A 119,903-nucleotide genomic window follows, 5' to 3' on the forward strand; every position below is an offset into this window, starting at 1 on the left:
TCCAGGAGAATGGCCAGTTAGAGGCCAGCTCTCCCAGGTTAGCAAGACCTGAATTAAAAGGGCTGGGGATGTAGCTCAGAGGTGGAGTGCCCCTGGGCTATATCTTCAGGAAAGAAAAGGAAGGAAGGTAGGAAAGAAGGTGAGAAAATGAGGGAAAGAAAGAAAGAAATAGACAAAGGATGGGGACTGGGGTTGTGGCTCAGTGGTACAGTGGTCGCCTAGTGTGCATGAGGCACTGGGTTCGATCCTCAGTACCACATAGAAACAAAATAATGTGCCCACCTAAAACTAAAAATAAATAAATAAAATAAAAATAGACAAAGGGCTAGAAGGTTAGAATAGACTTTTCCCTTAAGAAGACATACAACTAGCCAGGAAGCACGTAAAAGAGGCTCAACACGTAAAACCACACTGCCCACCTACCAGGATGGCTATACTTTAAAAATGGAAACTAAGCATTGGTGAGCGTGTGGAGAACTTGGAATCCTTGCACACTGCTGGTAGCAAGGTGAATTGGCGCAACCACTGTGGAAAACAGTTTCATGCTTCGTCCAAAAGCTAAACGGAATGATTGTATGATCCAGCAACTTCACTCATAGGAACATACCAAAAGAATTAAAAACTGGTGTTCAAGGAGAAAATTTGTACCTGGAAGTACACAGCAGCACAGTATGGAAAATGGGAAACTGAGGTAGGATAGAAGAAATTTAAAAGTAGGTAGAAAGGAAACATAAAGGAGGAAGAGGAAATGAATTTTTTTCTTTTTAATTTTTTTAGTTGTTGATGGACCTTAATTATTTATTTATATGTGGTGCTGAGAATCAAACCCAGGGCCTCCTGCATGCTCGGCAATGCTCTTCCACAAAGCTACAACCCGACCCATGGAATTAAAGTTTTAATTTAGAAGTTCCAGGTACTTTCCCAGGCCTGGCAATCCCTAAACCTGTCTCCTTCCCAGGCCTGCAACTCCCAAAGCCCTGGGACATCTGTCCATCTACCTTGTGCACTGTTAATTATGACCCCTGGCCCCATAAACTGATTAAGCAAAGAGAGAAATTATATTGTGAAAAGCCTTTAACTTAGGGGACTTTCCAGCCTTATCTGTTGATCAGATAGTAAAGATGCTGGCCTAAGGAGCCCAGAATCACCAGAGCCACACCAGCGTCTTGTAATTACCAGACTGAAGTCTACCCCCCATACCTTCACCCCCACCCCTCCAATTCCTTTGAAGGAGAGCCTGGAACTGGGAAAACTTGTCTCTCACTCTCAGGATGGCCTGCCTCCCCCAGGAATGTGCATCTACTTTCCTAAATAAACCTCTGTCTGGGCCTCTGACCCTGCCTGATAAAATTCTCTTCCCTTGGTATGCCAAGGACACAGCTGGTCCTGAGTGAATTTGCCCTTCTCTCTGCCACTTTCCCGGGCCTTCTCTGGAGACCCCTCTTCTCCCATGACAGAAACATCTCAAAGGTCCATAAGGAGATGGGAATTACTGCTTTGTGTGGTTCCTATACACAAAATGAAATATTATTCAGCCACAAAAAAGTACTGAAGCTCTGACACATACATGGGCAAAACACAGGAAGTAATACTGTAGGATTCCATAGAGCAGATGTCCAGAATGGGTGAATCTACAGACAGGAAGTAGACCAGTGGTTATAAGTAGGGGAAGAATGAATGGGTGTTAGCACAAAGGGACTGGGCCAGACGCAAACTTCACGGGTCAGCAAAGCCTTTATTCAGGAACGGAATTCTACCTCGGATGGACCCACTCTCCCAGTGGAAAATGGGCCACTGATCAAAGGAGGAGTCTGGGCTGAGTGATTGTGTCAATTTGGGCACTCAGGAATTTTTTTCTTTTCTGGGCAATGTAGGGCCTGAGGTCAGCGGTCAGTATCTGGGATTTGTCTTTACTGGATAAGATGGAGGGTCGGGGGTCAGAGGCCAGCATATGGAAAGGATTTATTTGGGGAGAGATCAGTGCTTAAGTCCCTTCCCAGAGACTGTCATTCTAGGTTTGATGGACAACTTCTCCCCAGGGCTTGTTTTGTCACCGTGAAGACTGTTTTGGGAAAGGATCAATGCATTGCCTTCTCCTGCATTCCCTCTCCTGGGCCTATAGTTTAAAAAAAAAAATCTTTTTAGTTGTAGATGGACATAATAATATTTGTTTGTTTGTTTACTTATGTATTTTGTGATGCTGAGGATGGAACCCAGAGTAGCCTGTTAAAGTAACTATGGGTTCGTTTACAAGCTAAGTCAAGCTGACCCCATTTCTGCCCAGACACCTCACCGCGCTCCCCCCCTTCCCCCTCCTGCAAGAGCCCACTCACCCTCCACCCACCTGCACCCTGACCACAGCTCTCACAGACTTTCTGAGTGCGGAGAGGGGCCTGCCGATTCCAGGAGCTGGTGGCAATCCCCCAGCCCGCTCCCGGCTGTGGTTCTGGAGGGTTTGAAGCCTGTTCTCCACCTGCGGTAGCAAGGGCTAGGCCCCCAACACACACACACACACACATGTCCCAGGCTCTGACAATGAGAGTTAACCTCCGAGGGAGTCTGCCGCTGGTCTCTGCGCAGGGGCAGCCTTGTCAGGTTTCCTGACAATAAACTTGCACCTGCTTAGCCTCCGTGTCCCTCCGGGAGATTCGGTCCCTTTCCTAACACCCGGTGCCTCACGCGCTAGGCAAGCGCTCTACCACGGAGCCACAACCCCAGCCCCCTGGGCCATATTATTTGGGGTTTGTCTTTTTCCATATCCAACAATGGGAGTGAACACCTAGTGGGTAGGGGTTTCCTTTTGGGGTGTGAAAATGTTCTGGAACTAGATAGAGGTGATGTTTGCACACCAATGTGAGTGTGTGAAGTTCCACTAGGCCCTGGCCCTACAACATTTCTTTCATCTCCATTTACAGATAAGATCACTAAGATTCCCTGCCCCAGGCTACTCCAGGGCTAAGTGGCTGGGGGAACTCAGGCTGTCTCTCCTCCCAGCGTCCATATCTATGGCCGGGCGTCGTGGTGCGCCCTTGTAATCCCAGCTGTTTTGGAGGCTGAGGCAGGAGGATTGCGAGTTCAAAGCCAGCCTCAGCAATTTAGGGAGGCGCCAATTAACTCAGTGAGACCCTGCCTCTAAATAAAATAGACTGGCTCAGTGATTAAGTGCCTCTGGGTTCAATCCCCGGTACCTGCCCTCCCCTCGCCCCGCCAAAAAACAAAAAACAAAAACAAAAAAACAAAAACCCAACGTTCACATCTTGTGTTCGCATTTGCGTACAATTTTAAAAGTTTAATAAGAGTCCATCCCTGAGCCATCACTAACTCCTGGCTGAGAATCCCTGTTCCAGCCGCCGGTGCCATTCCTCAGATCGCGCCGCAGCTCCGGGACCCCTCCAGCCGGACTCTCCGCAGGACCCAGCCGCACCTTCGGGAAACTGGAGACCCGCAATTTGAGAACCGCACAGGAGCGCAGCCAATCGGATGGCTGTCCGGGTGACGTCACCAGTTGCTAGGCGAAGGCCGCGGCCTCCAGCTCCGACCTTCTGCTCCTGCCATCCGCCCGCTCCTCGTCTGTGCAGCAGGGCGCGAAGGCAGAGGCCAGGACGGAGGCGCCGGGTGCTTCCTGAATGCATGGCCGTGGCGCTGGACCCCGCCAGGGGGTCTGCGGTTGTGGGTGGACTTGAACTCACCGCCTACGGGGATAAAGGAATCAAGTAGGCGTCCCTGGCATGGAGCCTTCGTTACTGGAAGGTGGAAGATCCAAGCAGCCAGGGAAGGCTAGTGTGACCCCTTTACACACACACACACACACACACACACACACACACACGCCCCAGTGGATAGGACACATTTTCTCAAAAAAAAAAAAAAAGCAAGGACTACACTTGTGGCGCTTGCCTCCCGGGGCGCCTTCCCCAGGTGGTAAGATCCCCTGGTTAACAAGGGGACTTTGGGCCACCTGCCTGGGTTTGAATCCTAGCTCCTCCGTTTCCTGGCTGTGTGGATTTGGGCAAATGGCATCCTCTCCTTGCCTCGGTTTCCTCACATATCAAATGAGGCTAATAATGACCTGTCTCTTAGGTTTGTTGGGAGGCTGCACCGAGACCGCTGTGGCACTGGGCAGGTGCTCAAAAGGCCAACAGAAACCCTTTCTGCTCCCAGGGCATGGCCTGTCCCAAGCAGAGGAAATGGAGCCATCGCTGGCCACTGGCAGATCTGGCATGAAGGGGCTCCCAGCTCTCCAGGGACCCCTGGGGCTTTGAGCCAGGAAAGGGAATTCATTCATGTTACAAGCACTTCCTGTGCCCCCTCTGTGCCAGACCCTGGGCTGGGATCGCCATACAGCAGGGAACAAATTGAGAGGATCACAACACCCTCCTACCCTCCTACCCTCCTACCCTCCTACCCTACCACCCCCTGGCACAGTGGGAGAATTGATGTTCTAAACTCTACACTTGATATAGCATATTTATATAATCACATTTTCATATTTATTTATTTGTCATACAGTATACACATTTGTATATTATAAGGTATATATTGATACATTGTTAGGCATATTTACATACTTAAATATTAATAAGTATATGTATTTAGGTGTTATATATAAAAGACATTTACATATAGCATATAATGTAGTTATTTAAATTTATAATTATTATAAAGTATATGAAATATGTATTTATATGTTAGAGATAAGTGCTATTTAAAAAAAATGAACCAGGGAAGGGTGATAATGTTGGAAGGGAGCATCTTTTTGTTTGTTTGTTTGTTTGTTTTTGGTACTGGAGATCAAATCCAGGGAGTTTTTACCATTTAGCTACATCCTCAGTCATATCATTCCTTTATATATATATATATATATATATATATATATGGTGGGGGGTACTGGGGATTGAACTCAGGGGCACTCGACCACTGAGCCACATCCCCAGCCCTATTTTGTATTTTATTTAGAGACAGGGTCTCACTGAGTTGCTTAGTTGCTTAGTGCCTCACTTTTTGCTGAGGTTGGCTTTGAACTCACAGTTAAAAGTGTGTGCCACCACACCCAGATTTTTTTTCTTTTTTGAGAAATCCTCAAAATTCTCATTTTAAGAATGGTCTTGCTAAGTTTTGCAAAGTTGCTGAGGCTGACCTTGAACTTGGGATCTTCCTGCCTCAGCTTCCCCAGTCTCTGGGATTACAGATGTGCACTGTGCTTGGATAGGGAATGTCATTTTAAATATCTTGCCCACAGAAGTGCTCACTGAGAAGGTGGCATTTAAAAGACCTTTTTAGGGCTGGGGTGTAGCTGCACGGTAGAGCTCTTGCCTAGATGCAGGAGGCCCTGGCAGAAGGACAGTTCACAGCCTATATCCACCACCAGCATTCAGCAATTGGTCGTATTTTGCCACATCTGCTGCTTCTCACTTTTCTGTACTTGATGAGCCATTTAGAATTCATTTCAGACACCCACGGAGACTTCCCTTCGTGTCCTTTAGTGGCGAAGGCATTCTTATCATTGTACCTCTCTACTACATCCAATTAACAATAATTCCGAATATCTCCCAGTTCTCTGTTGGAAGAGGCATTTGACCAGCCATGCGAAGCAGGTGAGAGGTGGGCCATGTGAGTACCCGGCAGAAGAACATGCCAGCAGAGGGGACAGCCACTGCAAAGGCCCTAGGCTGAGTTTTTATCTCCCAGGAACTGAGAGGAGGACGATGTGGCTGGACTGAAGTGAATGAGCCAGGAGGACAGGTAAGATATGAGGGCAGAGAGGAAGGATCCAGATACCGCAGAGCCTTGTGGCCCTCGGCGATCCCTTTGGCTTTTCTGCGTCAGCAGGTGCCCCTGGAATTCGCGGGCCCAGGACGGACCTGACCTGCGGTAAGTGGGAACTGGCGCCCCCTCGCGGAGGTGCGGCGAAAGCCGGGAGCTTCGGGCGCAGAGGGTGAAGAGTCCAGGTGTGTTGCCCGTGCGCCGGCCCAGGTGGTGACCCGGGGACGGCCCGAAGCGGTGGGATTCAGGATGCATTTTGAAGGTCACGCGAATGGGATTGTTAGGAAACTGACATGTTAATTGACACCCCTCCCTGCCAGGAGAGGAGAACGGGAAACAGGACTTCTTCCACGCGCTCTTTCGTGTGGTTGCAGGTGATTCACGGAAGACGCTTCACGTCGCTTCCCTTCCTGCGGTCGATCGATCTGTGGATGAACGTGTGGGTGGGTTCCAGTTGTAAGTTTTTACCAATAAAGTTTATGGCTGCATCTAGCGGTAGCATATGCTAATCAGCTGAATTAATCACTTCCCACCCACTACCCATGTAGGGGAGGGGGTTGTTTGCTGTCCAAAACTTAGTCCTATCACTTGTTTTGTTGATGGTGTTTTAGTTGTTTAGTTTCTAGTGTGTGATGATGTCGTTGTTTTTCTGTTCTGGTGGGGGCGCACTGCCCTGGTTCCCATCCCCAGCACTGCAACAGTTAATAATTAAAATAAACTTAACCGGGGTGGCCTGTAATCCCAGCAGCTAGGGAGGCTGAAGCAGGAGGATCAAGTTGGAAGCCAGCCTCAGCAACTTAGCCAGACTGTAAGCAACCTGTCGAGACCCTGTCTCAAAATAAAAAATATAAAGGGCTCCGGGTGTGGCTCAGTGGTTAAGTGCGCCTGGGTTCCATCCCTGGTACCAAAATAAATAAATAATTTAAAAAATAAGTTTAAGCCTGGACAAACTTCAGAGGTACAGAAAGGTTGCCACATAGTACAGAGAGCTCGGGAGACTTGTCCAGCTTCCCTTAAAGTAAACATTGTACATAAACCTTGGCAGTTGTCAGAACCCCCAAGGGGACATCACGGTGATGCTGGTAGCCGCAGGCTTGGTTTGGACTCCACCGGTTTCTCTGCAGCAGGATCCACTCTAGGATGCCTCCTTGCATTTGTTGTCATGGGTCCTTCAAATTCTGAAATCTGTGACAGATTGTCCATCTTTCCTTATTTTATGACCTTGACAGACTTGAAGAATAGTGACCGGGTATTTGGTTGTCCCCCACCACCTGACTGGGGATTAACCCAGGGGCACTTAATCATGGAGCCACATCCCCAGCCCTTTTAATTTTTTTTTTTTTTGAGACAGGTAACTAGATGACTGGTAACAGGGGACTGTAAGCAACTAGTCTGGCTAAGTTGCCTAGGCTGGCTTTGAACTTGAAATCCGCCTGCTTTCAGAGCAACTAGGATTACAGGCATGTGCCACTGTGCCAGGCTCTGGTTGTCTTATTTTTGATTGATTGGTTGGTTTTTGCTGGGGAATCAAACCCAGGGCTTTGCAAATGCTCGGCAAGTGCTCCAGCCCTGCTTAGGTATTTTGCCTTATCACTAGTCACTCGAAGGTTTTCAGGAGGTGCTGGGGATCAAAGCCGGAATGTGGCAGTGCTGTAGCCCTGACAGCCCAGACCTGGTGATATTACCTTGATTGTTTGGCAGAGGTGGTGAGATGGTCATTTTCTGGTGTCGGCACACCCACTATTCAGTCAAGCATTAATCTAGGTGTTGCTGCAAAGCCGTCTTATAGATGTAATTAACATTTAAAGGCAGTTAACTTTAAGTAGATTATAAACCTGGTAGGCCAGATCTAACCAGTCTTTAAGATCTTTAAGAAGAGACTTTAAGATCAAAATGAGGGGTTCTCTGGGGAAGAGGACATTCTGCCTGTGGAATTCGGCCAAACCTGAGGGAAAAGGCAGAAATTCGATCTAACTGTAGGTCTTTAGGTGCTTAAAACACAGTTTGGGGCAAAAATCCACCCCCCATAAGAATTGATGGCAATTTGGGAGTGGTCCAGGTGTCCAGGACAACCCTGCTCTCCCAGCCCTCAGGCCATCCCTCCCTGGAGAGCGGGAGCAAGGCAGTGACCTGGTGACAGAGATGGCCTGGAGATGCACACCGCCACCCCCACCTTTACAGATTTACAGGGTGAGTGGAGGCGATCTGGGGACCTCTATGGAAAGAGTGGAAAGAGTTTGGTTTTTAAAATGACATCAGCTTAAATCATGATAAGAAATGCAAAACACAATGTATTTGGCAAGACCAGTGTACAGTCAGGGGCCAGCCTGCGGGCTGTCCACGCCCTGCACATTCAAGGAAGGGCTGGCCTTTAAGCCTCGGGTTGTCCTGTCTGATAAGTGTCTTGGGCTACCTGGGCCGTGCCAGATAGTCTCTGCTAAAACTGATTTACCTGGGGCTTCGGGCCAGGCTGTATCTGTGGGACCCCTTGAGCATCTGAGGTCGATGGCGGGGGCAGTTGGCTGTGCCTGCCTGACCAGACACAAACTCCTGGGTGGGCTTCCCTGGTCTGTGGTACTCTCTGTGTCGTCACAGGTGGTTGCTGGGAGACAGAAACCGTCTGTGGGACTCCACTGGGACTGGACACTGGAGTGCCCCCCTGGACTCTGCCACAATGCCTCTTCCCTTGGCTGATTTTGATCTGTGTCTTTTCACCATGATCAACTGAAGCTATGCTTGTAACGCTTCTCTGAGTTCTGTGAGTCCTAAAGTACCGATGAAAGGCTGGATTCGTGGGACCCCAATAGACCTCCAGGAGCCAAATCCAATGCAGTTTCACACAAGAGTCTTTATTGCAAGATGGATTCTGGACTCACAACCGTTTCCAGCGCAAGGGTCCCAGGGAGTGAGTCCTGGTCCTTTGTTCAGTGAGATTTTATAGGTTTGGGGGGGATCCTCTATGCATCACAACATCACACAGCAAATCATTTCACACCTCGGGAAAGTCAAACAACAACTCTTAACATTGATTAGCACATTCACTGGTGGGAACAAGTTGGGTAGGGGTGATTGGTGCGTTCAAGAGGTGGATATATTTGAACTGATTGGTTTAGGCACGAGGGGTGCAAGAGTGTATACGCTAAACTGCAGGGTGGCCTAATCATGTTATCAATCATTGAAACTACTGGGAGGGTCACCTGACATTTCAGATATTTTCCCTGTCTCATGCTGATTGGTGGTTGCTAGGGGGTTGCTATGGAGCCTCACCTAGCGTAATCGAGTCAGGGACACCCGACGCTGCAGATCTCTGTTAAACAACTCAGCAGGGTGGGTATGTGCTTTGGAGTGCTCTTTGGGTTTTTTCCAAGGATAAGGGTCATGCCCCCCTCCCTCTGGACAGGCCTTGAGGTAGAAGCTGGTTTCTCAAAAATGGAGTCACATCAGTTTCTTACCATCAGACCTGAGGATGGGAGGGACTGGGAACATCTGGGGAAGACTTGGTAACAAATATACGGACATCCCCTTGAATTAGAATAAGAAAAAGGGAGCACAGTATATTAAGGAAGATATTAAATATTGGTATGTATAAAATGAACAATGAGCTGGGCGTGGTGACGCATGCATATAATCCCAGAGGCTCAGGAGGCTGAGGTAGGGGGATCACAAGTTCAAAGCCAGCCTCTTGCAACGATGAGGTGCTAAGCAACTCAGTAAGACCCTGTCTCTAAATAAATACAAAATAGGGCTGGGGATGTGACTCAGTGGTCGAGTGCCCCTGAGTTCAATCCCTGGGGGGAAGAGGAGGAGGAGGAGGAGGAGGAGGAGGAGGAGGAGGAGGAGGAGATGATGTTTTTCAAAACTTATGGGCTGGGTGAGCATGTACAAGGTCCTGGGCTCAGTTTCCAGCACCAAAAAGCAAAACTAAACTAAACTAATCAGAAACCTGAGCTTACTTCTATAATTAAAACTTCAACAAATAGCCAGACTTGGTGGTACAGGCCTGTAATTCCTGCAACTCAGGGGATCGAAAGTTCAAAGCCAACCTGGGCGACTTAATGAGACCCTGTCTCAGAATAAAATAAAAAGGGCTGGAAACGTGGCTCTGCGGCAGAGTGCCCCTGGGTTCAATTCCAGTACCATAACGAACAAATAAACCTTAAAAAAAATTGCTCAGATAATGTCTCAGATAGGTACAGCATTTTTTTTTTTTTTTTTGTACTGGGGAATTAAACCCAAAGGCTCTTAAACACTGAGCCACATCACATTTCGAAAATGTTATTTTCTAAATTTTGAAAATAGAAAATAAAGTTTTCTCATTAAGTTGCGTAAAGCCTTGCTTAGTTGCTGAGGCTGCCCTCAAATTTGTGATCTTCCTACCTCAGACTCCCAAGTCACTGAGATTACAGGTGTGAATCATCACGCCTAACTAGGTGCAGAAATTCTTAATATTGTTTCTAATGATCTCCTCAAATTCTTTATAATCATCATCATAAAGAAACTTTGCTTGCACATTCATATGAAAAACACATTCAAAACCTTTCAACCAACAATTTATTGCTGTCCGACATTTGAAGTTATTATGGCACATCTTTTTTGGTTTCCATTCAGGTTTTCTGGCTCATAACCCTCTCCCCAAGGCAGGAGAGCTGTGGAAACTCTGATTCTTCCCCTACCATTCTGTCTTGGAGCTGGTCATAAAGAAATCCTCAGACCTACCCTGTCTTTCCCTGTCATAAGACCCCCATTTCAGAAGGGTCCTGCGCCATAGCCCTGGAGGGAGGAATACTATACATAAAGGAAAAGAGCAACTTGAACAGACAGGGCTGGCTGGGTCTGTTGGCAACCCCCAAAGGACAGGGTCCAGAGAGCTTCCAGGTAGCTGAATGCATGGAGGTCCTAGAGCATGGTGCACCTAGAGAGGAGGGCGTGGAAGCCCTTCTCCTCTACTTTGCCCGGAGTATCCATTCATCCGCATCCTCTGTTATTTATTTATTTTTATCCCCCTCAGCACTGGTGATTAAAGCCAGGACCATTCTACTACAGAGATACATCCCCAGCCCTCTCTATTTTTCATTTTGAGATAGTCTCGCTAAATTGCCAAGGCTGGCCTCAAACTTGTGATCCTCCTGTCTTAGCCGCCCGAGGTACTGGGATTACAGATATGCACCGCTGCAACTGGCTTGTGATATCCTTTATGATGAACTGGGAAATATAAGTGGATGTCTCTAAGTTCTGTGAGCTGCTCTAGCAAATTAACGGAACCCAAGGAGGGTGTTCTGGGAACCCTGGTTCACAGCCAGTCAGAAGCACAGGTAAACAACCTGTGGCTTGCAACTGGCATCTAAATTGTTGGGGTAGAGGGACTCTTGGGGACTGACCTCTCAATCTGTGGGATCTGATGCCATTTCCAGGTCAACAGCATCATCACTGGATTGGACTAGAGGGTGCCTAGGTGGTGTCTGCCACTGCAGCTCTGCTTGCTTGCCAGTGGAGAGAAATCCCCACATCTTTTAGGGCTGGGGAAGCCTTCTGTGTTGCAGAGGACAAACAGTCTGTTCTGATGCAGGAAGAGTCCCTAGTGCAGATACTTTTTAACAGATGGATTTGGGGTGCACCACCACTCATCAGGGAGATGCACTCTTCAGGAATTTTTATGGTGACTTAATCACGTCTGATTGATTATTAACTCCAGCCCTGGCTTGTCACTTGCTCCTCGGGGTGAGGCTGATAGTTCCAGCTTCCAGTCATGGCCTGGCAACCCATCCCCACCTGGGAGCTCACCTAGAGTCACCTCATTAGGACAAAAGACACTCATGCCACCCAGAAAACCCTAAGGGACTTAGAAACTCTGTATCAGAAAATGGGGTCAAAGATCAAATATTGCACCAAAAATGCTCCTAGAACCCCATCAATCACAGAATTACAAGAGCCTCAGGAGCCATGTTCCAGGAGCTGGGGACAGAGACCAAATAGATGTATTTTTATTACGCCACATTTCCCACGGAGGAATTACATTTCCCAGCACCCCCTGGATGTAGCTGGGGTCATGGGAGGGGCTCTGGCCAAGGGAGTGGGGGCAGGAGCACTTTGCTCCAATTCTGGACTGACTCACGCAGTGTCAGTGTGCTCTGTCCCATCCCCACTGCCAATCACGTGTGGATGCCAGTGTCGTTACCTATTGCTGTGTAACAAGTTACCCCCAAATTCTTCCCAGCTTAAAAGCATCAGCATTCAAGGCTGAGGTGTGGTTTAGTGGCAGAATGGTTGCTTGGCATGAGCAAGGCCCTAGGTTCCACCCCAGCACCGTGAGTCTGAAGGTTGGGAACCCAGAGCATGGTGGCTGGTGGCTCTGGATCAGGGTTTGAATGAGTCTCAGTCAAGCCCTTAGGCAGGCTTGACTGGGGCTGGAGAACCCACCTCCCAGGTGCACATGGTTGACGGCTGGAGGCCTCAGTTCTTTGCTGGCTGTTGGCATCTCCACAGTCGCTGGGTCTAACTCAAGGGTGAAGGACTAGGGAGGTAGAGGGAAAGGGAGGCCACTGGGGGCACAGCCTCAGAGAAGCCATCCCCCACTTCCACCAGAGGGTGCCGCACTGTGAGCCCCAGGGGTGGGGATCCATGAGGTCCACCTTGGACTCAGCTGCCAAACCAGGGAGCCCTCGGAAGCCGCAGGTCAGGACAGCAGAGCTGCCATCAGCCTGGGCTCCTGTCCCCGTCTCTGTATCGATTGGACTTTACATAACGAGAAGTAAAAACCAAGTGTTCCACCCACTGAAATTTCTATTTACCAATCCCTGTGGTTCCCTTGGTGTGATCAGCACGGGGATCAACTGTCAGGGGACAGCGCCTGCGATACTGAACATGTAGCACTTTGTTACCGTACTATGCCCACAAATGTGTTGATTAAAAATACGAATAAAGAGAACCTCATCAACCCAATAGGCGAATAGGGTGGAAAGCTAATGCTCAATCCATTCCAGATGGATCAAAGAGCTCAGTGACAAACAAGAAACCATAATAGAATAAGTAAACACCAGAAAGTTCCTTTATGAGCAGGCCGTGGAGAAAGCCTTTGAAGAGAGATTCAAAATCCAGCAGCATAAAAGAAAACACTGAATACATTGAAATTCACAACGTGGAAACAAACGTTCTTTCTCTTCCCTTTCCCTTTCATCAGGGAGATGCACTCTGGCCCAGAGGTGGGAGCCCAGCAAGGGACAGTGGTCCAGAGGTGGGAGCCGAGGCCTTGCTGGGTGCAGAGGGCACCTGCTGGGGGAGCAGCCCAGCACCTGGGGAGCGTGAGGCTGGGGAGCCTCGAGCGGAATCAGAGCCCAGGCTGGTGAGGAGGGGAAGGCAGCGGAGATGGGATAACCAGGGACTCGAGGGACATGAAGTCATATTCTCACTGTTGGAAAAGGAGGCAGATATAGGATAGGAGAGTAGGAGGGGTGGATCTGAAGTAGATGTATCTTGTGGCTCCGTGGTTTTCAACAAACGTAAATAGATACAGAGATTTATAGATGCATACATACACATGTGTGCATGCGTACGTGTGTGTCAATGTAGATGTGTGTATACACATAATACACACACTGCATCGAATGCACATTCAATGTGTGGATACAGCGTGATGCGTGGGGCACCAGGAGGGCTGGGAGTGTAGCTCAGTGGTAGAGGGCTTGCGTAGCATGCAGGAGGCCCTGGGTTTGATCCCCAGCACCGCAGCAGAAGCAAAATATAGTAAACAACATGACACATAAATGTCTGTACATTGCACATATGTATATATGCATGTGCACATACATGCAGGAGTGTACATTGATATACCTAGGAAATGTGATCTGTAGAAAGCCCTCCATAGCCACGGGTAAGTAAATTACACTCGTACTGATCATGTAAGGATTTTTCCTTGTAATGACACCACTGGTGGCCATGGCTCATGCCTGTAATCCCAGTGGCCCTGGAGGCTGAGGCATGAGGTCCGCGAGTTCAAAGCCAGCCTCAGCAATTTAGTGAGGTCCTTAGCAACTCAGTGAGACCCTGTCTCTAAATAAAACATAGAAAGGGCTGGGGATGTGGCTCAGTGGCTAAGCAACCCTGGGTTCAATTCCAGGTACCAAAAAAAGAAAATCACATAGCATTTGGATTGCATTAGTATTATAAACCAGCTAGAGATGATTTAAAGCATGTGGAATAGATTCTATGCAAACACCTCACCAAGAACTTTGTATCTTCAGGAGTCTTGGAACCAACTCCCAGTGGATCCCCAACACAACTGCAAATATGAAACCTGCCACCAAGAGACCAGTCAGCAGCAAGAATGCAAAGACCCCTATTAGTGCTCAGATCCTGGTTCCCATCCTCTGGGAAAAGGTCCTTGGAAGGAAGACCCGTCGTCGAGCTGGGTCAGAGGAAGAGCAGACCAGCCACTTTGCTGCACCAGAAAGCAAGAATGGAGAGTTGACCAGAACCCTCGGTGAAGCAGGAGTCCCCGAGTGCCACCCACACAGCCCCGTGGTCCTGTACGAGCATGCGGCCTCGTGACAGCAGAGCCACCTGCATTTGTATAGGCACAGCCCGTGGTGTTCACCTAGGGACAAAACCTTCAGAACCCAGCCCTGGTGGCCGGTGACATGGCTGTGTGAATGGATCCATAAGTCACTTGGAGATCTAAGGCGAGAAGTGGGATACCCACACAGTTTCAAAGTCTCCCCTCACAGAAGTCCTACTATTTACAGAAGGGAAAAGAGTAACTTGGCTGTGGGAAAGACTGGCAGATGCCACCAAATCCTGTGACCAAAGCAAACATGAGTAATCAAAGAAATGGACAACTCACTGGCAGTGAGGAAAATACCACGTCACGTCAGTGCTTCTGCTGCCAAAGGACCCGGTCACGAGGCAGCTCACACACGCAGAGGACAGAGAGCCTTGGAGCCCCAGGTGTCAAGGTCACGGAAGACAGGGGAGATTGAAACTGAAAGAGAGGAACTGCCCCTTCCTGACCTTCCAAGGGACCCAACCCGAGTACCATCTGGCCGGCATCCACCACTCAGAGCCTCACTTGGACCCACAGCAAAACCTGGTCGCAGTCCTACGATTCCAGGTAGTGATGAGTGGGGTCCCCTTCCTGACGGTGATCAGCTGTGGTTTTGTAGGAGGACGCCCCTGTTTGTAGGAAGCACAAGGTCACGTACGCTTTAGTGTGCCCACGTCCTTACTCCCCAGCAGTTCTGGGAAATCCGATCTCTTTCTTCTTTTTCTTTTTTGTACTGGGGGTTGAACCCAGGGGTGCTTAACCACTGAGCCACACCACCAGCCCTTTTTATTTTTATTTTTTGTTTTGAGATAGGGTCTTGCTAAAGTGCTGAGGCTGGCCTTGAACTTGTGATCCTCCTGCCTCAGCCTCCCAAGTTGCTGGGATTACAAGTGTGTGTCACTGTGCCCAGCTGAGAAGCAAAATTTCTGAATTTTTCAAATAAAATGTGATTATTTTAAAGTTAAGAAAAAAATACTGTTTTTTTTTGTTTATTTTTTAAAAAAATTATCATTAAAGTCTTCATGTTAGCTGAGAAGACACTTTGAAATTTTAATGTTTATGAGAAGAAATAAGAAAAACAGATCATGTATTTGATCAAAAGTTTCATATTCAATCAATGTATTTCGATCAACTGCTTGGTTTCGAACACTACTATGCTTATTGATTTTAATTATGATAATGTATAAATAAAGATATTATCATCATTTTCTTAAAATATGGTACAAGTAATTTGAATCAAGAAAGGATATGCCTTAGTTCATTCAGGCTGGCTTTTTTCCCATGTTTTTGTTGGTACATTGTGATGACATAAATGGTGGGATTCCCTGTTACATATTAGTACTTGCACACAACATTCAACATCATTTGGCCAGTCTCCCCCCAAGCACTTCCCCCTTGCTCCCCTCCACGCCCACTCTAGGTACTCATACGGAAAGAGCCCCAGCATAGAAATAAACAAGGGCAAAAAGGTGTTCTTTCTGATGTTTGGAATGATTTACGAGAGGAAATCACCACCGTCATTTTCAAATCAAGTCTCTTTTAGACTTGAGACTTCAGAGACTCAGGAAGCTGAGACAGGAGGATCCCAACTTCAAGGCCAGCTTGGCAGCTTAGTGAGAACTCTGTCTAAGAATAAAAAGACTGGTGGTGTTGCTTGTGGTAAACTGGCCCTGGGTTCAACCCCAATACTGCCAAAAAAAAAAAAATCTCTTACTACTTCTTCTTTTTCTTTTTTTTTCTTCGCTGTTGAAATGCAACTCAACAACATTGAAGCCTTTTTCTGAAACCACCAATTACATTTTAGCCTCCAGGCTTGTTTAAAAGCATCACAGGAAAATAGGCAGCTCTTTCCAATATGAACAAGATAGAATTAATACGGGAAATATTAATGGCACCTTAAAGAACATTATTGTGATAGGATGTTCAAAGCAAAGATATGTTAAGGGAATTATAATATCAAGTAGGGAAATAATTATTTACTTTGGGGGAAACTTGGACCAAGCCTCTTTTACTTCTTTAGACAACATTTCCTACATCCTCTCTTCTTGGCTGTAATCTCCAGTCCTCCTGTAATTCAAACCTGTTCCGAGGGAGGGCCCCCGCGAGCTGCATTCCCGCATTTGGAGAGGCCCAAACATACTTTTCCTTTTCGTTAGATTGTCTGCAGGCTGCTGTGAAGCTCTAGGCTCGCCCTTTGTTTCTTTTTGGTGGTGACAACGTCTGTCCACTGCCTTCTCGAAGGGGCCCGTCCTGTGTGAGATCTGAGGCTACAGGGCTTTCGTTTCTCCTGGAAGAGGACCTGCACATTGCCAGGATGCCAAAGGGTGTTTTCTTTATCTTAACAGTCTGTTGCCTTGAATAGGATGCGACTTGGTATTGCTCATTCTGTATCTACGTTCCCCTCTGGGTAGCCTTTTCCTTTTATTTGAAAAGTTCTATGTATGTGCGTGTACGTGTGCGTGTACGTGTGCGTGTGTGTGTGTGTGTGTGTGTTTTCTTTCTTTTTTTCTTTTTTTTTTGCAGTGCTGGGGACAGAACCCAGGGCCTCACACATGCTAGGCAGGTGCTCTGCCACTGAGCCACATCCCCAGCCCTTTTAATCTTTTAATTTTTTTTTTTTTTTCATTTTGAGACAGGGTCTAGCTAAATTGCTTGGGCTGGCCTCAAACTTGGGATCACCTCTCTTTAGTCTCCTGAGATTTCAGGGCATTTTAAATTAAGATTATCTGCCACCTGTTGTACAGGTTATTATCAATTACGACATTTTTTGAGTGCTTTGGGGCTGGGATGTGGCTCAGGGAGGAGCAACACTGAGCATGTGATAGGCCCTGGTTTCCACCCCCAGGACCCCGTCCCCTCCACCCCATGCACACACATAAAGTTCTCCTATGGAAACATGGCAGCATGTGTAAACCACGCAGCCCTCCCAGAGGGGCTGCAGACAGCAGGTGCTCCCACTTGCAAGAAAGCAGAACCTACTGGGAGAATGTCACTTCTGTCTGAGGTGACTGGGGAGTGGCTGGTGCTAAAGACACTAGAAGTTGGAGCGTGCAGCCAGTGGCTACTGAGAGATGCGAAGTGTCCCCACCCCCACCCCCACCAGCTTCAGACCTGGAGGGTGACTTTCAGGTTGAAAAGACAACCCACCAGGTGCACACCTATAATCCCAGCCACTCAGGAGGATGGCAAATTCAAGTCCAGTCTGGGCAACTTAGTGAGACCCTGTCTCAAAAATGAAAAATAAAAAGGGATGGGGTGTAGCTCAGTGACAGAGTGCCCCTGGGTTTAACCCCCAGTAAGAAACACGAAACAAAACAAAACTGAAAAAACCCACAACCACACAGCGTCACCAGAACAAGAGGAAAATTGGGAAATCTGGCTTCTTCCCATGTATGATAGGAAATTTCTCGATTGTTTATCAGACTAGATCTCAGAACAAACAGTTGCTGAGTGATCCCATATCCCAGCCTATTAAAATGTCATGACTCTCAAACAGGTTTTCCAGGCTGAACTATAAATATAAGACACTCTGACAGGCGCACGCCTAATCCCAGCAGCTTGGGAGGACTGCAAGTTCAAAGCCAGCCTCAGCAACTTAGTGAGGCCCTGAGCAATTTAGGGTACCCTGTGTCTCTAAATGAAAAATAAAAAGGGCTGGGGATATAGCTCAGTGGCAGAGTGCCCCTGAGTTCAATCCCTAGGACCAGCAAACCAACTAACCAACCCACTACAGACAGCGTGACTCCACAAACGTTCATCCCTCACAGTTTTGGAGGCTGGAGGCTGGGGAATCCAAGATCAAGGTAGTGGGAGATTCATTGCCTGATAAGGGACGCTTCTGAGTTCACATAGATGACAGCTTCTTATGGTGTTCTTACGTGGTGGAAGGGGCTGGGGGTGCTAAGGTCACTCATCCCATCGGTGGGGACTCCACCCTCATGACTGACCCCCCTCTCCAAGGCTCCCCCTCCTAATGTCATCCCACTGAGGGTCAGGATTTCAACATATGAATCTGCAGGGCACACAGACCTTCATGACAGAACCTCAGGGCTCATGTTCCAGGTCTGGATTTCCAACCTCCAAACTTAGTCCAGTCTTACCTGGTGGAAGGAATGCAGCCTATCAGTCATGACACCTGTCCGTTTATCACCAGTTTAATGGAAGGAAACAGATCAACTGGTCATTTCGGCACCAGTGGGAATATTCCTTATCAGACTAGAGATATGGTGTTGAGACGGGATTGGTGTTCTCCTTCTATTCAAGATGTTTAAGCGAATCTCATACCAGACTTGTAAAAATTCCACTGATTAAACTTGCAATCAATGTTCAAATGTTTGGAAAAATCTAAAATTGTGAAATCAGTGACTTGGCTATTTTTAGCTGTAGAAGTTTGGCAGTAAATGTTTAAAGGAAAGTTAATTGTTTAAAGATTAATTGATCATTAACAAGAATGCAAATAGTTGTGAATTTTTTTATACATAAACAAAAGCTCATCAGACACCAGAAGATTGCATCATAATCTTTTCAATAAATGATGTTAGGAAAACCTGCTCCGGACTGAGGGGAAGGGGAATTTGATGCTGGTGTTTAATGGGGACAGAGTTTCTGTTTGGCAAGATGAAAAAATTCTGGAGATGGGTCACACAGCAATATGGATAGCCTTAACACTGTGGAACGGTACAGTCAGAAATGGTTAATATGGACCAGATAGATGCCTGAAATCCCAGCAACTCTGAAGGCTGGTGCAGGAGGATCACAAGGGAGGCCAGCCTCAGCAAACTAGTGAATGAAGCCCTAAGAAATTTAGTGAGACCCTCTCTCAAAATAAAATAAAAAGGGCTGGGGATGTGGCTCAGCGGTAAATAACCCCTGGGTTCAACCCCCAGTACCAAGGGGGTAGGGAGATACGGTCATGAATATCTGTCATAAGTTAAAAAATGTTGCCATATTGTTTTTCTTTGACAGTTCTAACATCTAAAGTTATTAGGGACAGATGGGGCTGAGACTGTGTGGCCTTGTTGATCAGTGAGTCTGTGGTCATGTGCCATGTACCTGAGCTCCTGGGATATTTCAGGACACTGGGTTATGAGCTCATTCAAGTCATCTGTGGAACCACAAGTGAGAGATGTCTTGCCTTTGCTTTGGGCAGAGGCCTGGGGATGTGACAATCCCAGTTGTTATTCCATTTCTTTCCCAGTTTGGGGTCCACCGACCCATCTGATTTCAGACCCCAGTTCCACAGAAGGCCGGTCTTCTATGGAGAATTGTTTTTCTTTTATCTAGAGCCCAAACAGAAACAGCAAAACCCCCTCAGTGTTTTTCTTCATGTGGGTTGGTTTCCTGTTGTTACGGAAAAAATCAATAAATCACTGAGTCCATCTTAAAGCAGGAAACCTGATTCACCAGTTGGCGGTCTGCATCCACCAGCTGGCGGGCCGAGGGGCAGGCTGCAAGTCTACACCCTTCGACCCCCTTCCCGGGGTTTGAATCCACTTTATATAGTCCAAAACCATGGTAGAGCATAAGAGGCTGTTGCTATGATTGAAACCATAAACAAATGTCATGAGATCTAAAATCAGAAGCAGAAAAGGGAGTGCGTCAAAATGTCCCTAGTTGGGTACAAGTTAAAGAATGGTAACTGGCCGAGTGAGGTGGTGCACGCCTGTAATCCCAGCGGCTTGGAATATGGAGGCTCAGGAGTTCAAAGCCAGCCTCAGCAATGGCGAGGCGCTAAGCAACTCAGTGAGACCCTGTCTCTAAATAAAATACAAAATAGGGCTGGGATGTGGCTCAGTGGTCGAGTGCCCCTGAGTTCAATCCCTGGTGCCCTCTCCCCCCCAAAAAAGAATGGTTACTAACATCTAGACTAATCTCTGACAGGGTTCATTGTCCAAGAAAAATGGAAACCAAAGAGAGAACAATTTTACACTGTATAAGAATTGCCATTTTGTGTTGCCAAACATGTTAGGCTAAGCAACTGTTGATGGGCACAGAGGTGGGGCTTTCTATGGGAGAAGCATTTCTTACATGACCTGGAGTCTCAGGGCAAAATGGAGTCTGTTTGGTCATTGGCCATATAGCCTGGCCCATGACACTATTATTTTGGTAAAATTTTCATAACACGACATTTGCCATTTTAACTGTAGAGTTCAGTGGCCTCAAATCCGTGAGTATTGTGCAACCATCTCCACCATCCATGGGCAGAAAATTATTTTCATCTCAAACCAAAGCTTTTTTTTTTTTTTTGTACTAGGGATTGAACCCGGGGGCACTTAACCACTGACCACATCCCCAGGCCTTTTTATATTTTATTTACAGACAGGGTCTCGCTATGTTGCTTAGGGCCTCCCTAAGTTGCTGAGGGTAGCTTTGAATTTGTGTCTTCCTGCCTCGGCCTCCCGAGCTGCTGGGACTAGAGGTGTGGGCTACCATGCCTGGAAACATTGGCATTTTTGAAGAGTCCAGGCAAGTTATTTTTGCAAAAGGTCCTCAATTGTAATTTGTTTGATGTTTCCTTGTTACTCGATTCCAGTTAGGCAGCATGGTTTTTTGATCTTCCTAATCCTGCTGCCACTCCCAAAACCCAGGTGAAGCCATGGGAAAGCAAAAGCAAAAGCTCACAAACCACATGTACAAAACCTACCCCTAGGGTTTGGCTATGGGTTGACCATCCCAAAGATCCATGTGCTGGAAGCTTGGTCCCAGTGTGACAGAGTTGGGGGGGTGCTGGATCTTTACAAGTGAGGCTCAGTAGAAGGCGAAAGGGTCATGGGTCACCACCCTTGGAAGGGGTTCATGCATTCTTGTAGGACTAGGTTTGCCCTCCTGAGAGCAGATTGCTATAAAGCAAGGCCAACCTACAGGCTTGCCCCTTTGTGCACACACTTCTTTCCACGTCTTCGCCATGTTGTAATGAGCCAGAAGGGCCCTCACCAGAGGCTGAACAGATGCGGCAGCTCCATTTTGGATTTTCAGCCTCCAAAACTGTGAGCTCAATAAACCTCTTTTCCTTACAAACTATCCAGCTTTAGGTATATTGTTCTAGCAACACAAAATGGACTAAGGCACCTACAAACCCTGCAATTTAAGTGGGTAGGGCCAAACCACTGGCAGTTAAAGGCACAACAGCTGTGTAGAAAGAAAAGAGAATGAGCAACAGGGCTGTGGACACTGAAGGTTCTCCCAAGTCCTCCTGCCCAGACAGAGGCCGCCCTCAGGCACAGTACTAACAACAGCCTTTACAACTTGCAGAACTCTGATGGGCAGTTGAGAGCCAGGGGCCTTGGCCAGGCTGGAAGATGCAGGTGTGATCTGGGTCCTCAGGGATCTCGAAACACTTGCTGAAGCACTTGTGGAAATGAATAGAAGCAAAACCCTAACAGATCTTGACAGGAACTCGGGGTGAAGGGCACAGAGGAGATGGACCTCAGCAGCCAATGTTAGAAATGTGTCTGTGCTGAGAGGTTGTGGGACCAGAGAGAAGCAGTGAAGAGGGACCTTTATGAACGGTAATTGCTGTAAGGCAGTCATGGCCGCCCCCTCCCTGCTGAAGGTGTCTCCTGGTCAGATAGCCCGCTGAGTGGGAGCAGGGTGGGGCATCTAGTACTCTCTACTCACACTGGTGTATGCTGGGTTAGGTAATGTCCCCCCAAACCTCATGCTCCCCTGGAGCCTAAGAATGTGACCTTATTTGGAAAGAGGTTCTTTGCAGATGCAGTGAAGTTAGATGAGGTCATCCTGGAGTTAGGCTAGCCCTAAATCCTGTATGACGAGTGTCTTTATAAAAAGAGAGTAGTTTAAACACAGAGGCACACACCCACAGCAGAGAAGGCTGTGTAAAGATAGAGTCAGATACAAACAGATGCACCCAGAATCGTGTGTGGTATCACTTATCTCTGGCCCCAACCAGCTGTTGAATCTGGGGCAGTCAGGTAACCTCTCTGTGCCTCAGTTTCTCATCTGGAAAATGGGTATCTAAGGAGAACTTGCTTCATAGGGCAGTTGTGGAGTTAAAAGACTGAACAGGGTTAAAGTGCACAGAATCCTGGCACATAATCAGTTCCAGCAAGAGGCATCTGTTTGGGCCCATCGCTCATAGAACACTCTCAGTCCAAATTTTGTCCAAATTGGAGAGTCTTTATTAGCCATCTGGCACTGCCCCTCAGCAAGGCACCTTCAGTGAGCAGCACCCACCTTGGTGCTTACAAGCCTTTAAAGATAAAGACACTTCCCCTGGCATGGGGGTTCTGCAATTGCACAAAGCAGGTTCTTACAGAAGCTAAAATTAGTGATTGGTGAACTGCTACAGTGTAGCAAGTGTCTATTGCAAGCACTGGGGACCTTTTCCTTAGGGGAAGGGTTGACATTTGTGGTTGTGCAGGGGTTGCAACAATTAAAGTTTCTTAATTGGGCTAACTGCCAACTCTAATCAACATGATTTCTTTTAAAAGGGATTCATGTGGGCTGGTGATATAGCTCAGTTGGAAGACTGCTTGCCTTGCATGCATAAGGCCCTGGGTTTGATCCTCGGCACAATAAAAAAATAAATAAAATGGAGTAACTTAGGCTAAGTTCTTCAGATTCTGCTTCTAACCTATGACTATGCTAGCTTAACGTTACTTGTCCTATAATTCTACCTTGTATTATTATCTTTTTTTAAAGAGAGAGAGAGAGAGAGAGAGAGAGAGAGAGAGAATTTTAATATTTATTTTTTAGTTTTCGGCGGACACAACATCTTTGTTTGTATGTGGTGCTGAGGATCGAACTCGGGCCGCATGCATGCCAGCGCGCTACTGCTTGAGCCACATCCCAGCCCTCTGCCTTGTATTATTGATTTATATCCTAGAGAGTGCTGACCAGCTAAGCTTGGCTATAACAGCACCCACTATGGTCCTTCCCAGGCAGGTCTGTGGCGCTTCTCTGGGGTTCCCAGCTCAGGTCTCTCCAGAAGTAAAATGGCAATCTGCTTCCTCTCCTGCCTTTCTCCTCCGGCTCCAAGACACATGACCCTCCCAGTTTAAGTAACTGGACCCATTTGCCCACCTCCATGATGGCCCTCAGGAGCCTGCTCAGACCCTTCATCGGCCAGCTGTGGGATCACTTATCTCTGCCCCCAGACCCAGAGGCTGGGGGAGCTGCAGGGATGGGGCTTTCATGGGCAGCGTAATAATTAGGAGAGGGTCTGGAATTCACTGGGGAATTGTGGGGATAGCCAGCCTGCTGAGGGGGAGGGCCCCTTAGAGACCAGGAGCAGGACAGCGGGGATGGAAGGACAGGGAGGCTGAGGGAGGCAGGCAGAGATGGAGTCTGACAAGACAGACAAAGCACGGGGCTGAGACTAACAGGCAGATAGGAGGAAGGACAGGCAGAGCCTACAGCTGAGACACTGACCGTTGGAGGCTCAGAAGTTCTGGTGTTCTTTCCCATGAGCCCATTCTGAGCTCGTGCCATGAACATCTTTGCAGGCAGAGGTTCTCAAATGGACAATGTGTCAGAACCCAGAGGGTTTCTTTTTTTTTTTTTTAATTTTTTTTTTAATATTTATTTTTTAGTTTTCGGCGGACACAGCATCTTTGTATGTGGTGCTGAGGATCGAACCCGGGCTGCACGCATGCCAGGCAAGCGCGCTACCTCTTGAGCCACATCCCCAGCCCCCCCAGAGGGTTTCTAACACAACAGGTGCCTGAGCCCAGCAACCAAGAGGTTTGGGATTTTTCAGTTAACTGATTATTTTTTTACTATGGGAAAATTGCATAATATACATAAATAATAGTACATAAAATTTAACATTTTAACTTAAAATTTCTTTTTTAATTTTTGATACTGACGATTGAAGCCTGGGGCACTTAACCACTGAGCCACATCCCCAGCCCCCCTTTTTAAAAATATTATTTTTTACTTGTTGATATACTGCCGGGTTTCTGTTCTCGCGACTAAAAGGCTCAGGGGTCACTCCAGTCAAACTGGGCTAACTGGGCTGCACAAAAAACCACATAAGAGACACAAATACCTTTTTCTTTGGGGTCACTGTGATGGCTCCTCTGACCTTAAGGGTCCACAGAAAGAGAGAGAGCGAGATCACGCGCTGACCCCTTTTATTGAGGAGAAGCTATTCAAATGAGGCAAGGGGTCAGGTTTCAGGGGCTGAGTCTATCTTCATGATGTCCACTGTCAGCAGGTTGACTGACACCTGGGTAGGCCACACCCAAGGGCACAGTAAGAGAAGGGGACACACACAAGGCACTTCCATGGAAGATTCTATCCTAAATAGGACAAGGGGTTACATGACAAAGGAACAGGTGAGCATAGCTTCACCCATGGGCCTGTAGCAAGACACACCCATGCATGAGACACCGACCCTCGAACCCAAGAAGGTGGGGGAAAGCTCTGCCACATTTCTGTGACTGAGCATCTCAGCACCCAGCCGGGCAGTGTGACTCAGTCATGTGCAAGGCTGGTCTCCCACAATAGACCTTTATTTTATTTATTTATATCTGGTGCTGGGAATCAAACCCAGGGCCTCACACATGCCAGGAAAGTGCACCACCACTGAGCCCCAGCCCCAGCCCCTCCTCTGCCCTTTTTTAAAAAAATGTATTTAGTGATTGGGTCTTTCTGAGTTGCCTCGCTAAGTTACTAAGGCTGGCTTTGAACTCGTGATACCTACTGCCTCGGTCTCCTGAGCCGCAGGAATTACATGTGGGCACCACAGCACCCAGCCATTTTAACCATTTATCATGTACAGTGTAGTGGCATTTGGTACACTCACCAGGTTGTCAACCATCTTCTCTAGTTCTAGAACACTTTCATCCCCCTAAAAGGAAACCTCATAGCCATTAGGCAGTCACTCCCTGTACTGCATTGCATTGTGTCCCCCAAACAATATATTTAAGTCCTTACCCAACTTACCTGAGTATGTGATCTTCTGTGGAAATAGGAACACTGGAGATGTCATCAAGTGACAGCAAGGCACTCTGGTTTAGGTTGAGCTCTAACCCAATGAGTGGCATCCTCACTAGAAAAGGGAAATTTTGCTGGGCATAGTGGGGCTCACCTGTAATCCCAGTAACTTGAGAGGCTGAGACAGGAGGATTGCAAGTTCGAGGTCAGCCTCAGCAACTTAGTGAAGCCTTGTCTCAAAATAAAATAAAAGGGGCTGGGGATACAACTCATCAGGAGAGTGCTTGCCAAGCATGCACAGGGCCCTGGGTTCCACCTCCCAGTACTGCAAAAAATAAAGGAAGAAGAAATTTTCATGCAGGCACAGGTGCGCACATGGAGGGAAGCCACATGACATGGAGGCGTGGTTCATCTACTCGCCAAGGAATGCCCAGGCTTGCAGGTCCTACCAGAAGCTGCAAGAGGCAAAGAAGGATCTTCCCCCTGGAGACTCCTGAGAAGGCACTGCCTGGCAGACACCTTGATTGGGGGTTTCTAATATCCAGAACCATGGAAGAACAGGTCTGTGTGGTTTAAGCTTGCAGTGCTGTGTGGCTTCTCTAGGAGTGGACATTACCCTTTCCACTGTCCCACTGCAACTGCAACTTCCATCTCTGAGTTCTCTATTCCCAGAATTGTTGTTGTTGTTGTTATTATTATTATTTAATTTTTAAATTTTTTTTTGGTATGGAGATTGAACCCAGGAGTGCTCTACCACTGAGGCACATCCCCAGCCCTTTTTTATATTTTATTTAGAGACAGGGTCTCTCTGAGTTGCTTAGGGCCTTCCTAAATTGCTGAGGCTGGCTCTGAAACATGATCCTCCTGCCTCAACCTCTCCGAGCTGCTGGAATCTCAAGCGTGCACCATGGTGCCTGGCTCAGAATTTTTGATCCAGTAGGCCCAGCACCTGCATTTCTAAGACATTTCCAGGTGACAATGACCCACCCCGGGATCCCAGCCTTCCCAGGCCATTTCCTGTCAGTATCAACACGCGAGATCTTGCAGCGTGTTCGCTGCTTGCTGTGTCTCTCACCTATCACTGTGTCGTCTCATCCTGTGAAACCTGCTGGGAGTTGACAGGGGTATGGGTCTGGAAGTGGTGAGAGGTGCAAGCTGAGCTCTCCAGGCAAGGGGGGAATAATGTGTCCAGATGAGAGAAGGGGACTCCTCCTTCTGGAAAGGAGGCCCAAGAGTCCAGGGTCCTTGGATATGGAGCCCCGTGCCCAAATACCCTCCTAACTGCCCTCTCCTGGACTCTGTCTTCTCCCATCTTGGAGTCTCTGTTCTTCCCTCTCTGGGTCTCCAGCTCTCTCTCTCTCTGGGCCTCTGTGGGTCTCCATCACACAGTCCCTTCCTCCAGTCCCTCCTCCTTGGCTTCTGGCCTCTGACCTCTGTTCTCCGAGCCTCCACCCAGACATGGTGTGTGGGTGGGAAGGTGGCCGGGTGATGGCTAGTGCTTCTTCCAGCTCCTCACCACTCCAGGGTGACTTTCCTTTTCTTGTCAAGATAAGGGGTCTCTTCTGGCGAGGAGCCCGCCCCTCATGTGAGGCACCTTGGGATCTGAGTCACTCCTTCCCGGGAGCAATGTTGCCTTCACGGTTCTCTTTCCTTGATGGAGCCGGCCTTGTTCCATCAGAGGGGAAAACTGCCTTTTCTACCGGACGTTGACTTTCTTCTGGGTATCAGGTCCCACCTGAAACCCTCAGGGACTATTTGTCACTTGACAGCAATATTTCTGTCGACTGAACCTTGGAGTTAGGGTCAAGAGCCTCAGACTGCAACTTTTTGAGGCTGGTCTGTCCGACACCTGGGACAGGCAGGGACGAGCTTGATCCTGAGAGCTGTAGTCTAACACCCTTGCCTCACATCCTCCCTGGCCTGGAAATGACGAAGAACATGAAGATCTACATTGTAGGAGGGGAGGAGACTAGACAAGCATTTTCGGGATTGGATATTCTCCAAAGTCCTCAAGTGTCTGGGTGGACAGTTTCTGACCCTTTTCCTGAGACCTTGGACTCCCAGTCTCCAGCCCCTCCTCCCTCACACCACTGTGTCTAGGTTCCTATTCCCCTGTCCCTCTGGGACCCAGGTATCTAGATGTCCAGCTCGGTAATCCTTCAGGACTCCAGTGTTATCCTAGCAGCAAATGTATCCCCCTCCCCAAGATCCAGGAGCCCCTGCCCCACTCAGCTCTGAGGACAAAGAATCTCCCCATTCCTACTTCCAAGGAACTACATTTCCCATGAGGCTGTGGGGCTACAGTGTGGATTTTTTCTTTGAAGTCCCCCATTATTATGTTACCTCAGAGAATTAGTTCCATAATGTTAACAAGGATGGGGGCAGGGGTGGATAAGAATTCCTGTCGTGTCAGAGAGTAGGAATAGTCCTGGGGACCCTTGGGATACCTTGCCAGAACAGAAAAATAAGGACCAATGGTAGACTGGGGCCTTAAGGCAATGGGGACAGACATGTGGACTGATCTCAGGGTCAACAGAGACAAGACACAGATCCCATTTCCTCTCTCAAACACACATACTCATTAGATACTCCTCTCTCAGACTCTTTATTATCCCAAGATAGAAAAAAAATAAAAAAATAAATAAGATAAATACCCCAATAAATAAGAGGAGACCCCAAAATGAAGGGCCCATGGCTTCAGGAAGCGTAACTGGGGCTTCGGCCCTGCAAAGGCCCCACCATGCTGAGTGGGTCGGAGGAGCCCACATCAGGGGGCTCAGGGACCAGGATCCCTGGTGGCTCCAGGGCTGCTGGGGGCAGGCCTGGCAGTGGGAGGAAGCGGGCTGGTCCTCGCGGCACTGGGTCCCGGTATGGTGAGTTAGGGGGCAGGCGCACAGGGAGGCCGTGGGATTCTGACTGGTAAACATTGTACCCGTCCTCCAGAAGCTGCTCCCGGAAGCTGCAGGCCTCAGGGTCAAAGTGGAGCTGAGGGACAGAGAACAGGGTTCAGAGACCTAAGTCTGCTAGAACTCAGGAGTCCAGGCCCCAGCCCTCTTCCCTCAGACCCAGGGTCCAGACACAGCCCTCTTCCCAGACCCAGAAGCTCAGGCCCCAGGTGTCCCGCCTCAGACCCAGGGACCCAGGGGTCCAGGTCCCCAGTCTCCCTTAGGAAACAGAACACTACAAGCAAATCCCTCCTTTACCCCAGGGCAGTTGCAGAGATCACCTCCCTTCCTACTTCACAGAGAACATTCTAGCCTGGTACCAGTCATGGCTTTCTAAGGCCAGGTAGGGGGTCTGGGTACTGCCTAAAGGTCATGTTCAGTGTGAGCCACGGATTCCTGGAATGTCCCTCCCCATGTTCAGGATGAGCGAGGCATGCAGGAGCCGCATGGCCAGGAGCAGGGGTTATAGTTCTGAGACTCAGCCTCTCAGGCCATTCTGCCATTCACACATGACATAAGGCCAGTGGTGACTGCCTGCGCCTCATTTTACAAACATTGGTAACAACTGTCTCAGCCTGCAGGGGTTGCAGTCAGGTTGTCAGTGTAGACAGCATGGGACGGAGGCCAGCTTGGGTCAAGTGTGCAAGAAAGGATACCCAGATTGTGAAGATGATACCATGAAGGTTGGTACCCCAAAACTGGGAAACTCACCGATCCATACAGAACTCCATCTGGCCTCTGGCACAGGAACCTGGATGTTTTGACCCCCAAGATTTGAATGACCCCAGGCTTCAAGGCTTTCAGCTCCAAGAGACCTGGGGGACAAAGTGGTTAGACATTTGGAAGTGCCTCTCCCAGGCCCCACAGCCTCCTCCCTTAGGAATCTTCCACCCCACACTCACTTTCCGGGCTTTGATGGGCAGCCCCCACCACGGTGCCATCAGCCCTGATCTCCAGGTGGGCCTCAGTCTCCTGGGCATCATCTGTGTACAGGTACCGCTGCCGGACTTGGCCCCCAAATTGGAGGAGGGGGCTTGAGTCAGGGATGGGGTATGCCTGGCAGGCTCCCAGCACAAGGGCAGCCAGCACAAGGACCCACAGTCCCAGGGGCTCAAACTTGGCCTTGTCCCAGTCCATCAGCGTGTCTTTGTCCTCAGGCGGGGTCCAGAGTGCGGGGTCTGGAGTATGGGGTCCGACGAGGTGAGCAGTCCTGAATCAATTCCAGCTGTGCTTGTCCGGGACAGCAGATCGACTGTGGCTCAGATCATCCAGGAGCTTGAGTCCTCCTACCTGTGGATCCCCAGCTGACAGGACACCCAGGACTCTTGGGATGGATGCAGAAGCTCCAGAATTTATACCCAGACAGACCCGCCCTCTTGCCCTCCCCACTCCGACACATGATATTTGACCCATTTGGCAGAAGCCAGAATTCCACCGTGGCCAGGGCAGTCTGGATGGATGATGCAATGAGGGAGGGGGTCCTTTGAGCTGGGGGCCTGGACCCCTGGGTCTGGGGGCTGAGGAAGATGAAGACCTGATCAACTGGGACTAGTTGAAAGGAGCCAAGGGCTAAGATTCCTGGTTTTTGGGAAGGAGGATCCTTGTGCTCAAACTTCTGGGTCTGAGGGAGGAGGTCTGGGAATTGGACCCCTGTGCGAGGGAGGAGGCTTGAGGCCAGGTCCCCTGGATCTGAAGGGTGAGTTCTGGGGCCTTGACCTCTGGGTCTGAGGGTGGAGGACTGGAGCCTGGACCCTTGGGTCTGAGGGAGGAGGCCTGGGGTCCGGACCCTGGGTCTGAGGGAAGTGGGGTAAAGATCCTGGAAACTGCTTTCCTGACTTTCAATGTAGACTTTTGTTGTTGGTGGTGGTGGTGCACGCATGAAATTTATATCCCTTTCCAATTTCTAGGTTTCTGGGTATTGAGGGGTCTGACCCTTTCCTTAACCATCAGGAAGCTGAGACCACGTGAAAGAAGTGTCCCTAGCAGGTGTCCTGGCTTGGAAACCTCACTCCAGGCCATGGATCAATTTCACCCTCTTCAACCCCTGCTCAGTGGCCTGTCCTGATGCAATCCTGGTGTTTCTTTCACCAGAGCAGCTACTCTGGGCCCAGACAGGTGCTACCAAAATAGACTGGGGGAGGGGATGGTGAGAATCCGACCCTGGTAACCAGGCCCTGGAGGGAGAAGTGAGATCCAGAGGGGTTGAGTAACTTCCTGGGACCCCTAAAGTGCAGGGGCTGGATTCCTGGGTTGGAGGGAGGAGGGCCTGGGAGTCTTCAGTTTTAAGAAATAATAGTCAAATCTCTGGTGAGTCAAGTCAAACGCCTGTGTCTTTGAACAGGCTTTATGTGTAATGACAAGGGTCTGCGTGCTCAGAGCCAGGGCAGTGGGGCCTTGGATCGACCTTGGACAACAGAAACAAGAAACGGGTTCTGGTGGGCAGGAGCTCAGAGCCTTTGTCCCTGGCGCCAGGTGCAGACCCTGGGTTGGAGGCCAGGGAGACGACGAGGCCTCTTTTCCCTGGATTTTCAGTTTGCAGGAAAGGTTGCCTTCGCGGAAAACCCGTCTAGAAAGCAGCAGTTGATCGCCAGGCCCTGAACTCCTCCAAAGGAGGAACTGGGGCGGGGGCGGGGGGTGAATCGGAATGGAGAGCCGTGGAAGGCTCGAGTCAGCTTCTGGCGGGAGGCCCTCCCTCCAGGGCTGGAAGGGCGGGCAGAGGCTTTGCATTCTCTTGCGCTCCAGCGGCTGCTGGGCAAACAGGTTCTCCATCCCTTAGGGAGGGCGCGGCAGGGCCGGAGGATGTCCCACCCGACGGGACCAGGTGTGCGGGCCCTGCACAGCGGCTGGGGCGTGGCCGCGCTCGGTGCTCGCCGCGCTGGAAGCAGACCGTAAGCCCCGGCACGGCTGGGAGCTGGCCGGACTGGAACTCCCTCCCGGGTCCCGCTTAGAGGCAGGGGTCCAGTTCACGCAAGATGCGGCTGTTGCCCGGGCTCCGGCAGAAAGCCGCGAGCCAGGGGCTGGGGCGCGGCGCTCACCTCGCCTGGTAAGAGGAGGGGCCCGGGCACCTCCCGAGCCCGCAGCGCCCAGGACCCGCGCCAGGTAAGGGGCGGGGCTCCTCCCGCCTGCTACCTGCCCGGCTCCGGAGGGAGGGCGGAGGCTTCGAGCCTTAGAAACTCGCTCCTCTCCTCTCTCCCCACCCCAGCCTCGCGGCCTGTCCCGGGAGGCGGCTTGGAGGGGAGGGTCGCGGGGAGGTGGAATGAGGGCTGCATTTTTTGGACTGCGCGCTGCGGCCACGCGGAGCCATCGGTAGACCGGCCACTGCGAGGACCTCAGGTTAGTGGACGGGGCGGATGCGGGAGCGCCAGAAACCCCGGCCTTCAAGCCGCTCCTCCTTCGGATCGGGAGGCCATCCCCGACCTCTCACCACCGAGATCCCAGGAGTCTCCTCCTCACCTGCTTCTACAGGCACTAAGATCTCTCTCTCTCTCAGTCCACACCTCCAGCCACTCGTGTTCCATTCCAACTGTCGCTTCCCATCACCTCAGAGGTGGAGTGGACCCTTCAAAGACTGCTACATCTGAGAAGGGAGTTTGTGATCCCCAGCCCCTTTTTATTGTATTTATTTATTTATTTATTTATTTATTTATTTATTTATTTATTTATTTATTTTTGAAGCAGGGTCTCCCTAAGTTGCTGAGGCTGGCCTGGTAATTGGCATCCTCCTGCTTCAGCCTCCCAAGCCACCAGCACAGGAATTACAGATGTGCACCGCTGAGCCCACCATCCCCCCTGGAGATTCCAAGCTTCTCATCACTCCAACCTAGGATCAGCGCCCAGCCACTTCCTAAGACCCAGAAGCCCACATTTTTAGCTTCCTCCTTGTCTGGGACCAGGAGTCCCTCACGCCAGGCCTCTCCTCCCTGACATTCCTGGAATTCACCTAAATTCACCTTTCCTCCTCTGCAGCCATGTGGGCCCCCAGCCGCCACCAGCTCTGCCTGGCCTTCCTGCTTGTCTGTGTCCTTTCAGCAATAACCTTTCTCCACTTCCACCAAGACCTCTTTCAATATGGCCTCCGCCTGTCTGTCCTTTGTCCAGACAGCCATGTGCTGAGAGCCCCAGTGGCCATCATCTGCCTGGCTGATAAACAGCTCACCCAAAACACCTCCTCCTCTTGTCTTCAGAATGCTGACCCTGTCTCAGGAACCTGGACTATCCACCCAGATGGCCGGTTGGGTAACCAGATGGGGCAGTATGCGACACTGCTTGCCCTGGCCCAGCTCAATGGCCACCGTGCCTTCATCTTGCCAGCCATGCATGCCACCCTGGCCCCAGTGTTCCGCATCACGCTACCTGTGCTGACATCCGAGGTAGACAGTCGGACACCCTGGCGGAAGTTGCAGCTGCATGACTGGATGTCAGAGGAGTATTTCTGCTTGAAGGATCCATTTCTGAAGCTGTCTGGTTTTCCCTGCTCTTGGACATTTTTCCATCACCTTCGGGAACAAATCCGCAGGGAATTCACCGTTCATGACCATCTTCGTGATGAGGCCCAGCACTTGCTGAGTCAGTTTCGCCTGGGCCACACTGGGGCCCGGCCTCGAACCTTTGTGGGTGTCCATGTGCGCCGTGGGGACTATCTGCAGGTGATGCCCCAGCGCTGGAAGGGTGTGGTGGGTGACCGTGTCTATCTCCAGCAGGCTATGGACTGGTTCCGGGCCCGGCATGAAGCCCCCATCTTTGTGGTCACCAGCAATGGCATGAAGTGGTGCTGGGAAAATATTGACATCTCTCGGGGTGATGTGGTCTTTGCTGGTGATGGGCAGGAGGGCTCACCAGGGAAGGACTTTGCCCTGCTCACTCAGTGCAACCACACTATCATGACCATTGGCACCTTTGGCTTCTGGGCTGCCTACCTGGCTGGTGGAGACACTGTCTACCTTGCCAACTTCACCCTGCCAGACTCAGAGTTCCTGAAGGTCTTCAAGCCTGAGGCTGCCTTCCTGCCTGAGTGGGTGGGCATTAATGCAGACTTGTCTCCAGTGCAGACAGGGGCTGGGCCTTGGAAGCCAGGGAGACTTTTGGGACTGGTCTCATCAGGCTAGAGTCAGACAGACATGTCTCCAGAGGCCTGGCAGCTTCTGGAGAAATCAGGGGTGGTCCCAGAGCAGGTGGTGCCCATGGCCAGAGAGATTCTAGTTGGCCAGAGGTGGAAAGAAGTAGGGTCTTCCTGGAGCTGCCTGAACACCTACAACCAGCAGAACATCTTTTCTGATGGCTGGCAATGCCCAGTGAAGCTCATGGTGGCTCCAGAAGCCACAGTGCCCACCTGATCATCATTTCCATAGTATTTCTGCATGGCTGCCCCTGAGAACAGGGAATCCTGCCTTCTAGAGTCCACTCTGCTGGTCTTTTCTAGCAGAGGTGTTACTTCTGCCCTGGGTGTTCAAAACAGTGAAGGAACAAACTCATGGTTGATCTAGAGCAAGCCCTTGTTAACTCTCCTTCAGAGTTTCTGGAGTGATTCAGAAGGGAGTTTTCCTAGGGAGGGCCAGGTTTAATGCTTTTGAAGAACAATGTGGGGACTGGGGTACAGGTTCCAGAATTCTACATAAGTATGGCAAAGAATATGATGAAGGAACTACCAGAAACTCAACACCCCGCCACTGCCAGAAAGATCAAGACCTGGGAGACTGCCTCTAGTGAGCCAGTGTCTTCTTGTGTGTGTACTGAGGATTGAACCCAGTTGAACCAAGGTGTGGCCCATGCTGGGGCCGTGGTGACCAGACCAAAGTCTGTCCAAACCATTGGCCCCTGAGGAAAGTCTCAAAGGATTATTTTTTTCATCCTTTTTTTTTTTTTTTCTTAGAGTAGATATGGGAGAGTGGAGAGGAATAGCCATTGGGGAGGTGAGGCAACTTCTGCAGCAGAACTTTCTAGCAATCCAGGAAGACTTCTAATTTGGAAGGTCAAAACTTCCAAACACAAGATCTGGATCTATTATCTCTGGGATTAGGTCAAGGAAGTGTCTTCTTCTTTAGCTGGGTTCTGAGTATCTGGGATTTGATATTTGAAATCCAACAAGTCTGCAGAAAGCCAGGGGATACTGTGTTCTTTGTTAACCCTGTCTGTCCCTGAAATCACAGAAGCACTAAATTACTTTTTTGTTTGTTTTTTGTTTTTGATACCAGGGATTGAACTCAGAGGGCCATATCTCAGCCCTTTTTTTTTTTTTTTTTTTTTTTTTTACATTTATTTAGACACAGGATCTCACTGAGTTGTTTAGGACCTCAATAAGTTGCTGAGGCCTGCTTTGAACTTGCAATCCTCCTGCCTCAAACTCCTGAGCTGCTGTGTCCATGCCCGACTAAATCTGTCTTTGTAGGTCTAGCATGAAAAGAACTGGAGATAAGTAGACCCCAGTCCCAAGTCAAACCCAAGCAAGAGCCAGAGAGTATAAGACTTTTGACCCATTTCAGGAGCCCTTGCTGCTTTTTGGGTGATGAAAGTGGTTCCTCATATACACCCATATCTTTTCATCCCGCTCCAAGAATCCCAGCCTCTGGTCTTCTTAGGGCTTCAGGGTACCATTCCCAGCATAGCTGCCACAAGGAGAGTGGGAGGTATGAATTAAAAGTTCACATTCACAGCCCTTGTCTCTGCAGCTTTCGTGGCTCTCTCTCTCTCTCTCTCTGTGTGTGTGTGTGTGTGTGTGTGTGTGTGTGTGTAAAACACTGGAGAGAAAGTGGAAGCTCAGAGATTGTCACTATTCATTATATCTTAGGTTATGCTACCTTCTCAGATCTAGCAGCCCTTTGCTACTGAAATTGTGTGAGTGTTCCTAGTGCCCTACATCATGAAGGAGAGTAAGCTTTTCGGGATTCCAAGTATCTGAGCGCTCCGTACCTTTCTCTAGCACCCTCGTTAGTGGCCCCCAGAACTCCCATCCTCCATCCTCCATCCCATTAGGGCGTTCATCCCCCATAACCTGGGGAAAGAAGGTGGAAATCCAGTGAGCTGAGTATCATTATTGAACTACAATTCCCATAAAGCTTGGGGCGCCAGTCACAGTAGAGAAAAAGACCCCAGAGCCTTCTGGGAGTGGTAGTCCTAGGCTAGAAACGCATCTGCGAGGCTGGCAGAGGCACCAAGCCAGAATCCTGGTCCCCAAGGTCAAGGAAGGGAGGACGCTGAGGGCCAGAAGCCTGGTCCTGGGCTCTGAAAGCCAGAGGACCCCGGACTTTTCTTCCGGGGATGCTGGAATGAAGTTCTCCGTAAGGCGAGCACCCTGTGACGTCATGGAGAAGTAGGCGGGTCTCCCTTTGTTGCAGCCCAATCAGAAGCAGAGTTGAGATTCTCCGCGGAGGCCCAAGTCCTAGGAAATATTTTTTTGGAATTAGGATCTCGGAAGAGGACGTGGCAGGAGTTCCTGGTGCAACCGGGAGCTCCCGTGACACATATCCCCTTTCGAAAGCTGTCAACTTCACGCAGCCAAACTGTCCCTCACAAAACCTGAGTTACAGTCGTGGGAAATATTAAGGCAGAAGGACGCGGCACTGGGTTCCTCACAGTCTGAATGGGATCCTGAGCGAATCCTGGGTTTGAGGGCACAAGTCAAGGATCAAGGTCGGAGAGGGGCTAGTTAGTTAGGGTGCCTCGCGTTTAGGGCGCTTTGGGGCTCCGTTTCCTGAGAAGGTGCACCCTGAAAATAAGAGGTCTTAGCCTTGGGCAAGGGTGGACAGGAGGGACAGGAGGGACAGGAGGGTGGCTGGGAGTCTTGCATACATTCGTGGGGTCCCCAGGGTAAGGGATCTGGAGTGTACTTTGGTCTTGAGGGAGTTTTGAGAACATGTGGGAGAGTCTGATATATTGAAGCTGGACATGGACTTTTCAGCTTGAGGTGCAACAGGGTTTGGGGGCTTGGGTGTGTCTGAGTGTTGATTGGCTTGAGGTTGGGAGTTCAGGACCACATTAACTGTGGGGGAGCTGTGGATCCGATGGATTGGCAGCTTGGAGAGTCTGTATGGGTTGGGGGTCCAGTGTTCTAGTTTGGTTATCTAAAGATCTCTCAGGATGCAGAGCCCCTAAATTTGAGCTTTTCTGAATTGGGATTAAATTTCACACTTCTTAAGTCTTTGGATGAAGGATATAAAACTTCATCTGGAGATTTCCTGAAGCTTCTCCTTTCCCATTGGGGAGACTGTAGACATGGAGTTCAGTGGGTCCCCTAAGATAGGCTTTGGTTTCTCTCCATTTAGCGTCAGCTGCGGTTTGGGGTGAGAGGACCCTCCTGGAATTTTCTCTACTGAGTGCTCTGGCTTCAATGGGGCCGTGTTTTGCCCTCCCATTGGCTGCACTGGCCTGCTTCCTGCTTCCAGCGGGCTGCTGTGTCATATGTGACACTCGTATTCTTGCGGCTCTAAAGTCCCTGGAGACGGATTATCTGCCTAAACTCATGGGTCCTGATGAAGTGAATCGCACGTATGCTATGATAGTGCGGACCGTGAAGGGATTCTCGGATCTACCATATGCTAAGCAAACCTATATGGGGGCCATTGGTGAGGGCAAGGTGGAGCTGAACTCCTGGGTCCTGGGCCCTGGCTTAGGAGGGGCTGGGTCCAGGATTTCTAGGGCTAGGGGTGAAGGGCCTGAGTCAGGGTATCCTGAGTTCAGGAATGCAGAAGGCTTGCATGCAGATTCCAGGGGTCTCCCAGAGCTAGCCAATATTGTTTCTCTCCCCCTTATCTAGCAATTTTATGTAAAGAAACCACAACTCCCTGAAGGCAACTGTGTCCATGGTCTTTTAATCAGTCCTACTCTTGCCCAGTAGCCTCATAGGTACTGTAGCTTGTACTAGGAGACAAGACTATGAGACAGTAAAACTGGAATCGGGTTTTATATCCACCCATAGGTGAGAAAAGATATGAAATGGTGATCACGAGTTTCCTGGAGAATCTGAAAAACATCACAGAAAGTAAAACAAAAGGTTAATGACTGAAAGGCTGGGAAGGGGGGTCCTGGATTTTGCAGGGAAGCCATTGCTAGTGATACCTACCCTGGGGATGTGATGCGTGGCTCTGGGGCTAACTGCCTAGTTCAAATTCTGGCTCTGCCACTTCCTACTCATGTGGCCCTGAGCGAGAAACTGGGCAGTTTCCTCAGCTCTACACTGGACAGCATCACAGTGCCCTCCTCCCTCAGCTCCTGGGAGGATTAGATGGGTTGATACCTGTGCATTGCTTAGCCCAGTGACTGGCACTGTGTGAAGGGCTTGATTTCTGTAAAAAAGGGGAATGCCTCTCCAGGTGGCACATTCCCTGTAGCCCCTGGTGCTCAGGAGGATTAAGGTAGGAGGATCATTTGAATCCAGGAGTTCCAGACTAGTCTGAGCAACATAGAGAGACTCCCTGACAAAAGAAAAAAGGGGAGGGAGTGCCATGCTTCATGACCAGAAACCCACTGCCTAGTCTCCCCAAACCTGCCTTTTCCACAGGGAAGCAGAGCGTTGAGAACCTGAAAGAGATGTTGCGCCTTGAAAAGATAAACTTTGCATTCCACGCTTCTATGTTTCAAAAAGAAGGTGAGAGAAATCAGGGCTCCTGGACCCTAGCCTCCCTACCCCCCATTTCCCAAAACCGACTGTCCCTCTTCCCCATCCTCTCCTCCTGCTGAACCCTCAGGGGGACTTCTTTCAGGTCCTTCTCTGGGAAATAAGAACCCTCAATTCAGCTGTCCCCTAACTCCCTCTCCCCTCCATTTAAAAGTCTGATTTGTTCCTTCCTCTTTCTTCTCCCTTCTGAGGCAGATTATTGTTCCAACAAATGTGGTGAGTGCAGACAGCAGAAGCTATTCTTCTACCCTCATCCATGGCCCATGATACCCATCTTCCCCCCTCCCCTTTTTGGATGTGCATTCGAAACATCTGAGAGGTTCCTTGGTTTCCAGTCATCTTTCTGCAGCTTGGATTTTGCGGGTAGCAGGTGTACTCCATTTGGACTCTTAACTGACCTTGGAGGGTTGATCTCCTAGGAACCTGGCCCAGTAGGGCCCCAGCCCTTCAGCCCTTTGCCTTGCCCTCTCTTTCAGACCCACCTCTTAGTGGGTGAATACAGCCTTGACCTTGCCCCTCCAGGCGTCATGTTTCAGTCTTTGATATGGTGCGACTACTGCAGTAAGCAGATTCAACTTTGTAAGAAGAAGACCGAAGAATGTGGGGGTGAGAGCTGGACCCGCTGGGGGGTTGGTGGGAGAGGGATGGGGCCACAGGAGGGACAGTCCAGAGAGCTCAGGATGCAGACAGCAGACAGGGAAGGGCCTGGCCCAAACAGAGTGGAGACTGTTTGGGGAGGGTTATGACCTCAGAGGAAGCATCTCACAGTCATGCCCTGTCCTCAGATCGTGTTGAGGAGATCCATGAACACGAAGCTTTAAACTTGAACTGTTTTCTCGATTGGCACAAAGAAGCTGTTGGCCTCACGAACTACGTCTTTTACAGGGTGGGGCCCTCCAACTCCTGTAACCCTTAAACCCCAAGTCCCTCAGGTGGGTATGACCCCCTGGTCCCTGGATGGCCCTGGCCTGCACCCAACCCTCATGGCCTATTAGGTGAGGTCCCTCCTGATTCCCAGGCACCCTAAGCCCTTTTCATCTATGCCCTGGATTCCTGCTCCCGGCATTGAGTCCCCCAACCCCTGAATTCCCCAGGCCTCTGTGATATTCTTGAGCTTGGGTCTAGGTTTGGGAGAACGATTCTGAGACCGAGCTGTACAGAGGGAAGGATCCAGTCTTTAATAGGCCCTCCGCGTCTGTGAACGATAGTGGCAGGTACCGCTGTGAGCTGGGCACTGTTTACAACAGGCCTTCCACGATCATTCATTTTCTTGTCACAGGTAAGTATTGGGGTGCAGCTCCTGGCCCTGGGTCCCATGTATGGGGGGTGTAAATTTCGGTTAGGGTGTGCCTCAGGCCATGGAGGTATGGCTTCTCAGCTGTGCTGTGGCTTCTGGCTGCAGGGACAGGGTCCCTTGGCTTTTGTTTCTGCTGGAGGGCCTGGATCCTGGGGCAGGCTTGCCCTGACTCGCTGCCCTGACCACTCATTGCCACTCTTCTGTCAGTGCTTCCCCGTGACCTGCAGGGCTGGAAGCCAACGGGTGAATTCGCCCCGGCTAAGACGGAGGAGGGGAAGAAAGAAGTAACCCCGAGCCCAGAACCGGAGACCACGACTGCCAAGCACCTGGAGGTTAAGAGTATGCTGAAAGGGCGCATCTATGGCCTGCTTATCTGCTTACTTATAATCCTGATAGCAGCCATTATCTTCTGGTGAGTCACCCTGGAAGGAAGGCAGAGCTTAGAGGGAGAGGTGAGGCTTCATATTGTCCAAACTCAGCTTGCAGAGCCATTGAGTGACTTCTTGAAGGTAGGGGGAATTACAATTTGGTGGGGCTTACTTAGGTGAGCCAGACTTTGATGACTGTCAGATTTGGTGGGGGACGCTAATGCAGGTGTCTCTCAACCACTACCTATCTAACAGGACTCCATTATTTGCAATCCCCACCCTCTATCAGGCTAGTCACTCGGAAAAGGAAGAAAACTAAACCAAAGTCCTCACAGGCCAGCATTGATAGTAAAAGTTCTAAGATATCAAGGAAAATGTCTTCAAAATTGCAGAAGAAATAAAGATTTGTCTTATCTAAGTATCTGTTTCACTCCTCTGGACAGATCCACACTTTGGGTTCCCTGAGAGGTCTGGAGAATTGGTCTTGCCTCAGGGAGGAGGGTCTGGAACCTGGGTCCCTTAGTCCCGCTGGAGGGGCCAACAGACTGTGATAGAAGAAGTTGCCAGAACTGGCAGCCCCCAGTCAAGAAACAGGGCAGGACCTGCCCTTCCAAGATCCTCCCCAACCCCCAGCCTAGTCTTGTGGTCGGTCATCTCCTCCCCGTTCTTCCTGCCAGGTTTCCTCTCACCTTTTCCTGTCCCGGAACCCAGAGCTGGGAGCTGGGACAGAGGCAAAGGCTTTACAAAAGCAGGAGCTAACAGAGGCCAACAGAGCCAGGCTCCCTTGTTCAGAGCCAGGGACTCAGAGTGGTCGCAGACATCTGTACTCGAAGTCCTGTGAATCCAGGGCCTACCTCTCTCTCCAGATTTACCACTTCCCCATCCCCAGCCACCCAGCGCTGGCATTTGGCCTTCCCCATCCATGGCCATGCTAGCTGGTGAACAAGAGAGGAGAGTAGAAATGCTGCTTTGGGAAGCTCTGCTACCTGCGGGCCTGTGGATCAGTTCACTCCCTGGAAGCAGCTGCCCAGTGAGGTTTGCTCTGGCCCAGAGCTGCCTGTCAAGTGCATAGCCACCCAAGTGGGACACCTGTCCCTGCCCCACCTGCCTTCCATCTGCTCCTGTTTTGGGCCCAGCCCCATGCATTGCTTCTTGTGAGGGACCCCAAGATACCTGACTCCGGTTTTAGTCCTGAATGGGCAAGGGAGCCTGGGGCAAGCTTACCTGGGCCCAGGGTGGGAGAGGTGGGCCCAGGCACTGGGACGGGCCACACAGAGCAGGCTTTGATCTGGCTTCCTTCCTCCTCTCCCTTCTCACCTTTTGGAAATGGCTTCCATGGAACTGGCCTTTGTTTATTTGAACTCACTCTTTTCTTGGACCTCTACCCACACCCATCTGGGTCCTCCCTGGGTCTATCTTTTCTGTCTCTGCTTCCCTCCTCCTTGGCCCCCATCTCAGTGTCTGCCTGCCTTTCTGGGTGACTCTCCTGCGTCTCTGTTCATGGGTGACTGCCAGGTCTTGTCTTCTGACACAGGGAGCCGCAACAGCGAGCCGCTGCCCCCACCCCGCCGGAAGTGGAATTGTGGCAAGTGGGCCCACTGAAGGCGGTGGGGGGAGCCTCGGGGAGCCGCGCCCAACGCATCTCCCAGCTCTTCGGGGGCTCTGGGACAGGGACTCCGGAGGGCGAGCAGCAATGGGTCAGCGAGAAGATGCCAGAACTGGCAGCCCCCATTGATGTCCGGCGCCACAGCGCCCCCAGGGATCCTCAAGATCTTTGGCTCTGGCCTGGCGTCAGGTGCCAACTACAAGAGAAGGCGGGGCTGCAGCATCTGAGCGCTGGGCGGGACCTGCTGGTTTCCCAGGGCCTACGGAGTGGTGCTTGGATTCCCGTGGGGCATGGCCCGGCTGGTGGCAGTGGTTGGAGGTGTCCCAGAGTGTCTCGGGATGGAGTCAGGGCCTTCAGGAGGCATTCCAGGCTGCCTTGCAGGAGGCTGAATGTGTAGGTGGCCAAAGCAGTGGTAGCTCCCCAGCGGGGTGTCGGTGGGTTCTTCCCACAGCCTAACGAATTCCCAGGGATTCGGCCAGTGTTAGGGGAAAATCGAAGTTGGAGAGAACTAGGAGATGAGGAACAGGCCAGGACAATGTCCTGGAGGCTGTGCAGAGCTGTGGGTGGGCCTGCGGGGCCAGGGTGGAGTCTGAGGAACTGAGTAGGCCTGAGCCTGAGGTGTTGGGCCTGGTGAGGCGTGGTGGCACCTGCTTGTGGGTCTGTGTGGCAGGAGACAGCTCTGGGAACTAGGCTGAGGCGGATCTTGAGGGTCAGGGCCTATGTGGGCAGAGCCTAGGAGGGAGAGGGACCTGTGTTTCTGGCAGCAGGCTTTGGATTAGGTGGCCTTAGGGGAAAGGAAGGGACTAGAGGAAGAGGCGTTTGTAGAGGTCAAGGAAGGTTTTGTTACATGGGGCCTGAAGCAGGAGGTGACCTCAAGGGTGGAACAGCACATGCCACATAGAGTGGCGGAGCCGTGGGCACTGCGGGACAGGGCACTGAGAGTCCTCTAACTGCTGCTCTGTTCCTAAGTCAGCTGTGGACGGGGAAAGTGTTCTAGCGATGAAACTGATTGGCTTCATATTCAGGCTTGGATTTCAAACACTCCCACCCCCGATTTTTTTTGTTGTTGTTGTTACTGTGCATTGAACCCTGGGGGTGCTTAACCACTGAGCCACATTCTCAGCCCTTTTTAAATAATTTATTGAGAGACAGGTTCCTGCTGAGTTGCTTACAGCTTTGCTAAGTTGCAGAGGCTTGCTTTGAACTTGTGATTCTTCTTCCTCAGCCTTCTGAGCCGCTGGGATTATCTGGGCTCCAACCCAACCCACTTTACCTGTCAATTTAAGCAAAACTGTAGATGAAGTTTCAGGACCTGGCACATAATGGACTTATTAATGAATATGATTATAATCATCATCTCTGTGTCTCCAAAAGTGTTCAATGAGCACATATTGTGGGAAATACAGCAGGGTTATTAACAGTTGAGAGTCCCACCTCATCAGGTCTCACAATCTTTAGTGGGAAACACATTGGTTTAACTCATTAAATTCAATTCCATTGGACACTTACTATGTGTCATTGCCTATTACGGATCTAGAAAAAGCCCAGTTATCTCTTGTATTCATTTATCTACTTCAACCTGGGCTGTTATGGAAGACTGTTCAAGATATTTTTTTTCTGTCTCCATGAGGACAAGGTCATCTCTGTTATGCATGGCCTAGTAGTTCTGAGCTGAAAAAGGCAACATCAGTAGGAGATAAGTGGGAAGACTGTCTTAGGAACAGGAAACAGCATGTGCCAAAAGCTCAGTGTAGGATCCCACCTTACCCCTTCGGTGGACAATTCTTTCTTGGAGGATCTCAGCTCACTGTCTTTCCAGTCTTCTCCTGTTTCTAACTCCACAGGCACAGTCGCCCCCTGGTGGCAGCAACAGGAGAACCATATCTGGTCAGCGTCTGCAAGATGCCAAAGTGGCCAATACTCATCCTGAGTATGCATCCCAGGAATCCTCCTGTGTCCAAGGACAAGGAACACTAAGAAAACTTGTCCCTGGAGCACAGCATGTAGGAGCTGAGACTGCAGGGTCTGTGGAGCAGGAACATGAATACAGGCAGCAGGCACTTGGCTGATCCCAGGGGGAACTGATGGCCAAATAGTACCTGCAAACCCCCCCGGGGATTTTGATAAGTTGACTCAGTGCCTCATTCAGGGCCCAGCAATCTCCTTTACTTCCTGCTGTTCCAGGGCTATCAGGATGCCTAGGTTATTGCCATCTGAGAGCCCTATGTCCCCCCTGTCATTGGAGAGTGATAAACCTGAAGTTCTCAGAATTCCTCTGGTTGAGGTAGCCTCAGGTCCTCTGGTAGGCAAGAGCGCAGCCAGGTTGCACAGGAGGAAATAGCGTGGTGAGTGTGGAGGAGGTGGAGGGGAGATGGCTGACAAGATTACACTGGAGGCACAAACAGGGCATGGTCCTGTCACTGAAAGTGGAGGGCAAGCTGTGTCTTTTCAAAGGAGAGTCCACTGCAGGAAGGAGACCCTGTTCAAGCATCCATTTCTAGAGGGAGAGTGACAGGAGAGTGTATGTGCTGGGGCAGGGATGTCCTTGACTGGTGTCTGGGGTCTTGATCTGGAGAAGCCTGAATTTCCTTGGTGGGGGAGTGGATGAACCCATTTGTAAAGGGTGATGGTATAGTGGGGGCATGGGGGTGCACACCTGTAATCCCATTAGCTTGGGAGTCTGAGGAAAGAGGATCACAAGTTTGAGGCCAGCCTCCCCAAATTAACAAGGCCTTAAGCAATTTATCAAGACCCTATCAAAAATAAAAAATGAGGGGCTGGGGTTGTGGCTTAGTGGTAGAGCACTTGCGTATCATGTGTGAGGCACTTACTTGGTTGAATCCTCAGCACCACATATAAATAAATGAATAAAATAAAGGTCCACTAACAACTAAAAAAATGTATTTTTTAAATGAAAAAGGGCAAGGGATGTGGCTCAGTGTTACAGTGTCTCTGGGTTCAAGCTCCCAACCACACACACACACAAAAGGTGATGAATTACAATGGAGCAATTTGACCATTGTTGATGCAGGCAGGTGGAAGAACACTTCTATTTGGGTGACAATAGGAAAAGTTGAGTGTTAGGTTTATTTTAGAAAGGGAGCACACTGCTTCCATTTTACAGAATGGAGGGTTCTTGGGAATGCATCTCTTCAGGGAGTGGATGAAGCAGGAAGCTTTCTCTGAGGCAGAGCTCCTAGAGGCAGGTGTTTGAAAGTATGATTATTACAAGAGCCACCTACGGAAATCTCTAGGTGTCCCCTGTAGGGAGGGGCATAGTGAGAACCTCTGTTTATGTTGTGGGCGTGTCTTCAGAGTTCTCCTACATGTGAGTGGGGGAAATACAAATTGTTGGAGTCTGTTTCCTTGTCAAGGGATGGGAATAATCAAGAGAATGCACTGTAGAAAGGGGTCACCTTGGAAATGCACCTTCAGTCTAGGCAATGGAAGACCCGTTGTTTAAGGTTTATTACCTTTGTTTAAGGCTTCTGCCCTTCACAACAGGGAACCCTCTCTTCTAGAGTCCACTCTCCTGGTCTTTCTAGAAGAGGTGTTACTTCTGCCCTGGGTGTTCAGAACACTGAAGGAACTCATGCTTCATCTAGAGCAAGCACTCATTAACTTTCCTTCAGAGTTTCTGGAGAAATTCTTGTTGGGGGTTTGCTCTAGGGAGGTCCATGTTTAATGTTTTTGAAGAACCCTGCAGGGACTGGAAGGTAGGATCCAGAATTCTGCATAGTTATGGCAAAGAATATGATGAACAAGCTACCAGAAGCTCAATACTCCTCCACTGCCAGAAAGATCAGGATTTTGGAGACTGCCTCTAGAGCCAGCAACTTTTTTGAGTGTGTACTGGGGATTGAACACAGTACCCAGGGGAAGCTCATTCAGTGTGAATTAGCCTCTTCCTCTGCTCCCAGGTTCTGGAAATGCTGGGGCAGTTGTGAGCAGGACTAAAACTCTCCAACCCCTTATGCCTAGAGGAAAGTTTTGAAATATTATTTTCATTCATTCTTTCTTTTCCTTCCTCCTAGAGAAGACAGTCTAAAACATGGGAGAGGTGGGAGGAATAGCCATTGGGGAAGTGTGGCAACTTCTGCAGCAGAACTTTCTAGCAATCCAGGGAGACTTCTAATTTGGAAGGTCAAAACTTCCAAACTCAAGACCTGGATCTATTATCTCTGGGATTAGGTCAAGCAAGTGTCTTCTCCTTTAGTTGGGTTCTGAGTATCTGGGGTTTGATATCTGGAATCCAACAAGTCTGCAGAAAGCCAGGAGATACTGTGTTCCTTATTAACCATTGTCTGTCCCTGAAAATCACAGAAGCACTAAATCTGTCTTTGTGTAGGCCTGGGATGAAAGGATTTAGAGATACCAAGACCCAAGCAGGAGCACAGGGTCTGGCCAGAGAGTATAAAACTCGACTCATTTCCAGAGAGCTTTTGCTGCTTTGGGGGTGATAAAAAAGCTTCCTCAAACACAGCCAAATCTAATCATTCCCCTCCAAGAATCCACACCTCTGGTCTAATTACAGTTTCAGGGTACCATTCCCAGCGAAGGTAAGACAGGGAGGAGAGTGGGAGGTATAAAATTCTACATTCCCAATGCTTGTATCTACAGCTTTCCTGGCAGTGTGTGTGCATAAAACAATGGAGGGAAGATGGGATCTTGAGTTTGTCATTACTCGTTATATTTTAGGTTTTGCTTCCTACTCAGATCTGGCAGCCCTTTCGCTGCTGAAACCCTGTGAGTTTCCCTGAAGCAGGAAGGAAAGCAAGGAGAGCGCTTTCGGGATTCCAAGGGTGGGAGCGCTCCATACCTTTCTCTAGCACCCCCCATTAATGGCCTCAAGAACTCCCATCCCACTGAGATCTGGGCGTTCGTTCCTTAACCTGGGAGGAGAATGTGGAATTGAAATGAGGAGAGAGAATCATTACTGAACATCAATCTCCATAAAGCTTGGGGCGCCAGTCACAGTAGAGAAAAAGACCCCAGCGCCTCTGGCAGTGCTAGTCCTAGGCTAGAAATGGCCCCTTCCTTATCTTTGAGGCTGGCAGAGGTACCAAGCCAGAATCCAGGTCCCCAGGGCCAAGGAAGGGAGGAGGCTGAGGGCCAGAAGCCCGGTCCTGGACTCTGAAAGCCACATCGTGAGGATGGACTTTGCTAGGGTGGATGCTGGAATGAAGGTGTCTGTAAAGGTCACCGTCCCTGTGATGTCATGGAGAGGTAGGCGGGTCTCCCATGTGGAGGCCAATCAGAAGCAGAGTTGAGATTCTGGGCGTGGCCAGATAGCCCTAGGAAGTACTTTTCGGATTTGGCCCTCCAAAGGATACGTTGACTGGAGTTCCTGGTGGAACCGGGACCTCCCGTGACACATATCCCCTTGGAAAAGCTGTCGACTTCACGCAGCCAAACTGTCCCTCACAAAACCTGAGTTACAGTCGTGGGAAATATTAAGGCAGAAGGACACGGCACTGGGTTCCTCACAGTCTGAATGGGATCCTGAGCGAATCCTGGGTTTGAGGGCACAAGTCAAGGATCAAGGTCGGAGAGGGGCTAGTTAGTTAGGGTGCCTCGCGTTTAGGGCACTTTGGGGCTCCGTTTCCTGAGAAGGTGCACCCTGAAAATAAGAGGTCTTAGCCTTGGGCAAGGGTGGACAGGAGGGACAGGAGGGTGGCTGGGAGTCTTGCATACATTCGTGGGGTCCCCAGGGTAAGGGATCTGGAGTGTACTTTGGTCTTGAGGGAGTTTTGAGAACATGTGGGAGAGTCTGATATATTGAAGCTGGACATGGACTTTTCAGCTTGAGGTGCAACAGGGTTTGGGGGCTTGGGTGTGTCTGAGTGTTGATTGGCTTGAGGTTGGAAGTTCAGGACCACATTAATTGTGGGGGAGCTGTGGGTCCCATGGATTGGCAGCTTGGAGAGTCTGCATGGTTAGGGCGGACTTGGGTCCTTACGTGGGGAATGTTTTAAATGTCTGCTGATCTCACTGGGCATGGTGGTATACCTCTGTAATCTGAACGACCTCGGAGGATGAGGCCGGCGGATTGCTAGTTTAAAGCCAGCCTCAACAATTTAGTGAGGGCTTAAGAAACATAGCAAAACCCTGTCTCCAAAGTAAAAACAATGAAAAGGGCTTGGGTGTAGCTCAGTGGTTAAGTGTCCCTGGGTTCAATCTCTGGTACCTAAAAAAAAAAAAAAAAATTGGTGATCTCTGAGGATGAATGAAGACCCTCAGTTTGGGGTCCTCTGGATGGGGCATAAGTCACAAAATTCTGAAGCATCTGATGAAGCATACAAGTCTTCATCCTATGGAGATTTCCTGAAGACCTGTTCCCATGGGGGAGATTGCACATGTGGGGTTCATGGGACCTTAAGATGGGCTTTGGCTTCTCTCTGTTTAGAGTCATCTACTCTGTCGAGCGTGAGAGGACCCTCCTGGTGTTTTCTCTACCGAGTGCTCAGGCCTCAATGGGGCTGTGTTTTGTGCTCCTGTTGGCTGCACTGGCCTGCTGCCTGATTCCAGCAAGCTGTTGTGTCACATGTGAGCCGTCAGTCATGGAAGCAGTAAAGTCCTTGGAGAAGGATTACTTGCCTGGACACCTGGAAGCCAAAGACCGTGAAAAAGTGATGGATATGGTATACAATATTTTGAAAGATTTTCAGGACCGGCTGTTCATCGAGGGTTCCTATGCAGGAATCATAGGTGAGGGGCAGGGCAGAGAGGGCCCATTCATCTCTGGTGCTTCTAAGAAGGATTGGGTCCAGGATTTCCAGGGCCAGTGATGAAAGGGGATGGGCCAGGTTCCCCTGGTCTTGGGAATGGAGTAGGCAAGTTGCAGGTTCCAGGCCCTCCCAGAGCTAGCAAACACTGTTTTTCCACTTCCTTTCTAGCAATTGTCTGTAAGAAAACAATTCCCAGAGGGAAACAGAATAGTGAGTTCCATAATTAGGTCTATCCTTGCACTGTGTTCCCATGGGCATGGTAGATATTATGAGGTAGTAGCCTTAGAGTGGAGTAAAGGTGGAATCTGGGGTTCTGTATCAACCCACAGATAAGAACTCATTGGAAGAGGTGTCCCGGACTTTGCTGAAGGAGCTGAAACGCATCACAGACAGTAATGTAAAAGGTTAATGACTGAAGGGCTGGGAGGAGGGTCCTGGATTTTGCAGGAGAGCCATTGCTAGTGATACCTACCCTGGGGATGTGATGCATGGCTCTGGGACTAACTGCCTAGTTCAAATTCTGGCTCTGCCACTTCCCATCCTTGTGGCCCTGAGCGAGAAACTGGGCAGTTTCCTCAGCTCTACACTGGACAGCATCACAGTGCCCTCCTCCCTCAGCTCCTGGGAGGATTAGATGGGTTGATACCTGTGCATTGCTTAGCCCAGTGACTGGCACTGTGTGAAGTACTTGATTTCTGTGCCCTTTCCTGAGAAGGCAGAAGATGGAATGTCAGCCCCTCCAGGTGGCACATTCCCTGTAGCCCCTGGTGCTCAGGAGGGCTGAGGCAGGAGGATCCGAGGGATCAGGAGTCCAGAGAGCCTGAGCAACAGCTAGAGGCTGTTTCAATTGGGGAAAAAAAAAAAAAAAAGAATGCCTGTCTCCAAAGATGAAGACCCTATTCAGAACCCACACACACCTGGGGGAGGAGAGAACTAAGCACTACTGCTTTCTCCCAGGAGAGGACTTTATCAGAGAGCTCAACCACACACTGATCAAGGAAAAGGATGATTTTAACCTGCAAGCTCTTCATTTCCAGAAGGAGGGTGAGGAAAGATGGGAACCCTGGACCCTTCCAACTCCTTCCCCTTTCTACCACCTGAGTCCCTTTCTCCAGCCCCCTGCATCTCCACATCCAGGCCCTTGGCTTCCTCAGTTCCCTCCTCCTGCTGACCCCTCAGGGGTCACCTCCCTCAGGCCCTTCCCCATACCTCTACTCCTCCCCAGCCCCTCTCCCACCCTTCTTCATTTAAAAGTCTGATTCTTTTCTCCTTCTTTTCTCCCTTCTGAGGCAGCTTTATGTCCCAACAAATGTGGTGAGTGCAGACAGCAGAAGCTATTCTTCTACCCTCATCGTGGCCCATGATACCCACCCCTCCCCTTCCCGCCTTCTGGATGCACATTTGCAGCATCTGAGAGGTTCCTGGGTCTCCAGCCACCTTTTTCTGGCTTGGATTTGCAGGTAGCAGGTGTATCCTATGTGAACTCTTATTTATTTATTTATTTTAGTTATAGATGGACACAATACCTTGATTTTATTTATTTATTTTGTATGTGGTGCCGGGGATCGAACCCAGTGCCTCACGCGTGCTAGGCAAGTGCTCTACCACTGACCCACAACTCCGGCCCCTATTTGGACTCTTTACTGACCTTGGAGGGATGACCTCCTAGGGATTTGGCCCAGCAGGCCCCCAGCCCTTTAGCCCTTCCCCTTGACCTTTTTCAAACCCACCTCTTAATGGGTGAACACAGCCTTGACCTTGCCCCTCCAGGCATCATGTTTCAGACTCTGATATGGTGCCAGCACTGTGAGCAAAAGGTTCACGCTTGCCGGAAGCCCATAAACTGCGGGGGTGAGTATGGGACCAGGCTGGAGGAGTTGGTGGGAGAGGGATGGAACCACAGGAGGGACAGTCCAGAGAGCTCAGAATGCAGACAGGAGGCAGGGAAGGGCCTGGCCCAAACCAAGCTGAGACTGTTTGGGGAGGGCAGTGACCCCAGAAGAACCATCTCACAGTCATGCTCCATCCTCAGAGCAACATGTGGAGGTCCATCAATCGGAAGAACTGAACTTGGACTGTCTGCTCACTTGGCACCATATTTCTGAAGGCCTCACAGACTACAAATTTTACAGGGTGGGGCCCTCCAACTCCTGTAACCCTTAAACCCCAAGTCACTCAAGCTGGTATGAGCCCCTGGCCTACACCCAACCCTCATGGCCTAGTAGGTGAGGTCACTCCTGACTCTCAGGCACCCCAAGTCCTGCTTGATGATCCCCTGGATTCCTGTCTTCCTGAGGCCCCGGGAGTTTCTCAGCCCTGTATTTCCCCAATTCCTGGAATCCCCAGGCCTCTGTGATACTCTGGAGCTTGTGTCTAGGTTTGGGAGAACAATTCTGAGACCTTGCTGTACAAGGGGAAGGAATCAACCCTGACAAAGCCAAGGGTGAGTGAAGCGGATGAAGGCAAATATCGCTGTGAGCTGGACACGGTGATGTCAGGCCCAGCCACCATCATTTCATATCATGTCACAGGTCAGTACTGGGGTGATAGAGAACTGGGGCCCTGGGTATTGTTAGAAGGAGGTACAGGAAGTATTCTCAGCTTTGGAAGCTTAACTTCAGATGGGGTTCTGCCTTCAGGCCTCTGTCGTGGCCTCTGGTGGCAGGGATGGTGTTCCCTAGGAGGTTTCTACTGGAGGGCCTGGGTCTTGGGGCTGGTGCGCCTCAATCCTTCTCTGACTGCTATTGGCCCTCCTATTATCAGTGCTGCCCCCTAAAATCCGCCATGAGAAACATAAAGAAAAGCTTGAAGACACTGAGGGGAGCCCGTTAGATGTGAACTCAGAAAGGCCCACAGAAAGTACAGCAGCGTCAGCACACCTAGAGCCCATCACATCCCTCCAGCGTTCGCAGGCCCAGAGTATGCTGCAAGGCCGCCTCTTTGCGCTGCTGATCTCCTTCTTAATACTTCTGGTAGCAGCCCTTCTTCTCAGGTGAGTCTAGGGAGGAAGGTGGGACCTGGAGGGAGAGGGGGGGCTTCCTACTGCCCAATGCTGGAGCAGTTGGCAGAGCCACTGAGGTTTCCAGAGAGCTGGTGGGAGTTACAGCGTGGGGGGCTTACCTAGGAGGGCCAGGCGTTGATAGTTGTTTGAATAGGTCAGCTCTGTGGGGCTGGGAGTTAGGGAGTGGGTCCCAACTGCTTCCTACCTAACATGACTCCCTGAGTTGCACCTCTCAACCTCGTTCAATCTCCCCTAGGCTAATTTACTGGCGAAGATCCAGACAGAAACAGTGCTCACAATCCAGCCTTGCAAATACAGCTTCTAAGACGTCATCTGTTAAGACAACAAAGTCAGCGACCTCGAAGGGAGTTGAAAATACATCATCTAAGACATCAAGGACAATGACCTCAAAGTGAAAAAATAATTAAATACGTGTCTTGTTGTCTAAGTATTTGACTCACTCCTCTGGACTAATTAATACCTTACGTTCCCCCAGAGGACAGATCAGGAGATGGGCTCCTGCCTCAGGGAGGAGGTGAGGAACATGGCACCACTGAGGTCTGGTGGAGGGGACAGCAGACTGTGATATAATTCCAGAACCAAGAAACAGGCCAGGGCCAGGCCTACCTAGATCTCCTGCCCCAGGCCTGGTCTTCTCAGGACACCCCCTCCCACCTCTTCCTGTTGGGTTTCCTCTTGCCTTTTAATGTCCCCACACAGTGCTGGGGCTGGGTCAGAGGCACAGGCTTTTCTAAAGGGATCAGGAACTAACCCAGGACATCAGAGCCAGGCCCTCTGGGTGCTGCCCAACCTGCAACAGGTAAGAACCAGGTAAGACTCCTGGGTCCCACTGCAGCCATCAGTCCTCCTGGGCCTGTAGTCCAGGGCCCATCCCTCTCCCCAGATGCCCCTCCATCTCCCAGATGTCCCTCTGCCTCATTCCCCTAACCCCAGCCCATTGGGGATGTATATCCACCTTCCCTTAGGGCCAGGCTATCTGGTGTATTGAAGGAGGGTGGAAGCACCCCATCCACTTTGGAAAGCTCCCTCCCCTGTGTGCCTGTGGAACCATCCTCCCCACCAAGCCCCGGGCCACAGGCCCATCCTGCCTCTGTCATGTGAGTAGCCACAAAGTGGTCCACCTGCCCCTGGCCCAACTGCCTTCCATCTGTCCCTGGTTTGGGCTCAGCCCCATGCATTGCTTTCTTGTCAGGGATCCTGAGAGACCTGTCTCCTGTTCCAGTCCTGAATGGGCAAGGGAGCCTGGGTGATGAGAGCAGGAAGTCAGATACTGGTTTACCTGGGCCCAGTGGGGGGAGAGGTGGGCTTAGGCACTGGGGTGGGCCACACAGGGCGGGTTTTGATTCTGCTTCCTTCCTCCCCTCCCCTCCCTTCTCACCTCTTGGTAATGGCTTCTGTGGGACTGGCCTTTATTTATTTAGAGTCTCTTTCCTGCTGTGTCTACCCACCACCCATTTTGGTCATCCCTGGGTCTCTGTTTTTCCTTACTGTCTCTGCTCCCTTCTCACTCCTGTCCCTCTTTCTCTTGGGGTATTGGTGTCCTTCCCCCTTCCTGGGACCCCATCTCCGTGTCTGCTTGTCTTTCTGGATGACTCTCTGCGATTCTGTTCGCAGAGGCGGATCCCCGGTCTTCATCTTCAGACCCGAGGAAACCCTGCAGCTAGCCACTGACTCACCCACGCTGCAATTGGAACTTTGGCGAGTGGGCACCTTAAAGCAGGTTGGGGGGAGCCAATGGGGGACTAGCCTGGGAGAAGGCGGGGCTGCAGCATCTGAGCGCTGGGCGGGACCTGCTGGTTTCCCAGGACCTACAGAGTGGTGCTTGGATTCCCGTGGGGCTGGCCCGGTTGGTGGCAGTGGTTGGAGGTGTCCCAGAGTGTCTCGGGATGGAGTCAGGGCCTTTAGGAGGCATTCCAGGCTGCCTTGCAGGAGGCTGAATGTGTAGGTGGCCAAAGCAGTGGTAGCTCCCCAGCGGGGTGTCGGTGGGTTCTGGCAGCTCAGCAGCCTGCGGGAAGCGCCAGAGCCTAGCGAATTCCCAGGGATTCGGCCAGTGTTAGGGGAAAATCTAAGTTGGAGAGAACTAGGAGATGAGGAACAGGCCAGGACAATGTCCTGGAGGGCTGTGCAGAGCCGTGGGTGGGCCTGCGGGGCCAGGGTGGAGTCTGAGGAACTGAGTAGGCCTGAGCCTGAGGTGTTGGGCCTGGTGAGGTGTGGTGGCACCTGCTTGTGGGTCTGTGTGTCAGGAGACAGCTCAGGGAACTATGCTGAGGCGGATCTTGAGGGTCAGGGCCTATGTGGGCAGAGCCTAGGAGGGAGAGGAACTTGTGTTTCTGGTGGCAGGTCTTGGATTAGGTGGCCTTAGGCTGGGTTGGCTGCCAAGTGTGGGCACAGGGTAAAGCAAAGGGCTAGAGGAAGAGGTGTTCGTAGAGGCCAAGGAAGTTTTGTTACATGGGACCTGAAGCAGGAGGCAAGGGTTGCACATGCCACAGGGAGACTGGAGGCGCGCAGCCCTGTGCACTGAGGGACAGGGCACTCAGCTTGTGATGGATGATCTCAGTTCTCTCTCTCTCCCTGGTCTTTCTACTCTCAGGCATTTTAATTCTCTCCGTAGGCAAGGGCGCCACCTCATGGCGACCACAGAAGAACCGTTCCTGGGCAGCTTCTGGTGGGGCCGCACTGGCCAGTCCTGGTCCTGGGTCTGGATCTGGGGGCAAGGAACGCTGTCCTTACGGCGCAGCGTATCAGAGCTGAGCCTGCAGGGTCGGAGAAGGCGGCAGCAGGAACATAGGCAGCAAGCACTTAGCATGGCCCCAGGGGCAGCTGATACCCAAATAGTACCTGCAGACCCTGGGGATTTTGATCAGTTGACTCAGTGCCTCATCCAGGCCCCCAGCAATCGCCCCTACTTTCTACTGCTCCAGGGCTATCAGGATGCCCAGGTGAGCATCGCCTCCCCAACCACCCAGAGCCCTATGTCCCCCCTGTCTTTGGAGAGTGATAAACCTGTAGTTCTCAGAATTCCTCTGGTTGACGTAGCCTCAGGTCCTCTGGTAGGCAAAAGCACAGCCAGGTTGCAGAGTGTGAGTGTGGAGGAGGCAGAAGGGAGATGGCTGACAAGATTACACTGGAGGGCTGGGGATGTGGCTCAAGCGGTAGTGCGCTCGCCTGGCATGTGTGCGGCCCGGGTTCGATCCTCAGCACCACATACAAACAAAGATGTTGTGTCATACAAAGATGTTGTGTCTGCCAATAACTAAAAAAATAAATAAATATTAAAAAAAAAGAATCCATCAACAACAACAACAACAAAAAAAGATTACACTGGAGGCATAAACAGGGCATGGTCCTGTCACTGAAAGTGTAGGGGGGCAAGCTGTGTCTTTTCAAAGGAGAGTCCACTGCAGGAAGGAGACCCTGTGCAGACATCATTTCTTGAGGGAGGACGACAGGAGAGTGCATGTGCTGGGGCAGGGACGTCCTTGACTGGTGTCTGGGGTCTTGATCTAGAAAAGCCTGTATTTCTTTGGTGGGGGAGTGGATGAACCCATTTGTAAAAGGTGATGGTTTTCACTGGGACATTTGACCACTGTGGATGCAGGCAGCGGGTGCTGGCACTTCTATGCATTTACACATTTGGGTGACAATGGGAGAACTTGAACTTTAGATTTATTTTACTTATGTATTTTTATTTTACTTTGTTACATTATAGTTTTATATATTGATGGAATTAGTTGGTACACGTTCATACATGCACACAGTCTTCGGTTTATTTTGTAAAGGTGACACACTGCTTCCATTTTTACAGAATGGAGACAAGAGCACCTTTTTAAGAAAGATTCTTTGGAATGCATCTTTTCGGGGAGTGGATGAAGTAGGAAGCTCTCTCCTTGAGGCAGGTGTTTGAAAGCATGATTACTAGAAAAGCCACTCTATGGAAATCTCTAGGAGGTGTCCCCTATAAGGAGGGGCATAGTGAGAACCTCTGTTGATGTTGTGGGCATGTCTTTGGAGTCCTCCTACAAGGGAGTGAGGGCAAATAGAGGAGTCCATTGTTGGAGCAGGCTTCCTTGTAAGGGATGGGAATAACTGAGAGAATGCACTGTGGAAAGGGCTCACCTTAGAAATGCACCTTCACAGGTCTAGGCAATGGAACACCCTTTGGGTTGTTACCTTTGTTTAAGTCTTCTGAATGGCTGCCCCTCAGGAGAGGGGACCCTCCCTCTAGAGTCCACTCTGATGGTCTTTTCTCCAAGAGATGTTACTTCTGCCCTAGTGTTCAGAATATTGAAGGAACCCTTGGTTTATCTAGAGCAAGCACTCATTAACTCTCTTCCAGAGTGACTTTTAAAACATCTGTTTCCTTTGGGATATTGAGAGAGGGGAAATATCTTAGTGAATTGGGAAATATCTGTAAGGCTCCATCTTAAGGGTAGAATAATGAGTAAGCGGGGCCAGCATTGTGGAAGTGGAGGAATGTTTCCTTGGAGAGCTTCATTCTTTGAGGATGATAGTAGGGGAGAGTCCATTTTAGTGGGGTGGTGGGTTGATCTTGGCAGCACCAATTTCCTGTGCTGGATGTTATGGGAGAAGCTACTCTGTGGCTCTCTGGTTTCCCTGGCTGTTGGATTTTCTTCCAGCATCTGCAGGAAGTTCCCCCTCATGACAACCTCCAGGAGGAGGCCCAGCATTTATTGGGTCAGCTCTGCCTAAGGCTCACTGGAACCCGACCTCACACATTTGTGGTTGTCGTTGTCTACCATGAAGACATCTGCGGGTGCTGGCCCAGTGCTAGAAGGGTGTGGTGAGTGACAGCGCTTATATTCAGCAGGCTATGGACTGGTTCTGGGCCTGGCATGAAGCCCCCATCTTTGTGTTCACCATCTATGGCATGAAGGTGCTGGGAAAATATTCATGCTCCCATGGTGATGTGGCTCACGGGGGATAGCCTTGGTCCTTGTCATTCAGTATAACCACACTGTCAGGACCACTGGTACCTTTGGCTTCTGGGCTGCCTACCTGGCTGGTGGAGACACTGTCTACCTTGCCAACCTCACCCTGCCAGACTCAGAGTTCCTGAAGGTCTTCAAGCCTGAGGCTGCCTTCCTGCCTGAGTGGGTGGGCATTAATGCAGACTTGTCTCCAGTGCAGACAGGGGCTGGGCCTTGGAAGCCAGGGAGACTTTTGGGACTGGTCTCATCAGGCTACAGTCAGACAGACATGTCTCCAGAGGCTTGGCAGCTTCTGGAGAAATCAGGGGTGGTCCCAGAACAGGTGGTGCCCATGGCCAGAGAGATTCTAGTTGGCCAGAGGTGGAAAGAAGTAGGGGCTTCCTGGAGCTGCCTGAACACCTACAACCAGCAGAACATTTTTTCTGATGGCTGGCAATGCCCAGTGAAGCTCATGGTGGCTCCAGAAGCCACAGTGCCCACCTGATCATCATTTCCATAGTATTTCTGCATGGCTGCCCCTGAGAACAGGGAACCCTGCCTTCTAAAGTCCACTCTGCTGGTCTTTCCTAGCAGAGGTGTTACTTCTGCCCTGGTGTTCAGAAGACTGAAGGACCTCATGGCTGATCTAGAGCAGGCCCTCATTAGCTCTCCTTCAGGGTTCCTGGACTAATTCCCATTGGGGTTTGTTCTATGGAGAACCAGCTCTACTGTTCTTGAATATCCCTGCAGAGACTGGGGAATAAAGATCCAGAATTCTACATTGTTCTGCAAAGAATCTGATGAAGGGACTACTGCCATACTCAACACTCCCCGCACTACCAGAATGACCGAGATTTGGGAAACGACCTCTAGTGAACCATCGTCTGTTTTGAGTATGTACTGGGGATTGAATCCTGTTGAACCCTGGGTGATGCTAGGTGTCATTGAGTAACCTCCTCTGCTCACGTGCTGTGGAAATGCTGGAGCAGTTGTCACCACAGCCATGTCTGTTATTTCCTGAGGAAAGTCAAGATTCTTTTATTTTTTTTTCTCCCTCAAACAAACATTATAAAACATGGGACTTGGGAGAGGAATACCTATTGGGGAAGTACAACAAATTCTGCAGCAGAATCTTCTGGTGAGTCAGGGTGACTTCTAATTTGTAAGCTCAAAAATTCCCAACACAGGATGTGCATCTGTTATCTCTGGGATTAGGATCAAGGAAGTGTCCTGTTTTCTAGCTGGGATGCTGAGAATCTGGATTTTAATGTCTGGCAACCAGCAAGTCTCTGTAGAGGGTATTTGTTCCTTGTCAACCTCTGTGGTTCCCTGAACTCAAGGACTAAATCTGGTAGGTCTGAGATGAAAGGATCTGAAGATACCAAGACCTCTGAACCCATGTCAGACCCCACCAGGAGCACAAGTTCTGGCCAGAGAGCACGAGTCTCTTACATTCATTTCAGGAGCCCTTGCTGGTTTTTTGTGCCTTGAAAAGGGTTCAACAGACACAGCCAAATCTAATCATTCCCCCTCCAGGAATCTAGGCCTCTGATCTTCTCAGGATTTCAGGGTACCAACCCAAGCAGCTACCAAAGGGAGGTGAGTGGGAGGTAGGAATTAAAATTCTACATTCCCAACCCTTGTCTCTGCAGCTGTGCTCCCTGCCATCCCCTCCCCTCCCTCTGTGTAAGATAAAACACTGAAGGGAAGATGGGAGCTCCCAGATTGTCTTTATTCATATTTTAGGTTTTGCTTCCTACTCAGATCTGGCAGCCCTTTCGCTGCTGAAACCCTGTGAGTTTCCCTGAAGCAGGAAGGAAAGCAAGGAGAGCGCTTTCGGGATTCCAAGGGTGGGAGCGCTCCATACCTTTCTCTAGCACCCCCCATTAATGGCCTCAAGAACTCCCATCCCACTGAGATCTGGGCGTTCGTTCCTTAACCTGGGAGGAGAATGTGGAATTGAAATGAGGAGAGAGAATCATTACTGAACATCAATCTCCATAAAGCTTGGGGCGCCAGTCACAGTAGAGAAAAAGACCCCAGCGCCTCTGGCAGTGCTAATCTTAGGCTGGAAATGGCCCCTTCCCTAACTTTGAGGCTGGCAGGGGCACCAAGCCAGAATCCAGGTCCCCAGGGCCCAGGAAGGGAGGACGCTGAGGGCCAGAAGCCCGGTCCTGGGCTCTGAAAGCCAGAGCCTACGGATGAACTTCGCTAGAGTGGATGCTGGAATGAAGGTGTCTGTAAAGGTCACCGTCCCTGTGACGTCATGGAGAGGTAGGCGGGTCTCCCTTTGTTGTGGTCCAATCAGAAGCAGAGTTGAGATTCTGGGCGTGGCCAGATAGCCCTAGGAAGTACTTTTTCGGATTTGGCCCTCCAAAGGATACGTGACTGGAGTTCCTGGTGGAACCGGGACCTCCCGTGACACATATCCCCTTGGAAAAGCTCTCGACTTCACGCAGCCAAACTGTCCCTCACAAAACCTGAGTTACAGTCGTGGGAAATATTAAGGCAGAAGGACGCGGCACCGGGTTCCTCACAGTCTGAATGGGATCCTGAGCGAATCCTGGGTTTGAAGGCACAAGTCAAGGATCAAGGTCGGAGAGGAGCTAGTTAATTAGGGTGCCTCGCGTTTAGGGTGCTTTGCGGGCTCCATTTCCTGAGAAGGTGCACCCTGAAAATAAGAGGTCGTAGCCTTGGGCAAGGGTGGACAGGAGGGATAGGAGGGTGGCTGGGAGTCTTGCATACATTAGTGGGGTCCCCAGGGTAAGGGATCTGGAGTGTAGTTTGGTCTTGAGGGAGTTTTGAGAACCTGCGGGAGAGTTCATTTGAGTTGGACAAGGACTTTTCAGCTTGAGGTGCAACAGGGTTTGGGGACTTTGTGTATGTGAGGGTTGATACACTTAAGGTTTGGAGTTGAGGATCACGTTAATTTGGGCGGGGGCGGGAGCTGTGGATCCCATGGACTGGGAGCTTGGAGGATCTGCACGGGTTGGGGATCTTGGTTCCTGATGTGGGGAACGGTTGAGAGTGTTCTGATGTCTGAGGATGCAATGAAAACCCCCAATTTGGGGCTTTGTGGATTGGGGATTAGTTTCACACTCTGAGTCATTTGATGAAGGACACATGTCTTCTTGGTTTGGAGATTTCCTGAACATCCTCCTTTCCCATGGGGGAGACTGAGGATGTGAGGTCCTGGGGGGCATCTCTAAGACAGGTTTGATTTCTCTCCATTTAGCACCACCTGCTCTTGACCTGGGTGAGAGGACCCTCCTGGTGTTTTCTACTGAGTGCTCTGGCTCAATGAGGCTGTGTTTTGCCCTCCCATTGGCTGCACTGGCCAGCTGCCTGCTTCCTGCGGACTGTTGTATCACATGTGACCCGACAGTCATAGCAGCAGTAAAGTCCTTGGAGACAGACTACCTGCCTGGGCACTTGGATGCCAAAGGTCACAAAAAAGTGATGGATATTGTACACAAAACTATGAACGAATTCAAGGAACTGCCGATTAAAGAGGGTTCCTATATGGGAGCCGTAGGTGAGGGCAGGGCATGTTTGGTGCTTCCCATAAGAGGGTTTTGGTCAGGATTTCTAGGGCCAGAGATGAAAGGGGCTGGGTCAGGTTCTCCTGATCTACAGAAGTCTGTGATACAGATTCCAGGCTCTCCCAGAGCTAGCAAATGTTAGAGTCTGTAAAGAAGTCAAAATAACACCTGGCATTTTGCCAGGGGAATGTTAGAGTTCGTAAACAAGTCTGGATGGTGCCTGGCAAAATGCCAGAGGGAGTGGTTTGAGAAGTAACAAAAACAAGCCATTAAGTGTGGAGATTCCTTATTGGTTGACTGATGTATCTAGTTTATGCTAATTAGATAAGCTGTGTGGAATGTATAAATACTGCTCCTGTCCTGCAATAAACGGCTCCTACTCCTGCTGTATCAACGTACACAAGTTATTCGTCACCCCCCGGTTATTTTGCTGCAGCCGGACTGCGGCAAGCAAACACTGTTTTTCTACTTCCTATCTAGCAATTATCTGTAAGAAAACAATTCCCAGAGGGAAACAGAATAGTGAGTTCCATAATTAGGTCTATCCTTGCAGTGTGTTCCCATGGGCATGGTAGAAATTACAGGAGGCAGTAAAGTTGTAACATGGTGTTCTATGTCTGCCCATAGATGAAAAAACAATAAAACAAGCAGCCTCGAATTTCTTGAGGGAGCTGAAAGTCATCACAGACAGTGATGTAGAAGGTTAGTGTACTCAAGGGCTGGGGGGTCCTGAATCTCGGGGCAGCCATAGCTGTCAGTGACGACTCTTGGCTGGTATGATCTGGAGCCAGATTTCCTAGGTTCCAGTTCTGGCACTGCTACTTTCTATCCATGTGGCCTTAAACAAGAAAATGGGCAGTTTCCTCAGCTCTACACTGGACAGCATCACAGTGCCCTCCTCCCTCAGCTCCTGGGAGAATTAGATGGATTGATACCTGTGCATTGCTTAGCCCAGTGACTGGCACTGTGTGAAGTGCTTGATTTCTGTTCCCTTTCCTGAGAAGGCAGAAAGGGGGATGCCAGCCCCCTCAGGTAGAACAAGCCCCACAGTCCGTGGGCTCAGGAGGGCTGAGATAGGAGGATCAGTTGGGATCAGAAGTCCAGACAGATCAGCCTGAACGACAGCTAGAGGCTGTTTCAAAAAATAACAATAACAATGCTAGACAGAGGCCCCCATGAGGACCTGCACCATCAAGAGAGGAATAGCTGAGCTACGCCCCACTCTTTTCCAGGGGAGGAATTCGTGAGGCAGTTGTACTGGATGTTGGACAAGGAAAAGGGGGATTTTATGCACGAATCTGCTCAGTTCCTGAAGGAGGGTGAGGGAAGATGGGAACCCTGGGCCCGGCCTACCCTATCTCCCTTCCACCATCTGAATCCCTCTTTGCAGCCCCCTGCATCTCCACATCCAGGCCTTGGCTTCCTCAGTCCCCTCCTCCTGCCTGCCCCTCAGGGGGAACTTCCCTCAGGCCCTTTCCCTAGGAAAGCAAGAACCCACGCCTCAGCTCTTCCCCAGCCCCTCTCCCACCCTTCTTCGTTTAAAAGTCTGATTCTTTTCTCCCTCTCTTTTTCTTTCTGAGGCAGCTTTTTGTCCCAACAAATGTGGTGAGTGCAGACAGCAGAAGCTATTCTTCTACCCTCATCGTGGCCCATGATACCCACCCCTCCCCCTCCCCCTTTTGGATGCACATTCACAGCATCTGAGAGGTTCCTGGGTCTCCGGCCACCATTCTCTGGCTTGGATTTGCAGGTAGCAGGTGTATTCCGTTTGGACCCTTTACTAACCTTGGAGGGATGACCTCCTAGGGGATTTGGCCCAATAGCCCCCCAGCCCTTCAGTCCTTTGCCTTGTCCTCTCTTTCAGACCTACCTTAGTGGGTGAATACAGCCTTGACCTTGCCCCTCCAGGCGTTATGTTGCAGACTCTGATATGGTGCCGGAACTGTGAGAAGGAGGTTCATACATGCCTGAAGTCCAAGACCTGCGGGGGTGAGCATGGGACCCTGCTGGAGGGGTTGGTGGGAGAGGGATGGAACCACAGGAGGGACAGTCCAGAGAGCTCAGAATGCAGACAGGAGGCAGGGAAGGGCCTGGCCCAAACCAAGCTGAGACTGTTTGGGGAGGGCAGTGACCCCAGAAGAACCATCTCACAGTCATGCTCCATCCTCAGAGCGCCATGTGGAGGTCCATGAAATGGAAGACATGATCTTGGACTGTCTGCTCACTTGGCACCATATTTCTGAAGGCCTCACAGACTACAAATTTTACAGGGTGGGGCCCTCCAACTCCTGTAACCCTTAAACCCCAAGTCACTCAAGCTGGTATGAGCCCCTGGCCTACACCCAACCCTCATGGCCTAGTAGGTGAGGTCACTCCTGACTCTCAGGCACCCCAAGTCCTGCTTGATGATCCCCTGGATTCCTGTCTTCCTGAGGCCCCGGGAGTTTCTCAGCCCTGTATTTCCCCAATTCCTGGAATCCCCAGGCCTCTGTGATACTCTGGAGCTTGTGTCTAGGTTTGGGAGAACAATTCTGAGACCTTGCTGTACAAGGGGAAGGAATCAACCCTGACAAAGCCAAGGGTGAGTGAAGCGGATGAAGGCAAATATCGCTGCCAGCTGGACACGGTGAAGTCGGGCCCAGCCACCATCATTTCATATCGTGTCAAAGGTCAGTACTGGGGATAGAGAACTGGGGCCCTGGGTGTTGTTAGAAGGAGGTACACTTAGCTTTGGAAGCTTAACTTCAGATGGGGTTCTGCCTCATCTCATGGCAGGGACAAGGTTCCCTGGGAAGTTTCTACTGGTTGGCCTGGGTACTGGGATGGGCTGGCCATTATCCCTGCCCTGACCATTGACTGTGTCCCTTCTCTGTCAGTGATACCCCCAAATGCCCGTGAAGAGAAACCAGGATCACACATTGAAACGGAGGAGGAGGGGGGGAATATTCCAGTTATCCCAGACCAGCCGGAGACCATCATCACGACCACGACCACCCATTCCTCCGACACTGAGAGTAGGCTGCAAAACATCCTCTTCTGGCTGCTGATCTCCTTCTCTATATTCCTGATAGTAGCACTTATTCTCAGGCGAGTCACTGCAGAGAATGGCGGGGCTTCCTACTGCCCAGTGCTGGAGCAGTTGGCAGAGCCACTGAGGTTTCCAGAGATCTGGTGGGAGTTACAGCGTGGGGGGCTTACCTAGGAGGGCCAGGCGTTGATAGTTGTTTGAATAGGTCAGCTCTGTGGGGCTGGGAGTTGGGGAGTGGCTCTCAACTGCTTTCTACTTAACATGGTTCCATGATTTGCAAATCTCAACCCATTCAATCTCCCTCAGGCTTATTTACTGGCGAAAATCAAAAGAGAAACCAAAGACCTCAGATGAGAGCCTTGAAAATACAGCTTCTTAGCCGTCAAAAGACAAGGGCCTCAAAAGAGAACAATAATTAAATACATGTCGTGTGGTCTAAGTATTTGACTCACTCCTCTTGACTGAATAATACCTTACGTTCCCTCAGAGGACAGATCAGGAGATGGGCTCCTGCCTCAGGGAGGAGGGTGAGGAACATGGCACCACTGATATAATTCCAGAACCAAGAAACAGGCCAGGGCCAGGCCTACCTAGATCTCCTGCTCCAGGCCTGGTCTTCTCAGGACACCCCCTCCCACCTCTTCCTGTTGGGTTTCCTCTTGCCTTTTAATGTCCCCACACAGTGCTGGGGCTGGGTCAGAGGCACAGGCTTTTCTAAAGGGATCAGGAACTAACCCAGGACATCAGAGCCAGGCCCTCTGGGTGCTGCCCAACCTGCAACAGGTAAGAACCAGGTAAGACTCCTGGGTCCCACTGCAGCCATCAGTCCTCCTGGGCCTGTAGTCCAGGGCCCATCCCTCTCCCCAGATGCCCCTCCATCTCCCAGATGTCCCTCTGCCTCATTCCCCTAACCCAGCCCATTGGGGATGTATATCCACCTTCCCTTAGGGCCAGGCTATCTGGTGTATTGAAGGAGGGTGGAAGCACCCCACCCCCTTTGGAAAGCTCCCTCTCCTGTGTGCCTGTGGAACCATCCTCCCCACCAAGCCCCGGGCCACAGGCCCATCCTGCCTCTGTCATGTGAGTAGCCACAAAGTGGTCCACCTGCCCCTGGCCCACCTGCCTTCCATCTGTCCCTGGTTTGGGCTCATTGCTTTCTTGTCAGGGACCCTGAGAGACCTGTCTCCTGTTCCAGTCCTGAATGGGCAAGGGAGCCTGGGTGATGAGAGCAGGAAGTCAGATACTGGTTTACCTGGGCCCATGGGGGGAGAGGTGGGCTTAGGCACTGGGATGAGCCGGTTGTGATTGGCCTTCCTTCCTCTCCTCCTTGCTCACCTATTGGGAATGGGGGATTGGCTTTTGTTTATTTGAATCTCTCTTTTCTGTGACTTCTACCCACCACCCATCTTGGTAGACCCTGGGTCATTGTCTATTCTTTCTTCTCTGCTCCCTTCTCTCTTGGTCCCTGTCTCTCTCTTTGGCCTTTGTGTGCTTCCCTCTTCCTGGGACCCCATCTCCGTGTCTGCTTGCCTTTCTGGGTGACTCTCTTGTGTCTTGCTTCACTGGTGGCTCCCAGGTATTCTTCCTGTGACACCGCGAGCTGCAGCTGTAGGATCAGTTGTCCCCAATGTGCAGGTGGTGGGCGTGTGGGTGAAGTGAATGCTGTATGGAGACCCTCGAGGAACCACACCAAGCCCATCTCTCAGCTCTTTCGTGGTTCGGGGACCGGGACCACCGAATCTGGGGGCGCTGGAGGACTGATGAGTCCCAGGGACGCGCAGCGCTGGGCCAGCGAGATAGAACTGCTGGAGCCTCCATTGAGTCTAGCACCACTGCATCCCCGGGGATCCTCAAGATCATTGGCAGGGGCCTGGCGTCGGGTGCCAACCACAAGCGCGTGCTGGCCACGGCGCGGGAGCTGGTGGCTGAAGCGCTGGAGCACTATGGGTTGGCCAGCAGCCCATGCGAGAGCAGCGGCGTGGACGTCTTCATGCTGTGCGACGTGCTGGACCAACTAGCCAAGGCCAGAGTGGGCAGCAGCGAGTGGCGGCCAGAGCACCTGCGCGTGCTGGGCGACTCGGAGCGCCCACTGCTGGTGCAGGAGCTGTGGCGCGCTGCTTGGAGCAGGAAGCCTTCGGGGGCTGCGGTCAGTGAAGGTGAGCTAGTGCTTAGGGACTCTGGGCCTCCCGAGCCAAAAGGCGCAGCCAGTGGGACCCTACTGGGAAGGGCTGAGGGCGTGGCTCTGGAGGGGCAGGCTCTGAGGGGTGGGCGGGGCCAAGGAGGAGTCTCAGACATAGGTGACTTTTCGGATCTATCATGTATGTAAAAGGCTTAACACAGGAGTCGTTATACAATTTGTGCTTAATTATGAATGGCGATTCTAATTATGTCATTAAGGAGTTCATTGATTACCTGTTGAGGGGCACACATTTGTTAGGGCCCTGGGAATATAACAGGGCCATTGCCAGGTGAATTTTCCACCTTCCCAAAGATGACATTTATTTATTTATTTATTTATTTTTGGTGCTGGGGATTGAGCCCAAGGCCTTTGTTCACATCAATTATTCATTGTTCACTTCCCTTGGGCACCGAGTATGTGCCAGAGCCTTTGTCGGGGCCTGGAAAAGCCATGTCCCACGGTACAGTTCCTTCCTTCAATCTGGACTGTCAATAAAGGGCGTTTGTTGGGAGATTGTTTCCATGTCCCAGAGGATAGAGTCTTCTCTGTAATTCATTATCTACAATAGTTCCTAGCAGATAGTGGGTGCTAAATGAAATAACATTAAAGGAATGGATTTTCAAAACTGCAGTGGGTAAAAGAACAAGGGTAGTTCCAGGCACAGTGGACAGCCTCTTCAAAAGCCCAGGTGTGGTGGGCAACATCAGCTCTAGGTGGCCAGTTCTGTTTGGATGATCTCAGCTCCACCCACCCCTGATCTTTCCAATCTCACCCTGTTTTTTAACTCTCTCTGTAGGTACCTGTGCCCCTTTGTGGCAGCCAGAGAAGAACCGTTCCAGAGTTGCTCCTGGTGGGGAGGTGCTGACCAGTCCTGGTTCAGCTGGTTCCAAGGGCGAGGAGAGCTGGGAAAACTTGCCCTTCTGGCGCAGCATGTCAGAGCTGAGCCTGCACGGTCGACGGAATGCAGGCAGGAGGCACTGAGCATGGCCCCAGGGGCAGCTGATTCCCCAGTAGATCCTGCAGACCCCGGGATGTTGATCAGTTGACTCATCCAGGCCCCCAGCAATCACCCCTGCTATTGTGGGATTTGAACACAGACAGGGCACCAAGACATTCAACAGGAAGGAATTTATTTATTTGTGCCTGTAGAGACACAGAGGATTGTTATCCAAAGGCTGAGTATGCAGGGATGCTGGCCTTATATACCTCTGGCAAGCTCTTTGTCTCCCATATAAGGTAATACACATTCTGATTGGGTATTTTTATGCTATAGAGTTGCAACAAAGTTGAGACAGCATCACACATAACTGAGTTACAACAGAGTCACCCCAGATTTACAGCAGAGTTGGCATGCACAGTAAATGTGACATGTTGCCTTTTCTTTGTTCTGGGAGGGCCCTTACCCCATTCTCCCCTTTGATTCTCAGATCCCTTTAGGGTCAAAGGGCATCATTCTGATTTAAAGGCTTATATCTCTGTGACATCATAACACATGCTGCCCAACCATACCTCCATGAGACTGGAGATAGAGTTCATAACCAGGGGTAATATGGCAGGGTAGGAGTTGGCAGGCTCCCAGCATTAAACCCACAACACTTGTAAGAGTTTTGAATCCCCCTCAAATTGAAAACCATCCTTTAAATAATTCCTTGTGATTCCAACCTTTTCAGGTCTGGACCAAGACATAAATGACCTTTTTTTGTTTTGTTTTTTAATCTGATTTCTACTCTGACCTTGCCCTCATCATCTATTTGTAGGTAACAGTTGCCCAGGTTAAATTTCCCACTCATCTCACCTTCAGAAGCAAGCAAGTAGTGTTTGATGCTAAACAATTCTGATAAATAGCATTGTGCACTTGAATACCTTGCTTAGCCAGTAAATTGAGGGCTTGTGTCGTCTCATTAGTTATAATTTCAACAACAGCTGTTAGCCTAATGTTGTGATTTAACATATACATGGGAGTCCAGTACCCGCAGGACCCCTCTTCTGCCCAGGTGGCTGGACCAAAATAGTGAATTATCCACTCAGGGGGCCACTCGTCATCTTTCCAGTTGCCAGTTGCCAGGGCTTGCCACTCTCTTTGGGCCCCTTGGTCTTCATATACTGGGGCGCCCAACTACTCCCATCTTGCTAATGGAAGGAGGGAAAAAAGAGGGGCAAATTGTCCCCAGTTCACCAGATCTGGACCAGAATTGGGGCAGTTTAGCATAGGTGGCCCTTCCACGTAGCCAGTGTAGTTATCCGGGTAGTTATATTACAGAATTTTTGGCCCAGACATGGTAGAGTCCCAACTGAGATGTTAAACAGTTTTTCCTCTCAGGTAAGACAATATTTTCTAACAATTGAGGTTTTGAGGAACCAGACACCAGTGGTTGAAGGGGAGAGAATGATTCCACTATAGGGCTCATGGGGGTCTAGCTCTTTAGCCTCCCATGGCCACTGATACCCTGTATTGGTTTCTCTACACACATGGCAAGAAGACATGTTTAGAGATTGAACCAGAGCCTCTGCCAAGGTTAGGAATGGGTTTCTGTTTATGGCGAAGATAGGAGACAGGCTTTTCTCCATTTCCTCATAAAAGGAATGAAAGATCTGGTAGGAGGAAGACTTCAGTGAAGTTGTAACCCTTTTGAAGTACCATTTGGTTCCAGGGCAGCACCTCCTCCAAACTATACATAGGCCAGTTGGATGGCCTGTTCTCCATCCTGAGTCTTCAGGGTCAACAATAGTGAAATTAACAAAATTATAGGCTTGCAATTTATAGTTGGTGTAGCAACACCCTTTTGAAGTTTGGGAGTTTTACTGTTACCACTCTGCCAGGTGACCCATGCAACACAACTGTAAGAGGGACCAAAAAACTCAGCATAATCAGTACCCATGGACCCCACACACCATTTTCAGGCTGTTGACACATATACTTGACATTGAACCTGTACCTCATTTCCCCAGATATGTCTCCATGTGATGTGGTGGACTTACTGAGACCATAGGGCAGGTAACATCAAGTGCTCAAGTCTCACTCATGACTTCCCATGCATCAAGGATACTGACACTGGTTGCTTTAGATTAGTCAACTGTGTAAATTAATGGACCTGTTTCACGTCGCCTTCTGGTAAGCTTTGGACTTCCAGCCAATCCCCAGCTGGGTAATACTGTGGATTGAAACAAGTATATTGATCCTCCTGTCGGCAGATAGAATATGTGGTCTTGTTATACCTGCAGGTCCCCGAGACTGTTCCCTGGCAGGAAAAATGATAAAGTAGGTTGTGGCAACACCTTGGCCTGATTGAATCATGTGAAGGCCTGGGTCACAGGATGAAGAGCTTAAATCTAAAAATGGGAGCCAGATCAGATGCTTCCAATGGCAACAAAATGCCCTATCAAAAGGGGGTGAAGAGTGTACAACCAGAGATATGAAAAATTGTGCTCTATATGTGTAATATGAATTGTAATGCATTCTGTTATCATATGTAACATCAAAATTTTAAAAAGAATTTTAAAAGGGTGGGGTGAAGAAACTGCTAATAGAAACTTTTCAATCCAGTGTCAGTCAGTTGGCGCAGTCTCTGCTAATCCTACAGCAAAAATTAAGGCTAGGACTATGACAACAGAGAGGGGTAAGGGGTGACGGTGCCCAAGCATTACAGTGAGAAACTAATATAGGAGATAAAAGTCCGTTTATCCTGGCAGGTGGTCTATCCCTCAAGCTTCTGTCGTGCACAGATTAGTCAGCTTCCAGAGTGACTAAAGCAGGGATGTTGTCTTTGGGGTCTCTTGAGGGTGCAGCTTGCTTATTTTAGAAGGTAAACTTGCATGGGGGTGGCCTGAGGATGCATGCCCAGTTACATAAAGCTGGTTTCACTCCGCTGTGCTGAATCCAGGGGACCACCTTGGCCACCTTGATTGTAGTAGGGGTGGGTAAAATTACAGTGAATGGACCTCTCAAAAGAGGCTTTAGGGATTGGACATTTTATTTCTTTACCCATACAGCATCTCCAAATTTAAAGGGGTGGACATCTGTGGTCCGGCTCATGGGTAGCCATTCCCTAATCCAATGGTGTCTAGGGATCAGGGTAGGGCCTACAGTCTGCATCTTCTGCATCAGAATAAAGTTGCACACTTTTTAGATCTTGTATACCCTTTATAATGGGAGGAGGGCATTCATAAAGAATGGCATAAGGCTGGGCACTGTGGCACACACCTGTAATCCCAGCAGCTCGAGAAGGAGACAGGAAGATCATGGGTTCAAATCCAGCCTCAGCAAAAGCAAGGTGCTAAGCAACTCAGTGAGACCCTGTCTCCAAATAAAATATAAAACATGGCTGGGGATGTGGCTCAGTGGTTGAGTGCCCTGAATTCAGTCCCTGGTACTCCCCCCTCCACACACACAAAATGAATGGCATAAGAAGAGGACCCTGTCTGTCTAGCAGGGTAGTTAATCCTTAGCAAACAATTAGTAATACCTGGTCCCAGTGCAGCTGGGTTTCCTGACACAGTTTGCCTAGTAGTACCTTTAGAGTTTGGTTCATTCACTCCACCTTCCTGGAGCTCTGTGGACACCACGCAGTGTGTAACTTCCAGGTGATCTTTAATTCCTCTGTCATCAATTACACCACCTTAGTCATGAATGCTGGCCCATGAATGGCTGTTTTGTTTATAAATCTCCTCCCAGATATTCAAGATCAAGTTGGCCTAAATTGACCTTGTTCCTATTTATTCTCAAGGGTCAGCTGAGATTCCTCAGGGATTCACTCTTGGAAACTAGTGAGAAGCCTCATAGCTCCTCCAGTTTCCTCTACCAGTTGTTCCATCTGCCAGGATGGATCACCATCTTCCTGACCAAATGTGACTTCCCTTGGAAGTATTGGGGATATTTCCTTTTTCAGTAACCATCCTCTTTGCAGAATGTGCACTGGTTGGCTTCCTGTTCTCAAGGATCCCTTTGATCCCCACCCCCATCAGGAGATCATGTGACCCAGAGTTGTAAAGCCCTTAGGGAAAAACTCCCATTATTCCCTGGGCCATAGATGCCCTCAGAGGGCAAGAACCAAATTTATTGGCTGTTTTCCTTTAGCCCTTTAACTTCCTTAACTTTGTTTTGGCTTTAAACATCCAGCAGGCAAGTTTCATGAGTCTTGAAGTGGGAGTACTAGATTTTAACTTTAATGTCTATAACTTCACAGTTATTTATCCCTTTCATTTAATTGGGGTCAGCATTAGTACTGGAAGAGCCAACCTTATTATTTTGTCTGTCCCATGGTAATGGCTTATTTCAGAATTAACTCAGGTCCTGTTAGAAGGAATATTATTTCAAAACACAGGCAAAATTTATAAAGTTCCATAGGAACATACAAAGTGTCATTAACAAGACCAAAAACATTTAGTTTGTATAATAGCTTTGAACCAAGAAACATAATTTCTATAATATATCTAATAATATATCTTTGGTGTCTAGTTTGCCTTCACAAAGAACCAAAAATATGCCAACTCAATCACATATGAGACCTGTTACAAATTTTACTTTCTTTAAAAACTCTCTTATAATGTTACATGTCTTTTATAATTTCCCAAACCTTTACTTGTGTTCTATCCCTTGGTGATTTTGAGATCACAGTAATCTTCATAACAAAAATCTATCCTTTGAGGGGCTGGGGTTGGGGCTCAGCAGTAGAGCACTTGCCTCGCACAAGCGAGACCCTGGGTTTGATCCTCAGCACCACATAAAAAAATACAGAAAATAAAGATGTGTTCAACTACAATTTTAAAAAACTTTCCTTTCAACACAACTTTAAATGAGCTTAAGTCTACCCTACTTTGGCTCCATCCTAACAAAGAGTAGGCTGAGAGGCAGAGATATCTCAGGTAAGATGGGGCTCTTGACAAATAACACACTACTACATCATCATCTGAAACATGAATCAAAACTTGAGATCTATTAGCCATTTTTTGTGTGGAAAAGTAATAAAGTGGCAAAATGCTTCCATATTCCATATTGCTAACCTTTAAACAAATTAGGCTTTCCTTGTTTCCTTCCAAAAATACATTTAAATTTCCATCCCAGTGTGGAGAGTAACAAAATTTTATACATATCACTTTTTGGATGACAGGTTATTTTTATCCAATTACAAAATATTAATGACATAAATAAGTCCCCAGCTAATTTGTTATTTCTACATGAGACTGAAAGGGACTGCCACTACGGACAACTTTAGTTTGGAGAATACCAGCTTGGTAAATTTCTCTAAAAAAGACTTGTATAGTTGGAAGATATGAATACATCTAATATACAAAGAAGTCGGTAACATCACAACTGCATTGATATCCTTATATTAACCAAGTATAACTTCTAAAGAAAATGTAGAACCCTTTGTGTAATGACCCAAAATATGATTTGACTGTACAAACCTTAATTTCTTTGAAACTAGTTCCCCTAAATAATAAAACCTAAGAGACACAATAATCTTGAAAAATAAGAGCAGATAAATGGCTTAAGAAACCCTTGTTATTTTAACAGAGAATTCAATTCTAGTTTATATCAGTACCTTAATATTTGACCTTAGGAAAAACCCTTAAGTAACTTCAACTGATGGTACTCATTATAGCCAAGTTAATCACAAGCTTCTTGAAATTCATTCTCTAACCTGTGCAACTTACTTAGACACACTATAACCTATTTACACATTTTTATCCAGAAACATTTAAAAATTTTGATATTAAAATATATTTCTACACCTATAATTTTTTCCTTTTTTATTCATTCTAGTTATACATGGCAGAATAATGCATTTTGACACATCATACATAAATGGAATATAACTTTTCATTCCCCTGATTGTACATGATGTTGAGTTACACAAGTCGTGTAATCATATTCACATTGGGTAATAATGTCCAATTTATTCTACTATCATTTATACCCCCATGCCCCCTCCTCTCCTTTCACTCTCCTTTGTTTAGTCCAAAATATTACTATTCTCCATCAATCCACCCCCATTGTGAATTGGCATCCACATATTGGAGAAAACATTCAGCATTTGGTTCTTTGGGACTGACTTATTTCACTTAGCATAATATTCTCCAGTTCTACTCATTTACCAGCAAATGCCATAATTTCATTCTTCTTTAAGGCTGAGTAATATTCCATTGTATTTTTACACTACAGTTTCTTTATCCACTTATCTATTGAAGGGCACCTAGGTTGGTCCCATACCTATTGTGAATTGAGCTGCAATAAACATTGATGTGGCTGCATCACTATAGTATGCTGATTTTAAGTCGTTTGGATATAAATCTAGGAGTGGGATGACTGGGTCAAATGGAGGTTCCATTCTAAGTTTTCTCCATACTGCTTTCCATAGTGGTTGCACCAATTATCAGTCTATTCCTATAATTTTTATGTCTCTTTCCTACTTGCTGACCCTTTACATTATACTCTGAAACAATCCTTATGAAATTTCTGATTTTAGACAAATTATTCTATTTTAATAATGTGAAATGCCTTATGTTTGTCTTTTTACAGTACTTTAATTGAAATGCATTTGAGACTTTTTGTACTCTTTGTATACAGAAATATATCTTTTAGAGTATTAACTCTTAGTAACCATGATTTAGGGAAGACCCAGAAACAAACCAATCCTAAACTCTTTTTTCCCTTTACCAGTTTATAAGGACACAATAATAATATATATATCTTTTTCTTATGGAATTTAAGAAGTCAAGGGTACTTGAATTAATATTTAGCAGGTGATGTTTTAGCATTTTAACATTGTGAATTAAATGTCGTCTCTAACAAACTCTTTTATAAAGAAGACTAGTCCCATTTAGGTTCAATCTAATAAACTTATTTTTAAATGTTAACTTCAGGTTATCCACAACAACCAAGATATCAGACAAGTGTAACAGTAAAAGCCATATTTTTCCTGCTAAAGAAAAATCCTAGAAACAATAGACCATATTTTAAACATCATATAGAGACCAACATTCTATTAATTGCCTTACCACATAGAAAAACAGGTGGGTCAGGAAAGACATATATTTCCTTTTATTCATTTAACCAATTTAAATTGAATTTTTCATAAGTGTTTAAGTCATATAAACTAAAAGGCATTTGGAGGGGCTGGGGATATGGCTCAAGTGGTAGCGCGCTCACCTGGCATGCATGTGGCCCAGGTTCGATCCTCAGCACCACATACAAAGATATTGTGTCCGCCGAAAACTAAAAAATATTTAAAAATTCTCTTTTTTTTTTTAAGAAAAAGGCATTTGGACCCATTTCTTTTTTTAGTGAGTGCTTATTTATCAATATGTCAATTTTGGAATCATGTAAATGTTGTACAAACGTATGTTGGTAAAACACACAATCACAGATGTGCACACATTTACATAAAATCAACAGAAAACAAAGATTTTCTGGCTTTTTGGCAGTTATGATTCCACATGTAGGAGACAATTATGCTGAAGAAATTATGCTGAAGTTCAAAGTTCATCTGGAGGGTCTGGGTTGTAGCTTAGTGGTACAGTGCTTACCTAGCACGTACGAGGCACTGGGTTCGATCCTCAGCACCACATGAAAATAAATAAAGGTGTTTTGTCCACCTTCAACTAAAAAAAAAATATATATATATAATATATATAATATATATTATATATAATATATTATATATATAATATATATAATATATTATATATAATATATTATATATATAATATATATAATATATATAATATATAATATATTATATATATATAAATATAAAGTTCAACTGGACACTCCTCCTTCATGGAGGCAGATTTATCCACACCATTCCCACTGTTCATTTTCCCTGTTTAGGACTTTTTAAAGGAGAAGATCTCCCCTCGCCTTTTGAAAAAGTGTATTTGAGTGGACCCTTGAACAACTGGCCTCTGAATAAACACAGAAGAAAGAAAAAAGGGAGGCATAAATTTCACTTATCTTGAGCTCAGAAAAGACGGAGTGAAGGGTAGCGTGGCTGTAAACACTCAAGTAAAGATCACGAGGAACATCTTCACAGACCACAGTGCATGTTTGGACCAGATTAGAGTCAGTCCAGAAGTATAATTGCTGCCTCTGATTCCCGGACTAGTCCCCAAGAAATGCTGATTTGCAGGGGAGACAGAGCACTGGGGCATTTGACAGGAAGCAGGGTTTATTTTGTATCAGCGAAGACAGGGCAGATTATCATCCAAAAGCCAAGCCCCAAATGCAGGGAGGTGTTGCCTTATATACCTGTTGCAAACTCTTTTTCTCCCAGATAAGAGAACACATATTTTGATTGGGTATTCTCATGCTATACAGTGCAAAAAAGCTGGAACAGAATCATGCATAAATCATGCATGAGTTACATAGCGCCGACAGATTTACAGCAGAGTTGGCATGAAAACTAAGTGTGACATGTTGCCTTTTTTTGTTCTGGGAGAGCCCCTATCACACTGCTACCTACTGCCCCAGCGCTATCAGATGCCCAGGTGAGCATCGCCTCCCCAACCACCCAGAGCCCTATGTCCCCCCTGTCTTTGGAGAGTGATAAACCTGTAGTTCTCAGAATTCCTCTGGTAGGCAAGAGCGCAGCCAGGTTGCAGAGGAGGAAATAGCGTGGTGAGTGTGGAGGAGGCAGAGGGGAGATGGCTGACAAGATTATACTGGAGACACAACAGGGCATGGTCCTGTCACTGAAAGTTGAGGGCAAGCTGTGTCTTTTCAAAGGAGAGTCCATTGCAGGAAGGAGACCCTGTGCAGGTATCATTTCTAGAGGGAGGGCGACAGGAGAGTGCATGTGCTGGGGCAGGGACGTCCTTGACTGGTGTCTGGGGTCTTGATCTAGAAAAGCCTGTATTTCTTTGGTGGGGGAGTGGATGAACCCATTTGTAAAAGGTGATGGTTTTCACTGGGACGTTTGACCACTGTGGATGCAGGCAGCGGGTGCTGGCATTTGTGTGCATTTACACATTTGGGTGACAGTGGGGAACTTGAGTGTATTTTCATCTGTGCATTGTACATATCAGTGGGACTAGTACACATTCATTCATGCACACAGTCTTAAGTTTATTTTAGAAAGGCGACACACTGCTTCCATTTCTATAGAATGGAGACAAGAGCACCTTTTTAAGAAGGGTTCTTTGGAATGCATCTTTTTGGGGAGTGGATGAAGTAGGAAGCTCTCTCCTTGAGGCAGGTGTTTGAAAACATGATTACCAGAAGAGCCACTGTATGGAAATCTCTAGGAGGTGTCCCCTATAGGGAGGGACATAGTAAGAACCTCTGCTGATGTTGTGGGCGTGTCTTTGGAGTCCTCCTACATGTGAATGGGGGCAAATAGAGGAGTCCATTGTTGGAGCAGGTTTCCTTGTCAAGGGATGGGAATAATCAAGAGAATGCACTGTAGAAAGGGGTCACCTAGGAAATGCACCTTCTTGAGTCCTAGCTAATGGAAGAACATTGGTTTAAGGGGGTCTTTTAAAAGATCTCATTCCTTTGGGATATTGAAATGACTATTAGTAGAAGGGGAAACATCTGTAAGGCTCCATCACTGGAGTGGAATAAAGAACAAGTGGGGCCAGGGATGTGGAAATGGAGGAAGTTGGAGAGGTCCATTATATGAGAATGAGGGAGAAAGACTGTCCATTTAGCATGGGGAGGGATGTCTTTGGAAAATTTGGAAGCACTCATTCCTTGGGCTGGATGATTTGGAAGAAGGTACTCTGTACCACTCTGGTTTCCCTGGCTGTTGGATTTTCTTCCCACAACCTTAGATCTGCAGGGAATTCCCCTGATGACTATCTTCAGGAGGAGGACCTCCACTTACGGAGTCAGCCATGCCTGAGCCTTTCTGGGGCATGGTATCACACATTCATGGGTGTCATCTGCAATAGGGACTATCTGCGATGATCGCCCTGTGCTGGAAGGGTGTGGTGGGCAACCACGCCTACCTCCAGCAAGCTATGGACTGGTTTGGGGCACAGCATGAAGGCCCCATCCCTGTGGTCAGCAGCAATGGCATGAAGTGGTGCTGGGAAAACACTGACATCTCTTGGGGTGATGTGGCTCACCAGGGAAGGACTTGGCCCTGCTCACTCAGTGCAACCACACTATCATGACCGTTGGTACCTTTGGCTTCTGGGCTGCCTACCTGGCTGGTGGAGACACTGCCTACCTTGCCAACCTCACCCTGCCAGACTCAGAGTTCCTGAAGGTCTTCAAGCCTGAGGCTGCCTTCCTGCCTGAGTGGGTGGGCATTAATGCAGACTTGTCTCCAGTGCAGACAGGGGCTGGGCCTTGGAAGCCAGGGAGACTTTTGGGACTGGTCTCATCAGGCTAGAGTCAGACAGACATGTCTCCAGAGGCTTGGCAGCTTCTGGAGAAATCAGGGGTGGTCCCAGAGCAGGTGGTGCCCACGGCCAGAGAGATTCTAGTTGGCCAGAGGTGGAAAGAAGTAGGGGAGGGTCTTCCTGGAGCTGCCTGAACACCTACAACCAGCAGAACATCTTTTCTGATAGCTGGCAATGCCCAGTGAAGCTTGTGATGGCTCCAGAAGCCATGGTGCCACCTGATCATCATTTCCATAGTATTTCTGCATGGCAGCCCCTGAGAACAGGGAACCCTTCCTTCTAGAGTCCACTCTGCTGGTCTTTTCTAGCAGAGGTGTTACTTCTGCCCTGGTGTTCAGAAGACTGAAGGACCTCATGGTTGATCTAGAGCAGGCCCTCATTAGCTCTCCTTCAGAGTTCCTGGACTAATTCCTACTGGAGATGGTTGTAGGGAGGGCCAGATCTAATGCTTTTGAAGAACCCTGCAGGGACTAGGGGACAACACTTCAGAATTCTATTTAATTCTAGCAAAGAATATGATGAAGGGACTGTCATAGCTCAGCAACCAACCCCTGCCAGAAAGATCACGGTGTGGAGACTGCCTCGAGTGAGCAAGCTTCTGTTTGGAGTATGTACTGGGGATTGAGCTCAGATGAACCCTAGGGTTGGATCGTGCTAGGTGAGAACCAGCCTCTTCCTCTGCTCACAGGCTCTGGAAATGCTGGGGCAGTTATGAGCAGTTATGAGCCAAATCTGTGCACCACCTTGGACCCCAATGAAAGTCACAAAGGATTTTTCTTCCCTGTAGCAGAGACGAAAACATGGGAGATAGAAGAGGAATAGCTATTGGAGGATGCAGCAGCAACTTCTGTGGCAGAACCTTCCAGCAATCCAGGGAGACTTCTAATCTTCCAAACACAAGATCTGCATCTACTGTCTCTGGGATTAAGATAAAGTAAGTATCCTCTAGCTGTGTCTGAGTATCTGAGTTCTGATCTCTGGAATCCAGCAAGTCTGCAGAAAGATGGTGAACCATGATGTGTCCCTGAACTCACAGAAGCACTAAATCTGGCTTCAGGTAGGTCTGGGATGAAAGGATCTGAAGATTCAGAGACCCCTTAATACATGTCAAATCCAAGCAGGAGCACAGGGTCTGGCCAGAGTATGAGACTTTCGACTCAGATTTCAGGAACACTTGCTTCTTTTTTGAAGGGTGAAAGAGTTCCTCTGACACAGCCAAATCTAATCACATCCATTCAAAAAGTCCAGGCTGTAGTCTTCTCAGGTTTCAGGGTACCATTCCTAACATAGCTGACAAAGGAGGGTGGGAGGTATGAATTAAAGGTGCACACCCTCAACCCTTGTCTCTGCACCTGTCTTGGCAGTGTGTATGTTGTGTGTGTGTGTGTGTGTGTGTGTGTGTTTAAAAACTGGAGATATTGATAAGATGGGAGCTTGGAGAGGTTCAACATTCAAGATATTTTGAGATATGCTACCTAAGCAGATCGGGCAGCTCTTGGCTGCTGAAAGTGTGAGAGTTGTTCCTGTGTTTCTGGTGCTCCGAATCGTGCAGAAATGTAGACAGAGAATTTCCAGAGCTCAAGCGTCAGAGAGCTCAGTACCTATCCTATCATCCTCATTGTGGCCATCATACCTTCCACACTCTTGTGATCTGGGGTTTCCTCACCCAGAGAAGGTGGTGAGCAAAAAGTATCCTTATCTGAGTGAGCAAAGAATATCATTATTGAACCTCAATTCCCATAAGGCTGGAGGCGCCAGTAACAGTAAAGAAAAAGACCTTAGCGCTTTCAGGAAGTACGAGTCCTAGACTAGAAACGGCCCCTTCCCCATATCGAGGCTGTCAGCCGCACCAAGCTGGAATCCAGGTCCCCAGGACAAGGAAGGGAGGACGCTGAGGGCCAGAAGCCTGGTCCTGGGCTCTGAAAGTCAGCGCCTGAGGATGGACTTCTCTAGGGTGGATGCTGGAATAAAGGTCTTGATAAAACCACGCCCCTGTGACGTCATGTAGAAGTAGGTGGGTCTCCCTTTGTTGCGGCCCAATGAGAAGCAGATTCTGGGCGTGGCCAAAGATAGCCCTAGGAAGTACTTTTTCGGATTTGGCCCTCCGAAGGAGACGTGACTGGAGTTCCTGGTGGAACCGGGACCTCCCGTGACACATATCCCCTTGGAAAAGCTGTCGACTTCACGCAGCCAAACTGTCCCTCACAAAACCCGAGTTACAGTCGTGGGAAATATTAAGGCAGAAGGACGCGGCACTGGGTTCCTCACAGTCTGAATGGGATCCTGAGCGAATCCTGGGTTTGAGGGCACAAGTCAAGGATCAAGGTCGGAGAGGGGCTAGTTAGTTAGGGTGCCTCGCGTTTAGGGCGCTTTGGAGCTCCGTTTCCTGAGAAGGTGCACCCTGAAAATAAGAGGTCTTAGCCTTGGGCAAGGGTGGACAGGAGGGACAGGAGGGTGGCTGGGAGTCTTGCATGCATTCGTGGGGTCCCCAGGGTAAGGGATCTGGAGTGTACTTTGGCCTTGAGGGAGTTTTGAGAACCTGCGGGAGAGTTCATTTGAGCTGGACAAGGACTTTTCAGCTTGAGGTGCAACAGGGTTTGGGGACTTTGTGTATGTGAGGGTTGATACACTGAAGGTTTGGAGTTGAGGATCACATTAATTTGGGCAGGGGCGGGAGCTGTGGATCCCATGGATTGGGATCTTGGGTCCTGATGTGGGGAACGGTTGAGAGTGTTCTGATGTCTGAGGATGCAATGAAGACCCCCAATTTGGGGCTTTGTGGATTGGGGATTAATTTCACACTCAAGTTATTTGATGAAGGACACGTGTTCTTGATTTGGAGATTTCCTGAACATCCTCCTTTCCCATGGGGGAGACTGAGGATGTGAGGTTCTGGGGAGCATCTCTAAGACAGGCTTTGATTTCTCTCCATTTAGCACCACCTGCTCTTGACCTGGGTGAGAGGACCCTCTCTGCATTTTCCTCTACTGAGTGCTCTGGCTCAATGGGGCTATGTTTTGCCCTCCCATTGGCTGCACTGGCCAGCTGCCTGCTTCCTGCAGACTGTTGTATCACATGTGACCAGGCAGTTATGGGATCATTAAGGTTCTTGAAGGAGAATTACATACCTGGACACCTGGATGTCAAGAATCAAAAAAAAGTGATCGAGAGAGTAGATGTGATCGCACAGGAATTCAAGGAGATAAAATTTAAGAATGCTACCTTTTTGGGGACCATAGGTGAGGGCAAGACAGAGTTGCAGTCCTAGGGATTAGATGGGCAGGGTCCAGGATTGCAGGTGACAGGGGGTGGGGGGTGAAGGGGCTGAGTCTCGAACTTGGGAATGGATAGGCTGGGATGCAGATTCCAGAGATCCCGGCAGCTAGCAAATATTGTTTTTCTGCCCCTTATCTAGCAATTTTATGTAATAAAACAACTCTTTGAAAGTAAGGGTGCAGTTGGTTCCTTAACTAGTTCTAGGCTTGCTTGGCGGACTCATGGCTATTCTACTTTGTACAAAGAAAATCTAAGACGGCAAAGGTGGAACATGGGGTTCTATATCCACTCACAGATGAGAAGACACTGAAAAAGGCATCTCAGAGTGTGCTGAAGGAGCTGAAACGCATCACAGACAGTAATGTAAAAGGTTAATGCATTGAAGAGCTGGGAGGGGGGTCCTGAATCTCTCAGGGCAGCCATTACTATCAGAGATGCCTCTCTACTGGTGTGATGCAGGATTTCCTAGGTTCAAATTCTGGCTCTGCCACTTCCTACTCATGTGGCCCTGAGCAAGAAACTGGGCAGTTTCCTCAGCTCTACACTGGACAGCATCACAGTGCCCTCCTCCCTCAGCTCCTGGGAGGATTAGATGGATTGATACCTGTGCATTGCTTAGCCCAGTGACTGGCACTGTGTGAAGTACTTGATTTCTGTGCCCCTTCCTGAGAAGGCAGAAAGGGGAATGCCAGCCCTCCAGGTAGCTCGAGCCCCATAGTCCACGGTGCTCTGAGGAAGGAGGATCCCTTGAATCCAGAAGAGTCTGTCCCACCCCAGCAACAACCCAGTAGTGAAATGCCTGCCTAGGTAGACTGTGTCTGATCCTGCACCTGCTGCCTGTGGCAAGGAGAGCACTCAGCACCACCCTGCTTCCTCCCAGGGGACCAATTTGTGAGGGAGCTATACCGGATGTTGCACAAGGAAAAGGCCAAATTTACCCAGTATGCTGCTGACTTTCAAAATAATGGTGAGGGAAGATGGCCCACTTCATCCTCCTTCCACCCCTTGAGTCCGTCTCTCCAGCCCCCTGCATCTCCATATCCTGGCCCTTGGCTTCCTCAGTCCCCTCCTCCTGTTGACCCCTGGCGGGGGCGGGGGGGGGGGGACTTCTCAGGCCCTTCCCCTGGGAACACAAGAACCTGCACCCAGCTCTTCCCCAGCCCCTCTCCCACCCTTCTTCATTTAAAAGTCTGATTCTTTTCTCCCTCTCTTTTCTTTCTGAGGCAGATTATTGTCCCAACAAATGTGGTGAGTGCAGACAGCAGAAGCTATTCTTCTACCCTCATCATGGCCCATGATACCCACCCCTCCCTGCCCTCCCCTTTTTGGATGCACATTCGCAGCATCTGAGAAGTTCCTAGGTCTCCAGCCACCTTTCTCTGGCTTGGATTTGCAGGTAGCAGGTGTATTCCGTTTGGACCCTTTACTAACCTTGGAGGGATGACCTCCTAGGGGATTTGGCCCAATAGCCCCCAGCCCTTCAGTCCTTTGCCTTGCCCTCTCTTTCAGACCTACCTTAGTGGGTGAATACAGCCTTGACCTTGCCCCTTCAGGTATGATGATGCAGCGTCTGTTATGGTGCCCAGAATGTAGGATAGCAAATTACCGTTGTTGGAAGTCCCTGGACTGTGGGGGTGAGTATGGGACCTGACTGGAGGGGTTGGTGGGAGAGGGATGGGGCCAGAGGAGGGACAGTTTAAAGAGCTCAGAATGCAGACAGGAGACAGGGAAGGGCCTGGCCCAAATAGAGCTGAGACTGTTTGGGGAGGGCAGTGACCCCAGAGGAAGCATCTCACAGTCATGCTCCATCATCAGAGCGCCTGGTGAAGGTCCATGAAAAGGAAAACCTGACCTTGAACTGTCTATTCAAGTGGCACCTTATTGCTCAAGAACTCACAGACTACAAATTCGAAAGGGTGAGGCCCTTCCAACTCCTTTAACCCTTAAGCCCCAAGTCCCTCAGGTGGGTATGAGCCCTTGGCCCCTGGATGTCCTGGCCTGCACCCAATCCTCATGGCCTATTAGGTGAGGTCACTGCTGACTCCCAGGCACCCCAATCCCTGCTCACTGATGCTCTGCACTCCTGTCTCCCTGCACTGAGGTCCCAAGTTCTCCTCAGCCCTCTATTCCCCCAATTCCTGACATTCCCCAGGACCCTGTGATGCCCTTAATTTTGCTTGTAGATTTGGGAGGATGGTTCTGAGACCTTGCTGTACAAGGGAAAGAACCCCATCTTGACCATTACCTCATTAACTCAAAAGAATACTGGCACCTACCGCTGTGAACTGGGTACAGAGACCTCTGGCCCATCCACGATCATTCATTTTCTCGTCACAGGTCAGTCTTGGGTGTTAGAGAAGTGGAGCATTCAGGGCCCAGGGTGTTGCAGGGCAGCTGTGGAGGCTTCCCTTCAGGTTGGGTTGAGGTTTCATGCCATGGAGGTGTGGCTTATTGCCTGGGTTATGGATTCTGTCAGCTGGGGCTAGGTTCCCTAGGGTGTTTCTCTAGACAGTTTGGGTGTTGGGGAGGGCTTGCTTTCACTTCCTGCCAGGACAGCTCATTGCCCTCCTTTGTCAGTTTTGCCCCCAAATGCTACAGAGGAGACATCAACAACAAGCATCCTCTTTGGGAATGAGACAGAGTCAGGGACACAGGGTGCAAATGTCACTGGTGAGACCAGTCCAGCCGTCCCTGGTGGGACAGGCCCAGCTTCCCCAACGGTCCAGGGTGAGACGGGCCCAGGGGTTCAGGGTGAGACGGGCCCAGGGGTCCAGAGTGAGACAGCCCCACTCCAGGGTGAGACGGGCCCAACAGAACAGGGTGAGATGGGCCCATTCCAGGAAGATACGGGCTCAACAGAACAGGGTGAGACTGCCCCACTCCAGGATGGTATGGGGTCACTGGCCCAAGGTGAGATGGCCCCTCAAGTCCAGGGTGAGACAGGCTCACCTGTCCAGGGTGAGACAGGTCCACCTGTCCAGGGTGAGAAGGGCCCACCTGTCCAGGGTGAGATGACATCTCCAGACCTGGTTGAGACGGCTCCAGTTCAGGCTGAGACAGCTCCACTTGAAGCTGAGACAGCCCCACTTGAGGCTGAGACAGCCCCACTTCAGGGTGAGACAACTCTGCCGGCCCAGGGTGAGACAACCCAGTCAGCCCAGGGTGAGACGACCCAGCCATTCCAGGTGGAGACTGCCCCACTGCAGGGTGAGATGGCTCCAGGTGAAGGTGAGACGGCCTCCCAGTTCCAGGGTGAGACAAACCAGGTTGAAACAGCACTACTCAAGGAGGAGACTGCCCCACTTCAGGGTGAGATGGCTCCAGGTGAAGGTGAGATGGCCTCCGAGGTCCAGGGTGAGGCAGCTCCACCAAACCAGGTTGAAATGGCACCATTCGAAGAGGAGACAGAACCAGGCGAAATTGAAATGGGCCAACCACTCCAGAATGAGATGGCCCCAGGACAGGGTGAGATGACTCCCCGAGAACAGGTGGAGACTGCCCCACTACAGGGTGAGATGACTCCCCCAGGCCAGGCTGAAACTGCCCAATTCCAAGGTGAGATGGCCACACCAGTCCACGGTGAGACATCTGCAGCTCAGGGTGAGACTGCCTCACCAATCCAGGCCGGGATGGCCCAACTCCAGAATGAGGCAGCCCTAGTCCAAGATGAGACAGCCCCATTCCTGGGAGAGATGGCCCCACTTCTAGGTGACATGGCTCCACTTGAGGAGATCTCAGTACGCCCGAATCCAGGAGAATTGGAGTCTTCGACCACGAACCAACAGCCTGAGCAGGCCAAGGGTGTGCAGCAAGGCCGCAACCTTGGGCTGATCATCGCTTTACCTCTACTCCTGATACTAGGCCTTATTCTTTGGTGAGTCACTGCAGAGAATGGCGGAACCTGGAGGGAGAGGTGGGGCTTCTTACTGCCCAATGCTGGAGCAGTTGGCAGAGCCACTGAGGTTTCCAGAGATCTGGTGGGAGTTACAGCGTGGGGGGCTTACCTAGGAGGGCCAGGCTTTGAGACTTGTTTGAATAGGTCAGCTCTGTGGGGCTGGGAGTTGGGGAGTGGCTCTCAACTGCTTTCTACTTAACATGGTTCCATGATTTGCAAATCTCAACCCATTCAATTTCCCTCAGCCTGCTTTACTGGCGAAAATCGAAAGAGAAACAATCTTCATAGCTCAGCCTTTGAAAATTCACCTTCTTATCCGTCAAAGACAAGGGCCTCAAAAGAGAAAAATAATTAAATACATGTCTTGTTGTCTAAGTATTTGACTCAATCCTCTTGACTGAATAATACCTTGGGCTCCCCCAGAGGACAGATCAAGAGATGGGCTCCTGCCTCAGGGAGGAGGGTGAGGAACATGGCACCACTGAGGTCTGGTGGAGGGGACAGCAGACTGTGATATAATTCCAGAACCAAGAAACAGGCCAGGGCCAGGCCTACCTAGATCTCCTGCCCCAGGCCTGGTTTCTCAGGACACCCCCTCCCACCTCTTCCTGTTGGGTTTCCTCTTGCCTTTTAATGTCCCCACACAGTGCTGGGGCTGGGTCAGAGGCACAGGCTTTTCTAAAGGGATCAGGAACTAACCCAGGACATCAGAGCCAGGCCCTCTGGGTGCTGCCCGACCTGCAACAGGTAAGATCCAGGTAAGACTCCTGGGTCCCACTGCAGCCATCAGTCCTCCTGGGCCTGTAGTCCAGGGCCCATCCCTCTCCCCAGATGCCCCTCCATCTCCCAGATGTCCCTCTGCCTCATTCCCCTAACCCCAGCCCATTGGAGATGTATATCCACCTTCCCTTAGGGCCAGGCTATCTGGTGTATTGAAGGAGGGTGGAAGCACCCCATCCACTTTGGAAAGCTCCCTCTCCTGTGTGCCTGTGGAACCATCCTCCCCACCAAGCCCCGGGCCACAGGCCCATCCTGCCTCTGTCATGTGAGTAGCCACAAAGTGGTCCACCTGCCCCTGGCCCAACTGCCTTCCATCTGTCCCTGGTTTGGGCTCAGCCCCATGCATTGCTTTCTTGTCAGGGATCCTGAGAGACCTGTCTCCTGTTCCAGTCCTGAATGGGCAAGGGAGCCTGGGTGATGAGAGCAGGAAGTCAGATACTGGTTTACTTGGGCCCAGTTGGGGGAGAGGTGGGCTTAGGCACTGGGGTGGGCCACAGTGCCGGTTGTGATTCGCCTTCCTTCCTCCCCTCCTTGCTCATCTCTTGGAAATGGCTTTTGTGGGATTGGCCTTTGTTTATTTAATGAACTCTCTTTCCTTCGACCTTTACCCACCACCCATCTTGGTCATCCCTGGATCTCTATCTTTGCTGTGTGTCTTTCTCTTGGGGTCTTTTTGTGCTTCTCACCTCCTCGGTCCAAATTCTGGAGTCTGCTTGCCCCTCTGGATGACTCTCCTGTGTATCTGTTCATAGGTGGCTCTCAGATCTTCTTCCAACACTGGGAACTGCATCAGCGAGGCACTGCCACTACCCCCGCTGCACGTGGAACTGTGGCGAGTGGGCGCCGTGAAGGCAGTGTGGGGAGCTTCAGGGAACAGCGCCAAGCACATCTCTCAGATCTAACAGTACTCAGGGACTAGGACAACAGGGACTGGGGTGGGGGCAGCGCTGGGCCAGAGTGAAGCTGCTGGAGCTGTAATGGGCGTGGCCCCGGAGCCCCCACGGGCATCCTGCGCCACTGCGCCCCCGGGAGTCCTAAAGATCTTTGGCGCGGGCTTGACGTCGGGTGCCAACTACAAGAGGGTGCTGGTCACGGCGCGTTTCACAGCGCGGGAGCTGGTGGCTGAAGCGCTGGAGCGCTATGGGCAGCGGCGTGGACGCCTTCGCGCTGTGCGACGCGCTGGGCCGACCGGCCACGGCCGGCATGGGCAGCGGCGAGTGGCAGGCGGAGCACCTGCGCGTGCTGGGCGACTCGGAGCGCCCACTGCTGGTGCAGGAGCTGTGGCGGGCGCGGCCCGGCTGGGCGCGGCGATTCGAGCTGCGCGGCCGCGAGGAGGCGCGCCGCCTGGAGCAGGAGGCCTTCGGGGCCGCGGACAGCGACGGTGAGCCAGCGCGCGGACCTGGGGGGCTGGACAGGGTTTGGGGCCCCCAGGGCCCACAGAGCCTAAGAGGAGCAGTCCTTAAAGGCCGGATTGGCGCGGGCTGTGGGCACGGCTCTGGGGCAGCTCTGAGGGCGTGGGCGGGCCAAGCGAGGAGCGAGCTGTGAGGTGATTGGTGGAGGATCCGGCCGGGGCGGGGACTTAGACTGGGAGAAGGCGGGGCTGCAGCATCTGAGCGCTGGGCGGGACCTGCTGGTTTCCCAGGACCTACAGAGTGGTGCTTGAATTCGCGTGGGGCGTGGGCCGGCTGGTGGCAGTGGTTGGAGGTGTCCCAGAGTGTCTCGGGATGGAGTCAGGGCCTTTAGGAGGCATTCCAGGCTGCCTTGCAGGAGGCTGAATGTGTAGGTGGCCAAAGCAGTGGTAGCTCCCCAGCGGGGTGTCGGTGGGTTCTGGCAGCTCAGCAGCCTGCGGGAAGCGCCAGAGCCTAGCGAATTCCCAGGGATTCGGCCAGTGTTAGGGGAAAATCGAAGTTGGAGAGAAGTAGGAGATGAGGAACAGGCCAGGACAATGTCCTGGAGGGCTGTGCAGAGCCGTGGGTGGGTCTGCGGGGCCAGGGTGGAGTCTGAGGAACTGAGTAGGCCTGAGCCTGAGGTGTTGGGCCTGGTGAGGTGTGGTGGCACCTGCTTGTGGGTCTGTGTGGCAGGAGACAGCTCTGGGAAGTAGGCTGAGGCGGTTCTTGAGGGTCAGGGCCTATGTGGGCAGAGCCTAGGAGGGAGAGGAACCTGTGTTTTGGGGGGCGGGCCTTGGATTAGGTGGCTTTAGGCTGGGTTGGCTGCCAGTATGGGCACAGGGGAAAGGAAGGGACTAGAGGTAGAGGTCAAGGAAGGCTTTGTTACATGGGGCCTGAAGCAGCAGACAACCTCAAGGGTAAAATAGCATGTGCCATAGGGATCCTGGCAGGCGTGCAGCCATGTTCACTGAGGGACAGGATGCTCAGGTCTTGTAGTCTCAGACTCTCCCTCCCCTACCTACCTCCCTCCTAATGGTGACCACAGAAGAACCGGGCCCAGGGGCAGTGCTGGGCAGTTCTACTAGTCCTGGGTCAGGATCAGGGGCCCCTATTGTGTCTCCTTTAAGGAGAGTTAGGAAAACTTTTCCTTATGGTGCAGCTTGTTGGAGCTGAGCCTTCAGGGTCGGAGGAGGCGGCAGCAGGTACACAAGCAGCAGGACCTGAAACATGAAGGCTTTTTTTTTTTCCTTAATTTGTAGATGGACACAATGTCTTTGTTCTATTTCTTTATTTTTATGTGGTGCTGAGGATTGAACCCAGTGCCTCATGCATGAGGGGCAAGAGCTCTACCACTGAGCTATAACCCCAGCCCCAGCAGCAGGACCTTACCGTGCCCCCAGTGGCAGCTGATGCCCAAATAGTACCTGCAGTCCCAAGGGATTAGATTAGTTGACTCAGTGCCTCATCCAGGCCCCCAGCAATCGCCCCTACTTTCTGCTGCCCCAGCGCTATCAGGATGCCCAGGTGAACATTGCCTCCCCAACCACCCAGAGCCCTATGTCCCCCCTTGTCATTGGAGAGTGATAAACCTGTAGTTCTCAGAATTCCTCTGGTTGAGGTAGCCTCAGGTCCTCTGGTAGGCAAGAGTGCAGCCAGGTTGTAGAAAGTGAGTGTGGAGGAGGCAGAGGGGAGATGGCTGACAAGATTACACTGGAGGCACAAACAGGGCATGGTCCTGTCACTGAAAGTTGAGGGCAAGCTGTGTTTTTTCAAAGGAGAGTCCATTGCAGGAAGGAGACCCCATGCAGACATCATTTCTTGAGGGAGGACGACAGGAGAGTGCATGTGCTGGGGCAGGGACGTCCTTGACTAGTGTCTGGGGACTTAATGTAGAAAAGCCTGTATTTCTTTGGTGGGGGAGTGGATGAACCCATTTGTAAAAGGTGATGGTTTTCACTGGGACGTTTGACCATTGTGGATGCAGGCAGGGGGTGCTGGCACTTCTGTGCATTTACACATTTGGGTGACAATGGGAGAACTTGAGTGTTCGGTTTATTTTATATGTATTTTAAATTTTTTTTAGTTCTACATCGACACAATAAATTTATTTTTTTAAAGAGATAGAGTGAGAATTTTTTAATATTTATTTTTTAGTTTTCAGTGGACACAACATCTTTATTTTATTTTTATGTGGTGCTGAGGATTGAACCCAGTGCCCCGTGCATGCCAGGCGAGCACGCTACCACTTGAGCCACATCCCCAGCCCTATTTGTTTATTTTTATTTGGTGCTGAGGATCACACATGCTAGTCTACCACTGAGCCATAACCTGAACCCCCTTATTGATGTATTTTTTTATTTTACTTTATTTTCAGTTTTCATTGGTCCATTATAGTTGTACATATGGATGGGATTCGTTGTTACATATTCATACATGCATACAGTCTTAGGTTTATTTTAGAAAGGGGCACACTGCTTGCACTTTTACAGAATGGAGATGAAAGGACATTTTTAAGAAGGTCTCTGTTGATGTTCTGGGTGGGTCTTTGGAGTCCTACTATATGTGAGTGGGGGCAATAGAGGAGTCCATTGTTGGAGTAGGTTTCCTTGTCAAGGGATGGGAATAACCAAGAGAATATGTTGTAGAAAGGGGTCACCTAGGAAGTGCACCTTTATGGGGCCTAGATAATGGCAGAACCTTTGTTTAAGGGTTTTTTTAAAAGATCACATTCCTTTGGGATAAGAGAATATTAGTTGAAGGGAAACATATTTAAGGCTTCATCACTTAATAATATTCCATTATTATTGGAATATTCCATTATTATTAGAATAATGAACAAGGGTCCAAGATATGGAAATGGTAATTTCCTTTGAGAGGTTCATTCATTGAGGATATGGGTAAGGGGACAATCCATTACTGCAGGGACTGTCTGCATTATTTTTGAGTATTAATATTAATGTAGATGAATATATACATGAACAGCTTAAAGCTGTTCCCACTTTAGCATTTAGAAAACACAGATAAGAGTTGGGGTTGTGGCTTAGTGGTAGAGCATTTGACTGGCATGTGTGACGCACTGAGTTCAATTCTCAGCACCAATATAAATGAATAAATAAACTAAAAGTTCATCAACAACTTGAAAAATATTTTTTTTTTAAAAAAGAGAAAACACAGATAAGCAGAAGCCTCTGTATTTAATCAAGTATGTTTCACATTTGGGCTTTGTATTAATGAAAGTGTAATAATCAACACTTTGTATTCAGTAAAGAGTCTATCAAAATATCATAGCTTGAATTTAATAGTAGTAGATTAGTTGTATTTATCCTAAAGATATCTTTCAGCATTAGCTAGCTTCAGGTGATCTGTTACCTAGTTACAGCTGAGTCATCTGTTATAACGTCAGATGAGCAAATGGCATTGGTACATATGGATGAAAGACTTGGAATTTCACAACAGCTCTCCTTTAGTGTGGATTAGGGAAGGTGGTTCTCCCCATGGAAGCTGTCCTGGATCCAGCTCTCAGGGATATGGAAGAAACACTTCATTTTGTAGGCAGTGTATCCTGCACCCAACAAGGGAATTAGAACCTGTATCTTCCATCCCGTGAGGGGAGTAGGTCCCTGATTCCTTCACTGTCGGGAGCTGCTCTGGATGAACATGCCTTTAAGTCTTGATGCTCCAAGACACTGATCAATTATTGTACTCCCGCAGTAACTTGGGCTTTACCTCCACTCGGATATGAGGCTGGCTCCAGAAGTAGGCGTCACCCGGTGAGGTTGAGCTACACTCACCTGTTCCTTTGTAATCCTACCCCTTTGTCCTTTTTGGGATAGAATATTCCATGGAACCTCCCCTTGTGTGTCGCCTATATAAGAATAAAGAATTCCAGTAGCTTGCTCTCTTTCCAATGGACCCTTAACTTTGCAGAGCTGTCCCTGGATTATTGAAAAGGTACTTCTGTGTGTTTTTGTGCTTTCTTTGTCGTTTTCTTAAGTTATTGGAATAGTCAGATTTTGTGAACCCAGCACTAGGTTGCCAGCTAGGATAGATGGCAATACTTTAACCCCACAAGGGGAATAGATCCCCATGATCTGACTTTGTGAGGTGAGGAAAACCATGTATACTCCACCTGCACTCAGGAGTTAATCCTATATCCTACATCTGATGAGTTCGAATTCCAGAACATTTCAGTTCAAGCTATAAAGAATGAACTTGGAGAAGACATTGAAGAATGCTGCCTTTTCTAATCTGTGACTGGTATTCTTCTACTGCTTTTATTACTTCTGATGCCAGGAAGTTCCTAAACTAATATTGACCTCTTTACATATTTGTTCTCTTATATAAATGGCCACAAATATACAAAGACTCGATGTGTCCTGTGTCACAGCAAAGACACTGCAGTATTATTTACTAATTTGCTTATGAATATATAAATATGTAGATGAAAATATGTAGATGAATATGTATATATTGATATTTTAGTAAATATTTTAGTATGGGGAGGAATGTTCTTGGAAGCACCAATTTCTTGAGCTGAGCGTTATGGGAGGAGCTACTCCACACATTTCTGGTTTCCCTAGCTGTTGGATTTTCTTCCAGCATCTGCAGGAATGGATATGCAGGGAATTCCCCCTCATGACCACCTCCAGTATGGGGACAGCACTTTCCGGGCCAGCTCTGCCTACACCTCACTGGAGCCCAGCTTCACACATTAATGGGTGTCATCTGCCATGAAGACATCTTCAGGTGCTGGCCCAGTGTTGAAAGGGTTTGGTGGGTGACTGCACCTACCTCCAGCAGGCTATGGACTGGTTTGGGGCACAGCATGAAGGCCCCATCCCTGTGGTCAGCAGCAATGGCATGAAGTGGTGCTGGGAAAACACTGACATCTCTCGGGGTGATGTGGCTCACCAGGGAAGGACTTGGCCCTGCTCACTCAGTGCAACCACACTATCATGACCGTTGGCACCTTTGGCTTCTGGGCTGCCTACCTGGCTGGTGGAGACACTGCCTACTTTACCAACTTTGCCCTGCCAGACTCAGGTTCCTGAAGGTCTTCAAGCCTGAGGCTGCCTTCCCGCCTGGGGGGGTGGGCATTAATGCAGACTTGTCTCCAGTGTAGACAGGGGCTGGGCCTTGAAAGCCAGGGAGACTTTTGGGACTGGTCTCATCAGGCTAGAGTCAGACAGACATGTCTCCAGAGGCTTGGCAGCTTCTGGAGAAATCAGGGGTGGTCCCAGAGCAGGTGGTGCCCATGGCCAGAGAGATTCTAGTTGGCCAGAGGTGGAAAGAAGTAGGGGAGGGTCTTCCTGGAGCTGCCTGAACACCTACAACAAGCAGAACATCTTTTCTGATGGCTGGCAATGCCCAGTGAAGCTCGTGATGGCTCCAGAAGCCACAGTGCCCACCTGATCATCATATCCATAGTATTTCTGCATGGCAGCCCCTGAGAACAGGGAACCCTTCCTTCTAGAGTCCACTCTGCTGGTCTTTTCTAGCAGAGGTGTTACTTCTGCCCTGGTGTTCAGAAGACTGAAGGACCTCATGGTTGATCTAGAGTAAGCCCTCATTAGCTCTCCTTCAGAGTTCCTGGACTAATTCCTACTGGGGGTTGTTCTAAGAGAGGGCCAGATCTAATGCTTTTGAAGAACCCTGCAGGGACTAGGGGACAACATTGTAGAATTCTATTTAATTCTAGCAAAGAATATGATGAAGGGACTGTCATAGCTCAGCAACCAACCCCTGCCAGAAAGATCATGGTGTGGAGACTGCCTCGAGTGAGCAAGCTTCTGTTTGGAGTATGTACTGGGGATTGAGCTCAGATGAACCCTAGGGTTGGATCGTGCTAGGTGAAAACCAGCCTCTTCCTCTGCTCACAGGCTCTGGAAATGCTGGGGCAGTTATGAGCAGTTATGAGCCAAATCTGTGCACTACCTTGGACCTCAATGAAAGTCACAAAGGATTTTTTTTTCCCCTGTAGCAGAGACGAAAACATGGGAGACAGAAGAGGAATAGCTATTGGAGAATGTAGCAGCAACTTCTGTGGCAGAATCTTCCAGCAATCCAGGGAGACTTCTAATCTTCCAAACACAAGATCTGCATCTACTGTCTCTGGAATTAAGATAAAGGAAGTATCCTCTTTTCTAGCTGCATTCTGAGTGTCTGAGGCCTGATTTCTGGAATCTATCAAGTCTTCAGAAAGCCAAAGATTTTGTGCTTCTCGTGAACCATATGATGTGTCCCTGAACTCACAGAAGCACTAAATCTGGCTTCGAGTAGGTCTGGGATGAAAGGATCTGAAGATACAGAGACCCCTGAATTCATGTTCAACCTAACCAGGAGCACAGGGTCTGGCCAGAGGGTATGAGACTTTCGAATCAGATTTCAGGAGCTGCTTTTTGGGTGGCAAAAAGAGTTCTTCAGATACAGCCATATCTAATCACATCCCCATCCAAAAAGTCCAGGCTCTAGTCTTCTCAGGGATTTTCTTTTTTCTTTTTTTAATATTTTTTTAGTTGTCAGTGGACCTTTATTTATTTATTTATATGTGGTACTGAGGATCGAACCCAGTGCCTCACACATTCCAGACACGTTCCCTACCGCTGAGCAACAGCCTCAGCCCCCTTCTCAGGGATTTTCAAGGTACCATTACCATGTAGTTGCCACAGATGATAGAGTTGAAGGTATGAATTAAAAGTCTACATTCCCAACCCTTGTCTCTGTGGCTTCTTGGCAGAGTGTGTGTGTGTGTGTGTGTATGTGTGTGTATGTGTGTGTGTGTTTAAAACACTAGAGAAAAGATGGAAGCTCAGAGAGTTTCAATACTCAGGATATTCTGAGGCATGCTGCCTACTCATGATGTAGGACAGATGAGGCTAGACACCTGAGGAATTTTCGGGAAGGAGGTTTGTTTAGCCTGCAACTGTCCAGAGGGGCTAATGCCTAAAAATCTTTGGATCACGAGTCTGGAAATTCTTTTAGATTTGTCCTCAGTGGAGTGGTTATGTGACAGTGGGTACACATATAGCAATTACTCTTTGTCCCATATTCTTAGGCTTGACAGAGGTTTCACAAATTTTGTCTGCAAACCTGCCATTATTATAAGAGGAGGAAGCCTCAAACTATGTTGATCTCACTACATAACTCCTATGAATTCCTATTGACGCTCTTTGTGAAAACCTTTCTGATAAGGGAAGCTTGATTAGGGTGTGTGTGTGTGTGGGGGGTCCCCGGAGATGCTTACATGTTACAATTATAGTGCATTGTGTGAGGGAGGGGTAACCTCCTCTGCGGGGAGCCACTCTGAATGACCCACACCTTCCATCCTGAAGCAAGAGGCTCTGACCAATCACTACGTTTTATGGTGACTTGGGCATTGTCCCAGCCCAGGAAGTAGAAGGCATGTCTTCAGGAGCTATACTCACCTATACCTTTGTAATACTATCCCTTTGCCCTGTTTGGGATAGAATGTTCCATGGAAACGCCCTTTGTGTGTTCCCTTCTCTTGCTCTGCCTTTGGGTGTGGCCTTCTAGATGTCAGTCGACCTGCTGACAACAGACATCAGGAAACTAGATTCAACCCTCTAAACTTGACCCCTTGCCTCATCTGAATGGCTTCTCCTGAATAAAAGGGTTCAGCACGCACCTGCTCTCTCTCTCTTTCTGTGGACCCTTAAGGTCAGAGGAGCCATCAAAGGACCCCAAAGAAAAAGGTATCTCTGTCTCTTGTGTGGTTATTTCCTGGAGCCCACTTCACCTGTAGAGTCCCTGAGTATTTTAATCATGAGGAACGTGATACTGGTCTATTTTCACTCAAAACAAGCATCTGTTCGCTACTGAAATTGTGTGAGTTGTTCCTGTGTTTCTGGTGCTCTGAATCATGCAGACATGTGACAGAGCCTTTGGGGAACCCAAGGGCAGGAGCTTCCATATTTTACTCTAGCACCCTCATAAGTGGGCCTCAGATCTTCCACGCCATTGTGATCTGGGTTTTCATTCCCCAGAGAAGATGGAATTTGAGTGAGCAAAGAGTATCATCATGACTTCAATTCCCATAAACCTGGGGGCGCCAGTCACAGAAGAGAAAAAGACCCCAGGGCTTTCAGGCAGTGCTAGTCCTAGGCTAGAAATGGCCAGCTCCCCACATCTGAGGCTGTCAGCGGCACCAAGCCGGAATCCGGGTCCCCAGGACCAAGGAAGGGAGGACACTGAAGGCCAGAAGCGTGGACCCGGGCTCTGAAAGCCAGAGCCTGCAGATGCACTTCCCTAGGGTGGATGCTGGAATAAAGGTCTAGGTAAAGGTCACGCCCCTGTGACGTCATTGAGAAGTAGGCGGGTCTCCCTTTGTTGCGGCCCAATCAGAAGCAGAGTTGAGATTCTGGGCGGGGCCAAAGAAAGCCCTAGGAAGTACTTTTTTGGAGTTGCGATCTCCAAAGGGGACTTGCCAGGAGTTCCTGGTGGAAACGGGACCTTCCGTGACACATATCCCCTTGGAAAAGCTCTCGACTTCACGCAGCCAAACTGTCCCTCACAAAACCTGAGTTACAGTCGTGGGAAATATTAAGGCAGAAGGACGCGGCACCGGGTTCCTCACAGTCTGAATGGGATCCTGAGCGAATCCTGGGTTTGAGGGCACAAGTCAAGGATCAAGGTCGGAGAGGGGCTAGTTAGTTAGGGTGCCTCGCGTTTAGGGCGCTTTGGGGCTCCGTTTCCTGAGAAGGTGCACCCTGAAAATAAGAGGTCTTAGCCTTGGGCAAGGGTGGACAGGAGGGACAGGAGGGTGGCTGGGAGTCTTGCATACATTCGTGGGGTCCCCAGGGTAAGGGATCTGGAGTGTACTTTGGTCTTGAGGGAGTTTTGAGAACCTGCGGGAGAGTTCATTTGAGCTGGACAAGGACTTTTCAGCTTGAGGTGCAACAGGGTTTGGGGACTTTGTGTATGTGAGGGTTGATACACTTAAGGTTTGGAGTTGAGGATCACATTAATTTGGGCAGGGGCAGGAGCTGTGGATCCCATGGATTGGGAGCTTGGAGAATCTGCACGGGTTGGGGATCTTGGGTCCTGATGTGGGGAACGGTTGAGAGTGTTCTGATGTCAGGATGCAATGAAGACCCCCAATCTGGGGCTTTGTGGATTGGGGATTAATTTCACACTCAAGTTATTTGATGAAGGACACATGTCTTCTTGGTTTGGAGATTTCCTGAACATCCTCCTTTCCCATGGGGGAGACTGAGGATGTGAGGTCCTGGGGAGCATCTCTAAGACAGGCTTTGATTTCTCTCCATTTAGCACCACCTGCTCTTGACCTGGGTGAGAGGACCCTCCTGGTGTTTCCTCTACTGAGTGCTCTGGCTCAATGGGGCTGTGTTTTGCCCTCCCATTGGCTGCACTGGCCAGCTGCCTGCTTCCTGCAGACTGTTGTGTAATATGTGACCAGGCAGTCTTGACAGCACTAAAGTCCTTGAAAGAGAATTACCTACCTGAACACCTGGATATCAAGAGTCACAAAACAGTGATGGAAAGAGCAGAGCAGATCATAGTGGAATTCAAGGATCTTCCGATGAAGGATGGTTCCTTTTTGGGGGCCATAGGTGAGGGCAAGACAGAGTTGAAGTCCTAGGGATTATATGGACAGGGTCCAGGATTGCAGGTGACAGGGGTTGGGGAGTGAAGGGGCTGAGTCCTGAACTTGGGAATGAAAAGGCTGGGATGCAGATTCCAGACCTCCTGGCAGCTAGCAAATATTATTTTTCTGCCCCTTATCTAGCAATTTTATGTAATAAAACAACTCTTTGAAAGTAAGGGTGCAGTTGGTTCCTTAACTAGTTCTAGGCTTGTTTGGCGGACTCATGACTATTCTATTTTGTACAAAGAAAATCTAAGACAGCAAAGGTGGAACATGGGGTTCTATATCCACTCACAGATAACAGCACACTGGAAAAGGCATCTCGGAGTTTGCTGAAGGAGCTGAAACGCATCACAGACAGTAATGTAAAAGGTTAATGCACTGAAGAGCTGGGAGGGGGGTCCTGAATCTATTACTATCAGTGTTGCCTCTCTACAGGTGTGATGCAGGATTTCCTAGGTTCAAATTCTGGCTCTGCCACTTCCTACTCATGTGGCCCTGAGCAAGAAACTGGGCAGTTTCCTCAGCTCTATACTGGACAGCATCACAGTGCCCTCCTCCCTCAGCTCCTGGGAGGATTAGATGGGTTGATACCTGTGCATTGCTTAGCCCAGTGACTGGCACTGTGTGAAGTACTTGATTTCTGTACCCCTTCCTGAGAAGGCAGAAAGGGGAATGCCAGCCCTCCAGGTAGCTCGAGCCCCATAGTCCACGGTGCTCTGAAGAAGGAGGATCCCTTGAATCCAGAAGAGTCTGTCCCACCCCAGCAACAACCCAGTAGTGAAATGCCTGCCTAGGTAGACTGTGTCTGATCCTGCACCTGCTGCCTGTGGCAAGGAGAGCACTCAGCACCACCCTGCTTCCTCCCAGGGGACCAATTTGTGAAGCAGCTATACCAGATGTTGGAGAAGGAAAAGGGCAAATTTGCCCAGTATGCTGCTCAGTTCCAGAAGAAAGGTGAGGGAAGATGGGAGCCCTGGCCTGGCCTACTCCATTCCCCTTCCCACTTGAGCCCCTCTCTCCAGCCCCCTGCATCTCCAGGCTTCCTCAGTCCCCTCCTCCTGTTGACCCCTGGTGGGGGCGGGGGGGGGGACTTCTCAGGCCCTTCCCCTGGGAACACAAGAACCCACGCCTCAGCTCTTCCCCAGCCCCTCTCCCACCCTTCTTCATTTAAAAGTCTGATTCTTTTCTCCCTCTCTTTTCTTTCTGAGGCAGATTATTGTCCCAACAAATGTGGTGAGTGCAGACAGCAGAAGCTATTCTTCTACCCTCATCATGGCCCATGATACCCACTACTCTCCCTCCCCCTTTTGGATGCACATTCGCAGCATCTGAGAGGTTCCTGGGTCTCCGGCCACCATTCTCTGACTTGGATTAGCAGGTGTATTCCGTTTGGACCCTTTACTAACCTTGGAGGGATGACCTCCTAGGGATTTGGCCCAATAGCCCCCAGCCCTTCAGTCCTTTGCCTTGCCCTCTCTTTCAGACCTACCTTAGTGGGTGAATACAGCCTTGACCTTGCCCCTTCAGGTATGATGATGCAGCGTCTGTTATGGTGTCCAGATTGTAACTTGGGGGTTTATATTTGCTGGAAGTCCCTGGACTGTGGGCGTGAGTATGGGACCTGACTGGAGGGGTTGGTGGGAGAGGGATGGGGCCAGAGGAGGGACAGTCCAGAGAGCTCAGAATGCAGACAGGAGACAGGGAAGGGCCTGGTCCCAACCAATATGAGACTGTTTGGGGAGGTCAGTGACCCCAGAGGAAGCATCTCACAGTCATTCCCCATCATCAGAGCGCCTGGTGAAGGTCCATGAAAAGGAAAACCTGACCTTGAACTGTCTATTCGAGTGGCATCCTCTTTCTGTAGGCCTCACAGACTACCAGTTTTACAGGGTGAGGCCCTTCCAACTCCTTTAACCCTTAAACCCCAAGTCCCTCAGGTGGGTATGAGCCCTTGGCCCCTGGATGCCCTGGCCTGCACCCAATCCTCATGGCCTATTAGGTGAGGTCACTGTTGACTCCCAGGCACCCCAAACCCTGCTCACTGATGCTCTGCACTCCTGTCTCCCTGCACTGAAGTCCTAAGTTCTCCTCAGCCCTCTATTCCCCCAATTCCTGACATTCCCCAGGACCCTGTGATGCCCTTGATCTTGCTTGTAGATTACAGAGGATGGTTCTGAGAAGTTGCTGTATAAGGGAAAGAACCCCATGCTGACCATTCCTTCAGTGAATCCAGATAATTCTGGTTCCTACCGCTGTGAACTGGGTTCGGTGAGCTCTGGCCCAGCCACGATCTTTCATTATCTCGTCACAGGTCAGTCTTGGGTGTTAGAGAAGTGGAGCATTCAGGGCCCAGGGTGTTGCAGGGCAGCTGTGGAGGCTTCCCTTCAGGTTGGGTTGAGGTTTCATGCCATGGAGGTGTGGCTTATTGCCTGGGTTATGGATTCTGTCAGCTGGGGCTAGGTTCCCTAGGGTGTTTCTCTAGACAGTTTGGGTGTTGGGGAGGGCTTGCTTTCACTTCCTGCCAGGACAGCTCATTGCCCTCCTCTGTCAGTTTTGCCCCAAAATTCTACAGAGGAGACATCAACAACAGACTTAGAGACTGGGGGTGAGACAGCCTCAGAATTCCAGTCTGAGACGGCCCCACTCCAGGTTGAGACGGCCCCACTCCAGGTTGAGACGGCCCCACTCCAGGCTGAGACGAGCTCATCAGTCCAGGGTGGGACGGGCACAACAGTCCAAGCTACTATGGGTCCAACAGTCCAGGGTGAGACAGCCTCATTACAAGGTGAGCCAGGCACAACAGTCCAGTCTATGACGGGCCCAACAGTCCAGGGTGAGATGGCCTCATTCCAAGGTGAGTCGGGCACAACATTCGAGTCTATGAAGGGCCCAACAGTCCAGGATGAGACGGCCCCACTCCAAGGTGAGATGGGCACAACCGTCCAAAGTGAGGCATCCTCTCCAGTCCAGGGTGAGACTGTCCAGGGCGAGGTGGCCCCATCTGGCCTGGATGAGATGGCCCCACTGCCCAGTGAGACGGGCTCACCAGTCCAGGGTGAGATGACACCATTTCAGGGGGAAACAGCCCCAGGTGAAGGTGAGACGGCCCCAGGAGAAGGTGAGGCGGCCCCAGGAGAAGGTGAGGCGGCCCCAGGTGAACATGTGACAGCTCCACCTGGCCAGAATGTGACAGCCTCACTCCAGGATGTGATAGCCCCTGTCCCGGGTGAGACAGCCCAAGGTAAGACAGCCCTGCTTGAGGGTGAGACGGCCCCACTCCTGAGGGACATGGCCCCACTTGAGGAGACCTCAGTACCCCCAAATTCAGCAGGTTTGGAGTCATCATCTGAGACCTCCCAGCCATCACATGCCAAGAGTATGCTGCAGGGCCCTCTCTTTGGGCTACTGATCTGCTCCTCTATAGCCCTGATAGCAGCCCTGGGTGTCAGGTAAATTATCCACAGAGGACAAGTGGGCTTGGGTGAGGGACTAGGTTTCCTACTGCCCAATACAGGAGCTCGTTAGGGAGCCCCTGCAAGTTTTCCTTTGTGGGTGGGGCTTCCATTGGGGGTAAGGCATACCTAGGAAGGTGAGGCTTTGACATTGCCAGAATAAGGACAGATTTGTGTGGGGGCTGAGACTGCCACCAACCTAACTCTGCTCCATTATTGGTATTCTGTAACCTCATTCAGGCGACTTTACTGAAGAACGTGGAAAGCTAAATCAAAGTCCTAAATGCTCAGTGTTGACAACCAATAGAGCTTCTAAGCACCCAAAGAAAAGGGCTTCAGACTTGGGGAAGAATTAAATACGTGTCTTATTGTCTAAGTATCTGACTCACTCCTCTGGACCGATGCATACTTGGGGTTCCCTGAGAGGCGAGAACTAGAGATGGGCTCCTGCCTCAGGGAGGAGGGTGTGGATCCTGGGACCCATGAGTTCTGGTGGAGGGGAACTACGGACTGTAATATAATTCCAGAATCAAGAAATAAGGCAGGGCCTACTCTCAGATCTCCTCCCCCAGGCCTGGTCTCCTCACAGGACGCCCCCTCCCAGCTCTTCCTGCCGGGTTTCCTTTTGCCTTTTCCTGTCCCCCACCCAGTGCCGGGAGCTGGGACATAGGCAAAGCCTTTTCAAAAGCAGAGGCATCGGGACCAAACGGCAGGCCGACAGACCCAGGCCCTCCGGGTGCTGCCGGACCTGCAAAAGGTGAGAGCCAGGGACCTAGGAGTTCCTCTGCCGCCATCTGTCCTCCTGGGCCTGGGATCCAGGGCCCCATTCCTCTCCTAGGTTCCCAACACCCCGTGCCTACCATTCAGCCTATTTGGGATTTGTGTCTTACCCACCTTCCCTTAGGGCCATGCTATCTGGTGAAAGGAAGGAGGGCGGAAGCCCCCGCTTTGGAAAGCTTCATCTCCCTGTGGGCCTGTGGATCAATTCCCCCCGGAAGCAGCTGGCCAAGCTGGGGCGGCGTTGGCCCAGCGCTGCCTCTGTCAAGTGAGTAGCCATGGAAGTGGGACACCTGCCCCGCCCCACCTGCCTTCCTTCTGTCCCTGCTTTGGGCCCAGCTCCATGCATTGCTTCTTGCGACAGACCCTGAGAGACCTGGCTTTGGTTTCAGTCCTGAATGGGCAAGGGAGCCTGGGGGATGAGAGCAGGAAGTTGGATACTGCCTTATCTGGGCCCATTGTGGGGAGAAGTGGGCTGAGGGCCCACACAGGGGAGGGATGGACCACACAGGCCCTCGGTTTGATTCACCTTCCTTCCTCATCTCCCTGATCACCTCTTGGAAATGGCTTCCAGGAGTCGCCTTTATTTATTTATTTGAACTCTCTCTCTCTCCTCTGACCTCTTCCCACCACCCATATCGGTCGTCCCTGGGTTTCTGTCTTTTCTGTCCTTCTCTGCTCCTTTCCCTCTCTGGGTCTCTCTCTGGGTCTCTGTCTCTGTCTCTGTATTTGTATGCTTCCTTTCTCCCGCTCGGCTGCCATCTCCGTGTTTGCTTGCTTTTCTGGGTGACTCTCCTGCGTCTCTGTTCACGGGTGGCTCCCAGGTCTTCGTCTTCCGACACGGGGAGCCGCAGCAGCGAGCCGCTGCCCCCGCCCCCGCCGCACGTGGAACTGCGGCGAGTGGGCGCGGTGAAAGCGGCGGGGGGAGCCTCGGGGAGCCGCGCCAAGCGCATCTCTCAGCTCTTCCGGGGTTCGGGGACCGGGACCACCGGATCTGGCGGCGCTGGAGGACCCGGGACTCCAGGGGGCGCGCAGCGCTGGGCCAGCGAGAAGAAGCTGCCAGAATTGGCAGCGGGCGTGGCCCCGGAACCCCCTTTGGCGTCCCGCGCCACTGCGCCCCCGGGGGTCCTAAAGATCTTTGGCGCGGGCTTGACGTCGGGTGCCAACTATAAGAGTGTGCTGGCTACGGCGCGCTCCACAGCGCGGGAGCTGGTGGCTGAAGCGCTGGAGCGCTATGGGCTGGCCAGCAGCCCCGGCAGCGGCCCTGGCGAGAGCAGCAGCGTAGACGCCTTCGCGCTGTGCGACGCGCTGGGCCGACCGGCCACGGCCGGCATGGGCAGCGGCGAGTGGCAGGCGGAGCACCTGCGCGTGCTGGGCGACTCGGAGCGCCCACTGCTGGTGCAGGAGCTGTGGCGGGCGCGGCCCGGCTGGGCGCGGCGATTCGAGCTGCGCGGCCGCGAGGAGGCGCGCCGCCTGGAGCAGGAGGCCTTCGGGGCCGCGGACAGCGACGGTGAGCCAGCGCGCGGACCTGGGGGGCTGGACAGGGTTTGGGGCCCCCAGGGCCCACAGAGCCTAAGAGGAGCAGTCCTTAAAGGCCGGATTGGCGCGGGCTGTGGGCACGGCTCTGGGGCAGCTCTGAGGGCGTGGGCGGGCCAAGCGAGGAGCGAGCTGTGAGGTGATTGGTGGAGGATCCGGCCGGGGCGGGGACTTAGACTGGGAGAAGGCGGGGCTGCAGCATCTGAGCGCTGGGCGGGACCTGCTGGTTTCCCAGGACCTACAGAGTGGTGCTTGAATTCGCGTGGGGCTGGCCCGGTTGGTGGCAGTGGTTGGAGGTGTCCCAGAGTGTCTCGGGATGGAGTCAGGGCCTTTAGGAGGCATTCCAGGCTGCCTTGCAGGAGGCTGAATGTGTAGGTGGCCAAAGCAGTGGTAGCTCCCCAGCGGGGTGTCGGTGGGTTCTGGCAGCTCAGCAGCTTGTGGGAAGCGCCAGAGCCTAGCGAATTCCCAGGGATTCGGCCAGTGTTAGGGGAAAATCGAAGTTGGAGAGAACTAGGAGATGAGGAACAGGCCAGGACAATGTCCTGGAGGGCTGTGCAGAGCCGTGGGTGGGCCTGCGGGGCCAGGGTGGAGTCTGAGGAACTGAGTAGGCCTGAGCCTGAGGTGTTGGGCCTGGTGAGGCGTGGTGGCACCTGCTTGTGGGTCTGTGTGGCAGGAAACAGCTCTGGGAAGTAGGCTGAGGCGGTTCTTGAGGGTCAGGGCCTATGTGGGCAGAGCCTAGGAGGGAGAGGAACCTGTGCCTCTAGGTGGGGTGAAGACTGGCAGCGGGCCTTGGATCCTTAGCCTTAGGCTCCCTTAACTGCCAAGTGTAGGCGCAGGGGAAAGAAAGAGGATAGAGGAAGAGGTGTTCAGAGAGGCCAAGGACAGTTATATGGATCCTGAAGCAGGAGGCGACCTCAAAGGTGAAATAGCACATGCCACAGGCAACCTGGCATGCATGCTGCCATGTGCACCAAGGGACAAGGCACTCAGGGAGTGATAGATGATCTCAGGTCTCTCTCCCTGGTCTTTCTACTCTCAGGCACTCTCTCCCCACCCCCCGCAGGCACCGGCGCCCCCTCGTGGCGGCCACAGAAGAATCGCTCCCGTGCAGCTTCTGGTGGGGCCGCACTGGCCAGTCCTGGTCCTGGGTCTGGATCTGGGGTCCCCGCTGGATCTGGGGGCAAGGAACGCTCGGAGAACTTGTCCTTACGGCGCAGTGTGTCAGAGCTGAGCCTGCAGGGTCGGAGAAGGCGGCAGCAGGAACGCAGGCAGCAAGCACTTAGCATGGCCCCAGGGGCAGCTGATACCCAAATAGTACCTGCAGACCCTGGGGATTTTGATCAGTTGACTCAGTGCCTCATCCAGGCCCCCAGCAATCGCCCCTACTTTCTACTGCTCCAGGGCTATCAGGATGCCCAGGTGAGCATCGCCTCCCCAACCACCCAGAGCCCTATGTCCCCCCTGTCATTGGAGAGTGATAAACCTATAGTTCTCAGAATTCCTCTGGTTGAGGTAGCCTCAGGTCCTCTGGTAGGCAAAAGCACAGCCAGGTTGCAGAGAGTGAGTGTGGAGGAGGCGGAGGGGAGATGGCTGACAAGATTACACTGGAGGCACAAATAGGGCATGGTCCTGTCACTGAAAGTTGAGGGCAAGCTGTGTCTTTTCAAAGGAGAGTCCATTGCAGGAAGGAGACCCCATGCAGACATCATTTCTTGAGGGAGGACGACAGGAGAGTGCATGTGCTGGGGCAGGGACGTCCCTGACTAGTGTCTGGGGACTTAATGTAGAAAAGCCTGTATTTCTTTGGTGGGGGAGTGGATGAACCCATTTGTAAAAGGTGATGGTTTTCACTGGGATGTTTGACCACTATGGATGCAGGCAGGGGGTGCTGGCACTTCTGTGCATTTACACATTTGGGTGACAATGGGAGAACTTGAGAGTATTTTCATCTGTGCATTGTACATATCAGTGGGATTAGTACACATTCATTCATGCACACAGTCTTAGGTTTATTTTAGAAAGGCGACACACTGCTTCCATTTTTACAGAATGGAGACAAGAGCACCTTTTTAAGAAGGGTTCTTTGGAATGCATCTTTTTGGGGAGTGGATGAAATAGGAAACTCTCTCCTTGAGGCAGGTGTTTGAAAACATGATTACCAGAAGAGCCACTGTATGGAAATCTCTAGCAGGTGTCCCCTGAAGGGAGGGGCATAGTGAGAACCTCTGTTGATGTTGTGGGTGTGTCTTTGGAGTCCGCCTACACATGAGTGGGGGCAAATAGAGGAGTCCATTGTTGGAGCAGGTTTCCTTGTCAAGGGATGGGAATAATCGAGAGAATGCACTGTAGAAAGGGGTCACCTAGGAAATGCACCTTCATGAGTCCTAGCTAATGGAAGAACATTGGTTTAAGGGGGTCTTTTAAAAGATCTCATTCCTTTGGGACATTGAGAATGACTATTAGTAGAAGGGGAAACATCTGTAAGGCTCCATCACTGGAGTGGAATTAAGAACAAGTGGGGCCAGGGGTATGGAAATGGAGGAAGGTTGGAGTGGTCCATTCTTTGAGGATGAAGGTAGGGGATAGTCCATTTTAGTAGGGGTGACGGGTGTCCTTGGAAGCACTCATTCCTTGGCTGGATGTTTTGGTAGAGTCCACTTTAGGTGGGGAAGAATTCATTCAGAATTGTTGAGAAAATCAGAGTCCATTGGTGATTTATCACCTCTGACCATCTGTTCTTTGAGGGAGTGACAAAGTTGGGGCTTTCTTCTGTAAGTATAGAGTTGTGGGGATGTGCATCATGGTAGCATCTCCCATAGAAAGCTCTTTCAAAAGAAAGTGGAGTGTTAGTCCTCTGGGTCCTGGTCGATCTTGGAAGTGTTCATTTAAAAAGTAGGTGGTTGTAAGTTTTCTGTCGAAGGAACCGCTGAGCTAGAGCCAGTCCAAAAAAAGTAGGTGGGATATGGGAGTATTGATGTTGGGATAGAGACTGTTTGGAAGCACCCATTGGGAAGGGAATTGGATTTGTTGTCTTTACTTTTTCTCTAGGACTTTGTGGTGTATGTCATGACAAGGGAGCAACACGTTTTTGGCAGAGGCGGGACCTCCTCATCCCGCTGCGGGTCCCCGGGCCCATACGTGGACACTTTCCTCAATGCCCCTGACATACTGCCACGCCACTGCACAGTTCGTGCGGGCCCTGAGCCCCCAGCCATGGTGCGCCCTTCCCGTGGAGCTCCGGTTATGCACAACGGGTGTCTTCTGCTGCGGGAGGCCGAGCTGCACCCAGGTGACCTGCTAGGGCTGGGCGAGCACTTCCTGTTCATGTACAAGGACCCCCGCACTGGGGGTTCTGGGCCGGCAAGACCCCCCTGGCTTCCTGCTCGTCCCGGGGCCACACCCCCAGGCCCCGGCTGGGCCTTCTCCTGCCGTTTGTGCGGCCGCGGTCTGCAAGAGCGTGGGGAGGCGCTGGCCGCTTACCTGGACGGCCGGGAGCCGGTCCTGCGTTTCCGACCTCGCGAGGAGGAAGCACTGCTGGGCGAGATCGTGCGGACAGCGGCCTCTGGAGCGGGAGACCTGCCACCGCTGGGGCCTGCCACGCTGCTGGCGCTATGCGTGCAGCACTCGGCCCGAGAGCTGGAGCTGGGCCACCTACCGCGCCTGCTGGGCCGCCTCGCCAGGCTCATCAAGGAGGCCGTCTGGGTGAGCACCCCCAACCGCCATCCAGCCCCACCTGCTGCCCAAGTCTACTCAGTTAGGGACAAGGGTGAGAAGAAAGTATGTTTCCCATGATGCCTCAGGAAGGGCTTGGGCGATGTAGTAAGTGGTCCCACTCACCGAAGTTTTGGATTTATAGAAGAGGTGGTAGTGCCTACCTTTGGAGCTGTGGGATCCTGGAATAAGTCATTCTGGTAAATAGGGCGGGGCCGAGAATTTGAAGAGACCATTATAAGAAGTTCGGTGGGCAACCCACTGGGCTGGGACCTTGCAGCAGTTGCAAGAGAGACCATTATTGGAGGATAGGTTGGTTGGACCTACATATGGGAGCCCCAGAAAGAAATAGGTCAGAGTGGAAGAAAGGTTCCATCCTATTGAACTAGAGGCTTGTTAGAGGGAGGGTTTATGGAGTTCTTTGTGGTTAAGAAGAAACAGAATTTGAGCAGAAGAGGCCCCAAGGGCAACAGACCACTCATTCATCACCACCATCACCTCTTGTTACTTTTTTAAAAACATGTATTTTTTTTAATTGTTGATAGAACTTTATTTTTATTTATACATATGTGGGGCTGAGAATGAAACCCAGTGCCTCACACATGCCAGGCAAGTGCTCTGCCACTGAGCCACAATCCCAGCCCCTGCCTCTTGTTATCTTTAAAAAGAGGGACCAGTGAGGAGGATCACGAGTTAGAGGACAACCTGGGCAACTTAGTGAGACCCTGTCTCAAAAAATAAGTAACAAGGGCTGGAGAGGTAACTCCCGTGGCAGAATGCTTACCTAACTGTGAGGCTTAGGGATTAGAGTACATCTGCAAAGTGGGGAGTCTCTGTCCTAAATAGGCTTCTAGAAAAACCAGGACATTAACTCAAGATACCTTCTCTCCTGACCCTCTCCCCTAATTCTGATCTCACTGTTCTGCAGGAAAAAATTAAGGAAATTGGAGACCGTCAGCCAGAGAAGTAAGAGAAATTCCAAGCACAAAGATCCAGAGGGATGCAAGAGTTGGGATTTGCATCTAGTTCTGCATTTATTCCATACATGTCTTAGTGCAAGTTTCTGTTCCTCCTTGGGACTCAACATTTCTGGCTGTGAAATGGGGCGTGGGCTTGGTCCTCAACTTAGGCCCAAATCTTGAGGTTTGGACTATTATGGGGGTTGAGCAGGGATCACAGGTTCCTTCCCCTTTCCTCAGCCACCCTGAGGGGATCCCCGAAGTGCCCCTGACTCCAGAGGCTGTATCTGTGGAGCTGCGGCCACTCATGCTGTGGATGGCCAACACCACTGAGCTGCTGAGCTTTGTGCAGGAGAAGGTGCTGGAAATGGAGAAGGAGGCCGACCAGGAGGGTGAGCTCTTACCCAAGCTTAGGCTTTTCCAAGCCCTTTTTCCTGAATCTGGGGCCCTGGGCTCCTGGCTGCCAGCCTGTGGTTCTCCCTCTCACCCTTAGGTCTATCCTCAGACCCACAGCTCTGCAATGACTTGGAATTATGTGATGAGGCCATGGCCCTCCTGGATGAGGTCATCATGTGTACCTTCCAGCAGTCTGTCTACTACCTCACCAAGGTTGGCTTTGCCCCTACTTCCAATTTGACAGCATCATTTTCTGATAAAACTTCATTGTGTTGCTCTGATGTCATTTCCTGGTTGGCTTAAAATTTCCTTCTCCTATGACATCACTTCCCATCTCATTCCAGTTCTTTGTTGCTGTGACATCACTTCCTGCCTTTCTGGCTTCTCTTCCTGTCTGCGATTATTGCCTCTTGACAGTCTGGCTTCATTACCTGGTTATATAACTATTACATCTTCTCAAGCTCCCTTTTTTTTTTTTTTTGGTCTACTGATAAATTATAGACAGGTAGATAGATAGATTGGCAGGGAGAGAGAAAGATAGTTCAAGTAGTGTTAGGTCCTGTCCTTTAAACCAAAGATCTTTAATCGGGATCTTATTTCCTGTGTTTGTTGATCTCACTTGCTGTAGCTCTGAACTCCCTTCCATTTCTAATCTGGAGACCTTTTTCTCTCTGAGGGCTCTTCCTGCAGGGTCTGCCTCCCCCACCTCCTGCCATATCTTTGACCTTAATATTGCTTCTTGGACTTCTCAGGGATTTTGGTTTATGCTGGGTCTGATTCCCTGTCTGTAAAAGGAGAAGGGAGTCTTTTGGGATAGGTAGCAGTTCCTTGAACAGCCGTAACTATGAAGCCCTTTCCTCTGAGGCTTCACTTCCTGCACATTCTTGCAGAGGGTGTTTTATTTCTGTATCTGACCTCATTTCCGGTCCTTGGCCTGGTCTCACTTTCTACCAGTTAATTGCCACCTGACTGCTACTTCCTAACTCTCCATTCTTTTTCTTTCCTTCAGGAATTCTGGATAAAAGAAGGGGGCTTCTTTGTCCACTATTCTTTGTCCTTCTTGAGCTATCTACTGAGAAGTACAAGTCCCAAAATGCATGAGAAGTGGTGTTATAATAACCAAGAAACTTCTAGAAAGTCTTTCTTAAGACTTGACTTGTTCCAGGTTTAATAAATGTTAGAAGCCCATCTGTGAAGTAGGGATTTGTTCATAGAGTCCCTTCAGGTGTTGAATGCAGAGTGGGCTACAACTCCTAGAAGCCTTTAGAGCTGCCCATTATCTCCATGCTCTACCAACCTGAAGCTTCCAGGGAATGTGATCCAATCACTTCTTTTTGCCTGTTTCCTCAGACTCTTTATTCAACACTGCCTGCTCTCCTGGATAGCAACCCCTTCACAGCTGGTGCCGATCTGCCTGGGCCTGGTGCAGAGCTGGGGGCGATGCCTCCAGGGTTGAGACCTACACTGGGCGTGTTCCAGGCAGCCTTGGAATTGACCAGCCAGTGTGAGCTGCATCCAGATCTTGTGTCTCAGACTTTCGGCTACTTGTTTTTCTTCTCCAATGCATCCCTTCTCAACTCACTGATGGAACGAGGTGAGAGTTGGGTTGGGAGCCAGGAATGGGGAGGCTCCTATCCCAGACCCATATCAAGCTAGACAACACAGCACAGGCCACATGTCTGGATATTCTGGAGAACAGAGACACAGACCAAGCTCAAGGACAGGAATGGTCTGGGAAGCAGGCCACAGTCCACCCACATTTACTCCCATAACCTTCCCTCCTAGGTCAAGGCCGACCTTTCTATCAGTGGTCCCGAGCTGTCCAAATCCGAACCAACCTAGATCTTGTCTTGGACTGGCTTCAGGGGGCTGGGCTAGGTGACATTGCCACTGAGTTCTTCCGGAAACTCTCCATTGCTGTGAACCTGCTCTGTGTGCCCCGCACCTCCCTGCTTAAGGTAATCCCTGACCCCTAACCTCTAACTCTTCAACCCCTCTCAGCCACCCTGTATATTCAGCTCACCCTCAGAGCTCCTGGAGACCCCTTTTCATTCCAAGACTCTGCTTAGATAGCTGGCAGCCAGCACCAACAATAACCACATTTGACTGTGTCTGAATCCCAGTGGAACTTTTTAAAAATAGTTTGCAGGGTCCCTCCTCAGCCATGCTGAGTCAGGAAGTTTGGTATGAGACCAGGGAATGTGCTGGTTAAAATATCCACTGAACAAAACCTTAATTCCAGTCACTGTGTTTCACAATTCTAGTTTAATACTGATAGATCTGCATGAAAATGGGTTATTATTAGACAATTCTTCAGATGAGGAAACTGAGAATCATGTAGAACAGGTCACTTGATTTCATGTATTTATTTTTTATCAAACACTGACAGTGCATTTGATAAGCCCCAGGCAGTGTTCCAAGTCACTTTCCAGTTTGTCACATTGCATCTTCATAACAACCCTACACGGTTGTTTGACAGATAAGGAAACTGAGGCATAGTGATTTGTCAGAAGATCAGTAAGTAATCAAGCTGAGATCTTTGAACCCAGGCAATCTGGATAGTCTCTGATTTTAATCACACTGATGATTCTAATGCCAGCTAGGTCAAGTGCAAAATTTGCCAAACAGATACAAAAATAGCCACAATGGAAAAATTAATCCCTCTGTACACATTGCCAGCTTTAATGATACAAGTGAATAGCAGTCTTGTTCCCCACCTTCTTCCTGTATCTTTATTTATTCTGAAACAAATCATATTTTTTAAAGTTTCTGAGAGCAACACCCTTCCCTACCATCACTTCAGTGACAAGTGGTCTTCACAGTGCCCAGGACACATGGAATAGACTCCACTATGCACATCCACTCCACTTATGGAGGCCCTTCCATGTGCCATTTCTCAGCTGCCCCATAATGACCATAGACTTCTCACCTGGTCCTCCCACCAGGCTTCATGGAGCAGCCTACGAACTGACCACTCCACCCTGACACCTGCTCAGCTCCACCATCTGCTTAGCCACTACCAGCTGGGTCCTGGCCGCGGGCCACCACCGGCCTGGGACCCTCCCCCAGCAGAGCAGGATGCTGTGGACACAGGTGAGGAAAATGGGGATACAAACACTGGGGCTTTCAGCTTTTGGGCGTGGGGGTCCCTAGCCCCAGCGCTCTTCTGACCCAAGAGGCTGGTCCCAGTCCCCTTCTCACCAGCACAGGAGTTCAAGGTCCCAGCCCCTCTTTTCTCCCTCTGCAACCCCTCACCCACCTCTCCTCGGAGTCTGTGTCCCTTAACCTTCAGGAGTCCCTAGGACTAAATTCCCAGCCTTCCTCGGGGATGTAGGAACCTGGCCACCCCCCTGCTGGTTGCCCACGCAACCATGGCCTTTGTAGTCTCAACGACAACTCCCATTGTGCTCTGGATCCCAGAGTCGCCTTTAAGCGGACCCTGCTCCTGCAGTTGCTGGGAATTTTTCTTCGGGCGTAGTTCAGTCTCGGCTCTTCCTGGCACAGTCGCCTCACGCCCATTTTCAGACTCTAACCTATCTTCTTTGGCCTCAAAGGCGACATCTTCGAAAGCTTCTCCTCTCACCCGCCCCTCATCCTGCCCCTGGGGAGCTCACGCCTGCGCCTCACGGGCCCAGTGACAGACGACGCCCTGCACCGTGAACTGCGCAGGCTCCGTCGCCTCCTGTGGGATCTTGAGCAGCAGGAGTTGCCAGCCAATCACCGCCACGGACCTCCCGTAGCCTCGCCTCCCTGAAGACCAATAGCAAAGGAGCGCGCGAACCTTGAAAATTCTTGGGCTTCTACTCACTGGAGACCGCCTGAACGAAGAGCTTTCTGGGAGTTGTAGTTCCCGTCCCCGCGCGGAAAGCTGGGAGTTTGAATTTTGGGGTAGTAACAGGATGAGACGGGGGAGGGGGGGAGAGATGGGTTTGGGATGTTAGTGCCAAGGAGCAATAAATGTATCTGTGACTTTGGCAGTGCCTCTTTTATTAAGATTCGGGGCCTTAGAGATGGTGATTTTTAAGGCCTCAGGGCCCTCGCCTGGAGCGTTGGGCTCCTGCCTAGTCGGAGGAGGTATTTATAGCCGCGGCCTCAGCGTGCCCTCTTTTCATGTAATCCAACCCAGGAGCACTGGGGCCTCCCACACACCTCAGAACATGGTCCCAAGTGTGCTCTGCGGGATATCAGGCCCTTGATCCTGCCACTGGGAACCAGCCGTCTCTCCCTCTCACCCCCAAAGTCCAAAGTTGCCTTCTCGTTCTTACCTAGGAATCCGGGTCCCCTTACCGGCTCTGAACCCGTCTGACTTTTAAGCACACCACCGAACCACACCTCTATCTCGGTTCCTAGCACTTCCTCCCGCAGACCCCCCACCCACTCCTTAGACCAGGGGTCCGGCCCTCTGGCTTGAACTTTCCCCTTCCCTAAACCTGACTCCCGCTGCTGTGTCAGGGGAAAAAAAAGCGACAGGTGGCACCTGCCGGCAGAGACGGGACACGACCACCTGCCACTGCTGCTCATTCGGCGCCCCTCTCCCGGCACCTGCTCCCGTCTGTCTGCCTGCGGCTGTCCCGCCCGACCTCACAGCCTCAGGACGACGAGGAGGAGCGAGCCCAGGAACCCCGCCCCAGACTCTGTCAGCGCCTGTCCCCGCCCTTTCTCAGAGTCCCAGGCGTAGCTCGCGTCTCCTCCGCCCACTCCTTGGGCTTCCAGCACGCACCAGAAAGGGGGTTCCAAGGCGTTCCCAGGCTGGTGGGGTGGAGCCTGCAGTCTCCAACCCAGACCGCCAGACTCCACCCGCCTTAGGGCACAGCTGCTCCGAGCCCACCTGGTGAGAAGCCCCTGGGGTGGAGGGAAGGACTCTCCTTAACTCTTCTGTCACTTTTCTGGTCCCCATCCCTTCCTTACAGACCCTGGTGGCTGACATCCCGACCCATTCCCTTCTCAGGTGCAAGTTGCAGGCACTCTTCAATTTCCCAGACCCCTTTCCCCTGGATATTGAATTCTAGTCCCCTCAAGAGTATTGTGTGCCAGCCCTTAACCTCCTTCCCCTTCAAGATTCAGGGGTCCAGGCCACTATCCCTTCTTCTCCTTCAAAGACCCAGGGGTCGTGGTTCCCAGTGCCCTCCTCCCTAGGACCCAGGTCCTCCCTCTACCAAGATCTAGGAGTCAGGGCTCCCAGCCCCTCCTCCCTCAGACCTAGGAGTTAGGGCCCCAGCCCCTCCTCCCTCAGACTCAGGAGTCCAGGCCCCAGCCCTCCTCCCTCTGACCTATGTGTCTGGGGCCCCAGCCCTTTCCACATCCAGAAGTTAGGGTTACAGGCTGCTTCTATCCCTAACTCCCTCAGAGCTTTTCATAAGTCTACCCACAGGGTCAGCTTCCTGACCTCCACTTTAACCCTGCTCTCTCTCCAGTCCAGGTCCCCATCCCAGCCTTGGAAATGACCCTGGCAGCTTCCTCCCAGCGCTCCCAAATCATCCGCTCCAAGTTCCGATCTGGTGAGAGGCCGTTTGGGAAGTGGTCCTGGGCTTCTGGAAACGGGTCTACTCTGGGGTGGGAGAAGGTAGGAGGACCCGTGAGGCATGTATTTTCTGTGCAAAAGGTCACTCAGCATAAAGGTGTCCAGCAAAGGGGTCGAATTGAGGTAGGCCACTAAGTGTGCAAATGGCTAGGTCAGCAAAGAGGAGTGGGCAGCTAGGGGTGGGTGTGCAGATCAGGCACTGCAAAGAACAAGGCTTCATCTGAAATGTATGTTCAGCAGACATGCGCACACAATGGGGACTTTGGAGGACAGGGTGGGAGTTTGGTGAGGGGACAATGAGCTATCGAGCCTTGAAAGTGTCAAAAGTTGTGTTTTAGATTCCAGGGTAAGTGCAAGATATGCAATGCGCAGAACTGGGGGTCAATTCCTGAGTAGGCAAAGGGCACCCAAGTGCAAGGGAGTGTGGTTACATGGTTGGGTGTACAAAGACACTAATAACGGAAGAGCAAAAATGTGCAAAAAGACACACATGTGCAAAGAGCAGAATTGTGCAATGGGACAGCCTTGCTCCAAAATTAGTGGCCATGTCCTTAGGGTGCAAATAAGAATGTCAATGTGGCTGGGTGGGTGCCAAGGCAGAGTGAGCCAAGGATGAAGTGTGTAGGTTACAAATACACGGAAGTGGCATATGTAGATCTAGAGCCCAGAGATGCGTTTCAAGGGTTGGTGTGCAGACTACGGGATGACTGTGGGAAGGGCAAAAGGGGAGCACAGAAAGAAGTTGGCGCTGCAGAGTGGGGTTCATGGATAAAAGGAGGTGAGGTGCAAACGGGCCGGGCTGCCAAGATGGCGATTTTCCTGGGGGTGGCGTGGGCACTGACTCGTGAGGGGCAGGTGGAGCTGGGGTGGGGCTGCCTACTGCCTGCAGGCTGGCTGGCTCCTAGCCCTAGAGCAGCTCTGGCCCGAGGCACTGCGCTGGCAGGGAGCAGGCGGGAGGCCCGGGAAAGGGAGCGGGCTGCCTGCCCACCCGCCTGCAGGGGTGTGTAAGGGGGCTGGGCACTTGTGTCCTGCCAACAACTGCAACTCCCACCCGCCTGCCAAGCCAGGCTCCTGGACACTCCCTTCCCGCCTTCCTCCTCCCACCTCCCTCCTCCTTCCACAGTCCTCCAGCTTCGGATCCACAGACGGAATCAGGACCCCAGTAAGTGTGGGCCCTGAGTGGGAGGGGATGGTGGCCCCATTTCCCTGGGACATCCTGGAGTACAGCTATGCAAGGTCCCTCACTGGTTCCTGTAGCTTGGTTCCTATACCCCACCCAGGATACACTGAAATTCCATCCTGTCCTTTCCCAAGGATCCAGGAATCCAGGTCCTTGGTCATCCCACCCCTGGGAGCTCTGCTTCCTGCTCTCCAGTTTTCCCACCCCAACAGATGCATGATTCCAGATGCTCTTTGGAGGAGACAGGCTTCCCAGACTCCACTCCACATTCCGTTCACATAGGAATGTCAGACTGTGGCTCTCAGCTTCTCCGTCTCCCCAAGAACCAGGAGTGCAGGCCCCCACCCCTGTCCCAGCAAAACCCCAGACATCTGTGATCCTCAACTAACACACCCCTTGGTGACAGAGCTTGCTGCCTTCTTGAGAATGTGAAAATCTGGGCCCCTAGATCCAGGAGTCCAGGCATCCAGCTGCCAGGGCTTGTCCTCCCACACCCCAGGGAGGCTGGGTCCTCCTTTCCCACAGCTTTGCTCCTCCTTGCTGGCTAAATGCCTCCAGGCCACTCAGGTCTTTCACTGTCTCTCCAGCCTCAGATTCAGATCCGTGGATCTCAGCCTCCGGCCCAGCTCTGGCCCCAGCTTTGCCCTTGGTCCCTGCCTCTTTCCTCTTCAGCCCTGGCGTCTTGCTCCCTGAGACGGAATATTGTCCTTGGAGGTCCCCAAAGAAGGTGAGTCTTGACTAGAGTGAGAGGAAGTCCCTCTGAGTCTAGCCTTGGTCCTCCTTGCCACTGCCCCATCTGCTCCTCTTTGGTGACTGCCAACCCCACTGTGCAGTGGGCTCTGGGGCAGGAAGGCAGGAACTGAGCTGAAGCATGGGACATCACACTTGCTGTTTTAGGAGTCTTCCAAGACCTCCCAACGCTGGAGCGAATCCAAGCCCAGGGGAAACTTAACATACCACCAGTACATGCCCCCGGAGCCGAGACAAGGGTCCAGGGCAGACCCCCAAGTTGAGAGGTCAGCCCTGGGTCCCCAGGGGCCACCTCTGTGGGAAGGGACAAACTCACAGCAGCTACATTCTAGGTATGACCCTCATTTCTCTTCTCTGGGGACCCAGAAATTCACATCCCATCATCCTTCCTCAAATCCACTGCTCATGACAGGGTCCAGTCCGGAGCCCCTCCTTCCCCAGGACCCAACTCTCCAGCTCCCAGTCCTTCTCCTTTCAGACTCACACCCCCAGTTCCTCCTCTCCCACGAACAGAAATCTAGCCCCATGGTCTTGCTTCCTCAGAGATCCAGAATTCTGGGCTGTCACTTTCCTACATTTTCTAGAGCCCCTGTTTATGAGGACCTTAATATGCCTTTTCTCTCTCTGTCCCTTCTAAACTGTTCCTCCCTCACGACCATCGCCAGAATGAAGCCCACTCCCCTCACTCCCTTCCAACCAGGAGTCCCCAGCCCTTCTCCCCCTCCACACAAGTTGGAACTTCAGACCCTTAAACTGGAGGAGCTGACGGTGAGTTTGGGGGACAACTTTCCAGGTGTGTCCTTTCTTTTGGTGGGATTAACCGCAGCCTCTGCCCCAAGGAAATCCAGGAGTCTGGGTCCCCAGTTTCATCTTTTGGAGGGTTCCAGATCTTTCCTATCTCGTTTCCCAAATGTCCTCCCCATTCCCGGCCTGCTGCCCAAGCACGCCCAGCACCCACTCTACCCGCCCCCTCCCCAGGTCTCAGAGCTCCGGCAGCAGCTGCGCCTGCGGGGCCTCCCGGTGTCCGGGACCAAGTCGATGCTCCTGGAGCGCATGCGCGGCGGTGCCCCGCCCCGCGAGCGGCAAAAGCCGCGGCGGGAGGACGGCGCGGCGGGTGCTCCCTGGCCACGCCTCAGGCCCAAGGCCCTGGGAACCTCCCGGCGGCAGGGCACGGTGAGGGCGGCACTATGAGAGTGTGGGCCAATGACGAGAAGACAAAACAGATGGGGCGGAGGGTCGAAAACTCAGGAACCAATGAAGTTGTGGGGAGATGCTTGGCCCAGCAGAGAAAGCCCGGCGCAAGGGGGCGTGGCTAAGAGCAACTGGGGGAAGAATCTTCAGTGAGGAGGAGCCAATGAAAGGGCAGGGGGCGAGGCCAAAGGCGTGGTCCAGGAGTGAAGGGCCGGACCTGGGGGTGGAGCCACGGATTGCGGGGGGGCTACGCGTGGTGGGCGTGGCTTAGGGAACTACCTCTTCGTGGTTGTAGACCAAGTCGAATCCCGCGTCTCACAAGCCACCTCCTCCACGAGCGGCCGAGAGCCTAGTGGCCGCTCCGGCTCCGCCTCCGCCGCCGCCGCCGCCGCCTCCCCCTCCTCCTCCGCCGCCGCCGCCTCCGGCCACAGCCCTAACAGCTTCCTCAGCGCCCCTGACGCTGGAGGAGGAGCTGCAGGAAGCCATCCGGAGGGCGCAGGTGAGAGGGTGCCGGATCAAGTGGGTCTGGGATGGTGGGTCTCCGCTCAGGTTCTGGGTGGGATGCCAGATTCACGCCGCGTCTGTTCGTCCACAGCTGCTTCCGAATCGGGGCATTGATGACATCCTGGAGGACCAGATGGAGCCTGATGGTAAGAGCCTAACTCCTGAGTTTGGGGGAGAAGGGGCCTGAGGTTCTGCACTCCTGGGTCCGAGGAAAGAATGGGCTGAGGAACAGAACCAGATCCATGACTTCCTAAGCTCACACTCCATTCCTTCCCCCGCAGACCCGCTGCCCCCCATTCCTCTGGATTTTCCTGGCTCCTTCGACGTGCTGTCCCCCTCCCCGGACTCTGAAGGCCTCTCATCTGTCTTCTCCTCGTCACTCCCAACCCCCACGAACTCCCCATCCACCTCTCCCAGAGGCCCCACGGATTCCTTGGACTGGTTAGAGGCCCTGAGTGGGGGTCCTCCACTGGGCTCTGGCCCTCCAGCCCCCAGCATCTTCTCTGCTGACTTATCTGACTCCAGTGGCACCCGGCTCTGGGACCTGCTGGAGGATCCGTGGTGATGGGTTCTGGAGTTTTACAGGGACCCAGAACTGGTGGGGGTGAAGATGGCAAAGAGACTCCGGGAAGGGAAATGGAACAACTAGTAGAGCCCCTCCCACCACAGACACCCAATCCCAATCTGGCCCCTAACTGCTGCTGACATGCCGAATGCCTGGACTTTGCCTTCCTACGGGCCTTACCCCCTCTATGGTTGTGTGGTTGGGGATGGAGGTTCATTTGCTGCTGCCCAAGGCAAACAAGCTGCTTTCTGCTTCCTTTTGAGACCTCATGGATGTTCTTAATGCCCGTTTCCTCACAGATACATACAGATGGATGCCTGTTGTGTGGCAAAGCTGAAGGGGGATATGCTGTTGGATGCAGGAAAGGGGCAGGGAAGAGTAGGGAGGGACAAGAGGGTAGCCAGACCCCTGGGTTCCAGTTGGATCAGAAGTGTTGTGTCTGAAGTCAGCTTCTGTTGGAGGCACAGAGACAAGATGTCCACACCAGTGATTTGTTTAAGAAATGCTTTCCAGGAGAGATACTGAGGGACTGGAGACAGACAGACTAGAGGAAGAAAAGGAGCCAGAGTGTGCCCTCAGGTGAAGTCTCAGCTTCAGCCTCTTCCCCTGGGGAGTTCTGGAGCATAAATTGAGCTACAGACTTTTCCACCTTGGGGTGCATGGAACTAGGCCTTTGAATCTCCCTGTCTGTGCTTTCTATTGCTAAAGCCACAAAGCAGTAACCATCTGAAATCACTCACGATTTCATGGATTCACTGGACTCCATGGGATATTCCTTCAGCTCTGCATGATTATAGCCAGGGCTACAGTCGTCTTGGGGCCCAGCTGGGCAGGGGCACCTAAGATGGCACTCTGGTGCCTTGGCAGAGGTAGCCAGAAGGGCCATGGGGACTTCGGGACTCTCATTCACCATGGAGCATCAGCGTTCTCCCTTTCCGTGGGGTAGCTTGGGACTCTGGAAGAGCAAGCATTCCAAGGGGAGATTGCAGAATATTCCAGTCTCTTGAAACAGGTACAATTTCACTCTACTACATTAATGACAGGTACAATCTCACATCTGCTACTTAAAGGAAGTCAGGTCAGTTCAGGCTGAATATGGTGGGGGGCTAGACAGGGATATCAGGGGTATGCCCATAGGGAGCCATATTTGGAGACCTGCCACTGCACCATCTCCAGTAGTCATGGGTCAGGGGTCACAGGAGGGAGTAAGGAAGGGAAGACATAAACTTCCAGGTAATTTCAGCCCAAAGGCAGTCCTGGGAAGAGAGCCATGGGGTATGCCTCCAGCAGGAGTGTGTTAAAATATAGAGTTTATTATTTCAGAGGTGGTGAGGCAACAGGCGAAAACTGCATCACCATTCATTCAAAAGACAGTTTGTTATAGTCCCATGTCCCAAAAGAAAGGGACACTGGACACCATGCAGGACCCCAGGGGATGCCTAGAGCTGGTCTAGAGAGCAGGAGAGGAGGGGACAACAGACAAGAGCCTTCACTGTGGAGTCCCTGGGAGCAAAGGAAGGGCAAGGTACTCAGGCTTAGGATTGGCCAGTTTGAATCATTTCAGTGGACTTTGGGGCATAAAGGCTGTAAGCAAAAATAACCAACTGGGGACAGACCTCGATGGATTAATGATGCTTTTATTAAGCCACAGAGGAATGCATTTTGGGGGAGAAAAATGGCAGCATGCTACAACAGGGTTCTGAGTTTTCTAGGGTTCAGCAGACACAGGTCATCGGTGAGTTGGTTTGGCAGGCTCATTTAGAGTAGGACAGGAGGGCAGGTAGGGCAGTTCCTGGGGCCTATTGTCCTGGGGTCCTTTTGTATTTTCCCTTCCTGCCTTCTCTCCAGTTGAGGCTCAGGCTTCTAAATGTCAAAAGCTCCAATTTACCACAGCCATCTCTCTGTGATGGGTGAGGAAGGCGGGTGAGGAGACAGCTGCAGATAGGGGACTTGCCCCCGGGCCTATTCTCCATATCCTTCAGAGGCTGTCCTGAGTTGCCAGGGACCTAGCCCTGGGGTGGTGGGCAGGTGGGTGTAAGAGTCCCTTAAAGGAGGTGGGGGGACATGGGTTCTGGGTTGGCTGGTTGCTTAAGGAAGGTGCTGACAGGGGTGTCTTTTACTATCTAGCAATTGGTGGCCCTAGGAGGGATGGTTGCTCCAGGGTCACCAAGGCCCCAGAGTCACAGCAGCTGAAAATAAAAAAGGCACAATTAAGGGCTGGGGGTTGGGCGTCCAGAGATGGTGAGAGTCTGAGAGGACCTGGGCGAGCCACCAATAGTTCTTTCCACTGCAGGGGGAAAGAACAGCAGATCAAGGACATGTGATGTGGCTTGGAGCCACCGACTTCCCTAATGTCTGTACCTACAGCCCAGGGTGGACAAGTGTTCACTGAGACTACCACAAATGGGACCTGATGTGCGGGACGTGCCAACCCATAGCAAACAGCTTTAGTAGCTGCTGATCTGTTCCAGACCCTCCATGTACAACAGCTCTGGGGGCATCAGGGATCCGCGATGAAGGGAAGGGAATAGACATGTGGACTTGGCCTGGGCAGAGGCACTTTTCCATGTCTCCAAGCCAGATAGCATTCGTCATCTTCCCTTTGCAGAGACTGCTGAAGATAGAGGAGAGGCGAGATGGGCCCTGGGCCCACAGATGGGAGGAACTGCCCAGGGATTTGACTGAAGAGCCCACAGCCTGTGCTTTTAGAGTGGGAAACGGAGCACGTCAGCCTCCCCTATGGCAAAGCCCATGGACCTGCAGAGAGCCTTCTGCAGTCTCACGCGCAGGGTGCTGTCCGGGTGGTCGTGGTGGAGGGGACTGTGGGGCTGTGGCCCCCAGAAAAGACAGCCTGGAGAGATGAGGCCTTTTTATTGAGCCTTGAAGGATGGGGAGTTGGGCGGAGGAACCACCTGGGTCTTTGCTCTCTTCCTTCATCTTTGCTGAAGGAAGAGAGCGGGTCAAGTCCTGCAGGTGCGTGGGCCTCTGGCCTCTGGCCACTGGGGGCAGGTGGAGAAATCAGGGTGGCTGGCTCAGCTGGTGATGTGGGCGGGGAGGGAGGGGCAGCGGTGCAGGCAGCCCTAGGAAGACCAGGAAGGGGCATGACGGGGCTTCCTGTCTGTCTTTCTCTGGAGTCTTCGGACTGTATCCCTTTTCATATCAATCTGTCCCCATCTGTGTCTGACTGCTGAGGTCCCTCACTGTCCCATTCTGTCCTACACTTATTCTCTCCATAGCTCTTGTGTCTCTGGTCTGTCCTCTGCCTGTTCCCTGCTGTGGTCTCTGTCTTTGCTCCCTCCTGCCCTTTTATCCTGCCCCATCCATGGCCTCCTTCTGTCTCTGCCTTCTTACAGTGGAGGGCACCCAGCTCGGCCAGCTCTCACTTCCCACCCACAGCCCCCATCTCGCCTGCATCTGGAGGAGGGCAGGCTCGCGCTGAGAGTACACTGGGGGCCCTCCACAGCCCCAAAGACTCAGGGCCAGGATGACGGAGGGATTCTCCAGAAGGCGGACTGGGCTTGGGTGGGAGTGTGGGCTTGAGTCCAGCATTCCCTGCCACCACCTGTGACCCCACGTTTCAGTCCCTTCCTCTGGCCCTGAGGAGAGCCAGGGCTGGACCTGTGGGATGTCCATGGGGAGTCCTGTTGCGATGGGCAAAAGGTGCGACTTATGCAGTCAAGGGGGAGAAATAAAGAAAGTCCACGTGTTCTGCCCTTTTCAGTGCTTTACTCACTCAAATCACTCAATACAATTTCACTCTGTAGGTTCTTAAACAAGAAAATGATCATCCTTAATGCTGGGCACTGCAATAGACATAGTCAATTCACAGCAATCAGTTCTAGATTAGTTCTAAGCACTGCAAACAGCACCTCAGCTACCTGCAAGGCTCAGGACAGACATTCCCTCTGCATGCTAAGTTCAGGTGTCATCAGATCAGAAGTCCCAGGCCTTAGGCTTTAAGTCCAGCAGATGCCCACCACTCAGACCGCGGTGATCAGGTTGGGAACCAAGGCTGGCTTCTCCTGGGTGGAGCTGATGGCCAGCTGGGGAGGTGGTCCTAGAGAGAAGTTGTGGCTCTCACCAGGGTCAAGATGTGGCTGTAGAGTTTGAAAGTGGTGAGGACCATGCAGAGGATCAGGGAAGCAATGACAAGGGATGGGATGTCAGTCCAGGTCCTCCTCAGGAGTGATGTGCATCCAGCTGTGTGCATCAGTGTTGGCTGGCTGAATGTCTGTTCATATGCTCTATTATTTATACTAAATTTGGGGGCTTTTGACCCCCCCCCCCTTTTCAATCCTCATCAGCTAGCACCGGATTTCTCAGTGACATCATTTACCCAGGGGTTAAAACATCTGGCCTGGTGGTCCCCACCCTGATTTTTTCACCTTTCCCTGCCAGAGGCTTCACTCGAGTTTGTCAGGGTGGGGAGAGGTGACTTGTTTGTGCCTCAGGGCCCTACTGGAGGGCTCCCTTAGGTGTGCCTGGTGAGACTGCAGGTTTCAAGCTGGAGTTTTAAAATGGAGATGCTTAGGCTCAGACCTCAGGCCATCCTCACAAACACCAAGCAACATCTTCTGCCACACTCCTGCCACCCTCT

The 119,903-nt window shown here is 50.6% G+C and overlaps 9 protein-coding genes, 1 long non-coding RNA gene and 1 pseudogene across 25 annotated transcripts; 10 read left to right on the top strand and 1 right to left on the bottom strand.

Annotated features, from left to right (window-relative positions):
- The first annotated feature begins 4,983 nt into the window (after positions 1 to 4,983).
- LOC131425014 (uncharacterized) lies at positions 4,984 to 18,630 on the top strand. The gene is made up of 5 exons (XR_009228795.1): positions 4,984 to 6,219; positions 7,850 to 7,953; positions 8,359 to 8,668; positions 12,941 to 13,102; positions 14,001 to 18,630. It is a non-coding gene; the product is annotated as an uncharacterized LOC131425014 (long non-coding RNA).
- A 9,154-nt stretch (positions 18,631 to 27,784) lies between these two features.
- On the bottom strand, positions 27,785 to 29,280 carry Fgf21 (fibroblast growth factor 21). Its single transcript, XM_046466288.2, has 3 exons — positions 29,046 to 29,280; positions 28,855 to 28,958; positions 27,785 to 28,183 (listed from the first exon to the last, which is right to left on the bottom strand). Exons 1-3 carry the CDS (start codon positions 29,278 to 29,280, stop codon positions 27,896 to 27,898), a joined length of 627 nt encoding a protein of 208 aa, XP_046322244.1. The 3' UTR covers positions 27,785 to 27,895.
- Positions 29,281 to 29,455: 175 nt separating this feature from the next.
- On the top strand, positions 29,456 to 34,794 carry Fut1 (fucosyltransferase 1 (H blood group)). The gene is made up of 3 exons (XM_058586072.1): positions 29,456 to 29,839; positions 30,051 to 31,476; positions 31,822 to 34,794. The coding sequence occupies exon 3, from the start codon at positions 32,112 to 32,114 to the stop codon at positions 33,246 to 33,248; it is 1,137 nt and encodes a 378-aa protein (XP_058442055.1). The 5' UTR covers positions 29,456 to 29,839; positions 30,051 to 31,476; positions 31,822 to 32,111; the 3' UTR covers positions 33,249 to 34,794.
- Positions 34,795 to 34,896: 102 nt separating this feature from the next.
- On the top strand, positions 34,897 to 39,819 carry LOC124107811 (izumo sperm-egg fusion protein 1-like). The gene is made up of 10 exons (XM_046466006.2): positions 34,897 to 35,769; positions 36,402 to 36,701; positions 37,055 to 37,129; positions 37,637 to 37,723; positions 37,949 to 37,969; positions 38,276 to 38,359; positions 38,539 to 38,639; positions 38,879 to 39,032; positions 39,258 to 39,462; positions 39,708 to 39,819. Exons 2-10 carry the CDS (start codon positions 36,467 to 36,469, stop codon positions 39,817 to 39,819), a joined length of 1,074 nt encoding a protein of 357 aa, XP_046321962.1. The 5' UTR covers positions 34,897 to 35,769; positions 36,402 to 36,466.
- Positions 39,820 to 47,497: 7,678 nt separating this feature from the next.
- Positions 47,498 to 50,748, top strand: LOC124107812 (izumo sperm-egg fusion protein 1-like). The gene is made up of 8 exons (XM_046466007.1): positions 47,498 to 47,732; positions 48,082 to 48,156; positions 48,710 to 48,796; positions 49,046 to 49,066; positions 49,523 to 49,603; positions 49,785 to 49,885; positions 50,130 to 50,283; positions 50,516 to 50,748. Exons 1-8 carry the CDS (start codon positions 47,498 to 47,500, stop codon positions 50,746 to 50,748), a joined length of 987 nt encoding a protein of 328 aa, XP_046321963.1.
- Positions 50,749 to 57,089: 6,341 nt separating this feature from the next.
- LOC124107996 (izumo sperm-egg fusion protein 1-like) lies at positions 57,090 to 67,994 on the top strand. 3 transcript variants are annotated; one of them, XM_046466373.2, is made up of 12 exons: positions 57,090 to 58,296; positions 58,938 to 59,237; positions 59,872 to 59,946; positions 60,477 to 60,563; positions 60,829 to 60,849; positions 61,153 to 61,233; positions 61,415 to 61,515; positions 61,760 to 61,913; positions 62,121 to 64,428; positions 65,248 to 65,687; positions 67,401 to 67,563; positions 67,674 to 67,994. In XM_046466373.2, the coding sequence occupies exons 2-9, from the start codon at positions 59,003 to 59,005 to the stop codon at positions 62,444 to 62,446; spliced, it is 1,080 nt and encodes a 359-aa protein (XP_046322329.1). In that variant the 5' UTR covers positions 57,090 to 58,296; positions 58,938 to 59,002; the 3' UTR covers positions 62,447 to 64,428; positions 65,248 to 65,687; positions 67,401 to 67,563; positions 67,674 to 67,994. The 3 variants fall into 3 exon arrangements, with proteins under 3 accessions (XP_046322329.1, XP_058442056.1, XP_046322326.1); XM_058586073.1 differs by having other exon boundaries at positions 62,121 to 63,055; positions 63,221 to 64,428; positions 65,248 to 67,563; XM_046466370.2 differs by having other exon boundaries at positions 65,248 to 67,563.
- Positions 67,995 to 77,888: 9,894 nt separating this feature from the next.
- Positions 77,889 to 87,253, top strand: LOC124107970 (uncharacterized). Of its 5 annotated transcripts, none has more exons than XM_058586076.1 (11): positions 77,889 to 79,036; positions 79,369 to 79,443; positions 79,954 to 80,040; positions 80,301 to 80,321; positions 80,627 to 80,707; positions 80,889 to 80,989; positions 81,257 to 81,410; positions 81,651 to 82,947; positions 83,214 to 84,013; positions 84,109 to 84,216; positions 84,501 to 87,253. In XM_058586076.1, the coding sequence occupies exons 1-9, from the start codon at positions 78,664 to 78,666 to the stop codon at positions 83,254 to 83,256; spliced, it is 2,232 nt and encodes a 743-aa protein (XP_058442059.1). In that variant the 5' UTR covers positions 77,889 to 78,663; the 3' UTR covers positions 83,257 to 84,013; positions 84,109 to 84,216; positions 84,501 to 87,253. The 5 variants fall into 5 exon arrangements, with proteins under 5 accessions (XP_058442059.1, XP_058442061.1, XP_058442058.1 ...); XM_058586078.1 differs by having other exon boundaries at positions 84,109 to 84,162; XM_058586075.1 differs by having other exon boundaries at positions 83,214 to 83,726; positions 83,882 to 84,013; positions 84,109 to 87,253.
- LOC124107813 (galactoside alpha-(1,2)-fucosyltransferase 1-like) lies at positions 84,889 to 90,424 on the top strand (annotated as a pseudogene).
- A 3,174-nt stretch (positions 90,425 to 93,598) lies between these two features.
- LOC131425015 (izumo sperm-egg fusion protein 1-like) lies at positions 93,599 to 98,590 on the top strand. The gene is made up of 11 exons (XM_058586082.1): positions 93,599 to 93,786; positions 94,425 to 94,726; positions 95,059 to 95,133; positions 95,632 to 95,718; positions 95,977 to 95,997; positions 96,292 to 96,372; positions 96,554 to 96,654; positions 96,922 to 97,075; positions 97,316 to 98,005; positions 98,093 to 98,213; positions 98,457 to 98,590. Exons 2-11 carry the CDS (start codon positions 94,492 to 94,494, stop codon positions 98,467 to 98,469), a joined length of 1,578 nt encoding a protein of 525 aa, XP_058442065.1. The 5' UTR covers positions 93,599 to 93,786; positions 94,425 to 94,491; the 3' UTR covers positions 98,470 to 98,590.
- A 268-nt stretch (positions 98,591 to 98,858) lies between these two features.
- On the top strand, positions 98,859 to 109,569 carry Rasip1 (Ras interacting protein 1). 4 transcript variants are annotated; one of them, XM_046465906.2, is made up of 12 exons: positions 98,859 to 98,973; positions 99,121 to 99,261; positions 99,818 to 100,503; positions 101,593 to 101,948; positions 103,578 to 104,231; positions 105,169 to 105,206; positions 105,440 to 105,591; positions 105,693 to 105,808; positions 106,946 to 107,189; positions 107,381 to 107,553; positions 108,541 to 108,688; positions 109,150 to 109,569. In XM_046465906.2, exons 2-12 carry the CDS (start codon positions 99,125 to 99,127, stop codon positions 109,347 to 109,349), a joined length of 2,904 nt encoding a protein of 967 aa, XP_046321862.2. In that variant the 5' UTR covers positions 98,859 to 98,973; positions 99,121 to 99,124; the 3' UTR covers positions 109,350 to 109,569. The 4 variants fall into 4 exon arrangements, with proteins under 4 accessions (XP_046321862.2, XP_046321866.2, XP_058442062.1 ...); XM_046465910.2 differs by having other exon boundaries at positions 105,705 to 105,808; XM_058586079.1 differs by lacking the exons at positions 98,859 to 98,973; positions 99,121 to 99,261 and having other exon boundaries at positions 99,268 to 100,503.
- Positions 109,570 to 110,113: 544 nt separating this feature from the next.
- On the top strand, positions 110,114 to 115,568 carry Mamstr (MEF2 activating motif and SAP domain containing transcriptional regulator). Of its 7 annotated transcripts, XM_046465915.2 has the most exons (10): positions 110,127 to 110,426; positions 111,010 to 111,093; positions 112,240 to 112,278; positions 112,884 to 113,023; positions 113,194 to 113,378; positions 113,712 to 113,814; positions 114,025 to 114,219; positions 114,533 to 114,736; positions 114,833 to 114,887; positions 115,023 to 115,568. In XM_046465915.2, exons 2-10 carry the CDS (start codon positions 111,036 to 111,038, stop codon positions 115,304 to 115,306), a joined length of 1,263 nt encoding a protein of 420 aa, XP_046321871.1. In that variant the 5' UTR covers positions 110,127 to 110,426; positions 111,010 to 111,035; the 3' UTR covers positions 115,307 to 115,568. The 7 variants fall into 7 exon arrangements, with proteins under 7 accessions (XP_046321868.1, XP_046321869.1, XP_046321871.1 ...); XM_046465912.2 differs by having other exon boundaries at positions 110,114 to 110,426; positions 113,712 to 114,219; XM_046465913.2 differs by having other exon boundaries at positions 110,114 to 110,426; positions 111,015 to 111,093; positions 113,712 to 114,219.
- Positions 115,569 to 119,903: the final 4,335 nt, after the last annotated feature.

The sequence above is a fragment of the Marmota monax genome, unplaced genomic scaffold (genome assembly GCF_021218885.2).
Source record: "Marmota monax isolate L192 unplaced genomic scaffold, Marmota_monax_Labrador192_F-V1.1 WCK01_AAM20220418_F8-fsc00160, whole genome shotgun sequence".
Classification (NCBI taxonomy): domain Eukaryota; kingdom Metazoa; phylum Chordata; class Mammalia; order Rodentia; family Sciuridae; genus Marmota; species Marmota monax.

What these genes read in the sequence shown, in the direction of transcription:
- LOC131425015 (XM_058586082.1), top strand. Translation starts at nt 94,492, where the DNA reads ATGGGGCTGTGTTTTGCCCTCCCATTGGCTGCACTGGCCAGCTGCCTG. An exon ending in GAAGTCCCTGGACTGTGGGC is followed by an intron (nt 96,373 to 96,553) that starts GTGAGTATGGGA and finishes CCCCATCATCAG; the next exon opens with AGCGCCTGGTGAAGGTCCAT. An exon ending in CTTTCATTATCTCGTCACAG is followed by an intron (nt 97,076 to 97,315) that starts GTCAGTCTTGGG and finishes CTCCTCTGTCAG; the next exon opens with TTTTGCCCCAAAATTCTACA.
- LOC124107811 (XM_046466006.2), top strand. Translation starts at nt 36,467, where the DNA reads ATGGGGCCGTGTTTTGCCCTCCCATTGGCTGCACTGGCCTGCTTCCTG. An exon ending in CGAACTACGTCTTTTACAGG is followed by an intron (nt 38,640 to 38,878) that starts GTGGGGCCCTCC and finishes GCTTGGGTCTAG; the next exon opens with GTTTGGGAGAACGATTCTGA. An exon ending in ATAGCAGCCATTATCTTCTG is followed by an intron (nt 39,463 to 39,707) that starts GTGAGTCACCCT and finishes ACCCTCTATCAG; the next exon opens with GCTAGTCACTCGGAAAAGGA.
- LOC124107996 (XM_046466370.2), top strand. Translation starts at nt 59,003, where the DNA reads ATGAGGCTGTGTTTTGCCCTCCCATTGGCTGCACTGGCCAGCTGCCTG. An exon ending in TTTTTGTCCCAACAAATGTG is followed by an intron (nt 60,850 to 61,152) that starts GTGAGTGCAGAC and finishes TTGCCCCTCCAG; the next exon opens with GCGTTATGTTGCAGACTCTG. An exon ending in CATTTCATATCGTGTCAAAG is followed by an intron (nt 61,914 to 62,120) that starts GTCAGTACTGGG and finishes CTTCTCTGTCAG; the next exon opens with TGATACCCCCAAATGCCCGT.
- Fut1 (XM_058586072.1), top strand. Translation starts at nt 32,112, where the DNA reads ATGTGGGCCCCCAGCCGCCACCAGCTCTGCCTGGCCTTCCTGCTTGTC.
- Rasip1 (XM_058586079.1), top strand. Translation starts at nt 99,492, where the DNA reads ATGGACCACACAGGCCCTCGGTTTGATTCACCTTCCTTCCTCATCTCC. An exon ending in TCATCAAGGAGGCCGTCTGG is followed by an intron (nt 104,232 to 105,168) that starts GTGAGCACCCCC and finishes ACTGTTCTGCAG; the next exon opens with GAAAAAATTAAGGAAATTGG. An exon ending in GGAGACCGTCAGCCAGAGAA is followed by an intron (nt 105,207 to 105,439) that starts GTAAGAGAAATT and finishes CCCTTTCCTCAG; the next exon opens with CCACCCTGAGGGGATCCCCG.
- LOC124107970 (XM_058586074.1), top strand. Translation starts at nt 78,664, where the DNA reads ATGGGGGAGACTGAGGATGTGAGGTTCTGGGGAGCATCTCTAAGACAG. An exon ending in CACAGACAGTAATGTAAAAG is followed by an intron (nt 79,444 to 79,953) that starts GTTAATGCATTG and finishes GCTTCCTCCCAG; the next exon opens with GGGACCAATTTGTGAGGGAG. An exon ending in TGCTGACTTTCAAAATAATG is followed by an intron (nt 80,041 to 80,300) that starts GTGAGGGAAGAT and finishes TTTCTGAGGCAG; the next exon opens with ATTATTGTCCCAACAAATGT.
- Mamstr (XM_046465911.2), top strand. Translation starts at nt 111,729, where the DNA reads ATGAAGTGTGTAGGTTACAAATACACGGAAGTGGCATATGTAGATCTA. An exon ending in CTTGGAGGTCCCCAAAGAAG is followed by an intron (nt 113,024 to 113,193) that starts GTGAGTCTTGAC and finishes TTGCTGTTTTAG; the next exon opens with GAGTCTTCCAAGACCTCCCA. An exon ending in CCTCCCGGCGGCAGGGCACG is followed by an intron (nt 114,220 to 114,532) that starts GTGAGGGCGGCA and finishes TCGTGGTTGTAG; the next exon opens with ACCAAGTCGAATCCCGCGTC.
- LOC124107812 (XM_046466007.1), top strand. Translation starts at nt 47,498, where the DNA reads ATGGGGCTGTGTTTTGTGCTCCTGTTGGCTGCACTGGCCTGCTGCCTG. An exon ending in CAGACTACAAATTTTACAGG is followed by an intron (nt 49,886 to 50,129) that starts GTGGGGCCCTCC and finishes GCTTGTGTCTAG; the next exon opens with GTTTGGGAGAACAATTCTGA. An exon ending in CATTTCATATCATGTCACAG is followed by an intron (nt 50,284 to 50,515) that starts GTCAGTACTGGG and finishes TCCTATTATCAG; the next exon opens with TGCTGCCCCCTAAAATCCGC.
- Fgf21 (XM_046466288.2), bottom strand. Translation starts at nt 29,280, where the DNA reads ATGGACTGGGACAAGGCCAAGTTTGAGCCCCTGGGACTGTGGGTCCTT. An exon ending in TGCCCATCAAAGCCCGGAAA is followed by an intron (nt 28,959 to 29,045) that starts GTGAGTGTGGGG and finishes TTTGTCCCCCAG; the next exon opens with GTCTCTTGGAGCTGAAAGCC. An exon ending in ATGGAGTTCTGTATGGATCG is followed by an intron (nt 28,184 to 28,854) that starts GTGAGTTTCCCA and finishes TCTGTCCCTCAG; the next exon opens with CTCCACTTTGACCCTGAGGC.